At 30.5% G+C, this 125031-nt stretch overlaps 8 protein-coding genes across 9 annotated transcripts; 4 read left to right on the plus strand and 4 right to left on the minus strand.

Moving 5' to 3' along the window:
• Window positions 1-3765: 3765 nt before the first annotated feature.
• On the minus strand, window positions 3766-19747 carry LOC132947259 (dopamine beta-hydroxylase). Its single transcript, XM_061017512.1, has 9 exons — window positions 19279-19747; window positions 15287-15439; window positions 14682-14945; window positions 13429-13626; window positions 13195-13279; window positions 12948-13114; window positions 11732-11914; window positions 7509-7696; window positions 3766-6003 (listed from the first exon to the last, which is right to left on the minus strand). Exons 1-9 carry the CDS (start codon window positions 19606-19608, stop codon window positions 5760-5762), a joined length of 1812 nt encoding a protein of 603 aa, XP_060873495.1. The 5' UTR covers window positions 19609-19747; the 3' UTR covers window positions 3766-5759.
• A 6517-nt stretch (window positions 19748-26264) lies between these two features.
• On the plus strand, window positions 26265-33083 carry LOC132947516 (uncharacterized; the record flags this gene model as incomplete). Its single annotated transcript, XM_061017822.1, has 5 exons — window positions 26265-27009; window positions 29146-29239; window positions 31244-31343; window positions 31632-31757; window positions 32916-33083. Coding segments are annotated over exons 1-5 (1233 nt in total), but the record flags the coding sequence as incomplete, so codon positions are not given.
• Window positions 33084-33815: 732 nt separating this feature from the next.
• LOC132946852 (uncharacterized) lies at window positions 33816-38113 on the plus strand. Its single transcript, XM_061016952.1, has 3 exons — window positions 33816-35164; window positions 35387-35479; window positions 36623-38113. Exons 1-3 carry the CDS (start codon window positions 34807-34809, stop codon window positions 37870-37872), a joined length of 1701 nt encoding a protein of 566 aa, XP_060872935.1. The 5' UTR covers window positions 33816-34806; the 3' UTR covers window positions 37873-38113.
• A 3936-nt stretch (window positions 38114-42049) lies between these two features.
• Window positions 42050-44740, minus strand: LOC132947517 (uncharacterized). The gene is made up of 3 exons (XM_061017823.1): window positions 43180-44740; window positions 43004-43108; window positions 42050-42931 (listed from the first exon to the last, which is right to left on the minus strand). Exons 1-3 carry the CDS (start codon window positions 44738-44740, stop codon window positions 42438-42440), a joined length of 2160 nt encoding a protein of 719 aa, XP_060873806.1. The 3' UTR covers window positions 42050-42437.
• On the minus strand, window positions 44100-48975 carry LOC132947483 (uncharacterized). The gene is made up of 3 exons (XM_061017790.1): window positions 47621-48975; window positions 47306-47398; window positions 44100-46138 (listed from the first exon to the last, which is right to left on the minus strand). The coding sequence occupies exons 1-3, from the start codon at window positions 47976-47978 to the stop codon at window positions 44889-44891; spliced, it is 1701 nt and encodes a 566-aa protein (XP_060873773.1). The 5' UTR covers window positions 47979-48975; the 3' UTR covers window positions 44100-44888.
• A 7547-nt stretch (window positions 48976-56522) lies between these two features.
• LOC132946197 (CCR4-NOT transcription complex subunit 10) lies at window positions 56523-60224 on the plus strand. Its single transcript, XM_061016069.1, has 12 exons — window positions 56523-56995; window positions 57079-57229; window positions 57300-57493; window positions 57573-57701; window positions 57777-57880; window positions 57952-58103; window positions 58418-58623; window positions 58688-58800; window positions 58862-59125; window positions 59213-59456; window positions 59726-59804; window positions 59881-60224. Exons 1-12 carry the CDS (start codon window positions 56738-56740, stop codon window positions 59937-59939), a joined length of 1953 nt encoding a protein of 650 aa, XP_060872052.1. The 5' UTR covers window positions 56523-56737; the 3' UTR covers window positions 59940-60224.
• LOC132946196 (uncharacterized protein CG43427) lies at window positions 59958-118098 on the minus strand. 2 transcript variants are annotated; one of them, XM_061016068.1, is made up of 15 exons: window positions 117648-118098; window positions 84535-84689; window positions 83642-83787; window positions 69624-70426; window positions 68291-68799; window positions 67158-67274; window positions 66958-67069; window positions 66743-66864; window positions 66129-66282; window positions 64823-65019; window positions 62782-62837; window positions 62072-62180; window positions 61778-61983; window positions 60392-60648; window positions 59958-60291 (listed from the first exon to the last, which is right to left on the minus strand). In XM_061016068.1, exons 2-15 carry the CDS (start codon window positions 84679-84681, stop codon window positions 60269-60271), a joined length of 2958 nt encoding a protein of 985 aa, XP_060872051.1. In that variant the 5' UTR covers window positions 84682-84689; window positions 117648-118098; the 3' UTR covers window positions 59958-60268. The 2 variants fall into 2 exon arrangements, with proteins under 2 accessions (XP_060872051.1, XP_060872050.1); XM_061016067.1 differs by having other exon boundaries at window positions 59958-60648.
• A 4201-nt stretch (window positions 118099-122299) lies between these two features.
• LOC132947074 (uncharacterized) lies at window positions 122300-124712 on the plus strand. The gene is made up of 2 exons (XM_061017260.1): window positions 122300-124001; window positions 124079-124712. The coding sequence occupies exons 1-2, from the start codon at window positions 123831-123833 to the stop codon at window positions 124514-124516; spliced, it is 609 nt and encodes a 202-aa protein (XP_060873243.1). The 5' UTR covers window positions 122300-123830; the 3' UTR covers window positions 124517-124712.
• Window positions 124713-125031: the final 319 nt, after the last annotated feature.

Here is a 125031-nt window from a genome sequence, read left to right on the forward strand (position 1 = left end):
TTTTTTTTCTGATAATATTTTCTATACATCTTCAGACTTATAATCTCTAAGTTCTTCGTAAAAATACCTTTTTTTTTTGATATTTATAATATTAAAAAGCAGAGACCTGGGGGACCGCCCGTCGAACTTTTTCATTGGTAATCTCTTACGCTAGTTCGAAAAATCGTCAGAGGAGCGCCCTCGGGTTTCTGCGTTATATAGTTAGAGATTATAGTTTAGTCATTCCAGCACCACGTGCAGAGAGCTGGTCAGAATACAAAGTAAAGCAAAAAGAAACTATTCGGAACGCGAATCAGTACTCCAATTTATATTTTATACAATTCCTACATAATGATTGCATTTAAATATTATTACGACAAGGTTATACCTGACGATTAATAACTTGTATCAAACATAAAAAAACGCACTCATTAAACTGACTAAATACGGTTGTAAAGCACTTAACTACACTCGCGACGACTTTTAACCATATAAATCAAAAGTAAAATGCCTATTATTTTACAGTTACTCATTGTCATGGCATATTTAGTCGAACAAGGTGATTATTTCAATGATAAACACTCATTATCTCGAAAGGCATTGTCGTTTAGTTTTTACATAATTTTAAATGATTACAATACACAATTTCTTTTCGAGGACTTTGAATTTTGATACACGAATATCGATGAATCAGTGGTAAATATTTTTAATGTATCGCGTACTGCATGGTGTACACACACACAGTCGTGTTTAAGGGAAATAAATAACACAATACAATACAATACACTTTAAAGCCTTGCTAAATAGTAACTACCGAATTAAAAATAAGATAAAAACAATACTGAATTGACTATGAATTGAACACGCCTGCAGAATATCATATCATGATTTCTGATGACAAAAGAAGATCCACCAATGGCATACGATACCTGTGGAGTAATAACCCTTATCCTATAAAACAAAATAAATATTGACAGCTTTTTGCAAGTAGGTACACAGAGAAACTGGGCAATCGTAAAATATTTAGCACCTTGGATGTGGCCCTGAGGTGATAGAAAAAACAACCACGTCATAATATTAATATTCTTAAAAGAAAGCTAAACTTTACGGCATGACTAAAAAAAAACTGTTTTAAGTATACCTACAATATCTACAGGTTGTAAAAAACGAATGGCCTGTGAAGCTTAAGTTGTATTTTGTATCTATATATGAACGATGAGTATGTTACATGATAAAAGTCATTAGATAATCTAAATTAAAAATGAAATTATATCATAATATATTATCTACATTTTGTACGTACCAGTGAATGAATTTTAATTGCTAATTTTATAAAAAAAATATGGTGAAAATGTACATTTTTAGGTGGGTATAGCTTATCGACAGTCTTGTAAAGAAAACTTTTATTTTGTATTTGGAAACGTATTCAAATACATTTAAAAAAATTTATTCCGAATACATATTCAAATAGGTACTATACTACTATAAGAATATAGTTTATTTCCCACTAATATAGTTTCCTGTTTTGGAATGGTTGGAAACTTGGAAATTAACGTAGGTCAATCATATTTATTCAAAGAGAAAAAATAATGTTTATAACTTATAATGTGTCCGATTTTTAACAGAAAAATTTGTTTTATCAAAATATAAACTATTTTTCGAGTTTAAAAGAAATACGAAAACAATTGCGTTCAGTATACGTAGTCGAATAATTTTTTCAAAAAGTATTTCGAATATCATTCGAATAAAAAAAAGTATTTGAATACTTTTATTTGAATACAATTATTCGAATACTTTACAAGACTGCTTGTCGACTTCCATACATCGTATTTCTCCCTCCCACCACTATCACCACCAGAAAAAAAAAATAATAATAACGACACTACAACTTACAGTGAGGTCCATCCATAAATATCCAGAAAAATTCAGTGGTCGGCCAAAAGATTTGTATAATGGTAAAACCACTGGCAAAACGTATTTAACAAGATAAATATTATACATAAATATACGAACGCAATAATATTTTCCAACACAGTAACACGTACAAACACTACAAACGCATCCTGCAAGTACTGCTATAATAATAATAATAATAATATAGGTTTGAGCGTAAAACGTTGAAATTTATTGTGTGTTTTCCAACGCCCCGGTGGCTTTATATTGTATCTAAAAAAAAAAAAGTACATACCTTATCATAGTAATCGCTAAATCGCCGAGCCGTATTCAATAGCAAACAACATCCCGAACACGTTTTAGTCATTTGACCGTGTGACTTTACTTTGCCCCATTCAGCTACCCGCGTGTAGTATATCCGACGGGGGTATATGATCTCGAACGATATATATATATATACTGCACGAGATGCCGCGCCCCCCGTCACAGCTAATTAATATTTATTTGTTTTTTGAAGAAAACAAAACAGCTCCGGCGGCATCCAATAATTAGCTGGCATTATTTTCATGATTAAATTTTGACTTAAAACCTGTAACCGCACCAGCGTGTATTGAATAGCCATAATATACAATGTACATAATATATATAATATTATGTACTTGTCGATAACTCATTATAATTAATAATTATTATAACGACCGCCACGTGCACCCACAGTAACTACTATTTAAATATTATTAATAGTTGAGTTGTTTAGTGTTCTTGCACTAATTATTGAAAAAATGTCACATCAATCGTCGAAAAAAATTTGAAGTTTGGAAATTCGGACGGCGCGCAGCGAGTGTTTCTAAGCCTAAATGAGGGGGGGGGGGTGGGTGAAGGAATCGATCCTTTAAAAAAAAAGTCCCACTCCAGTAATCCATTCGGTTTTTAAGGCCACCTATTATATATATATTATGTCTGTATATATTGTATTTATCTAACACGGAATTATATACTATTGAATAATACATACACAGTGAATTCATTTTTATTCTCTTGTGTAGATATACTTACTTACTTACTTTCTTATTGTAGTTCAAATTTGAAGACACCGAAACGACTTGATATAAACTTTGTAGGATCAACCGAAGTGTGGCACGTCGTGAAAGTTAAACAACGCCGAAAGTCGTGCTAAATCCTGATGTGGTCGGTCACTAGGGATTTTTAGCGACGTTTCGTGCTATATATATTCCTCCTCCTCCTCCTCCTCCTCCTCTCTTCACGGTGGTAAACTTATTGCGGATAGATTTGAGCTTTGTAAAAAGATTAAAACACACCTAATACACTATATACGAACCCTTGACGCGTGCTTTTGGCCAAATATCCTCCCCTGTCCAAATCCTCTGAACTGCACAAACAGTGTTTCAGAGTGCGTCGTAAACACGGATTTTTACTTAACAAATAATGACATTTGAAAAAAAGTCACTAGACGTTATTATCGATTGAAATATTTGACATAAATCATAATTCGAAATGACTCGTCTCCGGCAAATAAACTAGATGAATGTATAAGACTTAATAATACCTATCTGCACCTATAAATGCTATATTACTTATAATTATTATATTATATAACATTAACTTTTTAAAAACTTAAGTGAAATTTAATTTTTAAAAACTTTTCGTGATTACGTATAACATACGAGTTAATGTCTTAAAAAAATCATAAAAGTGTCTATGTTGGATAATGGAGCGGGAGGGGGAGGAATTATCAAAAAAAATTATAAATACTTTATTTCAACGATTACATACCCAAAGTATTTCATAACTTTAAAATGACTTACATTAGTAATATCTAACTCGATGAAAAATTGTAATTTTTTTCATACATTGCACTTCTACATAACAACAAAATAATGTATGGTTTAATAATATATATTGTTATTAATAACTTCCACCAAATATACGATAGTTTACATTTATTAAATATTCATGAAAAACATAGTTTAATATGATATATTATACGCGTATTATAATATTATTCATGTTAAATATTACTATTATATATTACTATATAAGTAAACGTATGAAAGTAAGCATACAAATATTATAATTTATAAACTATATAAGTAATTTATTTATTTTTTTAAAACCATTTGCGCGGTAAATACAATTATTTAATTACCTTTATTTTATGTTGTTATCGAACGATACAAGCTTGAAAATTTATTTTTCAATAATATACTATACAGCTATGATAATCTATAATTTCATTACTTTATATATATATAATATAGGCTCTCGGCATTGATGGAAAATTCATTTTCATTTTTATTCAATATTATAGACAATTTTGTGTTCGGCAAAAATGGAGTACATATTTGCATGCAGAATTCTGCAGATAAATTATTTAATAAACTTTTAAAAGTTTTAATTCGTTTTTTATTTGTAATTTCATGAATATTTTTAAAATTTTGATCAGACTATTGAATATTAAATCAATGTTTAATAGCATTTTAAATAATTTAATATTTATGGACATTTCTCAAAAATTCTATAAACTGGACAAAATAAATATTTGGCTTTATGTAATTTTATTCAAATAATATTCGTTTAATACATTTATCGGTAATAAGATGGTTTTTTTCATATATTATAAGTTATAACTCTGCACCGTGTGAAAATCAGAGCTGTTGTGATTGGCAACCAAAATTTCCCTATGATCACTACTCCCGATCTTATTGTTTTTATAATTTTAATATTGACTAAAACTTTAATTTAATTTAAAAGTTTAGGTATTTGTGCATTTAATCATGAAACGTAAATTTTTAAATGTAAAGAAATTGTACGGAAAGGTATTATATATTTTGTTTTTGTATGTATAAGCTTTGGGTTTTATGTTACTTACTTGAAATAATATATACACACAAAGTGTTTTTTATTAAATTTGAAGTGCACTGCAAAGACGAAATAGTGACAACCTGAAAAAAGGTTCGTTTTAATTTCTAGTGTAGGTATTGGAATAATTCATCATGCTGTCTTCATTTATTAAGTATTCATATTATTATAATGCCATGGGTGAGTATAGCACGTAAGTAAAATAAAATATACTTCTATGATAGTACTCAGAGGCACACCATCCATAAAATATATTTTTGAGAAATCCGCTGTAAGCGCAAAAGGGATGGTGATGAAGTATTACAGGTATCATAAACAATATAATGATAATAATACTATAGTGGTATCTCTATTATATTATATAAGACTACGCAGGTGTTAAGAGATAGTTCATCGTTAATAGTAAAAATATAAATTATAATATAATAGGTGTAAGCATAAAGTCAAGAAACGTGTAGAGGTATATAATGGCTGCATACGAGGTGATCAATAATAACGCCGTAGACACTGTAATTATCTCTGACAATTTTCGGGATTTCGAAGTTAAAAATGTTTTCGTGCGGTTATTGAGTCTTCGTTTGTATTCTTATGTCACGCTACATTTTTATAAATAAACCTAACATTTCACTATTTTTGTAGGTCTATATAAATATATATACTTTCTAATGACAATACCTTTCTAGACACATATTTTTAATTATTATATGTATATAATAAGAAGCAGCAGAATACTTTTTTAAGTTTCCTTCAAATAACATTTTATGGGTGCCTATACTAATAAACATTATGAAGAATAAAAAGTTATTTGGTTCGTAGCCTGCACTTAAATATGGATCGCGTTGGAAGGGCTGCACACCTATCGTTTGAGGTGGTGCAAGATCCGTCGACGGGGAGGGTACTGCCCGCAGATAAGGGTTTTTCGAGTACCTATACTTATAATATTATGTAATAATTATTATAATATTAAAATGTGATGTGAGATACAGCAGGACATCGGTATAATATTATTATGAGGACGGCGTAACTCTACTGCAGCTCCTGGCCGGCGGCGGCAGCGTGTACAGCACTTTGGTGGACGGCCTGTTCTCCCAGTCACCAGGAAACCGTTCGCCTGTGCTCCTGTTGCACTGCATGGACAGCGTGCTCTGTTCGTACACCTGGTGCAGCACTCGACTCCGCATCGGCGTCCACTCCGCCCCGTTGTAGTTGACGCTCACCGCCCCCTCTGGCGACGTCCGCTGTCTCTCCCACCTGCGAGCACACATAAAACAGCCCTTGTTGTGTTAGTTATATACGTCTTAGATATGATTTTTAGCTGATATCAACTGTAAATATTATATGTATTTTGGCAATTATATTAGTTAAAATTAAATACACGATGAAAGTGTACTGCGCAATTGCATAAAGAACATGTTAGGTAATATAATGTATTATGCAAAGTACATGGAATCATCAAAATAAGACAACAAATCAAAACATTATTTGGCGCTATAAATTTTAATTATTTTTTAAACAATAATTTATTTAATTTCGGAAAAAGAATAGATAAAAAAAATCGAAATGTTTAACTTCCCTATACCTATTACTTACAATTAATAATATTTGGATCTGCAGCAGCGTGAAAATACAGTACCTAATTGAATTTGTATAAAGCAAGAATACTTAGAATGTAGAAGTAGACTTCAACGTGAACTTGGTACATTTAAAGGGAGATTAAGAATAATATTTCGGAATAGTGGATTTAACCACGAGTCCAATATTCCAATAACTAAAAATCACTCAAAATACTACTATATTATATTTTTCAAAACAGTGAGAACTTTTGTTCATAATATAATATAATATTAAAGCCTTACAATATAGCTAGTACATGATTATATTGTGAGCGATAGATCATCATACACCATAATATTCAATAATAAAGTATAATATTAACTATGAAGTATACTTATTATAGAGTAATATTCAAAACCACATGGAAAGTTAGAAATCTACCAAACACAATGTTATTGTATACCTACACATAACATAAGTATTGAAAAGCGTTGAATAGCGAAGGATGTAGTACGTACCTATAGCTCATGTCTAGCGAGAAAATTATTTATTGATTTTATTCGTTTTTTTACATTTAATAAATAAGTTGAATTTCAAAATGTGTATCATTATTATCTACTTATATTATAATATACGTGCGTGTATTTTTTTTTATTATTGATTCACACGATAAAACCGCACTCGATTGCAGAGAAATGTCTTGAAATACGATCATTGACTTTCCAATTATTGAACAACTTATACCAAGTGAAATTAATATCTACGGTTTGATTGAATGTATAGAAAATCGACCTACTCATAAAATGTCCATAATATTGTGTTCAAAGTCGTATTGTTATACCAGGTATAATAAAAATGTCCATGGTACACCATGTTCGTTCCTATAACTGACACGAGACTGCCATTAACTTTACATTAACGTTTTATTCGTGTTTATATCTAGATTGCTATTATTACATAATAAAATATTAAAATATAAGACAAAACAGTTATGTGGTTTATCTGAAGATCTTGTGAAACACGACATGTAATGGAGACGTCTGTATAGCAGTCAGTCACAGTAATTATGTAATCATTGTACATTATACTACATTTAATATACTCAAAATATTAATATTTAATATATATATTTTTTTTTAATAGGTGTAATTAGAATTTAAAGTTTATTATTATTAAGAATGATATGAATATTAAATACTCACTCGTTCAGAAATTTGAAATAACTCTTGAGGTTCTGGTCGCTTATTGAACTCTTGCATACTTCTAACTCTATCTTCGGATAGTAATACACGTAGTTGACGCACATTTCGTCGGTAATGCTGAATCCGCCAAGTGTAATATTTTGTCTGTCCTCGGTGTTGTAATGACACGTAGTTATTAATGCATCCCCCTGTACATCAAACATGATTTAATATATTAAATATTGTACTTGTATCAATATTAAATATTATACATTTTATACTTATTAGGTAAATATACTTAAATATTGATTGCGCTAATGCGCTCATAAATCTGTTTTCGCACATCGTACGAACCTCAATTGCAAAGTAAGCATTAAAAATTACTTATTAATTTAATGTTTGACTTAAACATTAATATAACCAATAGATTAGTATTTTATAAACATAAATAGTAATTAAATACTATAATTAGTAATAATATTTAATAAACAATCACAATTCAGTACCTAGGTATATAGATTATCAGATTAGGTACCTATTGATTATTTATGATTGAAATTGTAGATTAATCATTTTCAAATAATTGGAAAAATAACCAACTTAAAATAATATTTAGTTATTACTTAAATTACTTATATATAAAACCCTAAAAATAAAATATATTTGATTACTAGCTGACACATTACTCGAGTACTGTGCCTATCAAATTATCAATAAATAAAAAAAACAATTATCATAATATAACACGTTTTATTTGATACTCATTGAACGTTACAATATAATATAGACATAATGAACGATATTGTATTACTATAATAATTTGCGACACTCAATAAGTCAACTAGTTATAATAAATTAGAGGAACACCTTTGGTTAGGCGTTCGACTTTTAGTTTTCAACTTGTTGTAGATACCTATGTAGGTATTATACATTCAGGCATTCTTTACCACGATATTTTACATCGCTCGTTAAACCAACCGTCGTTACACTTTACATTTAATCATATACCTGCATGAACTCAATTAGCTATTTGATGAAATTTCATGTTTCAAACACCATTAGGAATATTGTTTTTTTCTATTATTTATTATTTATCGTCCTAATTCTCATAGCTCGTTAAAGAGGGTAATCACGAAAAGTTTGTTTCGTAAAACATTTCTATTAGCGATGGTATTATATTATTATATTAACCGGGTCGATTTAATATATCTAGCAAATACAATATTATTATAGTCTATATAGGTACTTAGACATAAAATAATTTTACAAATTCATACTAGAAATTATAGTAGAACAACTATACAAAATACAAATACAAATTGTATACGATGATAATAAATAATTGCTGGAAAACTTTCTAGAAGTTGATTTATGGCCGTATCAAGAGTTGCATAAAACAATTTTAATCCCCCCTTTCAAAGTCAAACTTCAGATATACCCCTTGCTAATATTAGCACAATGTACATAATAATATATAAGATCATGCTCACCATAATTTTTTCCTTTAATAATAAATTTGTTTTAATTCTGATTTTTTAAATTAATATTCAGAACTGTATTTTAAAATGTTACGACTTAGTATTATATTGTATGTATACATATAGGTATAGACACAGTGACATTTTATGATTTTCAGCACTATTAGGATGCCGATATGATATAATAAATACATACAAAGTGGTTCACTGAGTACCTTTGCTCACCCAGTCATCCCCATTTTTTTATTTAAATAAAGAAATGTCTTCAAAATTTAGTTTTGTAAATTTTGAAACATACTTTCCTATACAGTGATCATTGCCTATACTTTGAAATATACTTAGATTTTTTATACCGTATAATGCCCAGTAGCGATCATCAACTTGATACCACCAACGTTAATCATTAATCCCTATTTTTCATGAATATTTTTAAGGGTCCTCGCTACGGCTATTATTTAAGGGTCAACATTTAGGCAATTTTTAATTTCGTCTTAGCCACCCGGGATCTATGTGTTGGTTGTAAACGAATATTAGTGTGAGTCAAATTCAATGCGGGTATCACTCTCGAATGCACATGCACAAGTCAATGACTCGATAACAATATAAAATTCACCATACAAATTTTTACGACAACTTACTTATTGTTTTGACAAAATTAAAGTTAGTTAACGTTGTCTGATTTTGATTCTGAAAAGATATTTAAATTCAGCAGAAAAAATTCTGTAAATCGTACGAAACACTTTCCGTTTTCAATTTTAATTATGATTTGAAAAAATCCATAAATACAATTTTTCAATTACAGTTCACAGTAATATAAGATTTAATTTTTACGAAGTGTTCTGTTCGATCTGTATAGAAAATTTTCTGACGAGTTAAATTTTTTTTCTGAATCAAAATTGAACAACTTAAACTAACTTTAATTTTTTTGGAACTAAAATTTGTCTTTTGAGCTATAAAATGTATGTTAACAGGTTTTGAAGACTGTAAACAATATATGTATCGTTACTCCTTAAATGGTATAAAAAAATCCAAGTATAGGTATATTTAAAAATATAATGATCATATGGATAAATTATAGGTACATGGGTCTATCTATACTTCAAAATTCCAAAAACCAAATTTTTAATACATTCTTTACTAAAGGAAAAAAATGGGGGTGAGTATGCATACTCGGTGAATTGCCCTATGTTCGTGTATACCTATGTATTTATTATTAGTTTATTACATATCGGTATCCTAATAGTGCTGCAAATGCCAAATTCCATTGTGTCTATACATAGTATATACCTGCAGTATACATGTAAATTATAATATTATATAATAGTATAGGTAATATAATTATAACAATATACTATACATAGAGTATTATATAGGTACTGGAGTGTATATGTGTATGAGCGATGCAAGGATTACCCGCCGACCTGCACCGATTGATTTCGGTTTGTTGATCGCCGAGGCATTGTTAATGATTAATTAAAACAGAAAAAAATCAACGAATAGATTATGTTTCTATACGTGTGTATAACGTGATATAATTATAAATTACGCAGTTCTGTCGTCGGTTGATTGGATCGCACTCACCGACGAAACCCGAGGGTGTTTGCGCTGAGCGCTTCATCTTATAATCGTAATTTTTTTTTGTTTTATGTTATCATTATTTATCACACTGTTATAATATAATTTTCAGCGCCTTGGCCGGAATTATGCAGGGCACTGCACATTTACCGCGGCGGCCGCCGAAATTCCTATCTGGGAGAGACCGTCATTGTGTTTTCTTCTCGTGGCGTCGACGACAGACGACTGCGCAGCTATACACCGCGGTTACGATATAGGTACCATACAATCACAATATATTATTAATTATTATCGTAATTATTACTTATTAGTTATTATTATAATAGGTATCTAACCTGCAAAACGATTTTAAGATAGACAATAGTATAGGTAGCAACCATCAAGTATATAATACAGGTAATATATAGGACATATTATACGCGACTATACCGCGGTATATACATATACGACCCATTGCCGCCAATAATGATAATTGAAAATTCATGTACTCATACCTACCTACATGATATTATCAATTGTGTTGCAAGAATAATTGCATGCCACATCAATACATTATAATAATACATTCATTTTGACGTCAGTATACCTATAGGTATAATAACAATGTCAGTGTAACGTCCTCTTAAATCCCAGTTCAGTAGATGCATAAACTTTTGTTTTTACATAAACCAGAATAAGCTTTATATAAAACAGCAATCAAGCTTATAGTGCCTTAGTAATAATTTCGCTCGACGCCCCCTACCATCACGTCATCCATTTTTTGTAGTTCCACGACAAATTTCCTTATTAGGTAAATACTATCTTAATATTACAAATTATACATTTTCATATTCATTTATTATAGAAAACATAATTAATCGACAAATTTTCGATTTTTTTCCAAGATTTACTATTTGCATAAGGACTGTTCTTATTAGCATCATATTTGTAGCTGCATAGGTGCAATTATAGGGGGGGGGACTAAGCCTCACCCAGTTTTATCCATAGCCGCCCCAATTTTGTAATAATATTTTAGTTTAAAACATTAATTATCAAGCACCCCCCTCCCCAGAAAAATATCCCTAGTTGTTAAAAATTTTAGCCGACTAGGTAATATGATTTGTGAGTATAATATTTCTAGGTATAAGTATTATCGTATATCATAATATTATATATTAACTGTATACTCATATTATGATCATCGTGACTTACAGGAAGCACTCGCACCGGTTTATGAAGCAAACGAATTTCCTGAAAATGCGTGCTGTAATGATTGTCCCTGTTGAGTTCCGGTAGTTCCTGTCCGTCCCGTACGTGTTTCGTGTAGATCATGGTGCCAGTAAGGTGAGTGTGCAATTGTGAACCAAAAATCTCAATCCCAGCCGAAGGGATGCTCTGAAAGTTCAAAATGATTTTGGTCTAAGTGATTTTGTGCACCGATCGGAGTATGACATTATTGTACAGTTATTTAATCGCAAATCGTCAAAAAGTTTCAAGTAAAGGTTATAATATTACTAATTAGTTATTACTATAAAGCGTCGTATTTTCTTGACTACAATGAGAAAGTCCAATCTTATCAAATGGTTTACATGTCCAGTAAAATTTAAGTACTAATATATAATATACGAACGACATCTAGTGGTTTCGCTTCTTACTATATTATCATAAAATTCTATTGGAGAAAAAGTTTCTTTTTTTTCATTACGTTATAAAATTATTTATTTCATTTAACAGTTGCAAACAATTTGTCCCTAAAAGTATTACTTTGTTTATATTGATATATTATTATTATTATATTATACGACTATAATAAACTAATAGTTTATAATCTACATTGCACGCGTTATTTTTGAATTAGAATAAAACCGATAAAACCTAAATTTTTTTCACAATGATAAACGGCTAAACTATCTTTTTTAGTGAAATATTGTTTGTTGTATAATATGTGTAAGCGAAATCTCTTAAGTTTATTGATACTCGTCAGATAATAGTATAATATATATCACCTTCATATTGTGGTGACATTTAACAACTAGACTGCGCTAGATATATAAAAATTATTTTAAATGTTTGATCAAAAATAGTAGCCATATATTATTATGTTTTGGGGTAATCTGAGAGAGAAATCAACCATTTCAATTTACAACATTTATTTGTATTTTTAAAGTTTACTTAAATAGTTTTAAATAATAATACAATTTAAAACCCATACTATGTCAAACATTTAAAACTAACACCATTATTTTCGTAATAGGTGATTTTATTCTAAGTGATGACACAGCAATAAATGTGTTTTATCCGTGTTGCACGAGGGTCAGTGAAAGAAAACAAAATATATTGCACTGACGTCCTCTTAAGATTAAAATGAGTTGACACGATCGAATTGGTGGCATAGCTTTATATTATTTTATTGGTATATCATTATTACCACTGCGGTGCATTCAGCAATACAATATCCGCTCAACGTGAAATCCTCCAACTTCGGTGGTATGGCCATTTTGTCTGTGTACTCTAAGCCCAGTTCGATCACTCCGGCGTCGTATTTTCTCACTTCCGGTGTTATGTACAATCGTACGCCGGAACTGTCCACCATGCCTACAACATCACAGCAGTAGTTTACAATAAAACATATTGTACTCTCGGAGTGGTCGGTAAAAAATAAATAGAAACGTTGCCTTTTCTTAGCCCGGGATTGTTGTAGTGCACCTCCAACATGATATAGCTATTGAAATCGGGACCTCCGATGGGTAAGCCGGCTTCCTGTCACGGAAAAATACATAATATAGAGCATATTAATTATTATAATGATTAACACCATCGATATTCGATATCGTATAGATCGTATAGGAAACGGGTCGAGTGTACGCGGTATGACCTAGGTGACATTTTTTTTGGTTTAGCTTCATTACCTCAGGGTACACGAAAGGAGCAGCTCCCATGGCCCAGGCGGCCATCACTTTCTTGCACACTTGTGTCTTGTACGGCCGTTTTTCCGAAAAACAAGGACCACTGTACAGTGGTATCCGAGTGTCAGCACTGGATTCGCAATGGAACACCTCCATGTGATGCACTACACCACGACTACTTTCGTCAATAACCGACTCAAACTGTTTTCGAATAAAAATGTAAAATAAATTAAAAACAAGTAAACGCTGCGCGTCGGCTAGTACATGCTATACCTACTGCTTCTATTGTGCGATTTTAGGGAATAATTATAAAACGAAAAAGACAATATTTTGGATAAAATGTCGATACGCTATTGACAGTATTGAGCGCACCTACTTATTTTACAATTATTGAAGTACAAAAACCTTTATTTTAACATCTTTGATTTTTTTGTTATGCTCTATTTTGAAAAAAAAAATATAGGTACCTCATTGTCCCGGAAATATTATTTACTCTAAATTGTGAAACTGGTGTATTTTTTCCAAAATCACAACAAAACGAGTGTATAATTATTAATTATTATTCTTCTGATTCCTCCATAAGTGTATTTTTACTTTTACTAAAAACTCAAGTGTATAGTTTTATTTGCGGGAACCTACATTTTCTGTTATTTAGAAGCTGGAAGTCTGAAAGGAGACTGGAACCGACCGAAATTAACCGGTTCTCGAACCTCAAGTCCAAAAGCCATTAAAATATTGTGTACGTACCGGAACCTAGTTTAAATATTTACTAAACTGAAACAGGGCCAACTAATTTAAACGAAAATTATTGGGTTTTACAATGATTATTAATTTTGTTGACATCGCCGTGTTATTTTTTTTCCAGGAGTTCTTTTATAATCTAATTTTATTTTTGTTTAGAGTCATTTATACATATAAAAATATATTATTATTTAGATTTTAGATTTTAAAGTACCTATTTATACTCAGATAGGTACTTAAGTATGCATTAAAAAAATATATCTATTTGGAATTGTTTATTTCTGATTTTAACCAGACCTTATAGCGGTAACCCTGAATTTATATTTTTCTAGAACCTATTGGCTATTAATAAAATAATTGTGTACCGCAACGAAAAAACAAAATGTACTTGTAATTTGTAAAAACTTTGATGGAGAATGTAAGTAATATAAAATACATCGTGGGTCAAAGTTATGCGAATTATTAATTATTATTATTTATATTAACGGTTAACAATATGACGTGGCGATGTTTACCCTGACGATATGATGTTTGAACGATAAATCCAGAGGAATCTTCATCACGTGACACCAATACGTCGTCTCTTCCACGGGAACGTTTACCTTGGAAGCCAACACGTCTATTTTGGACACTTTATCCGGCAATCGGACCTGCGGTGTTTCCGGTTTTAGCAACTGAACTCTTTGCATGCCCTTCGCTCTGGCCTGCGACACCAACAGCCCTTCAACTGCAAATAGTGGACCGCCGCCTACCATCCATACCAGGTGAGTAGTACCATCCTATGCATAACAATTATTAATTATCATATTATTGACTTGTATATAATATAATATGCAGCTATCGTATTATTATTAGGTACTAAATACAGCCTTATTCTATTTGTATAGGTACTGTGAAAACTCGTGGTCATAACCTCAGTTGATTTTTGACCTTTTCAAATTTGTTCTTGGTTTGATTAAGTGTTTAACAACAATATAAGTCAAGAAAAGGATTTTTATTTAAACTTTTTATAATTTATTTATATCCTAATAAATGGAGAAACAATAATAACTGCTTCAAAGTATACTATAATATTCTGTATATTATAATAATATTAATTGTGTACATAACAGTTACTTGCCTGGATTAAATAGTCGCGGTCGTCATCACATGTATCAAATTTTCGAGTAAATGTCAAAGCAGTACCTCCTCCGTGAAATCGAGCAACATCGAACTCTTCACAATCCTGTCGCTCATCTACGGAAATTCTTCCAGCGTCGTCTGTCCACGTATCCTGTATAAAAATATTATTGAATATTTTATACAAATTTTCTTTAGATTGATTAAAATATTTACTTTGACGTTTATAAATGCTTTTTAAAGTTATTGATTTGGTATTTTTAAATACTTTTCAATCTAGGTAGTTTTGGATTAGGTACATGAACTTATATACTTTAAATTTAAAATATCGTTTAAGTATACAATATTATAATAATGTTTACATGCACAAATTACATATTTTAACATAATAAATACCACTAGTACATCATCGTAAGTGAAAAAAAAATATTTCATGAAATTAATAAAATTATAATTTATTTAAGATTGTTAAATAGCTGATGGGCCATTGATGAAATGGCATTATAGAAGAATATCAGCATTTATTGATTATTGACGATCCGTCGCAACAAAAATTTTTCAATAGAAAAATAATAAATTATCGTAGTAGAATTTTATGACAATGAAATTTCGCATCTGTGAATAAATTCCGAAAATTCTGACCAAAAGTGTACATACTTCAAATAGTCCGATTTTAATACTCAAAATATTCTTAGATACTTAAGGTTCTACACTGTACTACTCTAGGTTATGTTTTAAGGGTTTTCCGTTGAAATGAGTCTTTCAAAATAAAATACATTACAGTAGAACATAAATTATCCCAACAAATATCAAATTTAATTTACGTATCTGAAATTCTGAACGCTTTGTTATCGGAACGTCATAAGCACTATTATAGCACTTGTACACGTTATCATGTATTTATGTATAATAAATTATAAATATCAATATATCATATAATACTCGTACTATGCATGTTTTTTATAATATATATGAACATATTAAATAATACATTTATATATAAATAGAATGCATATTATGCATGTACATTGTACATAATATGTACCTGATATTAAAAAAAATCCCCGGTATCCGAAGGTTCACGTTTCCGTACTAAGTTCGATCCCAGAAGAGCAGGAAAATACACTAAGCCGTCATATTATATATTATATTAACAAGTTCAAGAAACTCCCCCAATTACATGAGGAAAACTATATTCAACAATTTAAATATCGAAGTAAAGAGTCAAATAAAAAGTTTATTTGGAAGTCAATCCAATAATACCAATGATTAATAATAAAACTCGAATATAAAAGGCAATCAATAAAATAGTTAGTGAACTTGAGAATGTGTGTGTTCATAAAATTATAAAAATTCAATACTTCATAAAAAATATAATGTCTTATCCAAATGTAACGCCTGATGTTAATTTTGTTTCTAAAATATCTATAATATTATGTTATATTTAATTAATTAAATCGTATTTTTAATTGTATAAGTATTTTACTATAAAACGAATTATAATGATTATCATGATCCATGATTATCCATGATCTCCGTATACCAGAAACGAGCTTATAGCTCAATATTGCTATACATATCGGATATTATTAATGTAATTTATTGTACCTAGTATTATTTAGTTTTAATTGATTTGACTGAAAGAAATTTATAAAATTAGTTCGGATAATCAAGGCTCTAATGTATACACAGTAAAAAAAAAAAAAAATATTATTTCGTTTTTCATAACAGTTTTGGTCTAAAGTCACTAAAATAATCACGATTGTTAATACCCTTAATGTCTTAGTAATACATTGTGAAGGCTTTGTGAAACTAAATTTTAATTTTTATAAAAAAAAAAAATTGCTTCTGCATAACTGATTTCAAAAACCATATAAATATACGGTATACGTTATATCTTATACAAAATAAAAATTATAATATTTTATAATTTATAATATATAATAATAATATAATAAATTAATATACAATAATTCTAATAATATATTTATTTTATACAAGTTTTTCCACTCATTTTATTAGTATAAAAAAGCAACGATTTAATTGTATACTTTTTTGTAATTTTATCTAACCAATGAGCAATCTCTGATTGCATTTAATACAACAAACAAAAATAAGGGTTTAAATGAAGAACCCTCTTCAAAATCTTTAACGTATCGTTTTTCTCATTTTCAGTCAGTTCCTCTCATTATATACAATCTATATATTATGTACAATAAAAATTTTACATTTGCACTATTTCTGCACTATACAGGGTGATTCACCAAGCACGCTCACTCCCTAACTTCATAATATAGGTTTTGTATTTTCTGAAGAACAGTTATTGAAATTAAATTATTAAAATAAAAAAATCGATTGTTATTGTTAAATTATCAAATAAGATACATTACATTACATTTATTATAAAAAGAAATTTAATTGGCAATTAGTAAACCCTTTTTGTTTATGTGTGTGTACTGTATATCATGAATTTGGTATACATCCTCTCTGACTTAAAATACCACTAAATCACTGAGGTACACACACTTATATACAGTATACTATACAAAATCGTCAATCACATCTACATTCTACTAGAGAAAATATGCTTTTAAGAGTAAAAACACAGAATACCACCATTGACTTCTAACGACTTATGTGCAGTGAAATTACCTATACATATCGCCGTGGAATCCAAAAAGTGCGGTTTCCAATTTTCGTCTTTAAGAAAATATAATTTTAATTTTACCTTCCTCGATCCTCGATTTCATAAACGATAACATAATTTAGTTGCCATTTGAAGTATTGCAGTTGAAGTCATCTGAGGCCCGAGGCACCTGTACTAAATCGTCCTCAAACGTACAATATGGTTCGGCGCCGTGGAGGTAGAATATGCATGAGTAACAATTTTGAAAATTTAATCGGGCTTAGGTATATTATATTTTTATACTTGGTTCGAAGCTCTAACAGATGCGTGTGGAAATGTATAGATAATATTATTATAATGTTACGGGCAACATGGAAAATCCGGGCGTTCTATTCATTACCCGTACATTTTTGGGCAATATGAATAATAATAATTGGCGGACATTCTATTAAAATTCTCGAGTAATTAAAAAAATTACCTATTTAACACGGGAAAAGAGAAAAAAAATGTATTTCTACATTCATATTATATAGGAAATATTAAATATTATATTAAATTATGTTGATGAGTTATTGAGAATTCACTTTCCCAATTATATATTTTATCAGTAACGCATTTAAATGATTTGTTTTGCTGAAAAGATGACAATATTCTAAAAAAAATGTGCAAAAAGCACAAATTATATAAATTAGCTTGTCTATAATAAATTAAACAATGTAACTCTTATTGCATGTTCTCTTTTTAATAGATTTTAAAAACATTATTGACAAATTGAAAATAACATTTATGAAATAAAATAGAATTCGTTGTTAACACATAGATAATTTAAAAATGAGAACCGTAAAATCTTGACATTTTCACCAAACATATTACACATTGATTATTTTCTGAACATGCTATAATTTTCAAAATATTTTGTGCTATTTACAACATATAGACTTGAAATTTTCGACTTGTTTTCAGTTTATTTCAATACAATTAATTTTATTTATAGCTTTGAAATTCAGTACGAAATGCATAGTTGTCTTAACAGCAATTAAACAATACAGAAAATATGAAGTCATAATTTTTTTCACGATTTTTTTTAAATATAATTATTTTTTTATTGTTTTTTTAACTGAATTGTTTTTTATTTAATATGTAACAGTAGTTTATCATAATTACATAAGAATACATAAAAAAATTATATGTTTAACTTATAGGTACTTATTTTTCAAACTTTCTTTCAAAACTTGTGCAAAGACCGCATTATCCAACTAGCGTACAATAGTTATCGGTACCCACCTATAGGAGGTTACCTGTATACTTTGTAGGAGTATATATATAGCATTTCCTATAAAACATGCTCCTTTCCGAACATCACTCACCAACATGCCGGTGACGCCTTTCCAGTCGACCCACATGACGCAGAAGTCGGCTCCGGAGTGGTTGCCGCGGCCCGAGAAGCCCACCGCCAGCCAGTCGAACGGGCCGCCGCCGGCCGCGAAGTGCGCTTCGAACTTGACGGACCGCGACCCGTAGTCGACCGTCCAGTAGACGGCCGTCCGGCCCGTGTCGTCCAGCGGTGCGGTGTACACGCGGCGTCCCGCGTCCCCAGCGTGGCCACCGTCTGTGGCCGAGAAAAGGGTGACGATGGCCGCTACAACGGCCGTCCACCGGCGGCGGCGCCACCACGAAGCGGACCGCTGTTGTTTCATGACGGACGTGTCGTCAAAAATATAACAAGTGTTATGTGTATAATATTATACGACTCGGCACCGTGTCGGCGGTGCGACTGACGCGCGATAAACGATAAGCGGCACGCGCGCGACCTGCAAACGACGACGGGACGCTCTCTAAACGGCCGCAAATTCCTACTTGTCGTCGGCGACGCTCTGACGGCTGCTCCAGATGAGCGTGGGTTTTCGGGCGGCTGCGTCTCGAAGTCGGAGGAGGGGGGGGGGGGGGGGGGGGGGGGGGGTGGGGGCGCGCTTCCCGTCTTGACGGTGCAAGACCAGTGAGTGCTAGTGTGTGGTGAAGTGTGTAAATGTGTATAATTTATGTATGTGTGTAGGTACTTAAAATTATAAAAAAAAAATGGTAACAATATGTAAATGGTAACTCGTTGCAGTTTTGTTGGTAGGTGCCTATACCTTTTCTGTAGAAAACTCAAAATATATAATATGAAATTCACAGCAACACAAAAAAAAATATTATATAATATACGGCTTAACAAGGTATAAAAAAACAATAATAATAAAAAACAAAATGATACAGTTACTCACTAATTCACTATTTATCTCGGTGCGCAGACTGACCAGTATTGCTACCACTGCCTGAGGTAAAAAATAATGTACCTACAATCCTATCTATAAGCGCCGATATAATATTATGTAAACAGACATACAGTATAAATAACTTCACAATTTTATTGTTGCGTACATTAAGAAACCAACATCGACGATTAGCGCACACGCGTATATTAATAAGTACCTAATAATTGTTTTGCAATAAATTCTGCGATGATTCGCAACCACGAATAAAATGTTAAATACAAGGCTATTAACGATAAGGGTAGTTAATACCTAATAAGTTAAAACTGCAGGGTTTGAAACCAGTGAGCACCGGTTGAATTGGGTCACAATTAACCTTTTTTCAAAAACGTATACGGTAATTGGTCCACTACAGATTTTCATTTATAACAGATAGACTTGGTGATTGGGTCACTATTAAATTGTAAACTGTATTAAAATAATATTCAATATAATGCGTAGTTACATATCAGCTAACACTGCAGTACTCACGGAACTTAAATCGAAGCAACCACGTGCCTTATCGAAAGGTAATAAATTATCCAATATTAAATAATACAGAATTAGGAAGGGCTACCGCATCAAATAAAAGGGATACAAATAGCCAAAAGCATAATTTACAAAGAATAAAAACATTGCTACAAATGCCGTCGAGTCTTTTCATTCGCATTTAAGAAATAATTTCTATATGTCACATCCTAATATTCATAATTAGCAGGAACATTAATAGCCAGGAAAACAAACTTTAAGTAAATAAAAGAAAATTTATATTCTTAATGAAATTAAAAAAAAAGCAAAAAACAGATTTAAATTTTTGAAATCTATATGGCATTATTTAAAAAAATAGTCGTATTTTTATGCAAAAGAAAAAAATAATCGTATTTGTATGTATAATGCTTTCACAAACTATATACAATATCTATATTGATTATGATCACATATTGTATTTTTCGTCTGTATTTATGCCAAACTGTTTTCAACCATATATAGTACATAAACTTATATAATTAATTATTATGTGTTGCTTATATGACGATTTTGTGGTCATTCCACAATCACTGAAATACCAAACTTCAAAGTTTGACGATTAACAGTCTCGACAAAATTAACATTATTTATAGTCGAATACACGTCATACACTACATTACCACACATACATCAACTTTGACCGTTTATATAGATGCAGTTCACCCTATTTTAATTTATTGGATTTTTAGAAACGTTGTCTATAGCTTAAAAATGTGTAGGTTGTTAATACACAAATGCATTGGCGCTGTAAATAAATTAGTACCTATAGTACCTACCTACCTATTAAAATATCAGTTGCATGCTCATTATGTTATATTTATTTAAACGAACTAAGTAATACTGAGAATCTTATGTAGGACACGGAATAGTTGAAGTAGGTGTATACAATTTTTTGGACGAGGATACATTTTTAAATAAATTATGTGTCAGTTCCTTACCTATAGTTCATTTAATACAAACGACGGACACGTCTTATATGCACAACGACAGACATATTTTATGGACAGTATTTATTTTAAACATTTATTCACCATGCATAAATAGGTCAACGATACACGTATAAATAAATTATATGTCACCTAGTCCATGTCGCTAGTTTGGGAGCACATAATATTTAAAGTGACGAGTACCAATATATTGGTATTATATTTTGTCGACAGACGACCGTCTGAAGATATATGTACATTACAATACTATTATAATATACCAATATTACAATATTCTGCATCGGTCATAATAATATTTTCCCGGTGGACATTTTAAGACGAAAACAACCATATTTTCAACATTATATAGATCGGCAAAGCTTACAGGACTCTTTCGAATATTGGATCCAGGATCCATTAAATTTCATTACACATGCTGACGATCACGCGGTACGATTTCACATAGCTCGGACTCCGGAACAGACATTATATTTTGTATCGTGTTGGCGAGAACGTTCGGTGTGGATCACGAACACGATGACCGTCACGCGTATTTAACGTCACTGGTGTTTTTCGCGAGCAGTTCTCCGATGTCCCGTGACGATACATTGACGGTCAAAAATCACCACGGTTCGGTCGGCAATTACCGCCAGAACTTGTATTGGTCAATTTATATTTGATAATAGGTAACTTACGAAGCGTACAACGTGCGCGCTACGAAACGTTTTGAGAGACGTTTTTTCACCGTCTGCCTGGCGTTCCTCGTATTCGATATTATTCTGGTGGCACTGTACTTGGCTATGACTCTCAGTTATGAATAGTTAACGAATCGAATCTGTCGGATACTCGGATATATAAATCGCTCTATGACCCCCATATCAAAATTGTTGGTGAGTGTATGGACTTTCAGGTATATAAGCTACCTATCTAATGAATACGAATTTATTACAATATAATATACATAATTGCATACGTACTTTTGAATGTAAAGTAATCACCAGTACCTACCTACTCATTACTGGGCAAGTTAACTCATTTTTTTTAAACGTGTACTATGGAAATTAATATACTCATTTAATTTATGTGCATAGTTTTGATCTCAATCGAACCGGTGAAATCGACAGTCAACAAATTACTAATTAGTATTTACGATGTATAGGAATACATCAACACCACACACACACTTTTTAAGGGGTTTAATATAGGCTTTTTAATGACTTCTGGGAAGAATTAAAATGTTTTATCTTAAATATTATATAATATATCGTATTAACTCATTTGTAATATTTTAAAATATTCCAATGTCAGTGCCAGCAATGGTTGTTATGGAAAAATTAGATTATATTAAAGAAACGTATAAAAAACTTATGAGTATTATTTACATTAGATTTTCTCAAGTTTCGCATTTAAATAGAAAAGAATTTGGCTTTTTATAAGTTTCATATAAGTGTAAAAAACTTGATATATTAATAACATTAATAAATATTAAATACCTATTATTATACTCACAAAATATTTAAATACTTATTGAAAAATTGAATATTTTTATGATAATATAATAATAATATAAAAGTCATATTATCTCTAGTGTTAAATATTGTTTGACATTATTTATATTTACGCCTTATTCTAGGCTGGGTATTAAGGGGGAACATTTCTTAGAAATCCTCAGTTTGGTTAAGTAAAGGAGCACGCACGCATATTATAATTTATAATTTACAAGAAAAAAGAGTTGACAATTTTACCTACATCATTTACTATGTAGCTTGTAACAATCAGGACTACCAATGTCACTTACTTATAATTACAGTACCAGTAACTATATGGAATCAGCATCTATTCAATTTATTGGAGAATATGATGTTTATGAATTCTGTTCCTCATGTTTTAGATTCTGAGCGCAGCGATGAATGTATTGATTTTACAATGTGTGTTTTTTATTTTTTTTTTTTGTGCCTGTCATCATTTTTTAGGACAGTAAAAGTGCTTGGATTTTCATCAACAGTAACTTTTCTGATAGGAAAGTGAATCTAGTTGGTACTTTGGGGGTCAAAAGTAAAAATTTCTCAGTAGTTTTCAAACGCAACGTGAAAAACAAAAGAAAAATTAAGGAAAAACTGGAAGTTTTACGCAAAATCTGTTTTTGAGAAAATCGATTTTGGTTTTTGGTGCAACTCTAAAACAAATGACCGTAGGTGCATGAAATTTTGACTAAATGTTTATATTAGCATTTTCTATACATGATAAAATTTTGAAAATAATTTGACACTTTTTGAGCTGAGACATTGTCAGTTTTAAATTTTTTTAGTATTTTTTTCTATAAATATCATTAAAATTTTATTTATTGGGTGAAAATTTAACGCAAGGTTCCTGATATATTGTTACAATAGCAGTTGAAAAATATTGAAAATATATAGGCACAATTTTTTTTTATAAGCATTTAAAGTTCAAATTTTGACAAAATTTATCAAATTTAAAATGTAATAATTATTTTGTAGTTAAAAATTTATAAAATGTTCAACTTTTGTAGCTAAGGATTAAAAATTTAAAACAAGGCTCCACGTAAATAGGTTATATATAAATTACTTTATTCACAATAATATCATCAAATATACTTGGTAATATCATAGGCTGACGGACCGTTTTCGCTCAGAATCGTTTTTCTTATTCAATGATATTATATTATTGAATTCAAATTTAACACCATCTATTACAGTGACCCACTTGTAACATACTGTACAGCAGAGCGACATCCACTTACCCACCTTTTTTATTTCAATTTATGGGTGCGGAGATAACAGGAGTACCAATGACTTACACGGCCGGGTCTGCCATATTTTTTTCAGGAAATATAATGAATTTTTCACTTTATTTAAACGAGTTATGTTATTCCAAGTTTTTTCTTCGTCAATATCGCTCATTATTGTTTTGGTTTAGTTTCATAATGGTAAAAAAATGCGTAATACATAGATTTTATTACATAGTTATATAAATATAGAAAAAATAAAATTACATGTATGCAATAGTTCAGACGAAATATACTATAACAAATTATATTATTATTTTCCAACGATGTATATACGTGTCTTAAATCTAATAAAAATAATTTTGCTCTTCTATTTTTTTTTTACAATATTTATCAAAGAAACTACAATAATTATACAGTTACGAATCCTCTGATGAGTTATTTTACCCTCAAAACTATAAACGCGCACAGTGTTATTCGCCAAGTATAACCTAACCTGCCATTTTTTAATTTAATAATTCAAGGATGTAATCGATTTCTGATTTTTAGAATTTTGAAATATAGGTAGCTACTTACTTACATATTACGTTTTCAAATTCTTGAGATTACCAACTGAGGCATTAATACCAGTCTATTGATGATAACTTTACATTTATAAGTGTATATATATGCGTTTTTGTATACGATACGTAAGTATTCACTTAATATACTTATATACCTGAAAGTTCATAGTATTATAGCTCAAGTAATTTCAATCATACGTAGTTTTTATACTTAAATAATTCATTCAGTTGTGTTCTTTATAAGACGATTTTGTGGTCTTTCCACAAACATCAAATTTTGATGATTAACAACCTTGACAAAAGTAATATTATTTAGTTATTTATTAATACACGTCGCATGTACCACTTATACATCAACGATGAACGCATTATTTAGGTGCAGTTAACCCCTTTTTTAGTTCGTTAAATTTTTAAAAACTTCGTCTATACTGTTGAAAAGTGTAGGTCAATCGTTAATTAATAATACACAAATGCCTGGGTGCTGTAAAAATGTATAATTACAATTTTAGTTGCATAATAAATGATTATGCTATACTTTTGTACACGACATAGGTATAATACTGAGAATCCAAGGTAAAAGGACACAGGATAGTTTAACAATATAATATAATGTCATGACAATAATTATTTTGAAATTTTAAATATTTATCTATCATGCATAAATAGGTCGAGGATAAACCAATAATTATAGTATGGTTTCTTATTGGTTCTTTAATTCATTTAGTACAAACGACGGACCATTCGGCACTCGAAAGAACGACGTTCAGGACGCAGGTGGACACTAATCAATCTCTGTACGTATTTCACGTTTTTCTCATAAAACTTCAATATATTTTAATTTACGTAACTATATAGGTAATATAAAAATAAAAAATATATTAACATACATTTGAACACGTTAAAAATCATAAGCTATAGCAAATTTTTTTAAACCACATATTTTAATAGTTGTACCTAAAAATTTAAAATTTTAAAAATAATAAGTATTTGATAACCTGGACAATATATTGTTTTAAGTACGACTACTACATGTACCTATGCGAAACATGGATACCATTAGCATAACATAATTTATTTTAAAGGTTTGTTCGGGCACAACTAACGTGTCATATGTATAATATTTATGAAAATTAAATATTTAATTTTGTGATAATTAAATATTGTGATGCTTATAGTATGTTTTATATTATTATATTATGTTTGTCAACAGACGACCGTCAGAAGATATTATACATTACCATATTATAATATATTATACCAATATTATAATTCTGCATCAGTCATAATAATATTGTCACTATGGACATTTGGAACGAAAACAACCATGTGTACAACATTAGATTGGCAAAGCTTTCAGGAGTGTTTCAATTATTAAATACCGCATCCATTAAATTTCTTGGCCGAAATGTGTACCACATTTTAATGACAATCATTATGCTTTTTGTGTGTGCCGTCGCAATGGTCTTGATCGTCAGTAGTCCGTACTATTGGTCGGACGATATTCTCGTAGGCGTAGATTATGGTTGGAAAGGAATAGCCGCGTTGTACCTGTCGTTTAAGGTATGGAACATCGTCTATCACTCTGACGACATATGGGACTGCTTGACGGTCACGCGGTACGATTTTACATCGCAAAGCCTCCGGAACAGACATATTTTGGATCATTGGCGAGAACGTTCGGTGTGGATCACGAACAAGATAGCCATCATGTATCTGATGGCACTGGTGTTTTTCGCTTGCAATTCTCTGTTGTTCTGTGACGATATATCGACGGTCAAAAATCACGACGGTTCGGTCGGCAATTACCGGCAGAACATATTCAATTTGTATTTAATAGTAACCGACGAAACGTACAACGCGCACTACTATACGTTTTACTTCGTCGAACTGTTCTTCGTCGTCTGCCTTGTAATGCTGTCCTTCGTATTCGATTTTCTTCTGGCGACACTGTGCCTGGCCGTGTCCTGCCAGTTACAAATGATTAAAGCCTCGTTCGCGTCTGTCGGATATAAATCACTTAGTGACCCTCATACACCTATCATCGGTGAGTATAATATAATATATACTATATAGTAATTAGCAGACTAGCAGTCTTGTGTAAAATACTCCTGAAAAGTATTTGGAATAAATACTCGAATACTTATGAAAAATAGTATTCCGAATATGTATTCGAATACTTGATAAATATAATATTCCGAATATTATAGTATTTGGAATACTTAAAAATATTTTTGATAAACATATGAAACGATACCAGTTATAATTTTGATAATGTATGATATTAATAGATATTATTCATTCCAAATTTCCAACTCATAAAATATAAATTTTGTATTTTTGTTTTAAATCAAATGCAAGGGAATAACATGCAAATCAAACGATTTAATTTTCATACTAGAAAAGTATTCAGAATACATCACAAAATACTTTTGGAAATAGTATTCTAAAAGTATTCGGAATACTACCCAAGACTGGTAATTAGTAGTATATGTTCATATAATATTATATGGACTTTCGGGTATATAAGTATATTAATAGAGAATACTTAGGTATTGTACACAAAAACGCGCACACTTTTTTAAATTTAAAGTAAGATATACTCATGACTGGTTTAGATACGTCATTTTTTAAACATGTACTATGGAAAATTAATACACTTATTTAATTTGATGTACTGTATGATTTCTTTTATTTTTATTTTTAATTAAATAATATTGTACAGCTGCGCACGTTTTGTTCGTGGTCTGACCGACCAAACAGGCACACGCTATTTTATATCTTTATCTTTTGTTTATTATATATATGTATTTGTGTACGCGGAACGACCCGTCCACGATCGTCGACTATTAGACGTTAATCGTTAACATTCGTTATCGACAGGTCCGTAGTCGATACCCGACCGCGTATCGTATAAGTCGAATGTAATGTAAGAATGTCGTGAATTTTATTATACGCTGGTTAAATGATTTAATATTATTTTTGTGTTTTCTTTGGGCATCATTTTTTTTTAACGCCCTTCAATACATAGTTTTGATCTGTATTGAAATGGTTCACTCAACACATGAACGCCATACACCCGCTATTTGAGGGGTTTATATAGTCGGTTTTAATGACGTATTATTGAGAGTAATTTTATTATTAAAAAGTTAATCTTGAATAATATATATAATATATTTAACTACTAATTATTAGTAACTCATAGTATATTAAACGTGTTCCCATATGACCATATGTATATTATGTACTAGCAATGGTTGTTGTTGAATAATGAGATAATATAGGTAATATTATATTATAGAAAAACGTTTTCACGCGGTACAAACTTGTGAGTATTATTTACGGTTGATTTACCAAACATTCACTCTACACAGAAAATAACGTTCTCGCTGTATATTTTAGATTCTGAGCGGAACAATGAATGTACTGATTTTACAATGATATGTGGTTTTTGTTTGTGTCTTTCATCACCGTCTGATCAGTAAACGGCTTCAATTTTTTTCAACAGCATTTGACATCTTATTTATTTATTGTTCTTGGCCATTATAGTTACAATTTTTTTTTTTATTAGATTATGTTTAATAATTTGTATGGTGGTATCCACGTCAGGTCCGAGTGATGCGTCTAGGGTGTTAGCCGTTAGGTATGTTGAGGTTGTTGAGTTCATCTGCGTAATGGAGGCATTCTGTGATTATGTGATTGACTGAGAGTTCAGTTCCACAAGAACTGCATTTGGTTTTTCTTCTTTTTCCATAAAGTATCCAAGTGTAAGACGGGTATTGATGATGCGGAGTCCGTTGATAATTACAATACCACTTAGGCCGGGGCTTATACACATTCGAAACACGGATTCTATAAACTCGGTCTTATATTCAGAAGGAGATCATATCTGTATTTATTGATATCTATATAGTCTTCAATAGTATTAGTTTTTAATAAACAAAAACAAAATAAATCTGTACGAATAAATAATATGAATTGTCTTTCAGTTATCAAAAAATATAACACCACGACATACATACATTGCTTCTGTACGTATGGTAAAAATTTGGTAAATCTACTGTGAATACTGTCCCTTTATGTTGTCCCGTTAAAACCCATTTTTGTGGATAAATTTCGGATGGTGTTACCAAATTTGAGTTCAAAACTTCAAAATAGACGCAATTATTTTGTTTAATTGTAGGTAACAAAGATGAAAGAAAAAATTTATCGAACGAACACGATTTAATATATGACGAGATAATATCAATTATAAAGGATCATCAAGCAGTTATGAAGTAAGAATTAAATTTACTACCTACTTTTTATTTTATATGTAACTAGATCTCCTGCCCAGCGGTGCCTGTGCCAAAGATTTCTTTTTTATAAATTTCTTTGTAAAATAATGTACTTACATAACGTACTATTTAAGACAATTCTGTTACAATACCTAGTAATATAATATGACAACCCTATATATAAACAAAAAAAATTCTTTTTTTCGTGATCTGAGAATAAATTCATGTGTGAACTACCTTTTAGCTATACCTGGGTACAGGCATTGAATAATAAACTATAAACGCTTTCTAAGTCTCGAGGAAACTATTGGTATACATTTTTATTGAAAATGGTCCAGTAATTTTTGATTCTATTAACCTTTGGATGTTTATCCACGCAGGTTAAAAATATAGTGATATTATTATATTACATCCGATTAATTATATTGTATACTATATAACCTATAATGGCAAACATTACAATATTCATTTTTACTAATTTGCTTATATTACGATATTATAATATAATGCAACCAATGGCAACCGTATTTTGTACCTATATAAACTACGTATTGAAAAAATTCCTTTAAATTTTTCCCGAATTTTCCAAGTTACTTTTCCAATTTTTCTTTCTGTAAAAGCCTCGTTTGGAATATTACAAACATTTAAAAAAGATAATTAAGCCAAATATTGATCCGGTCGTTCTCGATTGATGCGGTTACCAACGAACAGCTTTTCATTTTTATTATATAGATATACAGTCTATACAATCAACTATCAAGCACAATAATCAGGTATATTTGAAGTAGATGATAAAAACATTATTAGGGTTACTACTCATTAGTCATTACTCATTAGTGACACTTAGCATGATATTAATGTAAGAGGGTTAAGTTAAAAGATATCTGCACAATTTTATTTTAAGCCTGCCAAGAGTATTTTCTGAAAGTGAAGGGAATGTAGTTCTTTTTATCAGTGGTTTTCCAATCTAGTAGATATATGTAAACGTTTATAGAAAACTATTTACTATAGCTTCATTCTCTATACTGCCCAAGGTCCTTGTGAAAACAAAGTGATGAGGATTTGTAATTATGCGAAGTGCAATATTTTGTTTAAATTGGATTTGTTTGCCGATCATCAATGTCCATATGGGCTTAGGAGCGATTTAATTTAATTATAATAAAATATTATCATAAAATGTTTTAACAGTTAAATTGTAAAATACTAAAATGTATCTTAATTAATCTTAAGACATGTAGGTAGGTAACCTACTTTAAAATAAATAATTTTTCCAAACCTCTTTAAAAGTATCCTAATATAAGTCTTCTAAAATTGTACATTCAATAGCATTAATAAATATCATTATTCACAAAAATGATTTTTTAAGCTCCAATTCTGTATAAAATTAAACATTTTGATGCTATAATAATCTATAATGTTAAATATTGTTTGACCTTATTTTATACACCTGGACGTCAGATATTTGGTAACATTTTTATTATTTATTAACTTTTACGGCTTTATTCAAGACTGTGTTGGAGGGGGAGAGAACATTCCCTAGGGGGAAATAGGAATCCTCGGTTTGGCTAAGTTATGGAGCACGCACGCACAGTATAATTGACAAGAAAAAGAGTGGAAAATTATTTTACATTATCACCTATGTACCTAGATTGCAATAATCAGAACTAATAGTTAATATACTATACAGTAATTTACTATAACACATCCTATAGCTACTCAGTTTATTAGAGATAATGATGTTTATGAAGTATGATCCCAAATATTTTTTTTAATTATTTTCTTTCAATTGGAGATAAAAAGAGTTTTGGCTTAGTTAAAAATAACAATTTGTAGTTAGACTTTACCATCCCTCCCAAATACTTATTTTAATATATTTTTTTAAATCATTTATGCACAGTGTTTACTTTTCAAAATCCCACCTATATTGGGGTGGATAGGACGGTAGGGTACTTCCAAAATGTTACCATTGGTGCCATAAATGACTTAACACATTTTATTTTTCAGGAAATATTATGAATTATTAATTATATTCAAACGATTAATGTTGTTGCAAGTTTTTTATTCGTCAATATCGCTCATCGTAATTTGGGTTATCTTCATAATGGTAAAAAAATACGTACTTGACACAAAGTTTTATAAAATATTTATTAAAATAACACTTATGCAGTTATTTATAAACACATTCTTTTAATTATTCTTGTTGATAAAATAAATAAAATGTATCGTTAAAGTATATATTAGGTATAAGGTATCGTTTCCAATTTTATTTTCCATTGATCAATATTATTGCTTATAAAATAAATATAATATTCAATTTTAGTACACGTATGTTTAGTATTTATGAATTCATTATTTTATGGTTATAAACTTATTGGAAATAAAATGATTTTAGATTTTCAAAACCGAAGATAAATTTATTGCTTCGGAAGTTACAACAGTCAAAATGATTTGCGCAATTCCTACAATTTCGTATCAATTAATCATTGTATGTTATTTATTTGACAATTTACACAAACAAGTAATTTGAAATCCATTATTTTTTTGGTATTATATAATTATATATTTATTGATCAAAAATGAGTAATTTTTATGATATTGAATAAAAATGTTTTAATTTTTTTTCAAATCAACAATGTTGTATTGAATAGTCCATCAATGTTGCAAATCAAAAATATCATCTGTATAATATACAAATGTATTAATAAATAGTATAATATTATAATACTATAACACAGTGTTTCCCAACCTTTTTGTTTAATTGGTGTTCCATAAATGTACTCCCGAGTAACAATTTCATGGGGTGAGGTCGGTTAAACAGACCGATGGGCGCATGGAGAGTTCTGACTTTATTTTGACCTGCAGTTTTTAAACTTTGTTGGGTACGCGACCCCCCCCCCCTAAAAAAAGATCACGTATACCATAACATAGTAGGTACCTATTGTTAATAATTTTTATTACAATTAATGTTATCATTTAATACTAATATAATGCAATACTGAATGATGAATACCTAATTCTGTTAAACATATAAAGATTGTTTTTAAATTAAAATATTCAGGTGACTGCTTCAAAATAAATAAATATCCATAAAAAATTGATATAATAATATGATGGTCCCTGGTTGAAAAAAAGTTTTGCTACCATCACTACACTAATTTACTATGATACAAAAAAATGTACCTAACCTACCTATTGAAAATGGGCACCATTCGTTTTAAGCTAGGGGGTGTAAAATGTCTAAATACGGCCCAGTACACTTTACCTTATTATACGCAGCTGTAGAGGTATCCAATAAAATATAACATAATATTTTTTAATCAATTTATGGCTAAAATTATTTTTTTTTCTTTATATAAAATAGTAAAGATAGTTTTTTATTACAGTTAAGGAACATCTTGAATTCTCGACCCATAGGTTGGGAAACACTGCCATAACCTATTAATACCTATGTTCTATATGCTTTAATTAATACAAATATGAAACATATTGTTTTTACGTTTATCAAAGTGTGTAGACAACATATTGTGTAAATTATTAAACTCTGTCTACTCTCCGAAAAAATATACGTAAATACCTACAAGCTAAAGAAAATTTATCGGATTCAACCAATTATAAAGTCCCTATTATAAAAGTTTTTATTATTTATATCGTCTATATTTTGGCTATTTTTATTTAGAAAGATTCAATCATATTCGCATTGTACAGCAGTAATTGGACCGAAATGAATATGAAGTGTAAAAAGTTGGTATTATTGACAATGAAAATTAATAATGCTAACCAAAAAAAGTTAAAATTTACTAGGACGAAAATTGTAAACTTGGAATTGTTTTATAATGTGAGTACTAATTTAATTTATAACTTATAAGTATTATTTTACCAAAATTATAAAATCATCGTCAAAATCGATTTTTATAAGCATTTAAAGTTAGGAATTTAACAAAATACGTAAAAACCACGAAAATGTGCAAATTATTTTGAGTTAGAAATTCATACAAATTTTTCTTTTTAAATCTAATATTTTAAAATGTAATACAAGATTTCTTATAAGTTTGTCAACCTTTATCAAAAACAAAATATCTGTAAGAAAGTAAAATTAAATTGCTACGTTTGAAGTTCAAATTTTTACAACATGTGATAGACACTCGATTTCTCAAGTAACGATTTTCTTATTTTGTTGTAATTCAAAAATGAATAACCGTAAACACTTGACATTTATATTAGTAGTATATTTATGTAGGTTCTGGAGCACCTCCCCCTTAAATTTTACATGTAAAAGCATAGGCACCTCTGTATAGGCAATTCGAAGTACACGCACCTCCCAAACTTGTATTAATTACTCGATATAGGCAACCCGCAACACACATACACTCGTCACATACCACCCGATCCGACACGTGACCGACATATATTTTACCCCTTCCCCTTCAAATACATTACCTCCCCATAAAAAAAGTATGTATAATATTCTGATGTACATTTGTATCGACTATATCGAACACTTGTCTGACATATATTTTACCCCTTCCCCTTCAAATACATTACCTCCCCTTAAAAAAAGTATGTATAATATTCTGATGTACATTTGTATCGACTATATCGAACACTTGTCTGACATATATTTTACCCCTTCCCCTTCAAATACATTACCTCCCCTTAAAAAAAGTATGTATAATATTCTGATGTACATTTGTATCGACTATATCGAACACTTGTCTGACATATTATATTTTACCCCTTCCCCTTCAAATACATTACCTCCCCTTAAAAAAAAGTATGTATAATATTCTGATGTACATTTGTATCGACTATATCGAACACTTATCCGACATATATTTTACCCCTTCCCCTTCAAATACAAGACAGCCCCTTTAAAAAAAAAAATATATATATAAAATATTCTGATGTACCTACATTTGTATCATACATACACATACATACACACAACACACATACATACCTATACATACACACACATACATACATACAACACACATACATACATACATACATACATACATACATACATACATACATACATACATACAAACATACATACATATACATACATACATACGAACAAACATACTCATATAATATGAGATCATCATACATAATATCCAAAAATATTATACCTACAATTTTCAGATTATAATCACATTCGGAAAAAATGACTCGCTAAAGCATACGTTATACATCGGAATATATCACACACACACACACACACACACACACGGAAACTCACACATAGTCACAATTATAAATATTGAAACATTCCAATCCAACAGAGTACCATCCTAAATTATATTTTACACCCCGCCACCCGTCCTCACGCCCTAACAATATCATCCGACTACAGACCTGTACAAGCCTGTAGTGACACGTCCGAGTATTGTCGATGAATTTCAGGCAGAAAGTAGTGCACACAGAGCAAAATTAAATCAGTCTGTTAACTACAGTTCAAGACGTTCAAGTGTCAAGTCGTGTTATTTCAGAGTTCTTATGTGTTTTTAAAGTGTATACAAATATTTTACAAGTTTTATAAAAATCAAATTATTTATTTTACTTTAATGAACACCATAGTTCATTTTTTCACCACTAGTTCCGATATTAGCGCATACGTTAATATTCGCTTAGATAAAACTATTTCACACTGTTATTTAAAGTACAATATATTTTTCTATAATTCATTACCCATCTATTCGTTGAAGGTAAAGTCTTGTTTCGCGAGTTCGACTAGTGTTCTTCAGTTTTCATCAGACGTAATCATGTTCCCCTGTAGTATATGTGGTAAAACCTTTACTCGAATCAGTAGTTTACACAGACATGCCAAGTCACATGATGTTTCCAAAAAGATTTCATGCAATATATGCTCAGAAATATTCACGCGAAAAGATAACCTCATCAGACATACCAAGGATAAACACCGTAAGTATTTTTTAACTATTTACAGATTTATTAGATAAAAAATACATATATATATATATATAATCAAGGCTACGTATATAATGTTTAATTATTTAATACAAGATATTATATACATTATACTACCTAAAGGCAATATATAATAATAAAGGTGTTAAATGAAATGTAATTTATTCAATGAATCATTTTTTTTAAGGATCTAATTAATAATAATACTATTTTCAGCTTCAAATATTGTAGTTCAACAACAACCAACCATAACCAAGCAAGAAATTCAAGATTTTTTTACACCAGCTGAACACATTTACGATTATAATGGTAAATATATTATTCATAACTTTATATGTACATATATATATATAACTTACTTAGGTACTTATTTTATAAAAAATAGAACACTTCATGTAGAAATATTACTTTATCGATGAATTAAAATAAATATTGATTTATACCTTTCAAAATATTTAAAATAAAAAATGCTATTAGTTTTTTTTTCTTCAAAATCGCATAAAACAATACCTGTAAAAATATAAGCATCTTAGTGAAAGTATATAAAAACATACGGAAACATCATAATTTCTTAACAAAAATAGGAAAAAATATTCTAAGTTGTATAAAATCATGGAAAACATAAAATAATTTAGATACATTCCTGATAAATCCTATAATTATCATAGTTAAACCCGTTAAGATCATAATATGTATATATACATTAAAAATGTTCGTAAAATTGTTCAATAATTTTGATAAATTCATGTAATAATATATTAATTGAAAATATTTCCATACGATTATTGTCGTAACGCTATTAAAAACATATATAAATAATTTTTAATTTTTATATATATTTTTAAGTATAAACAGAAATTTTAATAAATATATTTGACCATATTATACAATATACATATATAACAATACAATATGAATATCTTATTTTTCTATGAAAAACATATTATACATATTTAATATAATACCAATAAAAACATAAATAGGCATACTATTTATCTAAAGATCTTAATAAATTATTACGAACGCTAGCGTATATACATCGTACTGTTACTATTGTTTCATGCTACACAAAAGAACGTTGTATATTATTACTATAACTGAGAGCTCTATATCATATTTGTTTTTGCTTTTACATATATAATATATATATATATATATATATATATATATACCTACATTACATATACATGTGTGTAATACTAGAGCTTGATACCTACCTCATTTTATTGATGCATATTTTTAAAAATCGTATTTTCTATACGATAAACACATCACTAAAATTTTTTTAAATTCTTAATTTTTCTTCAGGTACCTACTTTTACTAAAAAACGTTTATATTTATAACAACAATTTATCTTTTCTATCTCATTAAAATTTTTTATAGATTTTCAAGCTGTAACATGCATTTCTATAATGTTTAGCAATACAATAGTAAAATTATTTTTTTTTCAGTTCAATCTCGCAATGGTCATAAGCGCTCATATCATACGGAAAATTCGAATGAAGCAGCAAATGCTAAAAAGACACGCATGAGAATCGTCAAGACACAAGGGTTCATTAAGACAGGCACATCGTTGTCGAATAAAATCAATTGGTATTACGTGAAAAATACAGATAACTTGACCAACTACAGAACATTTTTAGAATCAACAAAAAAAGACTTAATAGAACTACTCAAGTCACTATCAGCAAAACAACCAATTAAATATAATCTTAAATTAGAAGCAACATATGAACGCCCGAACGTAGAAAATTCAGCAGAGAATAGAGCATTTAAGACCTCAGCTAAGGAAATGTTTATAGATACAGATATTGAAGCTAAAATTAATCAAGATTTTGTCAACCTTTTGCTTGAAGAAGAAATGTATACTTCTAAAGGAAGTGGATTTACACTACAATCAATAGATGGTTTACTGTTAGGAGTATATAGTTATTTCCCTATGGGTGGTTCGTCTTATATTACACTTCCAGAGGACATAAAAAATAAAAAAGCAATTATCAATCCCCAAAACTCAGACCAACAGTGCTTCAAGTGGGCAATCATAGCGAGACACGTTTCGGGTAATGCCAAAAATCAAGTGGCTGAAAATTATACATCGCTCGAGGACAAATATAATTTTTCTGGTTTAACATTCCCAACACCTGTGAGGGAAATAAAAACATTTGAAAAAAATAATCCGAAAATATCAGTCAACGTTTATGGATTAAAAAAAGAAAAGAATAAGAAACATATTGTTTATCCACTTAAGGTTGCGGATGAAGAAAAAAAATATCATTTTGATCTCTTACTAATTACTGATGGTAATAAAAGCCACTACACCTACATTTCTAACCTTTCGAGGCTTGTGAGATCACAAAAAACATTACACGCCGAAAATGTTGTATTTTGCAAACGATGTTTTACCAGTTTTGACAATATACATACAAAATATAAGTTAAAAGGTCAGGCGGGACTTGAACAACACAAGTTGATATGTGGAGCACATAAGCCAATTCTGCCTAAGATGCCTGAGCCCGGTACATTGTTAGAGTTCGATGGGTGGAGTAACACTGAAAGACATCCGTTCGCGATATATGCCGATTTCGAGGCACTCCTTGTTAAATGCGAAGAAAAAAAAGGCAAAAAAAACAGCAGCTTTTCAAAAGCACGAGCCAATGAGCTATGGAGTTTTCGTAAAGGCTTCAGAAAACGTCCCCATTGAGTTGCTTGAGAAATATGACATACCAACATCACCTATTATTTATCGTGGAAGCGAGTCACATCAGGATGTAGCCAAGCGTTTCGTTAATGAAGTAACAGAGATCGCGAGAAGAGTTCAAGATTTACTTAAAACAAATAAACCCATCATAATGACAGAAAAAGAGCAAATAGCACATGTCTCGAAAAGTACATGCAATCTATGTGAATGTAATTTTTCTATCAAAAACCAAAAGGTGGCAGATCACTGCCATCTTGACATTTAGGCAAACTTTATGCAATACTTGCAACCTGAAACTCCAAAAACCTAACTTTATACCGTGCTTTCTACACAATTTGTCTAATTACGATGCACATTTCATCGTAACCGAACTCGGAAATGACACTAAATCAATCTCAGTAATTCCAAACAGTGAAGAAAAATACATTTCATTTTCAAAACACGTTACCAACAACTTTTCAATTCGATTCATAGACTCTTGTCGATTCATGGCATCAAAGTTATCAACACTCGCAGAAAATTTATTAACACCAGGGTTCAAGAAGTTCAGAGAAACCGCAAAAGCATTCGCACCCAGAGATATGAATCTCGTCACACGTAAGGGTGTATACCCTTACGAGTTTTACCGATAGTTGGGACAAGTTAGAAGAAACGATTTTGCCTCGGAAAGAAGATTTTTTATAGCACATTAACGGAAGAACATATAGACGATGAGGAATACGAACACGCAGTCACAGTATGGAACCATTTCAAATGCAAAACCCTAGGAGAATATAGCGATTTGTATCTAAAAATTGACGTGCTGCTGTTGGCTGACGTGTTTGAAAATTTCAGAGACATGTGCATTTCTACATACAATTTAGACCCTGTTTACTACTTTACAGCTCCAGGTTTTAGTTTTGACTGTATGTTGAAATATACCAAAGTCAAACTAGAATTACTCTCTGATTTTGACACCCACTTATTTTTCGAAAATTCAATCCGCGGCGGCCTCACACAAGCAAGTATGAGGTACGCTAAAGCTAATAATGAAAAAACCCAAGATTATGACCCAACAAAGTCAAAATCGTGGATAGTTTACCAAGATTGTAACAATTTGTACGGGTGGGCAATGTCACAGCACATGCCATACGGTGACTTTAAATGGGTGGAGCCTAAGTTAGATGGATTAGATGCTTTGACGCCGACGTCAGATATAGGCAGAGTGTATGAGGTAGACATATCATACCCTAATGAACTCCATGACTTACACAACGATCTTCCATTTTTACCTGAGAACAAAATTCCTCCTGGTTCAAAAGTGAAAAAACTTATGGCGACACTTCATTCAAAAAAAAATTACGTAATCCATTATCGAAACCTGCAGCAAGCCATAGCAAATGGTTTAATTGTAGAAAAAGTACACAGAGTTTTAGAGTTCAAACAATCGGATTGGCTTGCAAAATACATTAAATTAAATACCGAAATGAGGAAGAACGCAAAGAATGAATTCGAAAAGGATTTCTTCAAACTCTTAAACAATGCAGTTTTTTGGGAAAACTATGGAATCTTTACGGAAACGTTTTAAGATGGAACTAGTTTCATGTCCACAAAGATTACAAAAACTAATCCAACAAGCAAACATTTAAACATTGTACGACATACAGTGAAAATCTTGCTGCTGTCTCATTGGAAAACAAAATTATCATGTTTTAACAAGCCAATATATATAGGTAACAATTTATTTTACTTGCATAAAAAAATTGTCATATTTTAGTATTTATAATTTTTAATTATTTGTATAGGTTTCGCAGTATTAGATATCAGTAAAACCATGATGTACGATTACCATTTTAATGTAATGAAGGCGCATTATGGTGATAATATCAACCTCATGTATACAGATACAGGTAAATTATTATTATTATTCAATTTTTCTATTACAAACATTATATTTATTTTTTTTATTAATTTATTTCTAGATTCACTGATATATCACATTAAGACTGACGATTTTTACAAAGATTTGAAGTGCAATTCAAACTTACTTGACCGGATGGATACTTCAGATTTACCGATAGACCATCCATGCTACATTTTCGAACGAAAGAAAATTCCAGGATTGTTCTCCGATGAGGGAAAGGGACAGCTAATTACCCAGTTTATCGCGCTTCGAGCAAAGTCATACGCTTACATTTTGAACGACAAGGAGAAAATTAAGGCAAAAGGCGTACGAGGGCACGTAGTTAAAAATCACATGGCTTTCAATGATCATTTCGATTGCCTTTTCGCCGATGACGAAAAAGAGAACTCTAAACTGTATACTAGGGAAAATGTATCCATCAGATCATTCAACCATAAGATACGAACAATCAAATCCAAAAAATTATGCTTCAACCGACAAGATGATAAGCGGATAGCAAAGACCGATAGAATACATACCTACGCTCATGGACATTTTAAACTCGATTGTTAATTGTATTTAAAAAAAAAAAAAAAAACTATAAACATACATATATATTTGTAAATTATATTTAATTTTATAAATGTTTAGGTTAATTTAATTTTTATTTTGTGAAATATCTCTGTAGATATTAATTAGTTTATTATTTTTGTAAAATAGCTGTGTAGATATTATTGTGTTTTGTTTTTTATTTTGTAAAATATCTCTATATATATATTAAATTGTTTTTTTTTTGTAATAAAGTCACTTATCATAATTCAAATCTTTTTATTATTTTTGATATATTATTTCCTTTTCTCGCATGTATAATTCTTTACATCTGAACATACATTGTAAAGGTACATGTATGCTAGAACAATATAAGTATACTATCATGGCTTCATATTATTTAATGCTAAATGTTGGTGTTTGTATCAACATTAACTCACCATGGAATGCTGAGATGTGTCTTGTTCATAGTTACAGCTATAGATTTGTTAAAAATAAAACAGCCTGAGTTAATTGAATATAAGTTTTATAGTATGATTCGATAGTAAAAATAATATTAATGAAAACACGGGTACTTAAATTTCATAAATTCATTAAAAATATGTAAAAATATCATAATTATTTTAATAAAAACATCTATAATCAACAATAATTTTGTCAAATTTGCATGAAAATATCTTAAATTCATTGACAAATAACAAATATTAGCTATATTGTTATCAAATGTACATAAATAATTTGACTTGATTAAATATATTTATAAATATGTAAAATAATCTGCTCTAATACAAATATTTTAAACATAGCTAACAAAATTCGAAATATAAGCAAAAATAAATATCTCGCCAACAAAACCAGTCTAATGTGCACAGTTAAAATTGTTTTTTATTTAAATTTATAAAGTCATTTAGAATCATCGATAGATAATATATGCAATATAACTGAGTATGGCGAATTCACACGGTTTTTGTTTATCTCGAGCTACATTAAAGATCATACAATACATCAACACAACCACTCACAAACGTGCACGACTATATCCCCCCCCCCCCTCACCATCCACCTGGATTAAGTTAGTTTTATGTAGGTTAGGTTAAGTTAGTTTCCCGTAGGTTCAAAAAAAAAAGAAAGGTTACTTCATCTTCACACATGGTGATGTATTGTATGATCTTTAATGTAGCTCGAGATAAACAAAAACCGTGTGAATTCGCCATACTCAGTTATATTGCATATATTATCTATCGATGATTCTAAATGACTTTATAAATTTAAATAAAAAACAATTTTAACTGTGCACATTAGACTGGTTTTGTTGGCGAGATATTTATTTTTGCTTATATTTCGAATTTTGTTAGCTATGTTTAAAATATTTGTATTAGAGCAGATTATTTTACATATTTATAAATATATTTAATCAAGTCAAATTATTTATGTACATTTGATAACAATATAGCTAATATTTGTTATTTGTCAATGAATTTAAGATATTTTCATGCAAATTTGACAAAATTATTGTTGATTATAGATGTTTTTATTAAAATAATTATGATATTTTTACATATTTTTAATGAATTTATGAAATTTAAGTACCCGTGTTTTCATTAATATTATTTTTACTATCGAATCATACTATAAAACTTATATTCAATTAACTCAGGCTGTTTTATTTTTAACAAATCTATAGCTGTAACTATGAACAAGACACATCTCAGCATTCCATGGTGAGTTAATGTTGATACAAACACCAACATTTAGCATTAAATAATATGAAGCCATGATAGTATACTTATATTGTTCTAGCATACATGTACCTTTACAATGTATGTTCAGATGTAAAGAATTATACATGCGAGAAAAGGAAATAATATATCAAAAATAATAAAAAGATTTGAATTATGATAAGTGACTTTATTACAAAAAAAAAACAATTTAATATATATATAGAGATATTTTACAAAATAAAAAACAAAACACAATAATATCTACACAGCTATTTTACAAAAATAATAAACTAATTAATATCTACAGAGATATTTCACAAAATAAAAATTAAATTAACCTAAACATTTATAAAATTAAATATAATTTACAAATATATATGTATGTTTATAGTTTTTTTTTTTTTTTTTAAATACAATTAACAATCGAGTTTAAAATGTCCATGAGCGTAGGTATGTATTCTATCGGTCTTTGCTATCCGCTTATCATCTTGTCGGTTGAAGCATAATTTTTTGGATTTGATTGTTCGTATCTTATGGTTGAATGATCTGATGGATACATTTTCCCTAGTATACAGTTTAGAGTTCTCTTTTTCGTCATCGGCGAAAAGGCAATCGAAATGATCATTGAAAGCCATGTGATTTTTAACTACGTGCCCTCGTACGCCTTTTGCCTTAATTTTCTCCTTGTCGTTCAAAATGTAAGCGTATGACTTTGCTCGAAGCGCGATAAACTGGGTAATTAGCTGTCCCTTTCCCTCATCGGAGAACAATCCTGGAATTTTCTTTCGTTCGGAAATGTAGCATGGATGGTCTATCGGTAAATCTGAAGTATCCATCCGGTCAAGTAAGTTTGAATTGCACTTCAAATCTTTGTAAAAATCGTCAGTCTTAATGTGATATATCAGTGAATCTAGAAATAAATTAATAAAAAAAATAAATATAATGTTTGTAATAGAAAAATTGAATAATAATAATAATTTACCTGTATCTGTATACATGAGGTTGATATTATCACCATAATGCGCCTTCATTACATTAAAATGGTAATCGTACATCATGGTTTTACTGATATCTAATACTGCGAAACCTATACAAATAATTAAAAATTATAAATACTAAAATATGACATTTTTTTATGCAAGTAAAATAAATTGTTACCTATATATATTGGCTTGTTAAACATGATAATTTTGTTTTCCAATGAGACAGCAGCAAGATTTTCACTGTATGTCGTACAATGTTTAAATGTTTGCTTGTTGATTAGTTTTTGTAATCTTTGTGGACATGAAACTAGTTCCATCTTAAAACGTTTCCGTAAAGATTCCATAGTTTTCCCAAAAACTGCATTGTTTAAGAGTTTGAAGAAATCCTTTTCGAATTCATTCTTTGCGTTCTTCCTCATTTCGGTATTTAATTTAATGTATTTTGCAAGCCAATCCGATTGTTTGAACTCTAAAACTCTGTGTACTTTTTCTACAATTAAACCATTTGCTATGGCTTGCTGCAGGTTTCGATAATGGATTACGTAATTTTTTTTTGAATGAAGTGTCGCCATAAGTTTTTTCACTTTTGAACCAGGAGGAATTTTGTTCTCAGGTAAAAATGGAAGATCGTTGTGTAAGTCATGGAGTTCATTAGGGTATGATATGTCTACCTCATACACTCTGCCTATATCTGACGTCGGCGTCAAAGCATCTAATCCATCTAACTTAGGCTCCACCCATTTAAAGTCACCGTATGGCATGTGCTGTGACATTGCCCACCCGTACAAATTGTTACAATCTTGGTAAACTATCCACGATTTTGACTTTGTTGGGTCATAATCTTGGGTTTTTTCATTATTAGCTTTAGCGTACCTCATACTTGCTTGTGTGAGGCCGCCGCGGATTGAATTTTCGAAAAATAAGTGGGTGTCAAAATCAGAGAGTAATTCTAGTTTGACTTTGGTATATTTCAACATACAGTCAAAACTAAAACCTGGAGCTGTAAAGTAGTAAACAGGGTCTAAATTGTATGTAGAAATGCACATGTCTCTGAAATTTTCAAACACGTCAGCCAACAGCAGCACGTCAATTTTTAGATACAAATCGCTATATTCTCCTAGGGTTTTGCATTTGAAATGGTTCCATACTGTGACTGCGTGTTCGTATTCCTCATCGTCTATATGTTCTTCCGTTAATGTGCTATAAAAATCTTCTTTCCGAGGCAAAATCGTTTCTTCTAACTTGTCCCAACTATCGGTAAACTCGTAAGGGTATACACCCTTACGTGTGACGAGATTCATATCTCTGGGTGCGAATGCTTTTGCGGTTTCTCTGAACTTCTTGAACCCTGGTGTTAATAAATTTTCTGCGAGTGTTGATAACTTTGATGCCATGAATCGACAAGAGTCTATGAATCGAATTGAAAAGTTGTTGGTAACGTGTTTTGAAAATGAAATGTATTTTTCTTCACTGTTTGGAATTACTGAGATTGATTTAGTGTCATTTCCGAGTTCGGTTACGATGAAATGTGCATCGTAATTAGACAAATTGTGTAGAAAGCACGGTATAAAGTTAGGTTTTTGGAGTTTCAGGTTGCAAGTATTGCATAAAGTTTGCCTAAATGTCCCTGATAGATGGCAGTGATCTGCCACCTTTTGGTTTTTGATAGAAAAATTACATTCACATAGATTGCATGTACTTTTCGAGACATGTGCTATTTGCTCTTTTTCTGTCATTATGATGGGTTTATTTGTTTTAAGTAAATCTTGAACTCTTCTCGCGATCTCTGTTACTTCATTAACGAAACGCTTGGCTACATCCTGATGTGACTCGCTTCCACGATAAATAATAGGTGATGTTGGTATGTCATATTTCTCAAGCAACTCAATGGGGACGTTTTCTGAAGCCTTTACGAAAACTCCATAGCTCATTGGCTCGTGCTTTTGAAAAGCTGCTGTTTTTTTTGCCTTTTTTTTCTTCGCATTTAACAAGGAGTGCCTCGAAATCGGCATATATCGCGAACGGATGTCTTTCAGTGTTACTCCACCCATCGAACTCTAACAATGTACCGGGCTCAGGCATCTTAGGCAGAATTGGCTTATGTGCTCCACATATCAACTTGTGTTGTTCAAGTCCCGCCTGACCTTTTAACTTATATTTTGTATGTATATTGTCAAAACTGGTAAAACATCGTTTGCAAAATACAACATTTTCGGCGTGTAATGTTTTTTGTGATCTCACAAGCCTCGAAAGGTTAGAAATGTAGGTGTAGTGGCTTTTATTACCATCAGTAATTAGTAAGAGATCAAAATGATATTTTTTTTCTTCATCCGCAACCTTAAGTGGATAAACAATATGTTTCTTATTCTTTTCTTTTTTTAATCCATAAACGTTGACTGATATTTTCGGATTATTTTTTTCAAATGTTTTTATTTCCCTCACAGGTGTTGGGAATGTTAAACCAGAAAAATTATATTTGTCCTCGAGCGATGTATAATTTTCAGCCACTTGATTTTTGGCATTACCCGAAACGTGTCTCGCTATGATTGCCCACTTGAAGCACTGTTGGTCTGAGTTTTGGGGATTGATAATTGCTTTTTTATTTTTTATGTCCTCTGGAAGTGTAATATAAGACGAACCACCCATAGGGAAATAACTATATACTCCTAACAGTAAACCATCTATTGATTGTAGTGTAAATCCACTTCCTTTAGAAGTATACATTTCTTCTTCAAGCAAAAGGTTGACAAAATCTTGATTAATTTTAGCTTCAATATCTGTATCTATAAACATTTCCTTAGCTGAGGTCTTAAATGCTCTATTCTCTGCTGAATTTTCTACGTTCGGGCGTTCATATGTTGCTTCTAATTTAAGATTATATTTAATTGGTTGTTTTGCTGATAGTGACTTGAGTAGTTCTATTAAGTCTTTTTTTGTTGATTCTAAAAATGTTCTGTAGTTGGTCAAGTTATCTGTATTTTTCACGTAATACCAATTGATTTTATTCGACAACGATGTGCCTGTCTTAATGAACCCTTGTGTCTTGACGATTCTCATGCGTGTCTTTTTAGCATTTGCTGCTTCATTCGAATTTTCCGTATGATATGAGCGCTTATGACCATTGCGAGATTGAACTGAAAAAAAAATAATTTTACTATTGTATTGCTAAACATTATAGAAATGCATGTTACAGCTTGAAAATCTATAAAAAATTTTAATGAGATAGAAAAGATAAATTGTTGTTATAAATATAAACGTTTTTTAGTAAAAGTAGGTACCTGAAGAAAAATTAAGAATTTAAAAAAATTTTAGTGATGTGTTTATCGTATAGAAAATACGATTTTTAAAAATATGCATCAATAAAATGAGGTAGGTATCAAGCTCTAGTATTACACACATGTATATGTAATGTAGGTATATATATATATATATATATATATATATATATTATATATGTAAAAGCAAAAACAAATATGATATAGAGCTCTCAGTTATAGTAATAATATACAACGTTCTTTTGTGTAGCATGAAACAATAGTAACAGTACGATGTATATACGCTAGCGTTCGTAATAATTTATTAAGATCTTTAGATAAATAGTATGCCTATTTATGTTTTTATTGGTATTATATTAAATATGTATAATATGTTTTTCATAGAAAAATAAGATATTCATATTGTATTGTTATATATGTATATTGTATAATATGGTCAAATATATTTATTAAAATTTCTGTTTATACTTAAAAATATATATAAAAATTAAAAATTATTTATATATGTTTTTAATAGCGTTACGACAATAATCGTATGGAAATATTTTCAATTAATATATTATTACATGAATTTATCAAAATTATTGAACAATTTTACGAACATTTTTAATGTATATATACATATTATGATCTTAACGGGTTTAACTATGATAATTATAGGATTTATCAGGAATGTATCTAAATTATTTTATGTTTTCCATGATTTTATACAACTTAGAATATTTTTTCCTATTTTTGTTAAGAAATTATGATGTTTCCGTATGTTTTTATATACTTTCACTAAGATGCTTATATTTTTACAGGTATTGTTTTATGCGATTTTGAAGAAAAAAAAACTAATAGCATTTTTTATTTTAAATATTTTGAAAGGTATAAATCAATATTTATTTTAATTCATCGATAAAGTAATATTTCTACATGAAGTGTTCTATTTTTTATAAAATAAGTACCTAATATATTAACTATAATTACCTAAGTAAGTTATATATATATATGTACATATAAAGTTATGAATAATATATTTACCATTATAATCGTAAATGTGTTCAGCTGGTGTAAAAAAATCTTGAATTTCTTGCTTGGTTATGGTTGGTTGTTGTTGAACTACAATATTTGAAGCTGAAAATAGTATTATTATTAATTAGATCCTTAAAAAAAATGATTCATTGAATAAATTACATTTCATTTAACACCTTTATTATTATATATTGCCTTTAGGTAGTATAATGTATATAATATCTTGTATTAAATAATTAAACATTATATACGTAGCCTTGATTATATATATATATATATGTATTTTTTATCTAATAAATCTGTAAATAGTTAAAAAATACTTACGGTGTTTATCCTTGGTATGTCTGATGAGGTTATCTTTTCGCGTGAATATTTCTGAGCATATATTGCATGAAATCTTTTTGGAAACATCATGTGACTTGGCATGTCTGTGTAAACTACTGATTCGAGTAAAGGTTTTACCACATATACTACAGGGGAACATGATTACGTCTGATGAAAACTGAAGAACACTAGTCGAACTCGCGAAACAAGACTTTACCTTCAACGAATAGATGGGTAATGAATTATAGAAAAATATATTGTACTTTAAATAACAGTGTGAAATAGTTTTATCTAAGCGAATATTAACGTATGCGCTAATATCGGAACTAGTGGTGAAAAAATGAACTATGGTGTTCATTAAAGTAAAATAAATAATTTGATTTTTATAAAACTTGTAAAATATTTGTATACACTTTAAAAACACATAAGAACTCTGAAATAACACGACTTGACACTTGAACGTCTTGAACTGTAGTTAACAGACTGATTTAATTTTGCTCTGTGTGCACTACTTTCTGCCTGAAATTCATCGACAATACTCGGACGTGTCACTACAGGCTTGTACAGGTCTGTAGTCGGATGATATTGTTAGGGCGTGAGGACGGGTGGCGGGGTGTAAAATATAATTTAGGATGGTACTCTGTTGGATTGGAATGTTTCAATATTTATAATTGTGACTATGTGTGAGTTTCCGTGTGTGTGTGTGTGTGTGTGTGTGTGATATATTCCGATGTATAACGTATGCTTTAGCGAGTCATTTTTTCCGAATGTGATTATAATCTGAAAATTGTAGGTATAATATTTTTGGATATTATGTATGATGATCTCATATTATATGAGTATGTTTGTTCGTATGTATGTATGTATATGTATGTATGTTTGTATGTATGTATGTATGTATGTATGTATGTATGTATGTATGTATGTATGTATGTGTGTTGTATGTATGTATGTGTGTGTATGTATAGGTATGTATGTGTGTTGTGTGTATGTATGTGTATGTATGATACAAATGTAGGTACATCAGAATATTTTATATATATATTTTTTTTTTTAAAGGGGCTGTCTTGTATTTGAAGGGGAAGGGGTAAAATATATGTCGGATAAGTGTTCGATATAGTCGATACAAATGTACATCAGAATATTATACATACTTTTTTTTAAGGGGAGGTAATGTATTTGAAGGGGAAGGGGTAAAATATAATATGTCAGACAAGTGTTCGATATAGTCGATACAAATGTACATCAGAATATTATACATACTTTTTTTAAGGGGAGGTAATGTATTTGAAGGGGAAGGGGTAAAATATATGTCAGACAAGTGTTCGATATAGTCGATACAAATGTACATCAGAATATTATACATACTTTTTTTAAGGGGAGGTAATGTATTTGAAGGGGAAGGGGTAAAATATATGTCAGACAAGTGTTCGATATAGTCGATACAAATGTACATCAGAATATTATACATACTTTTTTTAAGGGGAGGTAATGTATTTGAAGGGGAAGGGGTAAAATATATGTCGGTCACGTGTCGGATCGGGTGGTATGTGACGAGTGTATGTGTGTTGCGGGTTGCCTATATCGAGTAATTAATACAAGTTTGGGAGGTGCGTGTACTTCGAATTGCCTATACAGAGGTGCCTATGCTTTTACATGTAAAATTTAAGGGGGAGGTGCTCCAGAACCTACATAAATATACTACTTATATTATAGTTAATCTTATGAATTTCTATCCTTGATAAAATTTTCAAAATATTTTGACTGTTTTCAAGCTGTTTACAGACATTTTCAATTTTTTTAGTTTTTTTTTTTCTATAAATGTCTATAAAATAGTATTTGTTGGGTCAAAAAGCGTGATGAAATACAAGGCTCCTGATATATTGTTACAATAGTAGTTGAAAAATATTAAAAATACATAGGCACAATTTTTTTAATAAGCATTTTAAGTTCAATTTGGACGAAATTACGTATTAAATAACCTAGAATAACAGTCTTAGTTATTTTGTTGTAATTTTAAAATATTAATTCAACATAATTTAACTAATAACAATATAGAAATGTAATATAAAATATCCACACTGACAAACCGTCACCGCACAAAATCATTTTTCGTATACAATGATATTATATCATTTAATTCAAATTTAATACCATCTATTATACAATGACCCACTAATTGCAACATACTGTACAGCAGAGCCTTACCCACCTTTTTTTAAAAATTAAGTTTAAATGTATATTTGATTTATTTTATATTTATTTATTTTATTTGTATTTTTACTATAATTATAGCCCACGGCAACTAAAGCCATTGATGTTTATTATTATATAATTTACTTTTATTAAATTAAATTTAGTATTACTGAAGTAGACCCGGGAGAGTTTACATGCTACCATAAGGTAATTTTAGAGTAGACCCGGGGAGTTTACCACCGGGAGAGTTTACAGGTCATTATAATCGGGAGAGTTTACAATCGCCCCTGCAGAGGTAGGGGGCCGAGTCCCCCTCCCACCACATTAAGCCCTGGTGATAGTCATTAAATAGTGCACTTCAATGCGTAATATTTGATTTTAGTGATAAATAATTGTTTATTAATTTATTATGGTGATGAGATGAAACAGTCTAGTCCTCTAGGTATTTATTAAGATTTTAAATATTACAATAAATTATAAATTTATTTTTCTATTAATAATATGAGAAAAATATATGGGTATGATGAAAAACTTTGTATCTATTACATTTTTATGATTTGTTAAATTTATTTTTCCTACAACCTAAAAAAAAACATGACATATTTCTATAAATAATTTTTATTTTGTATTTGTACCTATTAAATATTGATACTTTGAATATTTCATTCAGAAGGTGTAGACAATTATAGTATAACTTTAAGCGTTATGAATCATTTTATCGTTATAAATATTTTTGAATTTGTACCTACAAAAAATGACAAATTATTTGTGCAATAATCATTAAATTTTAACGTTATTTTATGTTATTTTTTATGTTATGTTATTTTATAGTTTTACAAAAAAAATTGTGTAATAGTTATATTATTTATATTTTTAAACTACTGTATCAAAATCTTATGAACCTATTAGTTTAAATTATCAGGCCTGAGTTGTAAATTAAAAACAATTAACGAATATTTGTGGTCTTGGTCCTTTATGAATTACAAAAAAAGTGATTTTGTTGAAAATATTTATAAATTGTTATTTTTTTTACAGATAACCCATAATTGTTACTCTGTTGTGTGCTTTTTGATAAATTATCTAAAAGTAAAGTATGAATTATAATTATTAATCATGATTTATTTATTTAATTAAGTTGTACGTTGATTGCACTATTTGATTATCGTTCAAACTAATGTAAATTACTAGGCCTAGGCATACCTATATTTGTAACTAAAAACTTAAATATTAACAATGAACATAGTTAATATGAATCATGTAAAACAAAAATATTTTCAAAAACTTTTAAGCTTAATAAATATGCTATGTTAAAAGCATCACCTATGGTAAATAATATTAGATCATTGGAAAAGTTAAAATGTATTTAAAAAAATGGTTATATGCTAAAAATGTTAGCTATATCTTTGGATAAGGTTTTGATCTGCACAGTTATCTACTCAAGTGGATAGTTTTGATTAAATACATATAGGTATGGATAATAATTGTTTTCTGTATGAAGAGCACAATTTGAATCGTTTGTGTTTTTTTATTTATAGAAACTTATTAAACTATAATGTATCATGTACTTAGTATTTTTGTTTGTAGCTATATAATATATTATATACAAATTAACAAATAGGTACATTTTAATAAATAAATATATATTATTAAATATTATACATTGGTATTTTTATTTAGATTTATCTCAATTTATCCTTTAATTTGATAAAATAAAAATTAGGTAGGCATCTACACAAAAGGACAATTTTTTTTAGTAATATTATGATAGTATTTTTATTTTTTTATTTACATTAAATAAAATGGAAAATACCCACCCACCCGTAAATCTTAACCAATGTTTTGCGAATTAAATGCAAGAATTACTGAATTAACTTTCAGATTCTGCGAGTTAGCCGTTTCTGAGTTACAGACAAAATACGAATGGGTGGACCAACTTCATGTTTCCCACCCATGTGACTGGGAATTTCAAAGCATACACAAAAAGATGCGTAAAGATTTTTCTTCAATAAAAAAGGTTTTCAGACTGTAAAACCAATATTTATTTATACGTTCAGAACCTAATATCTATTTAAATTTTAGATTCTGAGCGAAGCGATGAATGTATTGATTTTACAATGATGTTTTTTTTTTTTTTTTTTGTGTCTGTCATCAACTTTTAGGACAGTAAAAGTGCTTGGATTTTCTTCAATAGTAACTTTTCTGATAGGAAAGTGAATCTAGTTGGTACTTTGGGGGGTCAAAAGTAAAAATTTCCTAGTAGTTTTCAAAAGCGACGTGAAAAACAAAAGAAAAATTAAGGAGAACTGGAATTTTTACGCAAAATCTGTTTTCGAGAAAATCGATTTTGGTTTTTGGTGTAACTTTAAAACAAATGACCGTAGGGACATGACATTTTGACTGAATGTTTATAATTGCATTTCCCCTACACCATAACATTTTCCAAACATTTCGACTTATTTTGAGCTGTTTACGGACATTGTCAATTTCCATTTTTTTTTAGTTTTTTTTTCTATAAATATCAATAATATTTTATCTGTTGAGTAAAAAAGCTTGAAAATTTAATAGAAGGCTCCTAGGTTATTGCTTCAAAGGCAGATGACAAAAATTAAAAATCCTTAGTCACAGATTTTATTTATAAGCATTTAAAGTTCAAATTTTGACAAAATTTATTAAATTTAAAATCTAATAATTATTTTGTAGTTAAAAATTTATAAAATGTTCAACTTTTGTAGATAAGGATTAAAAATTTAAAACAAGGTTCCACGTAAATAGGTTATATATAAATTACTTTATTCACAATAATATCATCAAATATACTTGCTAATATCATAGGCTGACGGACGCTCAGAATCGTTTTTCTTATACAATGATATTATATCATTGAATTCGAATTTAACACCATCCATTACAGTGACCCACTTGTAACGTACTGTACAGCAGAGCGACATCCACTTACCCATCTTTTTTAGTGTTACACATGCATTATTACATCAATAATAGTGAATAATATATTTAAATTTTTAATATAACATAATAATATTATACACAATAAATTATTCATAAAATCATGTAAAATGAAAATATAATATTATTACACACGACGTTTTCCATTACCAGTATATAATATCCTAATAAAACAATGTAAAATTAGGAGTTTACGTTTTTATTATTTCGGGTTTCACCAGCCTTAACTTAAGCCCACTGGTGATTTTCTCCGCGGATGAAAACGTGGCGTATTACATCCATCGTGTATTATAGCTCCTCCGATAAAAAAAAAACAATAAATTCAAGATTTATTCGACGGAAAACACCGTGTATCATAGCTCCGGCTTAATAATATTGTTACTTTTATATAGACATATTATAGAAGAATAAAATATATACGTTTAGAGAAAGCAGAGATTATGGCTTAAGTACCTATGGGGACGATTTGTAAGGAATATAGGAGAGAAATACATGAAACACTGTTGAGAGAGCGACTATTTGGATATGGTCTATACGAGAGTAATATTCAAACTGTGCGTCACGGCTCCCAGGGACGTCACGAGGGTTGGCGAAGGGAGCAGCGTCAAAGTACCAGAAACCAAAATACATGTAGGTCGTGTATAATTAATATAAACATTATTTATAGTCATTAAATCGATTGTGGAAACAATAATGAAATACATTAATATTTAATTTCTAGTACTAAAGTCACTGTACAGTTTTAACAACGTTGTTATCGCCCATGATGGCCATTGGCCGTAATATTGTATCCGTGTATTGTCTCAATTTTTTCACAATAATTTGGGAGCCGGAAATATTGTCAACGCACAAAGGAGGGATTGAAAAGTTTGAATATCTCCGGTCTACACTCTATTTAGTACCTACGACCTACCTACTATAATGTAATATTATACTCTATACAGAATATTATTCTATATATTTTATTCCGTATGCGAACTGTCCATAAATAATATTAAGTGATGAGAAATCGATTACTTATATATAGTTATATAACGCGACCGCAGTATGTATATATATATATATATTTATATTGTACTGTATAATGGTAATATATAAAACGCATAGGAATCCCGCGAAGAATTTCATTATAGATTATCATCGGCTGGTAGCCTGGTGCAGTTATTCCGTTCGCATTCCTGACGCATGCTAAAGAGTATATAGACGACGACAAAAGACCGTGGAACTAAAATATTGTCCACCGTCATAAAATTTTCGGCGTCATGAAAATTAAAGGCTATATCAGAGATGATAATAATATAATAATCGAGCAATATTTTATTTCGAAAGGATCTCATCTTAATATATAAATATATGTCTTTCCGTGTGAAAGTTATTCAAACTCTTCCTATAAACGGCTGCACCGATTTCGATGGATTTTTTTGTGTGTGCTTTGGTGGATCGTTGAACGGTTTGGATTCACAATTGAATCCGGTAGGCCCAACCCGGAAAGGTGCTCAAAATAGGATATTGATATTTACGATAGAAATTTTTGTTTATAAATGATTGCTATTATATATTGCTCCTATATTATAGGACAATAGGAGAAATAATTAGTAGAAATGAACATTCATTTATTATTGGTTGCCATTTGTCATTCGGGCAGATCAGGTACAAGCACGATGCTTCAAATCGAATTTTCGCTGCACATTGGCCATCAAGGTGTCTGAGTTGCACTTACTGCACCGAGTTACACCCAAAGGAAGTTGAACAATCATAATTTATTAAAAGTTGTCATTTTTAAGGGCAACGTAGTGTGTGGGATCAGCTAATATTAATATATAAATTTAATATAGGTATTGTATAAAGGTACGATTATACGATACATTTTTTCGTATGTTTTTGTTTTAACGCGATTAATAAATAATTATTGAACAGATAAACTTGTTTAATAACTTATAAATTGTTATATAATATTAAGCACCAATGATAGTTATTATAAATTGTGTAAATTACAAGGATTTTCTTAAATTATTTAAATTAAGTATTAGGTATTTCGAGTGTTTCTCCTCGATGTTAAAAGTACATACCTAAGATGGCGACATAAATAAATTGTACCCATCAATGAAGATAAACTAATATCTAATTAAAATTATATAATATAAGTATACAGCCACCAAGCCACAAAAAAACCATTTTTGATTTTGATAATTTTTTAATATTTTAGGTAATGTAAATAAAAAAAAAGTATTATTATAACAGCTATATAACTTATAAGTCATAATTTATAATTACTTATACACTTTTTAATGAAATTAAATACGCAAAACGTTATTAAAAAAATGCAGGTAAGTGGGTGTTGCTCGCTGTTGTAGAGTAGGTTACAATAAGCCAGCCCTGTCCACAGAGGGGGCAAGTAGAGGCAATTCCCCCCTTAGAATTTGCTGGGTAAATTGTCATACGTATGATAAGGTAATGATTAGATACGTCCTGATCAACAATCATTATTCGGGCTGGGATTTTAATGCCCTAAAAATTATTTAAACATTTAAACTTTTTAAGGATTGTAAAAAAGTGTTACAGTCAGAACTGATAAATTCTACTTGATTAAATTAATTTAAATTAAGTATATTAGTGGAGAATTTGTTAATTTACGGGTGAATATTCGTATGTATAACTTCGAACGCTCGTAAACATTTTATTTTATTTTCCAGTAAAGTTTTTTTTTGGTTAAATGTATGAACACTTAAGGGGAATCTTGTAACAGAATAGTGTTAGATATGAATAAGAAAATGTTTTATGAATTTCTAACTCCAAATAATTTGATAATTTTTGTGATTTTAATGAATTTCGTCAACATTTCAACTTTATATGCTCATAAAAAGTGATTGTGGATTCACGCTCACCTTTTTTTTTAATTTCCATAAGCTACAACTAGTACAACTTATAAGGAACGTTGTATTAAATTTTAAAGTTTTTTGGTTAACCATAAAATATTTTATCAACAATAATCTAAAAAAAAAAATAATAAAACTCCAAATTAGGTCGACTTAGGGCCCGTTTTACAATCATAGTTTAAACCTCGGTTACGCCTAACCCACTGATTTTACTAGCCGAATTCAGTGGTTTAACCTTCGTTTAACGATTGTAAAACGGGCGCTTAGTGTGTTTGGGTTAATGTGGACGGCGTATAGACGTGAGTGTGGGACTGTGTCAGAGCCAAGGGGAAAATAAATAAAAATACTAAAGTAGATAATATATAATTATTAGGTAATGACATTTTATGACGAGAAATCGTAAAAGATTTTGACAACGAAAAGTCATACGTCATGAACACGAATAATAATACACGTATACCTATCTTAATTCGTAGTCATGAATCATTATGATATAATATTGTACATTATAATTTATAATCACTAAAAAAGTTGAATGTTATATTTATGTCTTTGGCTTAGATTACTTCTTCACATTCTGACCGGTATAAGTGAGTATAACCATCCCTATAATTTTTACAAACTATTACTATAAACAGTATAAACCATTATTAGTATGGAAGAGGAATCACTTTATCTTATCTATCGCGACTGATAGAGTGCGCCACGTACGACAATAGTAAAAACTGTACCAGCACGTCAGTACTACCACAATGTACTACCGTTGTCCGTAGATCTTCAACCATGGTCCATGTTCAGTCTAAGCAATTTTACAAACATTTGATTTCATTAATAAAGTTGTTTATATTATTATTGTGATAAGAGAATTGTTTGATTAAAGACAAAACGATAATCAATCGACAATCTGTGATCAAAATTTGATTATTTGAAACGTTTGAAACGTTAAAAAAAAAATACATGAACGGTTATTTTCATATTTAAATTAAGGACCAAAGTTACACGTTCTACAGATTTCAAGTCTACATCGTGAGATTTTACTTTTTTTTTTACATACTACATAGTTACACAACAAGCGCAAAGAATGTCCGACAAACAGGAACAGAACAGTAAAGGGACCGCTGCTAATATAACCGACCAAGAACGAGATTGGGCTCAGCAAGCATTGGCTGAATATGAACAAAAAAATTACAAATCTTGCCTAGAACATCTGCAGCGAATCGAAGTTTCGAGACCCAACGATCCCAAAGTACTGCTCAACAAGGCCATCGTTGAGTTCTACGAAAACGGCCTGTGCACGGCCGACAAGTTTCAAAAGTCGTTTGTAGATGTCTGTAAGCAGGTAGTTTGCTATAATATGACCATTTAATTGGTATAATTTAGCTCGTTTTCTTTTTCAATAATGCCATTGACCATTGTTTACAGGTGGAATTAAATCTAGAACTGTTGGATTCCTTAGAAGATGTTGAAAACTGCATTTACTATTACAACTATGCTGTGTTTTTATACCACTTAAAACACTACACCAAAGCACTGGCTATGATAAACAAAGTTTACTCATTTATAGAATCCCTAGGTAATTATTTATTGCACGTGATATTTAATTATTGTGCACCTATAGATATTAACTATTGACTTTGTTATAGAGGAAAGTTTGGCTCATAAAGTATGCCTACTGATAGTCCAATTACATATAGATACTAACAAACATGCAGAAGCACTGAAATTGATTACTTACATTGAAAGTCAATTTGTATCAACAGATAATGCCACTAACATATTGACTGGTAGCGCAGATCAAGGGGGTCCTATACACAATGAAACGGAAAAAACAGAAAAAGTATAGTATATAATATGACTGAGTTTGTAATTAATCACATTTTTAAAGAACTATGTTGTTAATTTTTCCAATTTTATAGAAAGCTAATTTAGATGCTGCTACTGATGCATTTCGAGTCAGTCTTATCCAGTATCGGGTTAGGTCTCTAATGGAGCTAAATTCATTTGATGAGTGTAGTCAACAATTAAATACAATTAAAGAAAAACAAGTAAAGTATTCGCTTACTATTTTTATTTACAAGTAAAACAGTTTTGTTAACAAATTTTCTTTTATACTTTTCCAGGACTCTATAACAATGTTTTTAATAGGTAAATTAGAATACCTTCGTGGCAATCATAAAGAAGCACTAGCAATTTTGAAACAAATTCCCGTAAAAGACGACTTTATGTAAGGATATTTCACATTATAGATTTTAATCTAATTCTACTGTTCATAAATCATCAACATTTCTGTTACAGAGAGACTGGAGAGTGTTCTTCAGTTTTAATAAATAATAACGTAGCTTGTTTGTACCATTACGCTAAAAAACCTACCTTATCATTCACGTCTATTTACAAAGCAATTGTTCAACACCAAAAGAACATCATTGATGTAACAAAACCTAATCAAGGTATGGAGTAATAACCACTTGTAAATCTTATAAACCCAGGGTCTCCAACTTTCTTCATGGCGGGCCAACATTTGTATGCATGACTATTATAGGCTGTTATGAATAACACCAAAAGAAAATAATAATAATTAATTAATTCAATAAATTAAAAACAAAGAAAACTAAAGGAGAATTATTTTGTATTAAATATATTATTTTAAAAATATTAATTAGCTTAGCGGGCCCATGCAAAAACCTTGGCAAGCCGTAGGTTGGAGACCCCTGTTATAAACGATAAATTATTTATTCAATGATAAATATTGGATTTTGAGTAGCTGAAGGTAGTCTATCAGGTCAACCACTTCATATAATTGGTGCGAGCATTAAAACTGAGCTTATGTTCAACTTGGGCATAAGTCTGTTACATGCCCGAAAACCCGAAGAAGCATTTGACTGTCTAATTGAAGCTGTACAAACTTATCACATGAACCCTAGGCTATGGTTAAGATTAGCAGAATGTTGTATTATGACTCACAAAAAAGTAAGTAGGCGTGCTTACATTAAATCATAAAGTATGAAAATGCACACGTATATTTTGATTTTAGAGCAACGACAGAGACTTTGATTTTAAGAAACCTTATATTGAAGGTGTCGTTGGCTCTGGTAAACACAGGAAAATTATTTTGAAGTCACAATTGTTTCCAGACACAAAATACAGGTTAGTTTAAAAACAAATTGTGTTTCAAAATATTTTTAAAATTATTTTTCAAACATTACAGTTGTGAAGCAGTTTCTGCATCCATTCCAATGCCAAGTCTTGAATTTGGTTCTTTATGTGTTCGTAATGCAGTTTTATTACTTCACAACGATACTATTGACTGTTCACCTTCTCACACACCCATTAACACACCACACAAAGACTATCTTTTCGGCTGCATTCAATCAGCTGGAGCATATATAGCCTTATGTCTAGGAGATCCAGTGGTTGCATTGAAGTATTCACAAGAGTTACTTAAGTCCGACAAAATCAATAAAGTTCATAAGTAAATCAGTTTTATGTGATTATTGTCTGTTTAGAATAACATGTAGGTTTGCTACATTACAAACTATAAAAAAAATGTTATTTGTAGATTTTTAGGACATTTATATGCAGCCGAAGCACTAATATTGTCAGATAAACCAAATGAAGCCATAGATATGCTAAAAGAGTCCAATGCTTTTGATGATATTGAACCTGAAATACATGAACAACTTAGAACTGAACAATGGAAGCCGGACAAACAGAAATCTGCCAAGGCTGTTCTTTATTATAACTTAGCGGTAGCATTGACACTAAGGGGCGACCTTGATAAAGCTGGAGAGTTACTTAAACAAGTAAGATTAGTATTAAAATGCTATGTTTCCCATTTTCTAATTAAAGTACATTATACGCAGAATAGCATATTTTAGTATAAATTATTTCTAATAAATGTCTGTCACATGAAATACATGTAAAACATTTCAATCACATAAAATATATACCTAACAATGAACATTTTTTTGTTTTTAAAAACCTAGCATTATGAATATAATCTATTTAAATATTATTATTCTATGTAATTATTATTTTATCAACAAGTATAATAATATTGTGGCCCTTTCAGATATGGCTGTCAAAAATCGAACATGTTTCAGTACCTGTTCATGTAGTCATATTGGCTCTATACATTCACTTACGATTAGGTAAGAAAATTCAAAACTGTTCAGAGTGAATTCCTGTAAAGTTTGTTCTTAAATATTTTCTTAATATCTGTTTCAGGCCAAAAAGAAATTGCAATAACCTTAATAAAACAAAATTGCCCGCAAGCAAAACGATAGATAAAATAAAATTTTAAATTACTATAAAATTATATTATATTATTAATAATAACAATAATAATATACTTGCATGTATTATTATTTATTTTATATATGTAAGTATATGATAGTATAGATATCAATAAAAATTGAAAAAATAAATTGTTTACATTACTTAAAAAAAAAAAAAAACACAACAACAACAAAATACAATTTTACTCTCTCTCTCTCCTTCTTTCTCTTAATAATATCATAAAATATTATATTATACATAAATAAAATATTTTTAAAAATTTAACACTTGAATTCGCATTTTATATGTTTTAATACTATTTCACTTAACGTATTTCCTATACGCAACTGAATTTTACTCCTGCAAACACATCAATGGCAAAATATTATAATCACGGTGACCACTTGATTACTGATTTATTAAAAGTAGGTGTGATTAACATTTAACAAACAAGACGTACCATCATCACTCGAAAAACAATTGTGACAATGCAACTTTTTGTTCCTGACTCGTACATCAGTTCCCATTAAGCCGTCACCCAATTGCACGCAACAAACGCAACACTTGAAGCACTCAATGTGATAAAACAACTGCAGGCTCTCAATAATCATGGCGGCACCGCGACCAAGCTCCACTGCGCAGTGCGAACACTTTTTCTTGCCACTGACGCTCAACATTGATTCTTGTGGAGCAGCGTCGCTGGTGATGTGATCGTGTCTATAAAAGTCGCACCCAAAAATCCATTGTAAATATAAGTATTCTTGTGTCGTTTAAGTGACAAAAGCAGGCTGTATACATTATGCTGGCGCCCTTATAAATGTCTATATATTTTTTTAATTTATGTATTTTGAGGCTAAATTAAAGAAAGCATTTTTTTGAAAATAAATATTTGATATTATGTAAAATTATAATTTTAAAAGTTATTTTAATCTTAACATTTTTACAAGGTTTTTCTCAGTAAATCGAAGAATAAACTTAGTGCTCAAAGCTCAGGAAAGGTGGTGCACAAAGACCCAAATTAAAGATGGAGCAGTTTAAGAAATTTTAACTAAAAACCGTTGATATTTAAACAAATCATATATTTTTTATCGAACTTCTATAATAACATAATATAAATACTTCAATTTTCCATAAATACACATATAAAAAAAAATGTTAATTCGGGAATGGCCGGGTAAACTACATTTGTTCCCAAAATTATACATGGTGATCCATTTAAGGCACTCAATGTTACAGAAAACACTAATGTTTTTAAAAATATTTATTTTACATAATTGTTAGTTGTTACAGAATAACATTTTTGGGAAAAACCTAGTTGTGGCTCGGTGGTTGGCATCAGTCACTAACGTGTTCTAAGGTCAAGCATCGACCAACGTATCTAGTTCCCGGATGGTTGCCCACCCGTGTTTTTAGTGACGAATCCTTACCCCACATATACGTGTTCCTCAACCCCACTACAAAATGCTAATGGCCACAGTTGCCGATGATTACGATGAATAAAAAAAAAAAGAATCTACCTATTTAAAATTTAGATTAGTGAAGTATTGGACTAATATTTGGCGGGGTATCCCTGATCACTTCGCTCATATACCTACATTTTAAATACTTTTAACTCATAAACTACTCCTACAAAATTCAATACAATGTATAATATAGTATAGTATACTAGTATTCCAAATTATATTCTGCTTAAGAATAAGGAATTTAAAATTCATATTGTAATTAAAAAAGTAAAAAAACTAAATTATGTAAAAAAATATTTTTTAAAGACATTAATAGATTCTGAAATAATAATAGTGTCTTACGTCAAATGGATCAACCGGTATTTTCATTAAACGGAAATCACCTGTGAAAATCGTTGAATGATAGACGTTCTTGCACGCGCTGAGTCAAAGTGTTAATGACTGAGTCAGGCAGAGGTTTTTTGTTGTGTGCCGGCGGTGGAGGAGGCGGCAGAGACGGTCTGGTACGCGAACGCGGTTGGTTTGACGCTATTGCGCCGGGTGGCACTTGACGATTACACCGGTCGACTAAACGGCGGTGTTCTGCTTCCTAAAAACAAAGTAATAATATATATAGCAATATAATATATTCGTACCAAGATAGTGCGTTTGATGTGGTGAACTTCGGTTCGACTTACTTGAATGAGCCAGTGTTGGTAGTTATATTTTTCCGACTGACTGTTAATCGGCTTTCTCTTGGCGTAGACGCTCTGCTGGGCTGGTCTGGGACAACCGTTCTGAGAAGACCTGAAATCGGAAATACCGTATTACTATGATTTCCTGTGTCCAACGGATTCGATTCGATCGGTATAAATGAATAATGATTAGGTTTATTATTATGAACATTTAATTTCAGGCGTGCGAGCGTGGTCCTGCAGTACCTATATGATCGAGACGCGCAACAAGTGTGATTTATAAATTAACACCCACCGCACTTCAAAAGTATTCGAACGGGACAAATTGACAATGCATGACTATACAGCGCGCTCGTGAGATTATATATTATTTATTTTTTCTAGTAGGTATCAAGTTATAACTCGTTTTTTTCGGTTGGATCGTGGCCGTTTGCTTTTTAGTGCGAGGCGAACACCGAACAGAAGTCGTCAAAGGTAAGTTGCGTATTGTGTAAATAATATGTGAACTGTAGAGTACTCGACGCAAAAAGCTGTCAAAAGAGAGAGGAAATGAATATTTCTACCGTTTTCTATACGCATTGTTGCTTTATATATGCATATCGTGTTCGGGTCGTTTAACACGTTTAACTATTACATTATGAAATCCCTATTAGTAGATATTATTATATTAATAACAGGTAAAAAACTAAAAACAATACGAAAATCATACGCACCAAGTGAAATCTTCGGGCTGATGGTGTTGACTGGTGCTGTGAACGGGCTGCTGTTGCTGTAAACGCACAAACGTGGCAACGGTTAATGATTAAGCTAATATATTATCCAAAATCATAGATATAATATATAATATACGATATAGGTACACTACACACTATACAACTAAGTGCAGTGACGTTAGTAACCCGAGTGGGAGAGTTACCTAGGTACTTGAGTTGTTGCCTTTCTTGAATACCTTTTATTCATTTATTTTTCCCTGGTAAGACGAATAATTAACGATAAAAACTATTGACTCACAAAATAGAATCTAATTTATAATAATTTATTGTCGAAGGCGGAAACTTGAAAATATTTTTATACGTCTTGTACCGTAGTAAAGACTTACATTTATATTATATATTTGTCAAGTTGAATTTGAAATTTCTCAAATCTAAATATTACAACGAAGTTACCTACTTAATAACGCTATTAGTTTTCTATAAAAATGTTAAATACATTATTGTAGTTTTTGGGAAAGTATTTATAAATGTTAATGTTTTTTTTATTGTGAGACAAAATAGAATACCCAATGGTATCCTATGAGAAAGGGGGGGGGGGAGAGGGGTTGACACCCATCGAAACTTTTTTAGTTAATTTATTTAATTTATGAAACTTAATTAATTATAATAATTTACCATATTTCCCTAATAATATAATAACTGTACATATAATAATATTATGTTTATATATTGTTATTCCTTATAATATAAGGTACCTATATATATTATATTAGGTATACATAAATGTATTATAATCGTGGGAATACAAATTTTGTTGGTATTTCCTATGTATAGTAAATATGCCACAAACGATTTATTGATGAATGATGATAAATTGATAACTTATTAAATACTAAATTGTCAATACATTTATTGTCTATACCCCAACCGTTTTTACCCGAATTCGGCTATGAAGCATAAACATTATGTAATATAATTAGAAATTACATTTAAATTCTTTCCAAATACATCTATTCTTTTGAAACTATGAGCTATACATTACCAATTACGACTTACAAAATCAACATCAGAAAGCACATTTTCTACATTGAAAAGATTAAAAAAACAATTTACTAATTACTAGCTAGTATCATCAGACTAAGAACGTCTTACAGGTCTAATTCTAGCTCTTTTGAGTGTACATAGACAAATCGAAATCAATATAAGATGATTGTGATTTAGCTATGTAATATTTTTTTGATCACCCCTTTCAGAAATCATGTGTACGCCACTGATACATTTATCACACATATAATGCATAAAAACCCTTATTTAGATGTAATATTATAATATAAAATACATTTTTATGAAATTATATAATTTGGTTATAAACCCCTCCCGAAAGTGTGTTCCAACTACAACCTTGGGAATACCTACTAATATTTTAGCGCGATCTGTTGTTTGATGACTCACCTGGGTGAGTCGAGTCGACCTTGTGTAAGAGAATTCAACCAAAAAATTATTTTTTTTTGTGAAACATGGGGATGTATATCAACTGTTAAAATGTTCAGTTGAGTTATTATTTGACAAGCATTAGGACTCTATACTCATTATATCACTATTAGTAATAATAATTACTCATTACTGTATTATAATTACTCTCAATCGTTAGTTTTAGTTTACCTAAATTCCAAACAATATAACTAAAAATACTTGGTTATCTAAGTTATACGGGCTTATTGAGCAGATTTGAAATGGCCAATATATAAAACTGAAAAATGTTAATATTGGGAAAGTTGAAATGGTTACGACTTACGAGTAATAGTAATAGTTATTAAGTTCTGGCAGATATAAGCCTCATATAGAGGGTTTCATATAAATGAGGTCGTTAACGCGTATAATAACCTCAATATGCTGTTTACTGTTTAGAGCGTTAGCTAAAAGGCCAACAGTCGTTATACAATTTCTTCTTTAATGTAAGTCGAAATGATTCGTGGAAATTCATTAAAACAGTTGGGAGAATAGTTCAAAGTGAATCAAAATATTATCAAACGGTGCTCACCTCCAAGTTTGGCATTGACTGAGTGTGGTCTAGTGGCGGTGGCTGCGGTCCGGCATTCGCGACCGAGGCAGCTGACGAGATGTCTTGCATGGAGTGACGAGTGGGCGGCGGCAACCAGTGTGCCGATCCAACCCTAGCGCACTCTTGATTGTTCAGATCCTCTTCAAGTTCTTTTAACTTTTTCACTAATTTTTCGCCTGCCGAAACCCAACAATTAATACGTTAAGTCACGTCGAATATAATATTCCTCTTCTATAACTCAATATATTCCAGTGTTTATAATATTATGGTACGCGTTGGTTATAGATTTCGTGAATTTAGGTCGAAACATTATATTAATTTTATATTCTATATGTACTAAAAAATCCAGGGTTAAAAATATACAGGTAGCGCAAAAAATCAAATTAAAAATTAAATACGAAAAATGAGAAATGACCAGTTCAAAAATAATAATAAAGCCTAATTATATTATTTGAGTATGATTGTCAAATGTTAATAATATATTATGACATTATTTTGAGGGGCCGTTGCCGATTATATTTATATTTTAATTCCCACCTTAATTATAATACTTTACTACTAGGCACTATAATCTACTGTCCAATACCTAGTTAGGGTACGGTATTTTATAATAACAATAATTACTTTACAGGAACAACTCTCAGGCCTCAAAGAATTATCGGACTTTGATAACTATTTTTTTTATCTGAAAGAAGGAGATTTTCAACAGGCCACATTGGACTGCGGTTTTTATTTTATTTCTTATAATGGTGTAAAATAATTTCAAATTTGTAAAAAAACTTAAATTGTCTTTTTTAAAGACATTATAAAGTTAAAGATTAAAATGTTGAAAAACTGAATTCAATGCGGGCTGTAGAATATTTCCCTCTAAAAAAAACTTAACTTCGCTAATTTTACAGGACAGATTCATTATTCCCGTAAAGTGTATTTTTAGGACAAAATTACATTGAAACAGGGTGCCTTAAAAAACTATTTCCTGTACTACCTATATTATTATTTTCACTTGGCAATCATTAGCAAATGAAATACTTTTTAAAGTATGAATTTAAACTTGAATAATTTAATTCATTTAAATTTTTTTTTATAATTTATGAAAAATAATGTTAATATTTTTCAGGCTATTGTCAATTTTTTTATTTTATATGGATGTATTGTCCTGTCCGTTTAACCCCGAATTTTTTATCGATTGGATTGTATAATATAAGATAATTTTTCCCACAACCAGATTTCGGATAGATTGTAATTTGTAATACATGGGAGTCAGGGAGTTTTAACTATAATTTACCTATGTTATTTTGAGCAGCTTTGTTCTTCAACTGATTACATCGACTCTGCTCTTCCACCTGCAATATGTCCCTCATATATTGACTGCTCTCACTGTCTCCACCGTCGTCTACGTACACGTTCTGCGACGGAATGCTGTTGACGTTTTCGTAAATCTGCAAACACGCGATTGTGTATACTCAGACGAAAAATCATAATATATACTTATATAATTTACTATATGTATATTACGAAGACGAGTATCTAGATAACCGTGATTAAGACGTAATATGCACGAGTGCACGACACTATAAGGGGTGTTTCCTGCAGTTTTCACGTTTCCGTTTACAAAGTTCGAGAAAGAACACATAACACATGCTCTAGTGTAGAGTGAGAATCAAAAACCAATTTAGTTTGTTGCAAATGTGGAATTTTTAAGAGTACATACTTACTTACGTACGGTAGTTTTAAATTAGGTACGTAATCGATAAGTTCTTAGATTGTTATTTAAAAAAAAAAAAAATATGGATTCTATAAGGTTTTTTTGTTTTATTCTATAGTGCTGTAAACGAAAAACCCTGAAACATCCTGTATATTGCATAGTCTATAATAATATGATATAAACCAGACACTAACCCTAGTGGTGTCGTGTGGTTGCCGTTCGGGTTTGTTCTGGTTGTACAACAGTTTTTCCAGCCGACGTTCTTCCTCCAGGAACGACGTCAAATCGGGCGGTTTCGACTTCAAGTTTTCCAAATCTATGATACATAATATACACCACAAGCATAAGATATACGGCTCATATATGAGATCATTCATAATATATCGAAGTTGTTTTATCGGAGACTTACCGTGCTCGTAGCTGACGTTGCCGTTGGTGTATTCTTCCAGGCCCAGGAAACTGGAACGTTTCATCCACATTTCTTTCTTTATGCGTTTGGCCGACTCCAAGCTGTCTACGGCCTGTGCATCAGCACGTAACAATAATAATCGGAATTCAATATATATATAAATTATAGGTAATAACTGATAAATAATAATTAAAACTTACGGGTTCCAGCGGTAGTTGCACCTGCAGGCCATCGTCATCTGGATACGCGTCTACGGGTGGCGGAGGTGGTTTCTCTTTGGGTGGTTCCAGTGCGTTGACGGGCGTCAATTCGAGTACCTGTAGAAGACAAGCACATCGACACAAGTCAAAAGTCTGATTTCATGTATTCAAAAACACTGAACAAAGAAGTGGTTAAGAATTAATTCGATCACAAAAGAAAAAATAATAAATTACTGCAGCCTGCCTGCGAGAGTGCAATTCGAGCGAACTTATATATATATATATATATTATATATATTATATAATGTAATCGTACAAATATTACCGATCTACTATATAATAAAATATGCTAAATCCTGCAAATTTGCGGTTAGTATATTATAATAATGACAATCGATCGGGGGACATTACGGTTTGCAATCAAATCTCGTAAGCGATCCGTTAAACCACGCGATGCGGTGTATAATATGTAATAAACTCGGGTGGCGGTTTTTGTTATAGGCATATAATATAATGGTACCAGCTATATTATACAGTTACAAAGCACGTACGTCATTAGGTATACCTAATATATATATTACAATGCTAATCCAGCGGTTTCTAAACTACAATGATTCGCGTCTTCCTTATTATAGAAATATGGTTCACACCTCCCATTATGTATAATATTATATAGATCGAAAATATAAAAACAATTTTTAAAAATCGTAGTAAAAAGTATTAAAATATAAAATAAAAATATAATTGGTACATTTCAATTGGATGTACTTTATTTATATAGTTATACTGTGTATGTCACATGGGCCAACAATAATAACAAATAATAATATTAACACTCCCCGATTCCCTTAAATAGAAACATAAAAATGCGTAATAATATAGTAGTATACATTTATAAATCTGTGCCTTCTTTGGGGTATGATCACTGCAGGTTGTATAATGTATACCCTAAGTCCCTAACCTAATTTAACCTGCAGTGCAGGGATGGCGGGGCAAGTTTCATTCTTATGTAGTTGTTTGCCGTATGATATATATATATATGGTATACCTGTGGGGCTGTGACCTCCCCAAATAGGATCACGTGTATAATTCGTATACCTTAGATATTATTGTAAATTATAATATAGTCTCACCATGTTGTACGTGTCGTCGACGTGCTGTTGAACGACATTCGGGGGCTGCTGCAGCAGCACAGGACTAGGCTGTAAGTTGGACCGTTCTTCGTCATCTGCTTGGCTCACGCAGCTCGACATGTCCTCGGTGTGCACGCCACTGTCTTCAGCGCTTAGACACGAACCCGGATAGTTGCCGTCGTCCGGGTCTTCGGTCGTGTGACCACACTCCTGGTCCAAGCTGTCGATCGAGTGCCGGCTGACCAGATCGGAAAGGGACGAGAGCTGCTGATGGTGGCGGATGTGCTGCAGGTGATGGTGATACTCGTCCTCCACCATGCAAACGCGTTCTTTCTCCAGCGCTACTATAGGTTTTTCCTCCTCGACCATCATCTCCTCCTCCACTGACGCTGCAGTCGTTTCGTCCTCCACTTCCGAGTCAACGGCCAGACCGTGGTGCTGCAGTATTTCTTCCTCGCTACTGTACGTCATTTGCTGTTCGCCTTGCGGCTCCACGACCTTAGATGGATCTGTTCCTCAAAAAAATAAATACTGTTAAATATACACATTACACATAATATACATATGTAATATTCATGATTATCAGTGCTGGGTTTTAATGCTCTAAAGTCTGAATAATCGAAACATTTACTAAAAAAACAATATATGAATATATGATATAATATAGACATCACGCGTATATACAATATGCGTGTGTTTATCATTTCGACCAAAATTAAAATAAATAGATTGTCTTAAAATACTTTCAACCAAGAACTGTTAAAAGGTATTGTATTTTAAATTATCAGATGAAAGCAACTTTTGTGGGTACTTATGTGTTGTTTTGTTGCAATGCGATTTGTGTAGTTTAGTTTTTAACTATTATAAGTATTAACTATTATTAAGGAGTTAACAAAAATTATAATAGGCGAATACATGAAAATCTTTTCATTCATTGCAGTGTCATAGAAATTTGCATATTCAATTTGTCACATCCATCTATATATACTATATATACCTAAATATTTTTAAAGTATTTTTTAGGTATTCTTATAAAATGCATGGCATTGCAATGGTACAAAAAACCCAAACAAGCCATAACTAATTATACAAAGAGAATAAACCATTTCCAATTTTTAAAAATCAGTGCGAAATTCTTATGAAAAATTTGTTTATATATAGGTTGGTTCATTATATTTATGAGTACTATTTGAAATTTTAATTAAAAAATTAATATTGCTTAAGTATACATAATATAATATACACAATATAGATTCTACAATTTACTAAAAACTTAAATTCGATAAAACTGATAAATTCCACAACACGAATATCGCACGTTTTTAAATCTTACCTGGCAACGACGATTCGGGCGGAGAAATATCTTCGACCACTTGTTGCAGGAAAACGTCCGCGGCAGCAGCAGCAACACTTGCCGGCGGCGAAGGTGTCGGCGACGCTTTAACAGACTTCTTCTTCGCGAGCGACGGTTGTCTAGCTGCGACAGTGAGCTGCACGTCGGCGGCTTTCGTCTCCGAACAAATCTTCTCAAATATCTCTCGGCGCTTGCCAATGTCCACCTTGGGCAGTTCACCGGCGGCTGCAGCGTTCAAGTCTCTCGTGGACTGCGACCAGGTTTTGAGCAACATGACTTTCTCCTCAATTTTGGGCGCCGACATCCGACGCCTTATTTCAGCCACGACGGGCTTACAACTTTTCAGCGGCTGCTCTTCGCACTTGGCCACGGAAGTTCGCTTGGACTCGGTGAAATCAACGTAGTCCTTGATAGCCCTGTCGTATCCATTTTCGGCCACCACCGGTTCAGTCACCATTGGAGCGACCGCGGCAATCGTCTGCACCGTCACCACTTTGACGGCCACAGCCGCGGGTTCTTCCGCTCCACGGAACACGTCGCAGTCCTCTTCAGCCAGGTCTTCAGTCCGGTTACCGAACTGGTGCTGTACTCGATCATCGGCACCGTCATCCGCGGAACAACTGCGATGGTCCTCCGCCGCGTGATCCTGTAGTATCTCTTCTTCATCGTAGTCGCCGGCGCTGTTCTTCTTCCCCGTGCTCAGACCGAGGTCGCTGAGATCGTTACCATCGTCGTCATCCTGGTACAGTGCGGGCAAACTCCTCAATCGGCCACTCCTACCCCTGTATAGACAACATACAATAAATTAATTAATAAATATATACGATTAATATATCAACTGTCAATGTATTTTTATTTGAGACGATTCAACGGGTGAAAATATGAAATTTCGATGCAGGGCGTTAACATTTTAAAGTAGTGTTCCCCGAAAAAATATAGGTAATAGCAGTGGCCTAAACTCGTTTGGATAATATTATTATACTATCGGTGGCACGACAGCATATTATTATAATATATTATGTTAACATTCGTAAGTTTCTCGCTCGACGCACGAGGGCTGACCGATTTATATTTATATTATATATTATTATATATATGAGTAACTATACTGCTATATTTAATATTATGTATGTGCGTTTGTATTATGTGTGTATCGTCGTGCGTAGTTGTTATTATTATTATTAGAACGTGAGTCGTTTTGGTTTGTGAACTGCAGTTCTATCATAATCCTGGATATATCATAATACAACTTTCACCTGGCCAGTTTAATTGGCATCCCATTGTATACTGCACTGCAGCAGCGCATATGTCCCGATGTAGTAATACAACTTTACATAATTTAATTCCCATTATCGTTTTCGTTAGCCTGAATATCGTCGTCGTCGTCGCCGCTACCACCGTTTGCAGCCGCGATGTCTTTATATTAAATTAGAAAAAAAGCGCTTCTTTACTCCTCACTATACCACCGCCATCATCAACACATATTGATCGTCACGCCAATTCAAAAGTAATTTGCCACCGACCGCTCGCTATACGCGCGAGGCGCCTATACAATATAACAGCTCATATATATAATATATTACGTATATAATTGATCACACGGAAAGAAAGCGGGGTCATTCATGTATATGGGCATTATATTATTATATTAGTACATAATATAAAGGTATACCTACCGTGCGTAAAGACGACGAAATTCGTCAATCAATAGACGCATATTAGTAGCAATGACTAAGGTGGTAAATAAAGATGTGAAAATATTCGATTATAGTGAAATACATATTATACCTATCTACAGCCACGTACTGATCTCCTGCCGAGAGCAAATAGTCGCGGATAATGGCGATTTCAGAAGTATTATATAGGTTTATATGTATATAAAAGAAACGTATACTGTATATAATACATATATATAGAAAGCACCGACTGCGTTAATTGAACTTATTGACATTATCAGCAGATAGTTAACACTTTAAAACGGCTACCGGCGATCGACTGTGCGCAACTACCACAACAGAATTGAGACGTAAAGACGTTTAATTAATCTCTCTTATAAATGTATATATATATATATATTTATATATACAATATATTACTAAAATATAATATCGCAACCGGAAATATTAAATTCCATGTTTTCACAGACTCAATAAAACTTTATAGAAACTTTTCAAATTAAAACGCAAATCTTTCTTCGTGATATTTTAAAATATTTCAGTAAGTAAGTTATTAATCGTAGATATATCTACATTCTACACGAAACAATTTGTTTATATACTCTCTAGTTTCCAGTATATATCCAAAACTATATTAAAAAAGACACATTTGGGCATTTCCAAGTTGATAATACAATGGATTAAAAGTCAATTGTTTTCAAAACTTTTGACATAACTGATAACTATAATTTGCTATAACAATATAACTGACTTGACAAGCTATTTTTCACTACAATAAACGTATTACGTGAACACATTGTTTTTTAAACTGGTTTTTAAGTACATTTAGTGAATAATATAAATGCGGTGGTCGATGGAAGAAAATAATAAATATAAACTCGACAGCTTATAGGTATATGCCGTCCTTGAAATTTTTTAGTTTTGAAAAGTTCTCTTCGAGTGATATTTTAACGCGTTGAAATCGTGTAAAACGACAATACCCCCCCAACACACATCTGGCCCAATAAAAAAATATGTATTACATGCTAATGGACTAAACTATATAGACTGTCACCACCGCTACAGTATTTTGTCGCGTTTCGGTCGATTTTTCCGTGTGATTGGATTAGTAATAATAATATTATGTGCCACACTGGTGAAAAGTGTCACGGCCAGAGGGCGGACCGAGAGGATTAACTCGCTATATATATTCGAATAATCATTCGGTAACGAGAAAATATAGGATATACGTGAGGCGTGGAGTTGCGGTGTTGTTTATTATGTGTATATATACGCGTCGACATAATAACGAGCATGTATAATAATGATAATAATAAATAATATACATTGGAATGAGATTGAAAATTAAAAACAAGGCTGTATACTATTTTCATCTAGCCGTTCTCGCGTCCGATTTTCGTCGTTATTGCGTCGATATAATCGAAACCGCGGTATGCTGCACAACAAACGAACGACCATTTCGCAATAATAATCTACACAGCCGCAAAGCGCGTGTATGTGTACGGACCGACGGTTTTCGTTGAGAAAAAAACTATACGAAAAGACAATGGGTGAGAACCAAAAAATAGAAAAAATATATAATGCTAATTAATAAAGACGCGCGTCGGTCAGAAAAATCAGAAAGGAGACGATGTGGCGTGTAGAACCGCACGCGATTGACCGTATATTATAATATTACACAAACGCAAGACTCAAAGATCATATCGTCATTATAGGTCGGCGCGGACTACGTCAATCGTAGCAACGATCTCCGAGGTATGTATATCTGTAGGTGTAATATGCGTATATTATGTATAATATGTAATAAAACCGTCATTCAAACTCGATGGATTAAAGATACAGACGTAACGTTACATAATATATTATAATAATGTAAGCGAAATGATTGTGTTTTTAATTTTCTATTTCCATTTACAAACGAAAACCTAGATATACGCAAAGTGTGACACCGACACACGTCACACACCAATCGCAGCGTCCCTCGTCTTCGCAACGAAGTGCGACCTGCTTGATCGCCGTAACTACGTGTTCAAAGCAATTTATACAGGTAGTAGGTACGTTAATACAAAGTGTTCAAAGTTATATTCTGACATTTAATTTCAAATATTTTCTAAACAGTTTTTCATTTTCCATAAATATATAGTTAAGTAGGGTTTACCGGAAAATGTTGACGGGTCATGCAATAATATAGTACCGATCATTATCTCGGATATCTGAAAAACGAAGTCACGGCCTTCTTTATTGGGGACGTCGACATCGACGCATATAATATAATCGTACGCGATGGTTTTTCAGTGCTCCGCGAGGTCTATAATTTTATTTGATCGGCAGACTTTATAAGTAAAACATCTTAAAAATTAAATACAACGTTCCTCATAAGTTTGTCTTACAGAAATTAAAACATATGGAAAATACAACAACAGTTTTTTTAGTATAGGCGTTTGAAGTTCAAATCACGGACATTTGCAAATTATTTTGTAATTAAAAACGTATATGTACAATTATCGATTTAAGTATAGAAGCTGACGCACCTTCTCCGCTCAGAATCGTTTTTCTTGTGCAATGTTCATCGTTGAAATTTGAATTCAAATTTAACGCATCCATTACGGCGCAGTGACCTACTCAATGACAGTAGGTATACTCGAAACCTTCTATACAGCAAATCGACTTCCCCGGTTTTTGTTATTTTGTAAGATACACCATTACCTAGTCCATCTATATTATTGCATCATAATATAATAATAATCATGCAAAATTATTAACCTACGCGCAAGACCGAACAACGTGATATACCTATAATGCGCGTAGTATACCTATATATGTCTGTATAATAGATACACGATCGCTGGCCTTAGGCTTTGGGTTTTCGAATAACAATAGAGAAAAAAGTTATTTGGAAATTAAATAAAAGCTCAGTATATATAATATATATTATTACCTTTGTCAAACGTGGTATTACACGCGGTGAGGGTCGTGTGTATACAATCGAATTGTTTACTACCTATATTTGATTAACTACACAATATTATATGCCCGTGATTTTCGAAGGTATAATATTTTAATAACTATAATATACAACCGGTATTTTGGTATTATTGTTAATAACGCGTGATAAACGTCCGTGCTGTTTAAAACAATATTTATTATGAATACAGTACGTTAATATATAAAGTTTTCAAAGTTAATTGGTTTTCAATTTCAATTTTTCATTTGCTATATATTATTATTTTGTAGAGTTGGAGGTAAATGTTGACGGGTCTATTGCCATAATAACATATATCGTCATATCGGATATCCGAAAAACAAAGTCACGGCCTGCTTCGTCGGGGACGTCGACGCCGCATAACATCGTATACGATTATTTTTCCGCGATCATCTATATACCCACCGTTGTTATTTGATCGGCAGACTGCACAGGTGCGTGCGTATAATATATAATACCACATTACCGGATGAATGTATATAATTTGCGGAGAATTTTATAATAGCACGTCGGACGAGAAAAAAAATATATATGTGTATACTGTATAATATTATAATATGTGTACCTAACCTATAGATCGTCGTTATATATCCCCGAAAGCCGGTGTGTATTGTGCGTGTATTATATATATTCTTTTTGCCGGGTGTGTAATGGTGATTTTTCCACGCCTCTATTGCCGCGATTTCCATTTAGATATATTATGCATGCGTGCAGCAGCAAGGACCTACGTGTGTGTGTGTGTATATATATATATATATATAGGTGTAATGTGTACACTGCACCGGGGCAATAGCACACAATTTCATGCACGGACAGCACATAACAAAGTATGGTGGCAGAAAAACTGTTAGGCTCGCCCACGTGTTCAGTTTAGTTTGCCGATATTATATAAGACGGAGGAAGACAAAATGTACGCTGATGATTCCCATAAACGATCATATATAATATTATTATGCCTATTATGCGACACACGGTGATACGTCGGTGGAATTATTGCACCATCGATCGGGACGAAGTCTCTCGTTTATTATATCGAACGATTCCAATCGTGCTACGATTATTTTAAGTCCTATACGCGTAAGCTTATAATTTTACATATATACGATATACCTACCTATATGGCTATATAGTATATAGTATATCTATATAGAGACAATTTTTAACCCGGATAAAAAGTTAAAAGATCACAATATGTTTCTATACACGATTTAAATTTTAACTTTGAATCTTTCAAGGATAAAATTGCATGTAATTATTTCGTATTACTCGATTTACTGTTGGAAAATTATCCTGCATGATGTATTATAATACTGCGCCATGTGTTAATTGGAAACTCCATTTTTTAAAAGATAAAAAAAGCTTACATTTTTTCTTTTTGTATATTTAAACGGAGATCATCATGTCATGTATTTCATGAAAATATTCTCACTAGATCATGAATTATAGAGTTGTACCTGTTACTCAGGCCCCCGGGACCCTTACTTAATGTTTTTGTGGGCCCAGTACAAAACTTCCAATAAATTACAACCCATTAAAAGCAATACAGGTGGCACATACACGATTTCTATATATATGTGTGTAAAATGATTAACCCACTGTTTAAAATTACAAAATTACTATAAAATAAGTATTTTATTTATAAAAATATAATGTAATATTTCAAAAGTTACAAATAGATTTCAACAGACTCCTAAAATTACCACCCCCTCCTTGTAGGGACCGTGGCCGGGTTATTAACTTTCCGATTAATTAAGATAGGTACTGTAAATCAATACTGTATTAGTGTAATACTAAGTAGTAAGAATAAAAAGTTCAATTTTTATTTAAATGGGTTGTGTACAAGACTGTGCAATAATTATATATATTGAGTGTTATCATACTATAAACTACCCCCCCCCCCCCCACACACACACACACAGTCAATCCAAGGCGGACGCGCCGGCTGATTTTTGAGGTAAACTTTCAAGATCGATAATACTTATGATAATATATATACCCTATAACTATTTTACAGGTATCGACGATAGGTTAAACGCGTTCGTTGAACTCCAAACAATAATAATAATTCTATTTTTAACGAAATTACTGTCCGCGCGAGAGTTAAGATACAAATAGATCAAATTTTTGCACGAATGTAATATAATAACTGCACTGCCAATTAACCAGATATATGTTGGTTTAATTAATTTATCAATCACGTCCACTGTAGTTCAATACGACTGTGTAGGTATATATAACATAACTCCGCCAATCGAGTTTTTAACGACCTAAAAATCAAATATTATCATTACATTTGACCTACATAATTTTGAGAATAATTAACTTAAAAATCATTGCTCCAAATAATTAGAATAAACACATCACCGAAATTTAACTAAATCACTCTTTACAACAATAATCAATAGAAATTATATATATATATTTCGTAATATAATATAATATGTATTATGCAAATGAAAATATCGATGTTTGTTCAGTCCAATATACGATTAAGTTAGTATACACTACATAATAATAACTGGAATATTAAACAACACTCATACAATCAGCATTACGAGTATAGGTACATGTATTTTTTTATGAAATGCCATCATAATGACTGGTGCATAATGTACTTACATATTATGCGACATTGTGACAATAAATATAAAAAATTCTCACCGAATGACGCAATATTTTTAAATCAACAAAAATAATTCCAAACTTGATTTTTGGTCAAGTTTACATTACCTGTAGATGTATAAGCACTTGTTTGCTTCTATAACCGCTGCACTTATAGTTTTGCTGCTGATACAGTGATTTAACATGCACAGTGCGTTATCTTTGTACAACCACGGTGTAGAGATTCTCACGAGAGTCTACTCAACCGGTTTTTTGCGTAAATTTCCAAAACAAAAAAACATGCCTATACATTTTTCTATGCCTAGAACGTACAGTTTTTTTTCCTAGTCGTCATTAGCTGTACATTGTCCTAGTTAACAAAAATCACACATTCGATTGTACCCGTTCATTAAATACTGAATATTTTAGCGTATATCAATCGCATGTAATATGGTTGCATTTAACAGTACCTATAAACATATTACATACTTATTATATAATAAACTATAAATATTTATATATTATCTTATGGGCAAAAATCATAACACATGGTCAATTACTGTAATGGAAATAGGACAGAATATTATCGCGTTATAATTAAAACGTAACGAAGAAAACAAAATATTATGACTTATGAATAAATTAATTAATTCTGTCTAATATTATTTAAAAACCCATATCATTTCGATAGGCTAACCAATATAATAGAGTTACAGCCTGCGCCCTGCACCAGATAATATAATATTATATTTATCCATTTTAATATAGTACACTCGTGCGAGAAAATCTCGTAAATAATATTATAAACCAATCTGAAAAAAAACGTCCGACTTGATAGTGATAAAATATATAAAAAAATAAAACGACCTCGAATAAAGTACCTATATGCACATATTTTTGCGACTGGTAATCAATGGCGTTACGATAAAGGTGTTATAGGTGTATATAAATTATAAGCTGGTACATAATATTCAAAAAACAACAACAAAAGTCTAAATTTTTTTTATCGATTACCTACACTATAATATATTGTATAAGTACAATAAACAACACACCGTGTCCGTATATGAAAAATTGTTCATAAAATATTCAAAAGCACATAGGATCAATATAATTGTATGATTATAGTAAATAGTTAAAATGTTTAATATGAACACGGTAGCAACGGTCGACCTTTAGGAAATGTAAATATACACGCGTGTGACACCAACATCGCTATTGTACACGAGTGCACGCAGGCATATACCTAATAAAAATAGATACATTTTTTATACAACAATAATGATTATCATCAAATATCATCCAACTGCAAAATTAGCTTTAATAAAAATATACTGCCTTCCAATAAGCCGTGGTTAAAAAAATTAAAATTGGATTTTAGACTAAGCGGAGCAATGAATGCGATATTGGTTTTACAATGATAATATTATGTGTCATGCGTGTATCTTGTCTGTTATTTTTGTCTGGCGTTACCTTTGGGAGCAATAAACCTTCAATCTTTGAGCGTGTGTTCTGGTAGAAAATTGAATTTCTTTGGTACTTTAAGGGGGTCGAGTGTAAAAATTCCCAATTCTTTTCATAATAAACGGAAAAACGGCAATATTCGAATTTTGAACAAAACTAAACGAAATCCATTTTGTTTTTTGTTGTAATACTCAAAAACATAACCGTTGAATTTTCTAGAGATGAGATAATTAAAAAAATATATTTAACCACCAGACCGTATAAAAATGTTTTTAATATTAACAATATAAATACCAGATCAGGTGCGCGTTTGAAACGCCAAGTTATACATATTTTACCGTTTTGTGTGGGAGGAGGGCTGATAATTCCGTTTGTTATTAGTTATTACTTATAAGTTATAAGTTATAAATTAATTTAGAAAAAAAATTGCCCGATACTATGAACATTTATAAATAATCTAACATGATTATATCTAATAGAGCTTATGATATATTCGAAGCCATATTTTATTCCCCCGGTCTAAACGACTTCTAAGTACCTACGTCACAAATTTGATTCTTCATGAAATTTAAATTTAATAACAATAATAACCTTAAATATGTAAGTACGTTAACATGGATTCCAATTTACATAAAACGAAAAAATTAAAAGTTAAGAATTGACTGCAGGAAAAAATGTTTTACTTATATACAAATAAACACGCATCAAAGAACAGTCGTTAGTTCAAGGAGCGACGAATGAAATAAATCTAAAATATTTAGTTAGACATCAAAATATACGACAGTTTATATAAAAATAGTAAAAACTTGATGGATATGAATATTGTTTGGTCGACATTTATATAAAAAAAATCTAGAAAATCATTAATATCAACAAATAGCTCAAAAAAAGTCAAAATATTTTGAGACACACACAAATCTACAGCAATGTAAACGCAACTCTGCTGTCCGGTAGTATAATTATATGATAGTAGATTTCCCTATATGACCTATTTAAATACCTAAGAAAAAATAAAACCATGAGAAAACAATCATGTAATCATAGAGCAGTATATTAAGTTACATCAATCTTATTAATTCTTTCGATTCTTCATTTTGTTTTGAATTTATAAAGATTTTTAACGTGATTTTAACAAATACTGGCTCGAAAATCATGTATGTCAATAACTTTACAACCAACAAACCGAAATCATTTATATAACATTATCTAGCAACTTTGTTATTATAAAAAAAACTTAATAAAATTTGTATACACATATTGCATCTAAATCTGACTGTGTTTTACATAAGTATTATACTGTGAGCATACTTTGATTAATTAATCCTTTAGCATCATAACCCTGCAAAATACGTGTGACAACGTTCATGGCTGCAGGTATAACCGTGAATAAAACGAGCGCTCGTCTTGGTTTCAACTGGAGAACGCGTGTTGGCGAGAAATCGTACGCATGTGAAGTATGCGGCAAGTCGTTCGCTCAAATCAATGGTCTGACAATACATCAACGGGCGTATATGGGAGAAAAACCGTATGCTTGCAACGTTTGTGATAAGTTGTTCGCTCAAATTAATGGTCAGACAAAACACCGAGGGACTCACACGGGAAAAAAACCATATGCTTGCGAAGTTTGAGACAAGGATTTCTCTCAAAACGGGAGTGTAATAAAGCACCGTCGAACCGGTTGATTCACACAGAGAAAAAACCGTATGCGTGCAACATTTGTGAAAAGGCGTTATCTCAGAGTGATAAATTGAAGAGACACCGCATATCACATTCACATATCATCCCAAACAAACTTATATAATTAATCTAACTAGACTATAAATTATTGAAATCCTGTGTGCGTCCGTCGGTGCTTTAATAATTATTAAATTCTGGTTTCGTGACAAGGCCAGAGTTTAATAAAGCACCGACGGACACACACAGGATTTCAATAATTTGCAGTCTAGCCAGGTTAATTATATAAGTTTGTTTGGGATGATATGTGAATGTGATAGCAAATGACAATTTTTAACTGTCACATAAACAAATCATTTTTTGTGATAATTTGTTGTTTTGTAGTTATAATAATAATATAATGAAATTTGGTAGACGAAGCTCGCGAAAAAAACACTATTGTTATTCTTTATGTTCCGCTGAATATTTATCATTTCAACTTACGCACGTTGTGCATTATGCTCTATAAAAATATTGTCAAGTTAGTATGTTTGGAGGAGGTTCAGCGAGATTCAACACCCTTCCCTCACTGACATGGAAAATCATAAAAATTGTTGAAGTAGAAATCGTGGTTATTAATACGTTTGTATATCAAATTCGTCAATCGTCAAAAAGACATTATAGTACCTACTTCTAATAATATTCATGCAACATGATTTACTCGCGCACAAGACCAAAATAATTGATATATACCTATGTCCTATATATTATAATGTATTTACTATTTATCTGTTGAACAGATATTCAGTGGGCGCTACCCTTATAGGCTTTTAGCTTACGAATAACAACAAGTCAAAAAATGAATTTCAAAATTAACTATATAAAAACTCAGTACCTATATAATATATATTAAATTATGTCAAACGCGGAATTACACGCATAAAATATGGCGTATTACATGCGGAGACCGTCGTGTACTCATGTGTATATGATCGATTATTTTACTATATCCATTCGATTATAATATATAATAGTACCTACATATTATATGCCCCTGATTTTCTAAGGTATATGATATAGTATTTTGATATTTGTGTTATAATTACGAGAGGATTGAAACGAGAAACGGTATTTCTCGTTTGCGTTTGACGTAAAACAAGATTATATCCTACCGTCATGTGGATGTAGACACTTGAATCCTATATCCGAATATCCGATAGTTAGGTAAGTACTATAGGTAGTTAGACACTAATCGCTCAGCGGTTGTATTACACATATGATACCTATCATGTATTTGTTTTTCAGACATTTGTATTGTATATTAATTGTATGTATATAATAATATAATATGCGTTTCGTATGTCTACGGAGATATAATACGACGTTAGGTATTTTTCACACTTTTCAAAATGAATATAAAGAGAATGTAGATGGATCGTTTTTCGACCAGAACAACAAAGTTGATATCGTTGTACGATATACCTAACTACTGCTACATATAGGTCTCAGTAAGCCAAACATTTTAAAAATATATATAATATATATGTATACATATATTTTATAGAGCGTATGCAGTATAAATAGTATTTCATATTACAGCCAGTATTAGCAGCTGTCTTGCGAAATCTTAACAAAAAAAAATGGAAAAAAAGCGTCTACCAAGTGTTATGAAGGTTTTTGCTTTAAATTTGTCGATTATAATTATTTTTGTTTAATGGGTTTAAAATTTTATTTACTTATTATTTAACCTGTGTACGGGATACCACATTTATCATGTTTACTTAGTATATCGGTGGAGAACGATTCCGCAAAATCGTTATGTGCTTTAAATAACTGCGCTTTTGAAAATAAAACTTTCGGAAAACATGACTTTAGTTTACATTTTACACATTGTTGGAATCGTTGGATTATCATGTTTTATATTGTAATCCTTGGATAGTAAGCACTCGCTCTTTTTTATAACCAACCAACTAAAATTAAAGAAAAAATTTAATTTGTCAAAAATTACAATCTGTATTTTCTATAATAACAAGAGCAAACAATTGTATAGCAACGTTGCATTTAAAATTATGCAGAATCATGTATATATATATATATTAAATTTGCAAAATCGTGTATGAATATTAATAGCTAATAAAATCTACACAAATTTGAGGAATCATGTTGCAGCCATTATTTTAATTGTAATTAAGAAGTATAAACAAATCATATCTGCAGTACATAACCAATGCCTATGCCTGAGAACTTTATTCCGGATATTTTTACATCTGAAAGTTAAAAAATTTAAAAAATAGACAATCTTATAATATTTTTACCGAGCTATTTCTCAACAATAATAATATTATAACAATCAGAAACAAGGCGTATTTTAACTATACGCCATTACGCCATCAAATAATAATTTAACATTATATTATTCTCCAACTAAATCTCATTATACGTAGGAAAACGTAAAATACCTATTTGTATTTGCAGTTGTAAAGATTTGAAGAAGAATTTTTAAATCACGCAATCGACGTAATTTACACTTGCCTTCAATTATTTAACCACAATACCACATATATCTGCAGAGTTAATTTAACATGCAAAAACGAATAATTATGTACGTATATTTATTTTAAATCTTAGGAAAATTGTGTATTGTTCACAACAAAAAGTTAATAAATATAATATTTAAAAAAAATATTTCAAACATGTTTTAGTCTTAACTCAATTTCCAGTTATGTTTTGAATGCGTGGAGTTCCAAATATTTGGTTATAAATAATCATTGAATAAATATAACATTATTATGCATAATAATGCATATAAACCTATACAGTAAACACACATTATACTGAATAACCATTTAAGTCAATTAAGAGCCGATTTATATTTTATGTTTCATTGTATAAAACAATAATAATATAATAACCATGAAATAAGTCGTCAAAGATAAATAAACCAACAAGACAATTTTAAAATACTTTCACTGTGGTTAGGACATTTAATATTAAACAAAACAAAATTATGAAATAATGCACGTTACTGAATACATTTATATGGTTTAAGAGCATAAAACTTATTTTCGAAGGATATATTTTTATACATTTCGCATTGCATACAATTATTTAAGATTTTTTTTATAGCATTATTGATTGTTATTTTTTTTAATTTTTTTAATGATTCAATCATATTCTCATTTTTAATTCTAAGGATGTTGAATGCTATATCTATTTATAAATATGGTGGTGACTTTTCGATTACAGCATGTAGAAAATATTACGAAACGAAAACATCAATACATTTAGGACGAATACTACAGAGGTATATGAATAATAAATAATATCTAACCTATATATTTTTTATGGAACACTCTATGTATACGTATATGTTTGCGTATATGTCTTATATGCGTATTAATATATCATGTAGGAACACACAATATTATTATGCGAATGTCAATAGATTTAATTTAACATTCAAAAACATTATTTTTCTTCGTACAAATGCATTTTATTTGTATACGTCACGTATTAAAAGTAAAATCCTTTGTAAAACCGAATGGGAAGTATGAAATTGCTTCGTTCAAAAGTGTCGTATATACCTGTGAAATGATGTGACCAGTTATGGCTACCCTTACCTTTCTTGTATCATCTCGTTAAACGTTTTGCTCCTTTTCCGGAACCCATCATCCAACCTATCCGTTTCAAATTTCTTCACCTCTACCAGTCGCTCGATAATGTGTTCCTGTTGTTTTCTCCTGTTACTTTTCCAATTGTCCAAGTCCTGCGAACAAACACAATATCAGTTTCATCATTATATGTATACACACTAGGTATATAATATAGGTATATACATCCCAACATCCGTTACGATTCGCGCATCGATAATTATTATTACAAAACTAGTTGTCATATTACCGCTATTATTATATTGCAGATCTACTGAATACTGATTCTATCGCTTTGATAATATAAAAAAGGTTAATAGAATAACAAATATAATACATACAATATGTATTACCTATCATTCCATAACAAATTAAGCTATTTACAACATACGCGTACCTACTTATTCCAACGAACACATCATTATAACACAGAAATTAATTAAATCATTATTTTAGAATCATTTGACTTTGTAAAACTGGAATATTTTACATATTTTTTTTAAAAAGCCGATTTTATCTAATTGTTTATTTTCTTTACGAATAACCAGATATTCTTGATTTTTGTTTAATATGTTTACTTTAAGAATAAGATCGTGTAATTTCAACAACGATCGAGTTTATTAAAACTAATAAGTACATAATATAAATTATATATATTAACTGAAATTGTTAAAATCTCATTAATACCTAAATAATATATTAGTAAATTATTAAAGTATACCTATATGCATTGAATATCTAACGAGTTTCGTGAGAATTTATTTTTATCACTTTTGAAGGTAGTTACCGCAGTATATTATATTATGCGAACAGTTTATATTAGGTATATATAGTAACGAATTAATATTATAACTGTTGCTCACCGATTGCCATTCGGCATCAAATTCTTTTGGTTTTGGCTTGACGACCACTGCAGCCGTTTTGTTCAGCTGGTCTTGCGCCGAACGATAGAGATCGGACGGTGCCAGCTTGACAAACTGCAGTGGAGCCGGTTTCATGGACGACATCATCGGATCACCTGTAAACACATAATATGACCATATATTATCAATTTATTACATAGTTGAAATTTCAATTTGTAATCTCTAAATGAAACGCATGCGACGGACAATAATACGCAGAATCCGCAAATTTGGATGAAATCAACACTGAGAAGAAAACAGAAAATACACTACACTACTACGCGTTCTATATGCAAGCGGTAGGTACAGATATTGTTATAATAATATTGATAACAAACAACTATACATGTAACTGTTATCGCGAGATATCATTTTCGAAGTGTGAAGATAGCATAAAACAAACAAGAATAGGTAATACTATAAAATACCTACTATAATATACTATAATAATATAATATTCGCTTCATTATTAAACAATTCGGCGTCGATATGTACACAAAAATGTTGTACAAACCACAAGGTGATTCGTCAAGCAATACCTATGCTTTTTATTTAAATTTTGATTTTTGTAATTATATTTTTAATGCAAATAAGGGTATATTTTTAAATACTATTCTTACATAATTTAATGAAAATCCTATACAACGATACAAAACTTCTTTTAGATTCTGAGCAATATAAATATGTATTGATTTTACAATGTATGTTTTTTTGTTATTTTTTCTGCCTAAATACACCTTTTTCTAGTAAAAAAAGCTCCTATCATCTACATCACAGGAGGATTTTGGTAGCAAATTTGATCTAATTTTTACTTAGGGAGTCAAAAGAAGAAATTTCTCAGTATACTTTTTAAAATAATCAGTGGAAAAAATATACGAACATTTGTTAAAATTTTAATATTGTTAATAAAATAATTATTTTTTAACCTAGCTAAAAAAGTCTTGATACAAGACACTCCTTTTATGGCGTAAGAAATCCAAGTATTTAAAAATATCGTCCTAGGGTACACAACATTTTTCAAAAATCATTTTTTGAATAGTTAAGTGAATTATCAAAGGAAAAACGGGAGTGAGGAGACTACCTTGGTGAAACACCCAGTAGTATTATGTGCATATAAAACCCGTCCGACAGGGCTGCTGAATGCACCGCACATTACCATAGCGGTAAAGGTGCCTATATCAGGTATATTATTATGTAGCCAGTAGCTGTGCGCTTAACCTAACCTATATGCAGACAACAAAAACTCATTACACCAAGTCCAAAGCCTTTCTCTATTCCGCGTGTGCATACATAATATATGACACGCACCATGCATTGTCTATAATATATTTACGCACTTCTGAATTATTTTTTTCCAGGTCATTCCATACCCGTAGATATAGAGTACCAATGGGAGGTAGATATACCCTGCACACGACGCGTACATGTCATTCGCTTCGGGACACTTGACACGGTGGCCCTATATATACTGTAGGTATATATATAGGTACAAAATATTTATGTATATACCACGACGTATAAGACCACTCGATAAATTTCGTTTGCTACCTCGAGGGCCATCGAATCGACGACCTTGTATATACCGTACACAGTCAACCAGTGCTACGGGTGGATATATACATATAATATACTTGTATACAGTATACAGTATAAAATAAATGTACGCCGTTTACATGCACGTTCTATACTATTTTTTTTATTTGTATTTTTTATTTTTTTTTTATTAACACACCGTTATTATAATTATCATCTAGACGATTTTTTATTCACACCATCGAGACGTAGGTACATATACACTGAGGCGCAGGTATATGTACATAATATTATATTATTATACTCCGGGTGATATATGAATTAAACGATTATTTTTTTTCTTCAGACCACTTGTATTATATTATTATGATGTAGGAACGTCATACCTATTATATAGTTCTTTATATTGAAAAAAATTAATAAATTACCACAGTTAACACATTAACACATTCGGTGGGTGTAAAAACGTGAACGTTCCTATATAATATGTATATGACGTTTTATTTGCCGAGCGCACGCATATAATATTTATATATATACCAAAGTATAAGACCTCGCGCAGTGTCTTGATTAATTGGATTCAGCTGTTCGTGTTCATACATAGTATATACATATTACATACTATAATTTATAATATATATATACGTATAAGCAGTCCGTCAACTGTAGCGCACTGATCACGAGCTGCTCATTTCTCTTTTTTTCAATATACGCACCGAAATAATTACACATATGACACATAATACAAGCGTACCTATATTGATGTATAACACAACCTAATATTACGACGTCTTAACCAGCAGCAAATATTAGATAATGTAATGCAATCATCGCTCCCAGAGGTACACTGCGCGTAGTAGCTATAGTAAGACCTTATAAATCTCATTTTATATATATTTTGCATCGTTGTTTAAGGGACGTTTACATTACCTAATCTTTGTGTACAATATAGGTAAACGTACATGCAGAGTGCAGTGAATTTTTTTTACATAAAAAAGTCTTAAAATTGGTACAAATCGCACGATCAAAATGTTACTACAATAACGTTGTAATATATTTTACCTAGTCACCAAAAAATGTACCCAACCTAATCTTCGTGTTGATGGAGTATTTTTAAGAGTTTAATCTATTCAACAGTAGTTGTAAAAATATCGGTATTTAAAAGACACCATTTATTTTATTTTATTTGCATCCTACATTCTATCCAATAAAACATCTTATAGTACATTTTATAGGCATTAGGCTTGATTTAATGCAGATGATTTAAAATTTAAATCTAGCCGATGTGCGGTTAAACAGATTAGTACAATTATTTTAGAAAAAAAATAATGTTTTCTTTGTGTAATATAAAATACCTGCTATAGAAAGGAGTTTCGACAGTCATAATAGGATTACATTTTTAGATATTGCAATTCATTATTGGAAACCGTTTGATTTGATTTTAGACCATTTAATATTTTAAAAATAAAATATCTCAAATATAAACCGTAAAAACAATACGGTACCTAAATGTATTTATTATATCAAAGACGTTAATTCATTTTTTATAAAAGGATGAAACACGTCCATAAATTGTTTGTAAAAACAGTTGGACGCAAAAAAGAACCACTCAAACTACAGTCTAGTTGAGAAACCAAATTTATATATATGATACAGAAGACAACATTTGCTGTGTCGTAGCGTTGTAATTAATATAAATTAATTTCTCACATGTATAATAAACATAAAAATAACTGGTTTTAAATCAATAGGTAATAATTTTTTTTGAAGGTTCCTAATACTAATGATACCTAAAATAATAAATAAAAACTCTACGACACATTAAATATTGTAGTCCTCTTTATTGTATATTAATTTTGTTTCTAAACTATGACTGGTTCTGTTTTGCACGAAACCATTTTTCTATATTATAATCTCGCAACAATGACATGTGACCACGTTTTGTAAGCTACTTTAAATTAGTATTTATATTTTATACATTGGTGCTTAAAAATCTTAATTTTAATATTTCTTAAATTTTTTTTTAAAATTGGCTATAATATTATGTATAAGCAGTATAAGTTTAAAAAGCAGCTCTTAATAAAATTAAGATAACCTTAAAACAAGCTATTACAGTTAATTTTCATAATATTTATCATTCTATATTTCCCATAAAAAAGTATATAAAATCTAGGAAAATATATTCTCATGTGCATTTTTTTCGCTTTCTCTGTTAATTCATTATGCGACCACTATTAACATATATAGGTAAATATTAATCTTTTAATAAATCCTTAATCGGATGCATTGCATAATGAATAAGTATATAATATACGACATTGCCACGACTGAGTGGTTCTTTTTCTACGTCATAATAAAAGCAGTGCATCTTTACTAAATTATCTAACTATACACTTAAAAGTTTACACAAGCTTGACATTAATGAGACGATTTTCTTAAATATATGAACATCTATATACGTACTTACTACTTATTTTATTGCATTCAATTAGCATAAGTACTTATAGATAGATCATTTTCATGCCTACAAATTAAATGCACCTAATCCAAACAATGTTTCGTAACGCGTATAACTAATTATATAATACCATGTCAATAACAACATGAAACTGTAAAAAAAAATAAATATCAATGTTAGTTTATAGATATAAAAAAATTTTAATAATATAGAAATATATAATCTCCGTTAAAATTGATTTATGAAATATTATTAAATAAACACAACAATTTATAAGATAACGGAACTCCCATATTATTACAATCTGTACCTAAAATAATAATTAATAATAATAATTTAACTACAGTTATAATAATAAACTCCAATGTTAGTTATAGGTACTTAATGGAACACATCATCAGTTCAAAATATTATGCGAGTATCATTAAGTAATAGAAAATAATTTTTAGAAAACACCAAAATATTGTTCTACATAATTTTATTATTTGTATACATTTCATATTTTAATAGATACTCTAAATACGATTTGTCATAATTTTCGAAACTAATGTGAGAAATTGTTTTTTTTTTTTTTTATAACACGATAATAATGGCGTATAATGATTATACTATTACATTAACTTTCGCTTTTTAAAACTATAATGAACCAAAAGTAATGTCAAAACTGTATTTTAGTTTATTCAATATCCGACTTAATTCAAATAATTCGGTGCGACTCGAGTCATTACGAACTTAGACCTGTGCCGTCAAACCTTAAAACCAGTTCTTACACGCAGGGAACGCAATGCATTACAGAGATCGTATCACCAAAAACAAAAATAATACCTATATTAGTAGAAGTACCTATACTAATATATACCTATATATAACTGTAGAAATAATGATGTTGATGTAAGTACAAATTAGGTGTTGTATTTTTAACGAGTGTATTATGTGGTCGAACTAAGTGTGAAACGTACAAATATTGAAATGTATACAATAATATTCGTATATAGTGAAGACTGCTTACACAGGTCGTTCTATTATTTGCGACGACAACCGACCTCGTTTTCGAATTTTTTAGAAAAAGCACGGAAAAAAAGAAAATATTCGCATTTTCCTTGGGCCGGCGTGCCCGTGAAATTATATTAAACGGCCCGTTTAAACCAATCCAACTGTGGCTATATATGCAACACATTTTATAACATAGCCTCGTTTCCGACAACAAACCATTTACCAGTTGATTATTATTATTATTTTTTTTTATCGGATTCGCGGTCTTCGCAACGACTGCGCTGCATCGTGACACATGTTGTTAAGTCATAACGATGACGGTGAACACTGTAGGTTTACTAATATAATAGAGGATACTAATATTATAAAGGACGGAGCGCGAGTACGAGAAAAGCAAAATCCAATTTAAAAACGAAAAACCCGAGTGTGAATGTATACCGACTGAACGCATTAGTCGTTATATTCGTCATTGTCAAATCCGGAAGTCGATTTCCACCGGGAAAAAAGTTATGTAAAAAAAAAATAAATAAAAAATAAAAATAATAGCTTTTATACGTGAAACGGCGAACGCAATAAATAATAAAAATAACAACAATATATAATATAATATAATAATACATCATAAACTCGTGGAGAACACATTATACATTTATACGAATGACATGCGATGTGTGTGTGTGCGCGTGTACATTATATTATATTTATAGCGTATATTATAGATGTATATACATTATTAAATGTGTGCGTGTGTAAGAGTTCAATGCGATCGGACATGTATTACTTATAACATAAATATATATACATATATATTATGTTGTTGTTGCCGTGTAGTTGACCTTGTCGACGACAAAATGAGAAACCCTGTCAGTGCTACCGTTCCGTTCCGGTGCGATGGGTTTTCGGGTGTTCGCCAATAGGTAGGACGTAGGTATAGGACGTGAAGCCCCGTAGGTCTATGTATACGTATTATACGTGTAATAATAATAATAATAATAATAATAATAATAATAATAATAATAATTGTAATAATGGTACGAGAAATAAGGAATGGAAAAGGAAAAAAAATACAAAACTATCGAAGAAAAACGGATTCCGCGTGTGTACCGTCGTCATCGTTTTCGAGGCATCCTTGTCAAAACAACAATAAAATAATATGCGTGCATAAGTATAAAATTTGAATTTCCCAATTGTGTATTATTACTGTACATTATACAATATAAACACTCGGAAAAACGAACGATTTAGCGTATACGCGGACATTATCCCGTTATACACGAATAAGAGCAATAGCGCGTCGCGGTCGGTATTCTCCTGCAGAGCGGTGGCCCAATGCTGTAAGATTGTTCGATGGACAATTATACGAAGTCGATCCGTTTCCTTAAAAATTACATCGTGTCCAAGTGGACGCGTGATGGATGTGGCGATATGTCGTGTCGTTCAAAGACCGACGAAAAACGAACGGCTATATTATAATATATACTTTTACTAATAATAAATTATTAATGTTAAAGTTGGGTTTCCATTGACCATCGACGTAATTATATTAAGAGTCCTATTCGGCGGCATATGTATATGATATAAACACACAATCGTAGGAGATTTGATGATTTGATCGATGACACGATTCAAGTTCGTCGGTAAAGTAGGTCAATTTGGGCATATAGGCATACAGACTTTGGTTGCAATTATGATTTTCATTTTTCGGTTATTGAAGGAATCGAATAAAACTGAGGTAACATAATAGGTAACACGTCATGATCTATCGGGTCGCCAACGGGTATACAAATCGCACGACGCATAACTGCATATTATCGTAGTGAGGCGGCTTATTATAATACATTTCCAATACGAATATAGTTTCCTGAGAAACGTTGCATAATTTAAGGCGCCTTTGGGCCATGTGTTACTTTAAAATGTTTATTTACAAAATAATAAATAGTTAATTAAGCCTATAACAATATTATCAGTATCCAAATATGAATTCTGCCAGTAATAAATAATGAAATACCTATTGGTATACCTTATATTATGTTTATGTAATATTGTAATATTTATTATTTATATTATTAATCATTATAAATGTTTTTCCTAATTGGGCTGAATGAAAAAATATTTAAGTTCACTCATTGAGAAACATAGTATTATGTTAGTTAAATTATACTTTATACAAAGACGTATACCTAATGTATTTAATGTATTATTAAATTTAGAATGGTTTACCGTAGAAAAACGATGTAGTCATAGATAAAGGATTAAATCAGTTTAACAAGATTAAACACAATATTATAATCTGACTAATATAATAACAGTTCACCTGTTTTAAAAATACGTCAGACATTAGAAAAAAATAGTTTAATTCACGTTTCCGCAGTATAATAATAATAATTATAGAGCTTAAGACAACATTTAATAAATATGATAATATTAATTAAGTAATAACTAAGTACCACGTCGACACATAATACGAACAATGATTATTTTTAGTTACAATTTACAAATGTATTTAAAAAGTAAATATTAAATCAAATATGATAGTTGATAAGGATAGTGCTTTGGTTACTTTATCGGCTGACAATCCAAATCAATAGATCTTAGTCCATAATTCGTCGTAAGTAAAACTCTGTGTTAAGACGTAAATAAATAATACCATTGATTATAAATACTAGTTTTACATAGGTATCTATAATAAGTATAATATTGCATTTATAATCTAAGTACTTAACTACCTAAGTACATATTATTATTGTATTAAATTTATTCTAACTACAAATAAAAAAGTTGTATTAAATCGACTATGCATATTATATAGGGCATAAGATAACACCAGGTTACTTACGGATTCTTATGCGGTAAGGGAAGAAGTCCCTTTGTGTGAATCGTGTGGTATTAGCCTAACAGCACAAGCGCACAAAACATTTTAACATTTTTAATTGAATGTTACTCATTATTATATTATATTCCTCACCGTTTTCAACTCTACATAGAACACTCAACAACACACATATCCCGGCAGTGTTGCCAAGATAGTCTTTGTAAGACTAAATTTGATTTTTTTCCTGATGTATCTAGTTGTTAAATTTTGGAATCTAATTGATAGTAAATTTTTAGTTTTTTTTTTTTTGATTAGTTCATTTTTCGGGGTATTTTTTTATACATAAAAAGTTATTACTTACAAGTTAGTCAATATTATTAACAGAGTACAACATTAACATAAATAAAATACACTGTAGATATAATAATACATATATTATGATTTAAGATAAAAAACGATACAATTATATAAGTAGTTAGAACTGGGATCTTACAGATTACATGTATATATTTTATTTACGAATTTTCAAATTGTATTAGATCAGTAATCACCAAATATGCTCTAAAAATTTTAATTAAAAAATATGTCCTTAAAACTAATAAATCACAAAATATGCAAAAATATGCATTGTAAACTTTTAATATGTTTTTCGTTAATTTATTTCTAGCTTTCAATAAAAATAAAATAAAAAACTTCGAAGTAGGTATAATTTCTAGTTGTTCATTCAGTAGCAACCAATCCTATTTACTATATTATATAAATATATTATAAAGTATCATTATTATTATTGAAGATCACAATATACTTTGCTTTAACGCATATTTAAAATTCTACTTAAAATACATATTTAGAAAACAAAAATATTTTATTGTAGAATATATAATTCTTATAATTTTATGTCATACATTTTTTTAAAACTTTTTATTCATATTATACAAATCAAACCTGAGTCTCTAATCTGAAATTTTCATTAAATTCCACATGCATAATATCGAAGTACCTATGTGTGCATTTTTACTGTACAAATTATTTAAGTTTAAAGTTTTTATATACACATAATGGATACATTATAACATAAATACATATACCTATATGTATATATATATATATATACATCGTTTATATTTGTTTTCTCTTTTTCGTCAAAATCCACCTACACCTAATAGTTATACATACATTCAACTGATTCGGTCACCGATTAGCAGCGTTTATTAGTAAGTAAAATTATTACGATTTACATATGACACCATAATTTACATACTGAAAGTTAATTAGATAGCGTGCCCATCACATTAATAGTCATATGCACGGTATTAAAAGATATCTAGAAGAAGATATCTTCCAAGACCGTGATCACATGTGTTGTACATTTATTTTTATCAATTTTAATTTATCAATAGGTATACCAACATTTTACTTTATACATTTTTGCATTAGCTACATTACACGCGCACAAATATAAAAAGCAATAAATATATATAGTATAATAATTATATATATATGTATAAAATAATATGTTTTATTTCAGTTGTCAACTATATACAGACAACATAGAAAGACTTAGAATGTTATAATGGCTATAAAAACATATAATACATATACCCGAGCATATACCTATGTATAGTAGATACCTAATCCCTATATATATTATAATAAATTAATATTACATTATTATAGCTGCATATAGCATATTCGTATTTAACCCATCAATCATCTTGCCAATGATCCTTTTTTGATTTTCCCAATGACTTTTGTAATAACGATGTTTTAATATGTAAATAATTTAAATTAAATAAGCTATTGAAAAAAATTCTATTCAAACTGTTCATTTTGTAACATACATACTGTAGTATACTTAAAATTACAACTTTGCAGAACATTAACCTCGCAGTCGTTATTAAATGAGTTTTTACATTAAATTGTATTTGTTTATATTATATTATTTTTATTTAATATACCTATATGATGAGTAAAATATAATTTGTAACGGTTGAATTGTTTATTTTTTCAGTCATCGAATTCGATTACTTAATATGAATGACTATCAAAATTTGCGACGAACACAGAAATAAGCACGTTTTCAAAAACATTAATTACGATCGAGATGATTTTTATAAACACATATCATCCATAAATATATGACTATAGTAAAAAAATAGACATTATATATACAGTCGCGTCTTCGATTCTAGGAATTAAATATTGACTCGGTCATTATTTTTTTTATATATATAAAATATAAACTCGTGTAACCACATTAAGACGAATAAGCTAGAATTATTTTTCAAATTTGTTGCATACACATCGATCATCGTACTTACAATACGCATATCTTACGTGTGACAAACTGACACTCATATTCCGCTATTTTGTCTTTATATTACATACTGACCTGCGTTCATTGTTTCTAATTTTGTTCGTCATACATCGATCATTCTCCGTAGAAGGTAAAAAAAACCTAACGGGAAATAAAATGTGTACAAAAAAAAGTTAATGATAACGTTCAGAATTCCAAAGAAAAAAATTTCAGTAAATATAGGAAAAAGTATATTTTCCTATACACAAGTTGTTTAGATACATATATAATAATATAATGGAGGAGGTATACATGTAAGAGGTATACATACATCACAAATCGTCCTTCGCGTATATATATATAGGTATATGAAGAATAAATTTTATTTGATATTAGTATACAATCAATCTATACATTATTATCTCTACTCCTTGTGCCGTAGCTATTCATTTTCAACCGACAAACACACCATCACGGAGTAAAAAACAAGTTTTTTTCGCCAATGACCAAGCGCTATATTATTAGGTACGTTATTCGAATTTAATACACAAATAGTGTGTGTGTGTGTGAGGGGAGACGCGATAATTCAATACTGCAGCTACAGTGAGACAAACACTGTTATACGCGTATTAATAGTTGACCTTTACACGCCGCGGTAATTTTTTACGGATCCCGAACGCTGGCGGTCAGTTTTTGTCACAGGGCGGCGTCGGTAATGTCAATTTAAATACAACCGTCGGACTCGGACATAAATACATAATAGAGGAATATGGGAATATCGAAAAAGTATATAAAACTGCAACGACAGTCGACCGAGGAAATGATGCGGCCGCGGTGTATTTGCTATAGTATACGCAAAATAGAAATACAATATATAACCCGGCAACCCGCCAGTGTCGGTTCTTATATTAGGGGCTCGGGTGGGCACAGCCAATTATTTAGTTAAACATAATTATTTAACATTTTTTTCATAATTTGATCGGGAAAGTATGATAACGACTATTTAAACGATAAACATTTATGACATTTTGAAGAAACTACAAACGAGATACGTGCAGGAGACATTATATTGTTTCGCTGGGGGGGGGGGTGACAAAATTATAAATACTTACAGGCCGGCAATCGGCATTGCTCGCAATCGCGAGTCGTCTTATATATCCATATGAATATGACTATAGATAGTCTATATTATATGTATTATAATTCCGGTTCCCCCACCAATATCGCGAAGAAATAACTGCACGAATTTATTTCCGTTATTACCTATATATGTATATATATATACAATAATAATACCTGCACCGCTCACGAACGAACGACATGGCGGGGCCCATACTTAAAAATCGGAATCGTTAAATAAATCGGTCAGCGATGAACACCGTACGTTTCGTGTACGCCATTACTGCCATACGCCACAAATTATGAATATTTAAGATACCTACACATGCGTGCGCTATAAATCAATGCGTGTTTGGCTCAGAGATGGATGTTTTTTACTTTTCAGAATATGTACCGTTTGTTTGAATAGCAAAATCGTGAAGACCAAAGACCCATCACAACAAGTCATTAAAATAATCATAACATGATGTAACGTGAAATGTAATATTTTCAATGTATAATAAATATACCTGTGCAAGTGTGCAGGACTCTGGTACCTATTACGTTTAACCGTCGTAACCTATATGTTATGTATAGTGTATACTCTATATATATAGTAATAATAACTTATGAATAACAGGACAGCGTCGTAGTGTCAAGTATAAAGATTAAATAAGTAAATGCATGATGTATTGTATAAATAAATATTTGAAAAAATAATAATAGCCGCGACTTCAACACTGAAGCGCAAGACGTAAAAATATAAGATTTAATATATTTTATTATAAAATATACATTTCATCTTTTCAGTACCACAATCTTCTAGGTTAATACATAAAAGTAGATTATTTAATAAATATATCTCACTCCAATGTGATATCTATTGTAGTGAAATATGAAATCATGATTTAATGATTATCATGATAGCTGCAGATAAATAGATATAATATATTGACACACTGATATTATGATATAGTAAGCCGTAACCTGCAGGTACCTAACCTATAAGACAATTCATTATTAGTCGTTAAAAGTTCAGGAACTTTAACCCACATGAACGCTTCCTTGACCTCTTCGTCCCAGGATATAACGATTGGACATATTATTACGTTTTATTATATATTAATTAATTATAAGTATCGGCTGCAGATGACATTGCTCAGTATTGTAAATTATTTAATAATAATATAGCACGGAGATGAAATCATTTAAAACACAGTACTTACAAATTATCATCGGCTTGTTGTGCCTATAATAAATATGGTTCGTAGCATATCATCGTCGCAATGACGTGCGGTGTATCCGTGTATATAATATATTATATTATATTATTATTACGATGCAGTCGTTTACAAAGAGAAGCGAACATAAAAATAATATTACAAATTATCCGGTACCTATGCCTACTATTATTATATATTATTATTCTACCTATATTTACGAGCGCATAGTTTCACGGGGCGTTTAGTCTCTCTCGCTCGCCGCGTGATTTACGCGCAAATCACCGAAAAAAATTACCATTTCACGTGGATATTACCGATGATAATTTACGCGCGCGCGCGCTTGCAGGACAACGAATTGTGATCACTGCTGGGGAGGAGGGGATCCAGGGCGGCAGTCCGCCCGCTGACGTGAAGATTACCGCTGTTTCTAGCGCGGGAGACGCGACTCCTATGGAGCAGCAGCACAGTGTGTCCCCACCGCACCGGTCCCCCCCGGCGAAATTTAATATTATTATTATGTTTACCTACCATCGCCAGCGGGCGCACGCGGTACCTATACGACGGTAAACGACTCCAGAAAAATGCCGTTTCGGCTGCATACAAATCCACATTACGCGCATAATAATAATAATAATAATATAATACACCCGGGGAACTGGGGAAGTGTGCGCGTCTCTCCAGCCGAGTCCATAATAATAATAATAATAACGATTATAATAATATTACAGACTAAATATAATATAATATAGTAATATAATATACGCTGAGTGTAAATGTATAAAATATTATACATTTACACTATTATATACGCACGCGGAGCCGTCTCTCAGCGGACTGCGGCCCGTAATAATAATAATAAATGCTAATAATCGGTTGTAGGAATGACGGAAACACGTCGAACGGTTTGACCCGCATTCCGCGGTCCAGTGGCGGCGGCGGCGGCGTTGTACTGTGCAGCACATGTACTATATTATACCTAATAGTAATAATATAATAGCAGTGGAAGCCGAAAAAATATTTACGATTTCTAGCACCCGTTCGTCCGGCGGTTGTGATGATGACTACAGGTGGCGGTGGCGGTAGTGGTGCGCGGCGACACGACTCGACAGGAATACAATGCCAAATATTGTTTATTATTATTGCAGTTATTATATTATTATTATTTATTATCGTCGTGTCGGCGTTTAAACCAGAAAAATCGGTCACCTCCATCGCACACTTAGTGCGTTGTTCCACCTTCCATAACAATATATAATACACCCGCGATCACGCATATAATTCGCGACGTTCCGGTACTAGATCGTTTTTCGTCCTCATTGTTCCACTGTACACACATTATTGTATAATATAAAATACGTATTCGGTATTCCTTGCCGTCCGATACGTTACGGTATAATATTATTGTCTTTATAATAATGTATACGCTATTAAGTGCCTACTTATAATCCATATAAAAATCCAGCATATCCAGGGTCTGGGACTTCAGGCATATGCTTAAATTTTTGGCTTGACATAAAAGCTAGACTGATTGCTAAAGACATTTTTGTCACGGTCTACAAAAGGAGACCGCATAATAATTTTTTTGAAGTTTGAGGTGGAGACGTTGAATTGCCATTTTTTCTTTTGTTAATGTTTTTCGGAAGCTTAAATTGAATTTATCGAGTGATTTATAACCACTTATATTGATTATTTTCGGTGCGTTATAAGTCTCGCGAATCCTGCTGTATAATATCTATAACTATAATAATAAAGGTGCGGTGCATTATTTATGTATATGCCTGCCGATGAGTGTAGAACACTATAATATTGCATTATGACTGTGAGCGTGTGTGCGCACACGATGACGAGAATCGTATAATCAAAAAAAAAAAAAGTAAAAAAATCGATAGTCTTACAAAATTCGTATAATAATATTATGTATACGCCACTATACGGGCATATGGCGTGAAAACAGTGGCTATACCGATGAGCGGGTGGGAGAAAATGCGCGAGGGATATTTGCATGGACCGGTAACGGAGCAGCACAACCGTTACCGCGCCGGCCAACTCGCGAGCTCGAGCCGACGAGCGAGCGAGTGCTCGCCGGGTCACATATACGGCACAACCGGTTTCGTTTCGAGGCCACCAGACGAGGATGTCGTTCGCAGTGTCACACATATTTCTCGGGTAACGGCGTGGCGTGCCGTGCACCATATTCGCGTATACTATATAATATATATACGCACACATTATCTACCCGCGCCACCAAGTCGCGCGTGTGTGTGTGTGTGTGTGAACTTTATAAGGAAAATAATATGACGTGTAATGTGTATCTATACCTCTATATAGATACACACAAGTCAATCACATCCCTGACCATAGAGAACGATGTACATGTGAAAAAAAAAAAACAAATAACACACTCCGACTTATCCGCGTAACGTATTTACGCAATTTTCATCTGCACCGACTCCATATAATAATATAAGATATGTGTACAGATGTGTACACGTAAAGATTAAAACGCAACAAGTGCGGCTTTCGAGCGACGACAGTTCTCGCAAGTAAACGTGAAAAATTACGTATCGTTTTTTTTTTTCACGAACGACAGTCTTCAAAAGTAAATCTTTTACGTCACAATATATAATATACGCAGGTAAGTACCTATACATAGATCGGCGATCGCGAGATTGATGTGTATCGTGTGTTGTGTGTATGTCATGCGCGTCGTCCGAATCTGACGTTTTACTGCAATATCGCGAACACGTATCGTCAACTAATCTATTCGCTGGCCCATATATAGGATCTGCATACGTTATAAGTTATACGATATTATTAACCTGCTAGTAAACTGCACATACACAGCAATCAGCATACCATCGATAATAATTAGATTCTCTGTCCGTCGTGTATTTACGCCTCACAAGACCGAACAGAACAACAATAATATACATATTTTTGTGTACATCATAATATTGTATGTCCATATTGTTATTGTATAAATATTAAACCATATTATTACTATCTAAAATATAATATTATAATTTATAATCATCACGTATAATACCTATACCTACCTATAACCAATTATCGTTTAAAATAATAGGAACAGTTCAATATTATGGTAATCAGTGAGGTATGAACTAACAATAGACGACAATAAATTCCATTAAGAAAAACAAGTACCTATCTAAGTATATAAGCGAAAATGACAAATGATAAATTTAATTATTTCAACAGAGTTTGCCACTTCAATAGATAAATCACACTTACGGAAGGTCACGGATTTAGTTAAAAATCGTTTCGCTGTATTCACTTCAGTCAGTCCATAAATAGAGTGTAGGCCGACAGAAAACCATTAATATTCATTGACATTTTTTAATCAAAAACATCTTTAAATTTATTAACATAAGGTCTAAAAGTCATTAGTGTTTTATTACAAAATAACAATAAATTATAATTGTTTAATCTAAATCTCAATTTAATTGGAACATTAGATTAATCTATACAAAAATACGATGGACAAAATGAATTCATTTCAAATGCTTCTAAAAAGAAAACATATAATTGTTTTGTACTAATGGAGTATATTATAATCATATTAATCATTAGAAAATTACATAGTTTAACTAATTTACAATAATTTAAATAACTAACATACGAAATAGTATTGAATAAATTGAAGGGTGTCGGAGCCGGTCTTTCAAAATATCTGCAATTCTATAACATTTTAAAATTATATTTTAGCTTCTGTAATTATAATTTTGAAAATAAAAATAAAGATATTTGACAATTCTACAGGGATGAGTAAGAGTTTTTCATGTAAGACATATTTTTGTACTAATAAGTAATAACGCATCAGCTCCGACACCCTTAAGTTGGGAAATATAACTGAAAATATATAAGATTCAGGGTTGCAGTATTCATAGTCGATGTTTAAGAATAAGTATTGCTTAGATACAATGGTTGTGAACTTCAAGTCTTAATAGCTTCTCCCTGTAGCGAGGAACCTTAAAGTTGCCGAGAAAGTCTTTCGTGCGGTGAAATAGCTTTTCTCATACAAGTGTCATCTTTTTTATGTATGGCGTTACTAGTTCCAACAATCGATTGTAAGTGGTAGCGTCCAGTTTTGCGCCAGTTATTATTATCATTAATAGTTAATACTCAATTCTTTCAGTAAATTTATATGGGAGTACTGACTTTTTTTTAAAAGCCTTGACCACTTTCTTCTATTTTTCTATTTTTCCTCAAATGCTGATGCACTCGTACTAGGAATAGTAGGTATAGTAAAAAACCACAACAGTGCTTCTCCATATAGTCAAAAATCACTAAAAAAACTAAATAGAAAAAACTGAAATACAGTGAAAACTGAGATGGACAACTGAGTAATAAACGGAACGTATAGACACTCTATAAAATGTACATTATTTTGTACGTTTTTTAATGTCCGATAAAACGTACAATAAGTACATTGCGTGTAAACCGTCCTTAAGCCCTTAATTTTTTTAACAAAACTTTTAAGACTAGGCGACAGGTAAAATGTAAAATACAAGTAGATAATACATTTTTACACTAACTATATATAATTTATAATTATTACCAGTAATAACTTAAATAATGTGAAAGCAATCAATAGGACGTGGATTAAAAGGTTCTATAAACAAGAAAAGTGCGTTTAAAAAATACCATTTAATCCATTATAGTAATATTACAACATTTAAAAAATGTCCTTAAAGTAAATTCTTACGTACTTTTTAATAAAAAATGATTTGAACATGTATTATTTAAATTGTATAATTATGTATGTTTTGATTTTGATGCAACTCGTAAATGAAGCGATATAAATATACACAGCAATGTGGCGACAATTTCGTTTGTCAGACCGTTGTGCAACCACCGCTACTTTTGTCTGGAACAGTGGTTCCTACATAAAGGTGAAGACGTGAAGTCTTGAAGATATCTAAATACTCTTCGGTTATCATACTCTTTTCTAGGTACTTTTTTGGTTACTTTTTAGGGGGGAATTTACTTAAGCATTTCCTCTTCATCAGATATCAGTATAAGTTCAACACAAAACTTAATAATTATAGGTGCCTATAACAATATTATATAACTATGCACTATGCAGCAGGGAATCAAATAAAACTTGATACATTCAATTCGAATTAATACTATATATTCAAAAATAATAATAATACATGTTTTAGTATCATATTTATTATTAATATTATTATTCTCGATGCATTATTATCATATTTCAATTGTAAATGAATACATTGATATATTTTGATATAACTACAGTACTACACATTTGATCATATCACATATTATGTATAAATATGATACCTATGCCTACTATTATATTATTTAATCAAAGTTCATGGACATATAATAATTTGATTCTAATTGTATTAATAATTCAAACTACAATTCATATTGTAGAAAATAGTTTAGTATTTAATTCATAAAAAATGTTAAGCTTATAACTTGTGTATTTTGCTCGAATACATTATTATACAGGTACGATTAACTTAACAAGACTTCTAATAATTGGTTACCATGAAAACTATTTATTTCAATTAGATGGGAAAATGAATTAATAATTAATGTATAGGTAAAATAGGTACCTATTATACTTATTAAAATTTTAAAATTATTTATTATAACAGTATAATACCTTAAATAGGTACTTCTAAAATTAATACTGCAATTTTAGAGTATAACATATGATAGAGGTATAGATATTATTTATAAAGTTATGATACAGGAAATCAATGATATTGCAATAGTTCAATCTTAAAGTTTCACAATATAGTAGTTATATTGTAAGCAAAAAGTTCAAAAAGGAAAGTAAAGCCATAGACCACTCAATTTCAAATTTAAACTATAATGATTGTTATTATTAGTTGATATTTGTACCAGTAGAATTATGTATAATATGACTATTATGAGAAAAATTAATTTAAATTAAGAAATAAATATAAAATTATATAATTATATACCTAAAAATATAACTTATTAATTATTAAATAATGAATGACAAACAAAATATTTTTATATTTTTTACTATTAGAAAAATATTTGTTTGAAAGTTTCATGGTCATAATTTGTTACTGTTTAGTTGTTATATTACGCAAGTGGAAGGATTTAGACTAATACAATTTAAACCTAATGCTATTTACAATTATGTAATTAAATTAATTTTTAAAAGGACAAAATAAAAACTATTGTGCAAGTCCAATTTTAAAATTATATTCGTTACACAAGTAATATTAATATTGTTCACTAGTAAATTATTAACTAAAAATGTTATAAAATATTAAAGAAAAAAATTATAATTAACATGGTTTGGAAATTATTAATATAGTTATTATTAATAAATTATTAAGTACTTATAGTTCATATAATATAGATACAATATTTTTATACTTAAAAAAAAATTAGATTATACAACTATTTTTAGTTCTCGTTATTTTATGATTGTAATTTTAGATTTGAGAGTTAATGGTATATCTTGTTAATTTGTATGTACAAATCAACTTATTATAATTCAAAACTCACCTATCCAATTAATAAATACCTAATAACATGGTGACAAATAATGAAAAATAAAATTATTGACTTTAAATTTAAATTTAGTTGCGTATAAATAATAAATATCTTTGTATAAATAAATATTTAACATGCTTTAATAAATTTCATCCTTATATGAGTGCCTAACTTTGTATATTCAGATAGAGGATAATAGAGGATGATAGAGGATAATCGTTGTTGAAATTTTTACCTATTTCAACTAAGTATTTAGACATCGAGTCTATATTACTTATATGCAACACTTACGATCACCACTAAACACGTTTGATATATTTATTATGATAAAATTAATCATGCAACTTTCAGAGCAGAAGAGCACTATACTACCCCAACTCCTAATAAAGGGACTCAACACAAAAAATACACAAGTAGGTACGTTCCTATATTGCAAAATTTCAATAGCTTATTTCGACTAAAATCTCTACTCAGAAAATAAATCGAATACAGGCGTGAATCAAAATTAAATTAGTATATAAATATATAGACAGCAGATCTAAACCTAGAGATCGTACGGCCGAGGTACATAATTCAATTCGTTTTGTGCCGATTTATTTTATCACGTTCGCTATAAACGAACAATTTTCAATTCATTCAACGGTAGTTTTATGTACGAAAATAAGTGAACAACGCCTAACTGGTCAGTACAAGATGGTAACGGCGAGTCACCCTGGACTATATTTCCTGCACGTAAAATGTATCTACCTATTTTTAAATACGGACATCAACCAGCATAGCGTTAGACGACGGCAGCATTACCTTCTCCCGGCAAATGGATTTTATTAAAACAAATATAATTTCTGGAATGTGTCAAATCTACTCGAATTTCACGTGTATTTACAACCACGCGTTCGAGTATGAAACGCGACAAATTTCAACGCACGGAAAAAATTAGACCGGTACATCGCGTGTACCTGTTTATGTGATATATATATATATATTAGGTATGTGGTTTTTATTGTTGTCCTCGTTCGGGTTCGTTCAGACGACGTATTAAGTGTATCAATGTTATGTATAAACAAAGAACGATGCTAATGCTATAGCTAATCCAAGGGGCGTAATAATATATGCAATTAAATTATGCAGCCTCAAATAGCGAACCCGGGCCGTCCTGGTCAGAGTTCCAAATGCTTAGAATTGCGGTCACGTTGGTACCGACGACGACTACGATCGAAGGTATCCTAACGTCGTAATATTATTATATTATTATAAATACGAAGCTTTTTTCCGATAACATTTGGCGCCTCTATAATCGCCGCAGCAGCCGCCGCCGTGGTCGTCGCTACCGTATATTATAATATACAAGATGCAGAATTGTATGCCGAACACAATACACACACGCACTCATATAACAAGGACGACAACAACGTACATCACAACAATGATAATAATGATGATGATGATGATGATGATGATAATAACTTGGACGACGGCGAAGGTGTGTAGATCGATATTTTCGATTAGTAGCCATGTCAATTGGCCGTCGACCCGTCTCCGCGATAATGTGCCGTGATGTGAACGTGACATGTGCTCTGCGTTCCGTCGAAATAATCCTCCTCCGGTTATTGGTCTTTTTCTCTCTTTCAAATATTATATACTCATACGTATACTACAGTCTACGGGCGTACACGCGTATTATTTCGTTATTAAAACTGTGTTCTCCTCCATAACGAATACTTGTGTTCGGGACGTGGCCAAAAAAAATATTTTGTAAGGCACAAAACATGATTATTATTATTATTATTATTATTATTATTATTATCATTATTATTGTTGTTTTTGTTGTTGTTGTTTGTCATATGACGACGGCGGATTCTCCTGTACTTTATTTTTTATTTTTTTATTCGTATTGCTGTCGCCGCTACCGAAGAACTAATAAATAACTCCAAAACGAACTCCGATGCTGCTGAACGTACCGAATGATGATGACACGGATCGGTGATAGAGAAAATTCATTCGTTCGACGAAACCGCGTAATATAATATAAAAATATATTTATTATAAGCTCTACGAATATGCTCATGACGCGTGAATAACGTTATTACAAGACTTAGAAGTTAGACTTATAGCTGAACTTGTTGACTTCTGGTTGGTCTTGGCAAACACAGCGTATGCGGAAAATTTGATCGCACCCACACAATAAGAGGTGTGACGCCAATTATACTAACGTATTTACAAATTTAAATACGTTCATATTTATTTATTTTTAAAATTGCACCAATAACCTGAGTAATCTACTGCTGTATAAAACAGAAATGCAAGATATTTTGTCTCTTTAATCAAATGCTGGATATACATATTATATATTTTTTATTGTATGAGTAATAATTATTGTGCAGTGTACTAAAAAAGCATATTCTATTCTATTGTAATGATTATCAGGTTGCATACAATATTTTTTTCACGTCGTTAGAATTATTATGCATACATGTTCCATTTACCAAATAAATTTGACAATAGCATGATCGGCAGGGTTGTTGACGAAAAAAATGCATTATGACCTAATGACAAGTATTATATTATGTGATCCACATTGGCTATTTAAAAATTCTATTTCATATTACCATCAGCCATATAATGACTAATATAATAGGTATTTCTATTAAAGGTATTACTTAAATAATAAACACTAAATTTATTGGAAAACTTTAACACTACATTTATATTGTAGTACCTATATTGTATACTGCATAGTATTAATCGAGGTATTAATAAAAGTTTATACTTCACGAAGAAAATGTAATTTATTATAGTAAGTTCTTACTTTATACACGATTATAACAAATATAACACATTATTATTACTTTTTTTATTTGAATAAGAATCCATTCTCAAATATATATTATATATATATTTATTTATTTAACAAATTTAATACATTGACACATTATACTGTAATATATTATATGAATACATTTCAGCATAAAAATATAATGAACAATATCTCACAGTAAAAATAAAAAGATTTCAGATTTAATGAGAAATAAAATAAGTTGTATATTTTAATAAATTAATATTGAATCCGGGTTTACCTATTAAGTATTATTATTATTTTTTTATGTGTAGTATGTGGGTGGCATAAGCGCATAACTTATAATAATGAAAATATATAATATATGACGACATATATTAGTATAATATCTATCATGACTCATCAGTCATAATAAGAAAATTTAGAAAAATATTAATCTGTATATTATTTAAATAGATTAGAACATTAATTACAATTAATTATTAGTTTAATTATAATTTTTATTAGATATATAAAACATAATATTTCGATAAAATATGCATTCACTATTATCTTTATTAATTATTCATTTTTGATGAAACGTGTATTGTTATATGAAATATATCGATACCAATAACATTTTTATTTTGTGTTTATAATATAATATAATGTCATAATGATATAGTATTATGGTTTTAAGTTTAAACAAATAGGTAGTTTTGTAAAATTTTTATATTTTTATCTCAATAAACATAGAGGTACCTAGTAAATATAACAAGTTTACGTAATTTATACTTTTAAATTGAATATTTTTGTTATAAAATGTAAAAAAAAATTATTTAAAATTAAATAATTTACCTTAACAAAATATAACTTGCATTCACCTAATTTAGTACTTACATAGAAATACAGAATATCATACAAAAAAAACGATAGTAAAGTTTTTTAAACAAATTATTTATTTTTTACTTCTGTAAGCACGTATTTTACACTTAAAAAATACAATATTATATTATATGTTCATAGTTTACTTTTATTATTTTTGAAAAGCTATAATAACGAAGGGTGAGTACAATTTTTTCATTGAATAATATTAATAAATAATACCTTAAACTTATACTTGATAACTTATTATTTGACCACATTGTATATAGTATATAATAGTTATCTTCGATAGAAGTATTAGGTAAAATATAGGCATATATTATATTAATTAATTTAGTCTGTAGGTCTTACACCCTAATAGTCTAATATATATAAACGTATTTTATCCTCGTGTACCTGTACTATTTAATTACGCCACTGCAGAAACCTTACCATACAAAACACTAAATATTACCTATATATAGTAATTCATTTAGATATGAGAGATGGCGTTTGTTTCTAGTGTATATCAAACTATCAACTATCGAGCATCATTATTATATCTGTAGATGTTTTATAAGATACAAAACCGGTATCCAGTACTCACTAATTATTTTTTTTTCGAATTAATTTTGTTCATGAGGTATGTCTGATCGTTTTTAATGCATCTTCGATAGCTAACATAGGTACCTACCATCATATTTTACTTTTTAGATCTGTTTACAAATAAGTATTAAGTAACTCCATTACAAAATCGTATTATACTATTATAATATAATATAAACAGATATACGTTTTGTATAGAAAATATTTATCACCAAAAATATCGATAAGCCGTAAAAAATAATTAAAATTGTACAACAAAGAACAAAATTATTAGGTAGGTACTTATAAAATTCATACCATTCAAGTATCCAAATATGAAACCGTAATCGACTAGGTATATGGTTTTTAATCAAAACTATATAGTTAAGCCGACACAAGTTTGAAACTTTTTGATCTCGGCGACAACGGATCGGTTATCACTTATCACTTATTAGTTATTACTTATTATAATATTACTATATAATAGTTACCTAGCCGCAATGTTAGCGCATACTACACGTCTATATACAATATAATATGAATTACTAACTCCGTTTACCACGATGATAATTTACGCAATATAAATTTCTGAACTCAAAAAAACCACGCAACCAACCGCCGGTCCGGAAAAATGTTTTAGTAGGTAGGTACCTATAGGTATTGTGTACCCAACACGCTTTACAGCAATTCGAACGCGCAGATATAGGTACATACCACGCGTATTATGGTAATTTCGTAATCTGTTTTGGACAAGTGAAAGATTATACTCCGTTTTCCTATAATAATAATACTATAGACATAACGTCCACGACAACAACGTTAACAGTCAGTGCCTATAATGGTATACTCGGCTGAAACGGCGAAACGCCAAACCGAAATGATAATAATATGGTATAAATGTATAATAATAAAACTGCACAAGACCGGATAAGTCATTGACGCCTTTCGTTCCGCTCTTATTATTCGCGCGCGCGAGAAAAACAGTGAATATAATATTATACATTTATGTCTTTCCACCGCGCATCGCTGATAACTGATATACCTAACCAAATATTCACGTACTCACTATGCATATAAACGACCACGTTACTACAAAGCACAAGTAGGCATCAAAGGTGAGTTAATCAAGGGATTCACACATCGGTAACTGGTAAAAAAAATGTCAAGTATAAAAAACTTCAAACTTACAATTTTCAAGATATAATATCTTTTATATAGGTACAATAGGACAAGGTGATAGATAATAAAGCTATGTGTTGATCTCGTATCAATAATGTAGTCAGCAGATTATCAATAGACAATATATAGTTGTAATTAATTTGAGCATTTTATCAAATATCAATTTATATATATAATTAAAATGATTTAGAATTTGGATATTAGTAGAATAGAGGTTGTTTTTTTACTATAGAAAAGATAATAAAGGCTTCAATATCTGAGGTTATTAGCCTTTAATAGAGCCTAGAGGTTTTATTTTTATAGTTTTTATAGACTATGACAATTTTAAACGTTGAAAAAAAAGTTTTATAAATAAAAACACATTCCGTGTCGTTTTTATTCTAGATTCCACATAGGTAAATTGAACTTGTATAACATCCCGCATTCGCTTAACGCCAAACGATATAATATTATATGTATTATAAGCTATAACATTATAAAATTATGGTATTATACTATACATATGTATACCAAAATATTGTCCATATTATTGTTATACGGACCATCGCAAATTCCAGAAATGAGTGGCACGTGGGTCCCTGATGTTATAAACACTGCTGGAAGGTCGTACGAGACAAATCAGATCTGTCAACGGATACTACTAAATTTTATTATAATATTATCATGCTCGAGAGTTTGGCGTTCGGATGGGGGCGAGGTTGACGTGATGGAAATCGCGAGTTATACGTCGTGAACAGTTTTCGTCGGACCGCGCGGATAATATTATAATATAAGCCCGTGTGACCGTGTACACAATAATAGTATCAAACTGGCGATTATTTCGGCCTGTCCCAATAAACGACAATTTGTCGCCCAAGGTTGACGCGCACGACATACTAAGTCTTTGACGCATATATGATATATAGGAGGTAACTCGTGTGCAAAAATAGTATTACATATACAATTATTATAAATATATAATATTAAATGAGTTACAATAATTATTTGGATATAGGTAGATACCTACTATATATAGAGAGCGTATAATCCAGTGTCATATATACAAGAGTACCTACGACCTCAGGTATATCATTATGTTATACTATATTACTATGTACGTTTCGCTGCAAGTTGTGATTTTTATTTTTCGTACACTGTCCTCCCTCCGCCCACGAACGTTCTCGCGGCATTGTGACTTAACTATGCATGGGGAAAAGTAGCTTGCCAGATGTCGGCAGCGGCGGCGTCGGCTATACGACGATGACGTCCAGCCGCAGCGACTGACTATATACACACTTATATTATATTATTATGTATATACTTATGCAGACGCGCGGAACACGGCACACGCAAACGGCACCGCGCGCGACGGTATTATTAAAACTGGATTGGTATTTTTTTTTCCTCTTTTATTTTATTTTTAACTCCCTCTTTCCTTCTGCAGCAATACACGCACACACGCACACACACACACGCCAAAGATAAGACCGACCGGAGAGCACCTATTTTATCCGACCGACTGCGCAGTCTCTCCTCACCGCCCTCACTCACTCTCTCTCACTCTCCCCCTCACCAACGTCTTTCGTCGAACGAACGACCTGAATGTTTCCCGACAGTCTTTGTTTCCCAAATGCCATCAGGATTGTATTACACAACACCGCGCGAACGTCGCAGCCACCGCCACCTGGGTGCGAGATAATAATAATTATCCTGTTTATCTTACGGGCGTTGGTGTCCGTATAATAATGACTATATGGTTTACACTCTGATACAAGGCACGCCGATCACCACACACAGCCGCGTTACCGTTGTCGTTTTTATTTTTATTATTGTTGTTGTTGTTGTTGTTGTTGTTATACCAAGCAACTCTCGGTGCAAATAATATAGTAGGTACAGCATAATATAGTTGTATGGTATACAGTGAGTATACACTATGTCTAGTATGTATACATGGTAAGTGGTAGGCATGGTTTACATGTTGGATATTAAATATATTATTATAATAATAATAATAATACATATTATCACGATGACAGGTGATAAAACGGAAACGTTACTCGTGTACCTAGTTTTATTAAAACGATAATATTCAACCGGTAAGGTCAAGCCGACGAGATGTTAAGAAAGTATAATATTATAATATTATGTATCATAATATGATATTGCACCTATTCGCGTGTCATTAAATGATATTAAGTCTAAAGACAACGATAACGTTATACGGACGTTGAAAAATATTACAAAAAATTTATTTTATTTTCAAGATCCAAATAAACTACAGAATGCAGATAAGTAATCTCTAGACGATCGTCACGAGTAACAATAGGGACATTAAAACAATGAAAAAGCTCCAAAAAATACTTTCACCGATACAACATACAAACTGGCCATCCATTATCAACAAATCATATAAATTCTTTGAGTTACAACTTTTTTTTATTCGACACTTTTAAAGTATTTATATTATGTACGAATAAACAAAATGCATATCGATTCAAATATATTATTAAGTACCTATAGGTACTGCTAATATCGAAAAATGACATATAATATTTGCTTTAAATGCTCCCAAAAATTACAAGCTAGTTCCTCGAAATTTCAATACAATTTTTTTATACAAATATACAAACCAATCAACATGAATTTAATATTTTATAAATATTGAATGTAGTATTACTTATACATTATTTGAACAATCGTAAAATGTTTGTTTTTAATTAATAAATTATAATAAACAATTATTTTCATTTGCTCAGATTAATATTTATTTTATTAAAACCAATCATACATATATAGAGACTAGGGTTATAAATAAATAAATAATAAATAATAATAATATTATAATATTTTACTTATGACTAATGATTAAAACCTTATTTTCTTTAATAATCTTTAGGTATCCACTATTCTAATGAACATTAATTTAAAAGTATTGTACTCCAATTTTGATTTTTTTATATAACTTTATTAAAGTATAAAGTTTTGAATTAATTGTACACTTCCTGTAAATATAAATTATAATATATTGAAGTACTCGAGTACCTATTTAACTGACTAATTAGTCATAAAATCAACTAGGACCTAGTTACTAGTTTATAGCAGTTATGGCCTATTTCGGAAATCTTTTGAGAAACTAATACAAAATAACATCTGCTACTTGCTAGTAAAATTATGATGCTAGGAATACTTGACATTATCGTATAGGAATAAGAACTACCTCGGTAATGATGGATTAACGTGCGTACCTAATTCCTGATATTCGTATTCCGTACTAATAGTTAATTTTATATACGTCTTATTGTTATTATTTAATTATAAACATATATTTAATAGGTCATATGTAATCTACAACTAAAAAAGTCTATAGTAATTTATGGACTATTTCAAATCAACATTGGTTGAGGCCTGAGTGAAACAAGGGATGTATACCTATTAAAAACAATGGTTTGTTGTTTTTTTTGTATTTGTGATCAGTGATCACATTTTGGTGGATAAAATTTATTTTAATCTTCAACATTAAAAGTGGTTTATGGTAAACAATTTGATCTAATTGGTACTGTGGGGTCAAAAGTAGGGAATTCCTGGTACTTTGTTTGCTGATTGTGACAAGCGGGGAGTGGGCATACTTACAAAATGCAACACTATATAGTTTACGACAAACTTGATTTATTGTAGGTAATTCAGAAAGGAATAAATAATAATCGGGAAGACTTTTCATATTGACTTATAAGTTTTAATCAATGTTTTCGTCAAAAATTACATCAACTTATCAAATTAAGAAAATACTAATACCTCGACTAATACAGTAATACATAATACAATATAATACAAGATTAATATGTAAGGCTATTTTTAAGAATAGATGTTCATCCATCCGTCTCTTATTTTATTACCTTCACTTCATTTTTCATATTTAATGAATTATCGTTGAATTCAAATTTAACACAATCCAACTATCCAAGTACAGTGGCCTACCCAATAAGCAATAGATACACTCATAACCTATCAACTGGCAACGCCAACTATACAGTAGAAAGAGTTACCTGTATTTTTATCATCCTGTATAAATCGGGCTGTATTCCAGTATAGGTAATACTCTGCCCAACGAGGAAAACACGGACGAAAATCGATTCTTTTGCGCATCCCCAAGTGATACCCGAGGTGATACCCCCCTTCGATAGCGGAACCGATCCGGTCTCAATAGCAGGGTATCAAGTTGAGATTATCAAAATCGGTGTGTTCTCTTGCTGGACAAAGTATTATACATGGAGGGGTTTTTCAAAACTAGTTGAAAGATATTTACAGTTTGCTGAATAGTGCGTCAAAATACTAACACGCATTAGAAAGGCCTTTAAAAAAATAAATTGCTTACGTTGTCTATTGTCGTTAAAATAAGGAAATTGAACATTTATTAATCAAATAGTTTCCTAGTTAATTTACTTTATAAATTAATATTCAGTTTTAATAACAATTTTGAAAATTTCTTGCGAATTATGTTATAAAAAATACAAATATAAACAAAATAGTTATAATGCGTTATGCTTAGCGGATAGTACATTTATTTACTATATTATTGTTAAAATGAGCCTTAAGCTAACATTTATGAATTGAGTGATATAATCTTTTTATTAACACTAGAATTATTTGAAAATGATTAATTATTTTTAAAAAACTGATAAGACCATGAATTTTATAAAGGCACAAGCGTCAACAAGCATTAAGTAGGAAAGCATTATTTACTAAGGTATTTTATAATAAACTAAACAGGTTAGATAAAATTACCATGTACTTAAATGACTTAACAATTTGATATAACCACCTAAGATAAATTTAGTACTGAATATAAGCTAAATAATTGCTCATATTTAGCTCGCATAAATATATTATAGTCTATGAAAAAAACCGAGAAAAAAACGCATAAAATAAATAAATTCCATATGCTGGTTTCTCTTTATTGTTTAACTATTTTATTTAATTATCATGTCTTCTCTTTTGAATAATTTTTCATGATGTCATATTTTTAACAAATAAAAGTACTAAGTTAATATATTTTATCATTTCTATATACCTATTAGCTATTAGCATTGAAACTTTAACACTAACGTTTGACTTTACATAAGTAAAATCGTAAATAAATAGAACAAAATATATTTTTTTTAAATATCGTGACAAATAATTTTGTCTTCTTTGACATAGAATAACATAGGCATAGGACGTGGTTATAGATAATATATGGTAAATTATTTTGTTAATATTAAATATGAATGTAGGAAAATTGATGAAAAATAAGATATTGAAATATTGGAAAGTGGTAGGTAACAACAAGGCAATATATACGTACTATAACTGAGTATAGTATACAGATATAGGTACTCGGGTTCCCCATTGTCTTTTTTTTTTTAAAAAAAAGAGGTTTTACTAAATTACGTATTTCTAGAAAAAATCTTAAAAATATAATATTGTTGTTCATATTCATAAAAATGTATTCATTTAATTATAATATATATTTCACATTAATTATAAATAATATACCCATTTCGTTATACCTCAAACTGATCATTTTCAGCGATAAAAACAAGTCCATATTATATACGCAAAACATTATTATTATTTTTTTTAAATTAACTCACTCAATGGGATACAAAATATCTCGAATATTTTATTGTGTCTATAAAGTGTTAATATAAATATATTTTCTGAATATTTCACATACATTCGGTTATTATTTCATTCTGTTATTATATACAACAAGTAAAAAATTATATTATGATGAGTTGACACGTATGGTACTATTATACCTATTATTTTAATATCTCTCGACTCCCATAATTATGTTTAAAAATTCTTTGTGAGTGCGGCAATATTAAACCATCTTCCCAAAATGTATTATTGAATTTGTTGAATGTTTTTAATGTCAAGAATTTGAAATTTTTAAAATATAGTTTTAATTAGAATAAATTTCCATAACAAATAAATATTTAAATCAGTAGGTACTTATTTATACACAGAAGCCAAGGTAACAGGAAGACCTGACGGATGAAATAACTTTTGTTGTAATCAAAATTTTTAATTTTTTTTATATATATAATTCAGTCACTTTCCCTCACATCAAATATAAAAAAATTTTATAACTGATTATAAGAACCATTTTGAAGGTTTATTAACATTTATCTAAGTTAAGTAGTTAATTTTTTAGAATTTTTTTAATATATCAATATTTTTTGAGTAAATATTAATTTAGAACGTAATAACTTATTTCAAAATATTTTTTTGGGAATTTACTGACATCGGTATATTTCTTAAATTATTTATCAACCATATAATTTTCACAAATTTTGTCATACGTATAAGTAGCATCATTTTTTGTTCAGGTCTTCCTGTTACACCCTGTATATATATTATAAAACAATACAAATGGTTATGTATATAATTAAAATTAATACAGTAAATAAATTTAATAAAAAAATTGAATAAAATTATAAAATAAATATAACTGTTTAATGTTTATATTATGCAAGAAAACTAAAAAAGGTTCATTGCACGTGCATATAATATTATGAAATTCATATTTCCGTGATCTCACATGACTTTCTATTTAGTTTTAGATAATTTACCTAATATACCTATTATTTTTATTATCTAAAATTATTCAAGAAAAAATTATAATATTTTAGACTTTAAACGCCATTTCTAGTAATGAACCAAGCTGTTAACTAATATTATATATTTTGTTATGTTCTTAACAGTTTTTGAAAAGGCATTATAAAGAATCGAGGGAACCCTATTTGCTACTTTATATGGGTTATAATAAATAATAGCAAAATACATCAGTCATCACGAATTGTAACACATTATAACACGGAGATTAGTCAATTAAAAAAGATACCTGGGGATAATATGCTGGCTTTTTATACTATCAGAATTTTAATGTATTTATAATGACTATTTGTTTTTATTCTTACTTCTAACCCATTAATTTGTATTTGTTAATATTTTAAAGTAAAATTGTCTAATATATATACATTGACGGATAGCTTACAACGGTGCTTACAATTATATTTATAATTTTGTAAAGTCAAATAAATCGTCCATAATACCTAGATACTTATAGATTATTATATATTATAGATAAGTGATAAAATAAAAATATTTTTGATGTCCGCTTTCTAACATTTTAGAGTATAATATTGTTTTCTAACTAAACTCTCACCATTAACAATATCTTTTTGGACAAACACCAAATACATAATTGGAAGACAATAATTGTCAATAACAATAATGTCAAAAACTTTCCATTCTTCGTGAGATTCTAAACCAAATATTAATTTTAATACCTACTAAACATAAATGCAGCAGATTAATATTAATAGGTACAAGATAAAATCCTGTTATAATTTATTTTATACATAGGTAGGTATATGTATATTCAGCTAATTAGTTATTTTAACGATAAATGTAATCTTAAATTTTTGAAAAATTTGAATAGCATTCATTTCTAGTTGATAATTTTTAAACCATACAAAACACATTTTATTCCCAATCACATAAAATAATTATTTATAATAATTAATACATAATGTCATAATACTTACTATTTATACTAAAAAATAATACTACACAGTACTAAACTTCAAACGTTATGATGTAAATTACTAAATAGTATTTTTGTGAAAGACGAAAATACGTGTTTAAAATAGATTTATATTTTTACCTAAAGTTTTTTACTTTCCAAGTTTGTAATTTGTAGTCATCATATAAAAAATCCTTTATGTTAAATATAATATAATTCATAAAATACTATATTTACCAAAAAAACCAACTACTTTTTTTTTTTAATAATCTTTTATGGGATCTTTTTTTTGTTTTTTATTATAATAACTTATAACATGATTAGGTACCTAGTGAAAATGTGCATATAAATAGAAAATTTCTTGTAATTAAAAGTAAAATCACGGATCTCTAAAATGTACTACCTAAACATTTGTCATTAAAATTAATTTGTGTATCTATTAACAAGCGACAAATGTGGTATAAATGATTGCGCTTTCATAAAAAATCAGAGGAAATGTGAAAATGGTAAATAGGTACCTACTGTATTTTAATTAGATCTATTCGAATACGTAAGGACGGAAATCGTAGTAAAAATACCAGATTGGTTTTCCGCCGATAACTTTCTACGCGAGCATGTTTTGCACTATTAACTCTACAACCCTTTCCGTTTAATATTCGGTGAAAATTATTTACTAACCACATACTCATTGACTGTGTGTCATCATTACTTCTCGGATAATTACAAATCAATGGCAGAGATGTTTCAGTCTAAACCCTCGACCTTTGTAGACTTGGCGGTTAGTTCAGACCGTTATACTGCTGGCAATGTTATCATTTTGGTGATATTAATAAATGTACCTAAATGTACCTATAGGTATACAGCAGTCTCCGTAATTACAATGCCTAACCGATATTAGAGTGAAAACTGCAATTGGAGACGATTTTTCAAAGAGGGCTGTGAATGCGTCGGTACCTTTTATTCTAAGTATATTATACCAGGTATTTTATAAAGAAGGCCATTTTAGACATTAGGGCTGGCGGCGTTACGAGTTTACAACATCTGTGTGCAATACAATATGACACTGGGAGAGGTACATAGCATAAAATCGTCGATAATATCGTGCAGATTCAGCGTAGTAGTGTATGCTGCTAATATATTTTTATACCTATACTATAAATTATAATATTATAAAACCTAATACCTTGTGATCAATTGCCCAGCATTTAAATTCCTCGACCGAAAGGTGTTGCTGAGTGCTAGATATACGGTTTGGTGTCGTCTGTTTTGATCTTCGGCGGTTTTTTGACAATTCGCATTCGGCTGATCCACACTGCCTATACCGTGTGCGAGTATACGACGGACATTCAATACGATATGTGTGCGCGAAATGTATGTTATTTATGTTTCATATGTAAAATGTTTGTGCATTAAACAAAATATACTAACAGAAATTTAACGAAGTAGACGGCGATAAGAGTCGGAGTAAAAACTATAAGTGACTAAAATGCCACGGAGAATCGCGGATGAAACGAAGAAAAAAAAGGTTTTAACATGACGGCGACGACGAATCACGAGACTACGATCAGCGACGCGTTCGTCGGAACACTGTGCCACAACAAACAACAAAAACAAACATGCACGACGCACCGGTGTGCCGCCCGGATGAGAGACCAGAAACCAGAAGATTTTTGGAGTGGCGCACGCAGACGCATGTCGCGAGCTCTCTCTAGCGGACAGTCCCCGAACGTTGCGCGCGAAACTATTTGGAAACGTCCTCAAACAGCATCGATCTAATAATTTATAAACATTTTATTAGTGGTTCGGGATTCCAATTATTTCCATCGTAGATACTATTATAGGTAACCATATATTATATTATGTTATTCGTAAAAATTAAAAATACATTTTAATACTGTGTATAATAATTAAAAGCTGAGTTGGCTAATATTTTCAAAAACAGAATTAAGTTCTTATTAAAGTAACCAAGTCGTAATATTATATGGACTATTATTGAAATTGGGTATATAGATAGTCATGGTTTAATATACGAATATATGGACTTAGGATGATGCCATGATGGTGATAAGTGATAACTGATGGGACTATTACTTATTAGGACTTGGATATAAACTATACTACTTAAATATATAATATTTTGTGTAGATCATGAATAAGTGTCAGTGAGTCATTACTAGGGCTGGGATTTTAATGTCCTAAAAAAAATGCTTTTATGACCTAAAAACTCTAAATAATGCCCTAAAAAAAATGCTCTTATGATCTAAACATTTTTTTTTAAAATAATTTTAGTATAAATTACAATAATAAGTTTAAAAAAATGCATTACAAAAATCTATTACAAGTGTAAGCTGTCAATACATAGTTTTAGTATAAATCAAAAAAAAAAGTTGTACACAAAGCTAGATAAACTTAATCTCATAGACGTGGACTTCGTTCAATCTGAAAAAAAAATATTTTAAATTTTAAAAATAAATTATTTAATAGGTTTAGATCGTATATTTATTTACCTGTACATTCTGAACTGTTACACTGAACCACAAGACCTTGTTTCTAAACTAAATTATCAAAAAAAATTAACTAGAAACGGTGTTAATGACGACAAAACTCGTACTGAACGTCGAACGATATCATCAGACGTTGATTTTACCGATTTAAGATTATTTAACAGGAAATGCAGGTAGAGGTTACTCAAACCTTGTCCGATAATATAATACGAATTACGAGTACCTACTTATAATCTGTTATATTTATTTAAAAACCATGTTGGTGTAAAAATCTTAAAATAAAATTTCAAATTCATACTTGGTTTCCAAAACTCAAAAAATGCTCCAAAAACTCTAAAATGCCCTAAAAAGTTAAGAAAATGACCTAAAAACTAAAAAATGCCAAAAAATGCAAAAAAATGCAAATTAAACTTTCTTATTCTCATTCAAAAAACAAATTTGTGTTAAGACGAGCATTGCACAGTAAGCTTAGGAAAACAATGCAAAGTGCATCGAAATCCCAGCCCTAGTCATTACTCACTAGTTGTGTCAGTCACATACTCACATAGGCACATATAGCCAGTAGCCACATGGTATTCACACCAGTCACCAGGGCCGGCTCAAGGTATAGGTGAGCTAGGCACTGGCCCCTAGAGCGACACTTTAGTAGGAGGATGGCATTTTAGAAACAGTGATATTATATTTATTTTAGAGGCAGAAAAATTTGATAGTGCATTATTTTCGCTTGCCAGTCACATCTCAATCTCGATTTCGACGTTAGGTTAGGTTGTTGAATTTTAGTAAATAGGTACCTGTTTTACTTTTTTTGTGTGAATAAATATTTTTATTAATGTTTTTACGCAATTGACAATTGACACATCGTCACATTCTAAATATGGGACTAGAATAATGTGATCATAATATAGAACGGATGACGACTGATGAGTTGTGGAAAAACATAGTCTCGTCGTTTTTTATCGGTAATATAACTTATAAGTTATAAGCACCGAAACCGAAGTACCTTATACGGTCGCACAGCGCCGTCGACGAGTATTATAAAATGTTTTATATAGGTACTGACGTAATTTTCTTTTACATATTTTTACCTCCTCGTGATGCACGCTGGGTAATATCCACACTCAAACGCGTAACCAGAATTTTTTTGGAAGTGTTTTAATTTTATATTTTAATATAACATCTGGGAGCTTTTATACACTAATACACAGTACACTTCACATTGTAGTCATCAATTTTCATATTAATAATATCAAATAGGAAATATAACCATATATATGACATCCATAGGCGTAAATAGTGTTTGAAATTTGGGGGGCTGTAGCTCAGGCCTAAACTTGATATTCTTATGATGGTTTTAAATTATAGCAGTGAAATCATTCTATTTTTGGGAGGGTTATAGAAATTCTGAGGGGCTAAGTTCCCCCTAGCCCCCCTCCCCAATTTGCGCCTATTGATGACATCATATTTTGTAGAAATCTGAATTATACATTACCTACATATATTTGTTTGCACAGATATGGCCAATAGGGGTGTTTCAACTTTCAACACCCTAAACACCCACACCCCCTACGCCAATGTCCATCACGCTGTATGTATATAATATTTTTATAATTATACGAATTAAAACGCTTTATACGATTAGGTGGTACATTGCACTGCAGAACCATTTGAAATGCAGGATATTCCGAGTGCGTTTCGTTTTTTAAGGGACATCAGAACAACAAATGTGCAAGTACAAGTTTCCATTTAAAATATTGATCATTTATAGACGCCATCAAACAATTTAAGTATACATTTTAGAAATATCAAAAAAAATTTAAATTTACATAATACAAGTACCAATCCAAACAACCACACAGATCACAAGAAAACAAAATAGAATTACATGTAAAAAAATTAAAATCGTAATTAACAAATTTTAGACTAATTTAATAACAATATTAAGTTTTATAAAAAAAAATGGAATTTAAACACATTAGTCGGTTGAAAAATTAATAAAATGTATAAATATTTATAAAGGATGTACACTCGTTATAATTTAAAATGATTGGGTGTATGTAGGCTAAAATAGTTTTAGTGTTAATGCCAGGACAGTTCTCTTATAGGCGTATGGAGCATAATATACACACGTCAATAACTCGATAACAATATACAATTCAATATACGGATTTAACGACAACTATTACCTATTATTTTAACAAAATTAAAGTTAGTTAACGTCGTCCGATTTTGATTCTGAAAAAAATATTTGAATTTAGCAGAAAATGTCTGTAGATCGTACAAAACACTTTCCACTTTTAATTTTAATTTTAATTAGGTACCTATGATTTTAAAAATGTTATATTTTCAAGTTTTTAATTATACAGTTTACAATAATATAAGATTTAATTTTAACAATTCGGTCGAATTTTCAGTTCAAATTTTTTTCAGAATCAAAATCGGACATACATAATGTTTATTATGTTAACATAATTATGTTTATATATACTAACTTTAAATTTGACAAAACATATAAGCCACTACAAGGTCTTTTGAACTAAAATTGACGGCTGTATCAGGCCCTTTAATGCGTATTTATTTTTGATTATATTATACTTTTACATTTTAATGGTTTTAAAGTAGGGTATCTAATATTTTTCCCCCTTCCCTCGCCAAAAATAAATGGTTCACAGCTACGTCACTGGTTGGTTGTTATCAATACTTTCTGTTAGATCCAGAAAGATAAAGGACTAAAGGAGTATAAAGAGTCTAGAATAAAGAGGAATATCGTTTATAGCTAGACATTGTACTCCGTTTCAAAACACGTCCAGAAAAGAATCACACGATTAAATGATTTCACTTCAGTCAGATCGCAACATTGATACTTCAACCCGTGTATATATATTTTATAATAGGAATTATTCATTATTTTTTTGTAAAATATATGCTATATCACCATGAATACCTAATTGTAAATTTATTCTATGGCTTTTACAACTATAAGCATTATATGCATTTATACGTATTGAAACCACGATACCATATTATCTTAGTTCGTGATTGAAACATATTCGTAATCAATTGCACCCGGCAATCCCCCTTCCACCGCTTCCATGGTACTGCGTGAATAATATATGTGGGTGGTGCTACTGAAATTTTCTTGAATCATTGGCAAAAAAATTTCTAAACCCAATGTGTGCAGTGATGTAGTCCTAAAAAGGTTATGGGACACGCCTTAATCATTGTAAAAATAATATGGGGACTACGCCTAACATGCGTACCACGATTTTCGTTAAGGGTACACGCATACATATAAAATTAGGAGGTGGGTACACGCCGCTGTATACCCGAGTATACCCTCCACTACACCACTAGCTGACTGTGTGGTATACTGTTATAGATATTTTATACTGTAATTACACTACGTCAAGAAGTTCCATCACTAGATGGATTCTTCTATCAAGACTACAAACCCATCAAGTCCCACAGCGTTTGTACTCATTGTAAAAAAAAAATAATTTACAGATTGTATAATAAATTAGTTGTACAGTTTTAGGTAATAATATTAAAAAAAAATCACTTTTTTGGATACGATCGTATTTAATTAAATATAAAAATTGTTAAGTTCAGTTGTTATAATTGTAAATTTTAAAGAAAATTGTAGGTGCTAGCCGAAAAGGGACAGTGGCCGAAAAGGGAATGGTAAGTTTTGGCCAAAAAGTGACACTGGCCGAAAAGGGAAGGGTACATTTTGGACGAAAAGAGGTTAGGTTAAACCGCGCGGTTGAATAATTTTGAAAGTGCGGGTGCCAGGGTCGGGATAGTGGAATTGCACTTATTACCTAAAAAGAAATGGTCGAATTGCACTTTGGTTCAAAAAAGGTAATGGTCGAACTGCACTTGGGTAAAAAACAGGTAGTGGTCAAACTGCACTCGTTCAAAAAAAGGAGTTAAATTTTCAGATCACTATGAACGTTAATTTTTATTATTTAAAAAAAGAATTACTAAAAAAATGATAAAAATGAAAAAAAATGAATAATATTTGACTATTTACAAAAATAATAAAAAAGTGGATGTTGCTCTGTTGTACAGTACCTAGGTGACAAGTGGGTTACTGTAATGGATGGTGTTAAATTTGAATTTAATGATATAATATCATTGTATAAGAAAAACGATTCTGAGCGAAAACGGACAGTCAGCCTATGATATTACCAAGTATATTTGACGATATTTGTGAATAAAGTAATTTATATATAACCTATTTACGTAGAGCCTTGTTTTACATTTTCAATCCTTAGCCATAAAAGTTAAACATTTTATACATTTTTAACTACAAAATAATTAATAAATTATAAATTTGATAAATGTTGTCAAAATTTGAACTTTAAATGCTTATAAAATAAAATTGTGCCTATGTATTTTTCAATAAAGTAATATAAATCGCAACTTATATTTTATCGAAAAAAAAATACTGAGCTTGGTTATAAAATATTTATATGCCTATTTACTTTAATAGGTATAAGTTCTAAGGTTTGATTTTTATAATATTCAACTAAACAAAAACATAAATACTTGTAATAAGTATCTCATACATAATCACGATTACATAATGAAGTATTTATAGGTATATCTAATTATATTGTACTCGTGGTACGAAGATTTAAAATTCAATTAAATTTCCACCTATTATAATTTTTCGATATTAAATAATAGTATTATGTTTAAAATTGTTTTTGTTTTCTGGCTTCAATCAGAAAACATGACAACGTATATCATATTATAAAGTCAGGCCTTAAAACGGTTTTTTGAAAAACGTCATCATTTGTTATTCTGCAGCCTAACTGTTAGTCGTTCTAATATTTTGTCTACAATTATAACTTATAACAATGTACTGTGTAAACGAGTTCACCGTCCGGTTGTTGCTGATCACCGTATTGTTGAACTTACGAAAAATTACGGATATTGTGCGCAAATTTTACCAAAACTGGATTGAACTAGAAAACGGTGATCCCAGATTTCATCTGGTTTGTGGCTGTTGCAAATCGAAGGACACGCCGGTTGGTCAAGCGAATTGCAACACCGACTTCGTAATAATAACATTATAATAATTTATGTGATTATTCTTGTGTTTAAGGCGAACGACGAGACCGAAGGAAGGATGACGAGGCACGCATTCACGCAAGTAGATCTTCCGGGATCGCTGCCCCGCCGACGCCGCGGCCGCCGCTCCCAAAAATACACGTGTCAGCTACAGAATTTCGCCACTGAAAGCGTAGCCGTCACTCGCTCCGACTTTCCGCGACCGCCTCTGCCGGTACAAAACTTCGGCCCGGCTGTCTACACGACGTGGCAGCCACCGAATTTCGCTATGGGACGCGTGGCAGCAGCTCGCTTAAGGTTTCCACCGCCGACGCTGCCGATACAAAACTTCGGCCCGGCCGTGTACACGACGTGGCAGCCTGCACAGCCCCCGAGAATGGTGAGGGTGCCAGCCCCTCGCTTTGGGTTTCCGCGACCGCCGCCGCCGCCAACATATTACGTGGACCCAGTTCACTGCAGAACAAGCGTGTAAAAACTGAATATAATTTTTAAATATTATCTACCTATGTACCTCTATATATTTTCTAAATAACTATTCTTGTAAAATATTAATTATTGAACCTATATTTATTGTAATATTATGAAGTGTAAAATATGTTATGTATATAAATTTATAAAGTATTGTTTAAGTACTGACCAATATTAATAAATACTTGTCGATGTGAAAACTATTTTGAAATTATTTCTTCGAAAACGCGATATAGATATAATAATTTATTTAGTTTATTTATGTATAAATACTTATAACTAAGTAATAAGTAATAGAAAATAATATTATTTTATGCATACTAACTAAAAGGTAAATGCATCATGTACTTAAATAAATTGTATGGAGGAAAGATAGACTCCATAAATAGTGGTTTATTTTAAGTGTTAAAGTTATATCTTTTTTTTTCATCAGCTGTCAAGTAAAATCCCATCAAACTTTATCACAGCAAATTTCCGTTATTAAACATTTATGAATTTATAAGTATGACATTTTTAATG

This window comes from Metopolophium dirhodum, chromosome 6 (assembly GCF_019925205.1).
Source record: "Metopolophium dirhodum isolate CAU chromosome 6, ASM1992520v1, whole genome shotgun sequence".
NCBI classification, from domain to species: Eukaryota; Metazoa; Arthropoda; class Insecta; order Hemiptera; family Aphididae; genus Metopolophium; species Metopolophium dirhodum.

What these genes read in the sequence shown, in the direction of transcription:
- LOC132947259 (XM_061017512.1), bottom strand. Translation starts at nt 19,608, where the DNA reads ATGAAACAACAGCGGTCCGCTTCGTGGTGGCGCCGCCGCCGGTGGACG. An exon ending in ACCGCGACTATTTAATCCAG is followed by an intron (nt 14,946 to 15,286) that starts GCAAGTAACTGT and finishes TGTTATGCATAG; the next exon opens with GATGGTACTACTCACCTGGT. An exon ending in CAATCCCGGGCTAAGAAAAG is followed by an intron (nt 13,115 to 13,194) that starts GCAACGTTTCTA and finishes GTGATGTTGTAG; the next exon opens with GCATGGTGGACAGTTCCGGC.
- LOC132946852 (XM_061016952.1), top strand. Translation starts at nt 34,807, where the DNA reads ATGAACACCATAGTTCATTTTTTCACCACTAGTTCCGATATTAGCGCA. An exon ending in ACATACCAAGGATAAACACC is followed by an intron (nt 35,165 to 35,386) that starts GTAAGTATTTTT and finishes TACTATTTTCAG; the next exon opens with CTTCAAATATTGTAGTTCAA. An exon ending in ACACATTTACGATTATAATG is followed by an intron (nt 35,480 to 36,622) that starts GTAAATATATTA and finishes TTTTTTTTTCAG; the next exon opens with TTCAATCTCGCAATGGTCAT.
- LOC132947517 (XM_061017823.1), bottom strand. Translation starts at nt 44,740, where the DNA reads ATGACAGAAAAAGAGCAAATAGCACATGTCTCGAAAAGTACATGCAAT. An exon ending in TAACAAGCCAATATATATAG is followed by an intron (nt 43,109 to 43,179) that starts GTAACAATTTAT and finishes TTATTTGTATAG; the next exon opens with GTTTCGCAGTATTAGATATC. An exon ending in CCTCATGTATACAGATACAG is followed by an intron (nt 42,932 to 43,003) that starts GTAAATTATTAT and finishes ATTTATTTCTAG; the next exon opens with ATTCACTGATATATCACATT.
- LOC132947483 (XM_061017790.1), bottom strand. Translation starts at nt 47,978, where the DNA reads ATGAACACCATAGTTCATTTTTTCACCACTAGTTCCGATATTAGCGCA. An exon ending in ACATACCAAGGATAAACACC is followed by an intron (nt 47,399 to 47,620) that starts GTAAGTATTTTT and finishes TACTATTTTCAG; the next exon opens with CTTCAAATATTGTAGTTCAA. An exon ending in ACACATTTACGATTATAATG is followed by an intron (nt 46,139 to 47,305) that starts GTAAATATATTA and finishes TTTTTTTTTCAG; the next exon opens with TTCAATCTCGCAATGGTCAT.
- LOC132946197 (XM_061016069.1), top strand. Translation starts at nt 56,738, where the DNA reads ATGTCCGACAAACAGGAACAGAACAGTAAAGGGACCGCTGCTAATATA. An exon ending in TTGTAGATGTCTGTAAGCAG is followed by an intron (nt 56,996 to 57,078) that starts GTAGTTTGCTAT and finishes CATTGTTTACAG; the next exon opens with GTGGAATTAAATCTAGAACT. An exon ending in AAACGGAAAAAACAGAAAAA is followed by an intron (nt 57,494 to 57,572) that starts GTATAGTATATA and finishes CCAATTTTATAG; the next exon opens with AAAGCTAATTTAGATGCTGC.
- LOC132946196 (XM_061016067.1), bottom strand. Translation starts at nt 84,681, where the DNA reads ATGATGTCGTCCATGAAACCGGCTCCACTGCAGTTTGTCAAGCTGGCA. An exon ending in GCCCGAATCGTCGTTGCCAG is followed by an intron (nt 68,800 to 69,623) that starts GTAAGATTTAAA and finishes TTTGAGGAACAG; the next exon opens with ATCCATCTAAGGTCGTGGAG. An exon ending in TCATTCAACGATTTTCACAG is followed by an intron (nt 60,649 to 61,777) that starts GTGATTTCCGTT and finishes CGACTTTTATAG; the next exon opens with ACACGATCACATCACCAGCG.
- LOC132947074 (XM_061017260.1), top strand. Translation starts at nt 123,831, where the DNA reads ATGTACTGTGTAAACGAGTTCACCGTCCGGTTGTTGCTGATCACCGTA. An exon ending in GCAAATCGAAGGACACGCCG is followed by an intron (nt 124,002 to 124,078) that starts GTTGGTCAAGCG and finishes CTTGTGTTTAAG; the next exon opens with GCGAACGACGAGACCGAAGG.